Source organism: Camellia sinensis, chromosome 4, assembly GCF_055761805.1.
Source record: "Camellia sinensis isolate YWXY chromosome 4, ASM5576180v1, whole genome shotgun sequence".
In the NCBI taxonomy this organism is placed as follows: domain Eukaryota; kingdom Viridiplantae; phylum Streptophyta; class Magnoliopsida; order Ericales; family Theaceae; genus Camellia; species Camellia sinensis.
This window is the reverse complement of record NC_138964.1, coordinates 91046719-91190897: the sequence shown is the minus strand read 5'-3', so window position 1 is coordinate 91190897 and position 144179 is coordinate 91046719. Positions and strand designations below refer to the sequence as shown.

Below are 144179 nucleotides of genomic sequence, written 5' to 3'. Positions count from 1 at the left end.
AGGTGTGTACAATACAAATATGGGGTTTAGGGCTAAAGAAAGTGGCCCCGGGGTGGTCAACATTAGCTTTTTAGTGAGGAAAACGGGCGACGGAGAGCGATGAAGAAATAAAGCTGGCTTTTCAGAACAATTGCTGGCCTCCCATCCTCCTACAAGCTTCCTAACAATGAAAATGAGGTCTCCACCAAAAAAGAACCAAAACGGATGCAAAACGAAGGTTCGGGGACCGAAATGCGCGGCCCGGGGCCCCGAAAATGGGCTGTTAGGCACCGGAGGTGGCATTCGACCACGAAGTTGGTCTCTCGGGCCATAGTGTCTCCCAAAAGGGAGTAAATAAGATGTGTGCCAAAAATCAGAGCAAACGGAGGTGGTTAGGCAGTCCCGAACCGAGGCACACGGCCGTCGGCTCCGAAAAATCGGAAACTGGGCTCCAAATGAGAAAAATGGCCTACGACCACGAAACGTAGCCTACGGTCACTGAGAGATGATCCACGAGACCTCTCTTTCTCTTTGGGAAGAGAAAATAGAGACAACAGAGCCTGGTTCGCAAACTGAGGCAAGGCACGAAATAGTCCGAAAGTCCGGAGGCAAGGCTCGCAGCCGAGACTTTGAAACTTCAGAACGAGCACAATATGCAACATCACCAAGCGCTCAATCGGTGACGTCTGAGTCTTAAGGTCGGTTGAAAATGGGGTGTCTACAGTTGCCCTTCTTTGACAGAACTCGAAAGTCAAGAAGTGACGGGAGTGAATGTCAAAGCCCAGAGACGACCCATTTTTGACAAGGCCAAAGACTTAGACAAACAGGCAAGATAACAAAGATGTGCCCGCAGGCATGCCTGCAGGCAGGGGACAAGATGCAAAATGATATGCACAAAGCCGGACGTAACTCATGATTATGCAAAGCAGCAAGCATATACAAATCCAACTACATTTCATGCAGTAAGGATAATGTAAATAAAGCTGCAGCGAAGCAAATATTCACAATAAATGTGACAGTTTTAAGCAGGAAGGCAAATCAAACTACATTTCATGCAGTTATGATGCAATCTTAGCGAGCATGTGCGATAGATACACAAAAGTGAAGAGAGTGTGCTGGATACACTATATGAATAAAGTGTGATTGATACCCGAAGTGAAGCAAAGTGTGATAGATACACAAAGTGAATACAAAGTGTGATAGATGCACTATGTGAAGCAAAGCATGATGGATATACGCAGAGTGTGATAGATGCACTACGTGAACAGAGTGTGATTGATACACTGAAGGTGAACACAAAGTGTGATTGATACACTAAAAGTGAACACAAAGTGTGATAGATGCACTATGTGAACAGAGTATGATAGATACACTAAAAGCGAACACAAAGTGTGATAGATGCACTATGTGAACAGGTGTGATGGATACACTAAAAGCGAACACAAAGTGTGATAGATGCACTAAGTGAACAGAGTGTGGTTGATACACTAAAAGGCGAACACAAAGTGTGATAGATGCACTTAGTGAACAAGTGTAATGGATACACAAAAGGTGAACACAAAGTGTGATAGATGCACTTAGTGAACAAGTGTGATGGATACAGAAAAGGTGAACACGAAGTGTGATAGATGCACTTAGTGAACAAAGTGTGATGGATACACAAAAGGTTAACACGAAGTGTGATAGATGCACTTAGTGAACAAGTGTGATGGATACACAAAAGGTGAACACAAAGTGTGACAGATGCACTTAGTGAACAAGTGTGATGGATACACAAAAGGTGAAGACGAAGTGTGATAGATGCACTTAGTGAACAAGTGTGATGGATACACTAAAAGGTTAACACAAAGTGTGATAGATGCACTATGCGAACGAGTGTGATGGATACACTAAAGGTGAACACAAAGTGTGATAGATGCACTATGTGAACAGTGTATGATTGATATACTAAATGAATGAAGTGTGATTGATACACTAAATGAATGAAGTGTGATTGATACACTAAACGAGAATGTATGTGATAGATACGCTAAAGTGAATATGTGCATGGTAGACACACAAAATGAGAATGTGTGTGATAGATACACAAAAGTGAAAGTGAATGAAGTGTGATTGATACACTAAGTGAATGAAGTGAAGTGTGATTGATACACAAAACGAGAATGTATGTGATAGATACACAAAATGAAAGAAGTGTGATTGATACACTAAATGAATGAAGTGTGATTGATACACTAAATAAATGAAGAAAGTGTGATAGATACACTAAGGGTGAATGAGGTGTGATTGATACACTAAAGAAATGAAGTGTGATTGATACACTAACTGAATGAAGTGTGATTGAGACCCTAAATAAAGGATCTCAAACGGAACTTCTTTGAATGAACCGTACATACAATATCGTGCATGAATGAGAAAGAAACTTCATAGGTACAATGCAATACAATGCATGATGTTTAATGAAGCAATAAACAAGCGTAGCGGCGCTTTAGAAAGCACCTCATGAGGTGAGTGGCGGTGAACCGCTCTTCTCCGATGGGGATCTCCCCTTGTGCTCTTCGAACACTTACCTTCAATCTTACAATACAAAGGCTCTGAAATATTGACAAGGGTTCTTCACATAGAACACTTTGGATGTTGCCTTTCTTCCTGATCATATTCACAACTTTCCCTATTCTCCAACGGGGTGATAGACTAGGATGGTTCAGTATCCAGAATTGAGGTGCATACATGCTATCTCAACTTATGGGGCTTCCATACAGATTTCAAGCTGAGGACACGCCTCTGGGTATTTAAACCAGACTTTAGTCTCGGAAATCTCGAACCTTTACGTTCTAGACATCAGCCATTCGAACTTTAGTTTCCACCTTCGCAGTTGGTCTCTTAGGAACTCATTGCGAACACAGCCAAGATGCCTCTGGCAAGGAATGGTACTCAGGGAGAGCACTTTTGATCGCCATTCTGGCTTGAAGCAGACTTGATCTTGAGCTTGAGGTAGAGGCACCCTCGTACTTCAGAGCAATGGCAAGACCCGAAGAGGTACACACGGAATGTAGTCTCGGAACTTACTAAAGTTGAAACAAACTCAGATACCCGACATTTCCTCTTTTCTTTTGCTTTGTAGTCTGGAACCCATATAGCTTCAAATAGGTCCTGGTTTTACTATTCTGACATGACCTGGGTTGAACCCTGCGATTTTATGAAGGAACAAATACTATTTTGCACAAATGTGGAGAATGACACAACACTCTGAGCACAAAACGATTTAATTTTGAAATCGAAATTGAAAATGAATTCTCAACTGGGTATTGAGTCTACGACTGGACACAGCGCATCACGACTCAACAAAGGAAAACAAAGGTAAACAACCTAAACACATCGAGACACGCTCGGAACGACTCAAAGCAAGAATCGAGACGAACAAAACAAAAGACACGACACACAAACGTGTTACAAAGACGAGAGACCTCTCAGTGCACGAGGAGCCAGTTTCTCCGGGTATTATTTCCCACCCTTTCTAATTTGTGATTCTCACATCACTCGGCCCTCAGGCTCTGTTTTTCTGAAAAAACCATTTTCTCACTTTTTCTCTCAGCTCACATCTCTCTATTCTTCAATCTCTTGTTTTTTTGTCCCTCTCCCTGGGTGGTTGATGGATAAACAGAAAGTTGTGGGCTCTTGCCTATAGCATTCTGCTAGATTCTTCTTCTTGTTCATAACAGTGAGTTTCTTCCATAGAGGGGTTGTGCTATAATTGGGTGTGTAGCAAATCTGCAGCTGACATCGATTGACGATACTCCGCGGGAGAGTTTGGATGTAATCAGATGTGTCCAAACAAAGGAGTGGAATATCTCGATCCATTCCCGTTTGTGCTTTGCACTTGGCTTGATACCTCGTTACTTGGAGGATGTGAGAGCTTTCTGCCCTTTTTGCGGTTAGCTTCCGTTGTGCCCCTTTCTGGCAAAAAGACAGAACACCTAACTCAAACTGTGCCCCTAGTTCATCGTTTTGACCATATTTTTTGGTTTGGTTTTCTACTAAAACAATTTTAACCAAAATGAGAGTTAAATTAACACGCTTGTTCGATTTTCTAATTCAAAATCATGCAAGTTAGTTTATGAGCACTGAAAATTTTCCTTTTTTGGGTCCAAGAAAAAGGTCCAGGTTTGGAAAAATGGAATAGTTTTCGAGAGAAAATCAGTCAACCTTAGTAAAAATTCTCAAAAATTGTTTTTGCAAACGACCACTGCTTAACGAGCATAGAACCCACTCTCGAGATGCACAACCTCAGATTCGAAGGAAAATTGCCCCTTGCTTAAGGGGAGCTGCATGGCAACGGAAAGTTGCCCCTTGTTTGAACGGTATTGCAGCGCATTAAATGGCAACGGAAAGTTGCCCCTTGTTTGAACGGCACTGCAGCGCACTGGACGGCAACGGAAAGTTGCCCCTAGTCTGAATAGCGCCGCAGCATGTGGCAACCAGTCCTTACAATGACAATTACAACCAAATTCTCAGATACAGAGAAGACAAAGATGACCAGAACCATCACATGGACACAGTCGAATTTGACGTGTTTTACGGCTGGACTTCAGAATGAAGTTGCCTACGTATCCCAAAGATGGGAATCAAGCCTTACATAGTTCGGGGTTAAGGTACACTCGTGTATTTAACCTCTCCTTTTGCGCTCTAACTTTTGCCAAGGCCGCCCTTTCTGGGTTTTCAACCTTGCGAGCTTTGTTCTTCTTTTCTTGTCATTCCTTTTCATTTTCTTCTCTTCTTTTTTCTTTTTTATCTTTTCTTTTTATTTTCTTCATTTTTTGCATTTTTCTTTTTTTTTTCTTTTTCTTTTTGTTCTTTTTCTTCTCTTTCTTGCTCTAACCTTTGCCTGGGTCGCCCTTCCGAATTTTCGGACCAGTGAGCCTCTCAAGGGTAAAAGTGTAGCTTTTGTCCATATGGAATGGTTTGAGATCTCGAAGCCATCCGAATCCAAGAGAATGGATGTTGTTTACTGATGATGTAGGAGTCCATCCAATGTGGGGCTGAATTTGCCCCCAGTGTTGTGGATAGGAACTTGGTTGTCCTTCACCAATACTTTCTTCTTTTCTCCCTTCTGGGATTTTGCATTCTCGATGATCTTCATCTTTGACTCTTCGAGCACATTTGAAATTCTTTTGCCCCTAGTTCGAGGGGTGCTTCTGATCTAGCTTCGCAAGCTTCTTGATTTGACTTTGTTGCCGCTACTTCACGGGCTGCTTTTGATCCAGCCACACAGGCCTTACGTTATAGTTGACCATTGAACATTCTGAATCCAAGTTCAAGGTTCGGAAGCAAGGGGTCGAGTCTCAAGACTGAGAGCGATTCTAGGCTGCACAATCTCAAGAGAGATTGCACATAGGTCTTCGCAGGACCGCACAAAACATTTTTTTGAAATCTTTTAAGAAAGCGACTAGTCGCTCGCGCCGAAGACTGTGTAGAACCAATCTGGATCAAGCCAGGATCCTTCCCAGTACTCACACTAACAAGCATGATTTCACTCATTAAGGGCTTAGCACGCCTCTGTTTCTCTCAATTGATCAAATTTTTGCAAAACCCGAGGAATTCCTTCCTCTTCGTTTTCACCGCAGTGTTCAAAAAAAAGTTTTGAAAAAACTTAGGTCAATGCAATAATTTCAAGGCACAAATTGCCGTTTCATTCAAACTTTCTGGCACAACTGGCACAAGGCAGAAGCAAACACAAGAGTGTGAAAATCACTGCTGTTTTATTCAAATCTGTTGGCACAACTGGCTCCCCGGCAGAAACAGACTCAAAAGAAAACAAAAGGACAAACACAAAACAAAATAGTGATATCCGAAGAAACACCCCCGGAATCACCCGACTCTAACAAAACAGGACTGACTCGATACAACAAGACAGACCCTTAATCAAAAGACCGACTCAGAACAAAGAGACAGACTCAAAACAAAACTACAGAACTGACTCAACACCCAAGTCAGAAGCTACAAAAACCAGTATTCACAAATGCTCAAAACAGTGTGTGCCACACGCCACATCTGAATTAAACTGAGTGCCAGCCGCAGCTGGTTCATCCCCCGATCACATAATCACATTATCCCCCGCAAGTTCACTGATCAAGTGCCGATAGACTTTGCAGGACCTGGTGCGGCAATGACCCCGTTGTCAAACAGATCTTGTACATCATGGCGCAGACGAAAGCAACTGTCGGTGTCATGATCGGTTTGTTGATGGTAGGCACAGTATTTAGTCTGGTCATGCTTTGCAGGGATAGGATCGGGTAGGGGCCGTTGTTCCAACGGTTTCAAATGTCCTTTCCGGAGTAAGACCTCTAGAGCCTTTGACAAAGGCATATGAAGTGGGGTAAAAACCCTCTTGACTCGAGGTGGATATTTGGTTTCTTATGAGCTACTTCCGGTTGCACCGGTGAATGGGGTAGCTGTTTTTGATGCGGAGGTGGTAACCATGCCCACTTCAGAAGATCTTGCAGCTGCATCACCACTGGTGGTCGCATTTGAACTGCGGGAAAATGCCCTCCTGGGCTGCTCTTTCTCCTGGTCAAGAAGGCCCTGCTTCATAGCGTCCTCGATCTGTACTCCCATCTCATGTAAGTCTGAAAAGGTGGGGAAGGGGAGAACGATCATTTTCTGCATAAGCTTAGGCTGGAGATTGCGCACAATCATCTGAATTTGATCTTTGTCAGTGGGCCTAAGGGTCATCATTGAGTCCTTGGCCCTCCAGCGGGCTACAAAATCAGAAAAACTCTCCTTAGGCTCTTGCCTTGTTGTTTCAAGATCACGGGTTGTGACCTCGATTTGCGTGTTATAGGAGTACTGCGCAACGAAGGCCTCGGCCATCTCATCCCAGTTCTGTTTGACATTGTCTTCTAATTTTGCATACCAGATAGCGGCCACACCTGACAGGGTCCGGCCGAACAATGAAAGCTTCTGCGGTCTGGTGAGGCCCATCAGCCGTAGTATATCTGAGAACAACCGGAGATGCACCAGGGGATCCCCAGACCCGTCAAAGAGGTCGATATGTGGCATTTTAAAGCGGTCTGGCAGCGTCATGACCGCATCGGTATATCCATCCTCAATGTCCGGGATGGACTTGACGCCCTGAGATTTCTTGAACAGTTTTTCAAGCTTGCTCACCTTCAATGCTGTAGGGTCCACCTAGGACTCAAAGGGAAAATCCGGCAGGTTGGTGGGTGTTTTGGGTAATTAGGGTAGCATTGGGGGCGGACCCAGTCCTGTCGGAATGTCCGTATCTCCCTGGCCATTTGGTGCCTCCTCGGGTGCTGGAACTCCTGGTGGGGAAGGGGCTTGGTGCGAAGCAGATGCTCCGGTTTGCTGTTGTAGCTGGGTAATTAACTCTGCTTGTTGAGCCATGATCGCAGCCTGCTATTTGGCAAATTCCGTCTGGCGGGCAGCGTCTTGTTGCATGAGTTTCATACTTTCTTGGAGTTGACGCATCATTTCCTCCATCCCTGCCATGTTCTGTTGTTCCGGCTGACTGACTGGTATATCTATCTCTGTGATAGAAACTGAGGCCTCAGCTTGATTGTTCACTGGTGGGGTGGATAAGGGCCACTGATCTGGTAACTGCTGAACCGATGATTTGTGCCTAACTGGCCCCTTTAACCCTGCCTCTGGCGGAGGAACACTGATTTGCCCTTGAACTGAATCTCTGACTTGACAAAGTTTATCAGCACAAGTCCGATGAACCTCGAGGGATATCGGAGCCTTCTGAAGCTATGGTTCCAAGACTACCCTAGCAAAAGAGAAAACATGCAGCATCTCAGCCTGATTTCACCAAAACAGATATGAGCAGCCGAATAACTGTGCTCTCTACTGAATTCTGTCCAAAAATTCTGCCAGTGGACTGATACCCTCAGGTAAAACTGATTCCCAAATTAGAATCTATAGAATCTAGAGAGAGAAAGCTCCCCCCGGAGTGAGAATGGTGCACTGTCTATCTTTCTTCCTCACCCCTTGAGGGAGAATGTGTACTGTGAGAGTTACCAGTCCGGTGAAATCTCTTCGGCTGGTTTTGTTATCAATAGAGTGAGTTTGTGAGTTTGGGTATGGTGTTTTTCCTGTGCATCATTTGTTACGGCCATATGTTATTCATATTTTGGCTGGAGTGTTATTCTATCCATGCATGTTTTATCCAGCTTGGGTTCTTCAAGATGGGTAGTTCTGATCATGGTGTGAAACTGTTCGCAACCGGTCTTCTGTAAAGCTGGTGTGTGTTCTGTGTGTAGTCCACCCACGGCAGAGTTTCGGCACTGTGGTGGAGTGGGTGACGTCATACGTTTGTAGTTCCATTGGAGTTGCAACTGATGTGTGTGTGTGAGCCGACGCTGGTAGTTCACAGGTGGGTACGTCTGTTGGCCTCATTCTGGTGGACATTGGTATAGATGGTTATCCGGCGCTGTGAGGAACTCCAGCGTTTGGTTTGTTAGCTTCGCGAGCTTTGCTGGTAGGTGGTCTAGCCTTCCGACGTGTTTTTGGGTTGACAAGGGTGGTGGCGGTCTGCTGCGATCACAGTGCCGTCGTCTTTTTTGGACGGTGGTTGCTTTGCTTTGGTGTCGGTTTCACCTTCTCCAGGTGCTACCAGAACTTTAGGCGTTCGTAGTGGGGTTGGTGCTACGGCAAGGGCTACTCCGACGTTGGTTTGATATGGTTTCGTTGGGCGTGTATCTCACGATTTGGCATATGCGTGACCTCAAAAAGGTGGGCTTCCCGCCTAGTTTGCTGAGTTTGAACAAGCTGTGGGTAGTACTGTTTGCTGTTGACAGTTGTACATGGGGAAGTGTTGTTGCATGTGGGTTTGCTTGCCTCAGGGATTGTGGAGACCTGATGTCAATCATGGGGCAGGTTTGTGAGTTGTATCTATAATATATTATCTATACATTTTGGTTAGTGGACTTGGTTTTTTTTGAAGATTAGTCAGCCACTACATTGTGGGTCCCAGTTGGACCTATGGTTTTTTGGGCTGGAAATTGAGTATATGAGCTAATTTGTTATGTTTGGACTTCTTACGTGGACTCAAGTTATTGTGGGCTTATGTTTTGATCAAGCCACTTTTTTGTGATTAATGCAAGTGTGGGCTGTCCGTGGCTATTTTATTTTGGTTTATTTGGGCTCATTTTTTAATAGACTGCATATATTTATATATTGGTGAGCTCATTTATTTGGGTTGCAGCTTACGGAGTGGATTTCTATCTGGGCTGTTTGGGTTAATTTTGGCCCATTGTTCATTGGGCCCATTGTTATTATATATATATAATTATTTATATATATAAATAGTATCTAGTGGTGTATACTGGAATGCCATAGTACGTGGGTACTGTTTTGAGGAGGACTTCAAATTGTTTGCTGGGAAGTTACACTGTCAAGTGGGGTGCTTTCACGAGGAAAATTTTGGGCAGCTGGTTTTTTATTTTCTTTTTAGCCACTTTGCAGCGGATCATATATAGTTGATTTTATCATGATGATTGATCGTGTGATCCTCATGTGACTCGATATGAGGTTAGTTTTGAGCCATCTCCGCCAAGAGTGATTGAGGGGTCACTGCTATGGGGAATAGTGGTTCGATGACTAGCCGAGTTAGAGATTGGGAGATGAGCGGGAGGATAGCTACCGGTTCCGGTTGCTTCTTGTCTTCATGTGACCCATCCTAATTGGTCGTATTGCCACGCCTGACATGGAGTGAAGGGCACACTGCCATGGGGTTTGAGGCTTGTGATCTACCAAGGAAGGGACTGAGGGATGTGATGATTGATCTCAGGTTATTTTTTGGCCATGTATCGGTTTGTTGCTGTGGGGCTACCGTTGTCACTTCGACTCACAAGACTGTTGCTTATGGTTACTGATCGTGCTAGCTTCATGTGACTCTGTCGGGATTTCTCATGGGGTAGGATTTTTTCCTCTATCATGGCTTTTGTTGAGTGGCTAGGATGTCACGGCTGTGAGGAGTGGGATGCTTACTGGATTCCATGTGTTGATCTACGGTAGAGACTGGGGGCGAATGGGGTTGGTTATCATTTTTGATTTGTCTTGAGGGTTGTTGCTTTGTGAGTATGCTTGTTGTGGTTTTTAAGTTTTTTGGTGTTTGTTTGTATCTTTGCCCATATATCCATCCCAAGTTTCCGTCTATTATCTCTGATGGTAGGGGTTACTTGGGGACAAAAGGATACATGGGCAAAGTTGGGTTATTTTGTTCTTTCTATTGTTCTTGTGTTTCTCCCCCAATCTTAGGAGGTGCAGTGGTAGGTTATGTTGGTTATGTATACGTTTAATTGTTTGTTGTTGGGTGTGCCTGGGGTATGCCCCTTGTAAACTTGTAAATTTCATTGTTTTATTTTATGACTTACTTACCCAAAAAAAAAAAAACTGATTCCCAGATACTGATGCCTGCAGGCCTGTTACATTTATTCCTAGACTTGCAAACTGTTACATTTATTCCTGTAGGGACACACCCTAAAAGCACATAGCAAGCAAGTGAGAGCCAAAACACCCCTATGTTGGGGAAGGGTTTCCCTGTCCTATTTTGTCAAGTACACAGTGGTTTCAAACAACCTATAAACGGGTAAACAACCTGTCCTAGTTTGGAATGGTCACTATGGATTCCAAATATGCACTAGGTCGAATGGTCAAAAAGGGTACCCCGGTAAAACTGGGGTTTGTGTTCCCATACTGGCAGAGCCCGTAACCGGTAAGCCTTATGGCACGTAGCCTCTAGCAAACCGCTCAGGAATAGCAGATGGCAAACATGGTGTCCTAGGCGCATCAATGCACATGTAATGCAAAGAAACACATAAGTGTAGTCAAAACAAGATATCATGAGTTCGAGTCAAGTTCTCTAACTCCCCAGCAGAGTCGCCAGAAACAATAGACGTCCCCGAACGCCCCAGGAGGATGAGTCCCGTTCTGTTCATTTGGGCTCACTACAAGTTCGGACTCTCAAATTGTCACGGTTCTTAATCTGAACCAAAAAGAGTCCAAATCCGGCAAATCGTTTTGAGAAAAAAGATTTTTTGAAAGAAGTGCCAAACATGGACTGCTTTGCCAGATACAGAGTCGCCACCTAAATGTTTTATTTTGGGATAATTTAGGAAACCCTGACTCGTTTGCCTAAGGCCACGTGTCCGTCACCACCAAAGTTGCCTCGGCTCGGGAACTTGGGTACGATTGGGGAAGGTCACTTCGTGAGCACCCCCGCTCGCCTGATCAAAGATCGGCCTCTACTAACCATGATATATAGTTTTGAAAACTTTATGCGTTCTTATTCTGGTTATTAGCCTAGATTTACTATGTGATGCGCACAACATACAAGTATAGACTGGGTCGCCTGAATTGGAACAAAACATTTCATATTTGTTTATTTGAAAATGGTTTGATGGTGCTACTCGCAAATAGGCTAAGACGTGGATTTGTCACCCTCGGGTGGGCTTAGAAAACATGATTTTGCCACTATCTAGTGGGCTTTAAACACATATTTTAACGAATTACTCCAACTCAAATAACCCAACCTTCACCCACAGGCATTCAGGCAGTTATATCACATAAGCACTTAGCCTCATGGTAAGCATGTTATCATGGTAGTCACTCACACACATGCAAGGATGCTAAAGCATAAACACTTACCAAGTACTCCAAGCCAAAACAAAAGCTATGTTAGAAATCCATGCATAATCCTAACTATACAGAATTGCCTAATGCAACATATGCAAAATGCAACTAAGATAGGCTCGACTATTCTAAAGATGGCATGTGAAATGCTACAATTAACATGTATTCAACTTGGAATTGAGATACAAATGCAGTTAGTATGACGCGCCGAGCCCGGTGTATGCAAGACAGATGAATGAATGCAAACATGCTATCATACTGTATGCTAATTGAAACATGCCCTAATCTAACCATCATAAGCTGATAAATAAAAGGGAGAAAGACGTGGGGTTGGAAAACATACATCACACATACGCACACTTATTACAACATTGCGCTCGCGCAGAGGGTCCGAATAAATAATATAGTCCCAAATGAATAAATAATACAGTCCCGAATAAATACAGAATCCTAATTAATTAACAAATTAATCTAGAAAAGCAGTAAATTGGCACGCAAATCCATGGACCGCCTCAGCTCTGTTCCAAATGATGAATGATGCATGCTCGGGTTGCCTTGTGCGGAGAATCCCTTGCGATGCCCCGGTTTGCCTCTGTTTGCAATTATTCTTGGAATGCGTGCCAAGCTCCGGAAGGCTGCTGATTTCTGATTTGCTGCAACATAGAGCAACAAAGGGGCATGGCAAAGTATTTTCACATATGTATGCATGACTACTCTTCAGGGAGTGTAGTCCTCGATCCTCGTGCCACCAATCGCGCATCCGGGCTCCAAATGGGAAAAATGGCCTACGACCACGAAACGTAGCCTACGGCCACTGAGAGATGATCCACGAGACCTCTCTCTCCCTTCAGGAAGAGAAAATAGAGAAAACAGAGCCTGGTTCGCAAACCGAGGCAAGGCACGAAAGAGTCCGGAAGTCCGAAGGTAAGGCTCACAGCCGAGACTCTGAAACTTCAGAATGAGCACAATATGCAACATCACCAAGCGCTCAATCGGTGACGTCTAAGTCTTAATGTTGGTCGAAAATGGGGTGTCTACAGTTGCCCTTCTTTGACAGAACTCGAAAGTCAAGAAGTGACGGAAGTGAATGTCAAAGCCTAGAGACGACCCATTTTTGACAAGGCCGAAGACTTAGACAAACAAGCAAGATAACAAAGATGTGCCCGCAGGCATGCCCGCAGTCATACACTATACGAATAAAGTGTGATTGATACACTAAGTGAAGCAAAGTGTGATAGATACACAAAATGAATACAAAGTGTGATAGATGCACTATGTGAAGCAAAGCATGATGGATATACGCAGAGTGTGATAGATGCACTACGTGAACAGAGTGTGATTGATACACTGAAGGTGAACACAAAGTGTGATAGATGCACTATGTGAACAAAGTGTGATTGATACACTAACAGTGAATAAAAAGTGTGATAGATGCACTATGTGAACAGAGTATGATAGATACACTAAAAGCGAACACAAAGTGTGATATATGCACTATGTGAACAGGTGTGATGGATACACTAAAAGCGAACACAAAGTGTGATAGATGCACTAAGTGAACAGAGTGTAGTTGATACACTAAAAAGAGAACACAAAGTGTGATAGATGCACTTAGTGAACAAGTGTGATGGATACACAAAAGGTGAACACAAAGTGTGATAGATGCACTTAGTGAACAAGTGTGATGGATACACAAAAGGTGAACACGAAGTGTGATAGATGCACTTAGTGAACAAAGTGTGATGGATACACAAAAGGTTAACACGAAGTGTGATAGATGCACTTAGTGAACAAGTGTGATGGATACACAAAAGGTGAACACAAAGTGTGATAGATGCACTTAGTGAACATGTGTGATGGATACACAAAAGGTGAACACAAAGTGTGATAGATGCACTTAGTGAACAAGTGTGATGGATACGCAAAAGGTCAACACAAAGTGTGATAGATGCACTATGCGAACGAGTGTGATGGATACACTAAAGGTGAACACAAAGTGTGATAGATGCACTATGTGAACAGAGTATGATTGATATACTAAATGAATGAAGTGTGATTGATACACTAAATGTGAACACGAAGTGTGATAGATGCACTTAGTGAACAGAGTATGATAGATATACTGAAAATGAACACAAAGTGTGATAGATGCACTTAGTGAACAAAGTATGATTCATATACTGAAAATGAACACAAAGTGTGATCGATGCACTATGTGAACAGAGTATGATTGATATACTAAATTTGAACACGAAGTGTGATAGATGCACTTAGTGAACGAGTGTGATGGATACACTAAATGTACACAAAGTGAGATAGATGCACTTAGTGAACAGAGTATGATTGATATACTAAATGTGAACACAAAGTGTGATAGATGCACTATGTGAACAGAGTATGATTGATATACTAAATGTGAACACGAAGTGTGATAGATGCACTTAGTGAACAGAGTATGATTGATATACTAAATGTGAACACAAAGTGTGATAGATGCACTATGTGAACAGAGTATGATTGATATACTAAATGTGAACACGAAGTGTGATAGATGCACTTAGTGAACGAGTGTGATAGATACACTAAATGAACATAAAGTGTGATAGATGCACTTAGTGAACAAAGTATGATTGATATACTGAAAATGAACACAAAGTGTGATACATGCACTATGTGAACAGAGTATGATTGATACACTAAATGAATGAAGTGCGATTGATACAGTAAATGAATGAAGTGTGATTGATACACTAAATGAGAATGTATGTGATAGATACGCTAAAGTGAATATGTACGATCTGTACTCGATCTGTACTCCCATCTCATGTAAGTCTGAAAAGGTGGGGAAGGGAAGAACGATCATTTTCTGCATAAGCTTGGGCTGGAGATTGCGCACAATTATCCGAATTTGATCTTTGTTAGTGGGCCTAAGGGTCATCATTGAGGCCTTGGCCCTCTAGCGGGCTACGAAATCAGAAAAACTCTCCTTAGGCTCTTGCCTTGTTGTTTCAAGATCACGGGTTGTGACCTCGATTTGCGTGTTATAGGAGTACTGCGCAACAAAGGCCTCGGCCATCTCATCCCAGTTCCGTTTGACATTGTCTTCTAATTTTGCATACCAGATAGCGGCCACACCTGACAGGGTCCGGCCGAACAATGAAAGCTTCTGCAGTCTGGTGAGGCCCATCAGCCGTAGTATATCTGAGAACAACTGGAGATGCACCAGGGGATCCCCAGATCCATCAAAGCGGTCGATATTTGGCATTTTAAAGCGGTCTGGCAGTGTCACGACCGCATCGGTATATCCATCCTCAATGTCCGGGATGGACTTGACGCCCTGAGATTTCTTGAACAGTTTTTCAAGCTTGCTCACCTTCAATGCTGTAGGGTCCACCTAGGACTCAAAGGGAAAATCCGGCAGGTTGGTGGGTGTTTTGGGTAATTAGGGTAGCATTGGGGGCGGACCCAGTCCTGTCGGAATGTCCGTATCTCCCTGGCCATTTGGTGCCTCCTCGGGTGCTGGAACTCCTGGTGGGGAAGGGGCTTGGTGCGAAGCAGATGCTCCGGTTTGCTGCTGTAGCCCGGTAATTAACTCTGCTTGTTGAGCCATGATCGCAGCCTGTTGTTTGGCAAATTCCGTCTGGCGGGTAGCGTCTTGCTGCATGAGTTTCATACTTTCTTGGAGTTGACGCATCATTTCCTCCATCCCTGCCATGTTCTGCTGTTCCGGCTGACTGACTGGTATATCTATCTCTGTGATAGAAATTGAGGCCTCAGCTTGATTGTTCACTGGTGGGGTGGATAAGGGCCACTGATCTGGTAACTGCTGAACCGATGATTTGTGCCTAACTGGCCCCTTTTACCCTGCCTCTGGCGGAGGAACACTGATTTGCCCTTGAACTGAATCTCTGACTTGACAAAGTTTATCAGCACAAGTCCGATGAACCTCGGGGGGATATCGGAGCCTTCTGAAGCTATGGTTCCAAGACTACCCTACCAAAAGAGAAAACATGTAGCATCTCAGTCTGATTTCACCAAAACAGATATGAGCAGCCGAATAACTGTGCTCTCTACTGAATTCTATCCAAAATTCTTCCAGTGAACTGATACCCTCAGGTAAAACTGATTCCCAGATACTGATGCCTGTAGGCCTGATACCCAGACTTGCAAACTGTTACATGCATTCCCTGTAGGGACACACCCTAAAAGCACATAGCAAGCAAGTGAGAGCCAAAACACCCCTATGTTGGGGTAGGGTTTCCCTGTCCTATTTTGTCAGGAGCTAGGGTTTCACTACGCACACAGTGGTTTCAAACAACCTATAAACGGGTAAACAACCTGTCCTAGTTTGGAATGGTCACTATGGATTCCGAATATGCACTAGGTCGAATGGTCAAAAAGGGTACCCCGGTAAAACTGGGGTTTGTGTTCCCATACTGGCAGAGCCCGTAACCGGTAAGCCCTATGGCACGTAGCCTCTGGCAAACCGCTTAGGAATAGAAGATGGCAAACACGGTGTCTTAGGCGCACCAATGCACATGCAATGCAAAGAAACACATAAGTGTAGTCAAAACCAGATATCATGAGTTCGAGTCAAGTTCTCTAACTCCCCAGCAGAGTCGCCAGAAACTGTAGACGTCCCCGAACACCCCGGGAGGATGAGTCCCGTTCTGTTCATTTGGGCTCACTACAAGGTCGGGCTCTCAAATTGTCACGGTTCTTAATCTGAACCAAAGAGTCCAAATCAGGCAAATCGTTTTGAGAAAACAGATTTTTTGAAAAAAGTGTCAAACATGGACTGCTTTGCCAGATACAGAGTCGCCACCTAAATGTTTTATTTTGGGGAAATTTAGGAAACCCTGACTCGTTTGCCTAAGGCCACGTGTCTGTCATCACCAAAGTTGCCTCGGCTCGGGAACTTGGGTATGATTGGGGAAGGTCACTTCGTGAGCACCCCCGCTCGCCCGATCAAAGATCGGCCTCTACTAACCATGATATATAGTTTTGCAAACTTTATGCGTTCTTATTCCGGTTATTAGCCTAGATTTACTATGTGATGCGCACAACATACAAGTATAGACTGGGTCGCCTGAGTTGGAACAAAACATTTCATATTTGTTTATTTGAAAATGGTTTGATGGTGCTACTCGCAAGTAGGCTAAGACGTGGATTTGCCACCCTCGGGTGGGCTTAGAAAACATGATTTTGCCACTATCTAGTGGGCTTTAAACACACATTTTAACGAATTGCTCCAACTCAAATAACCCAACCTTCACCCACAGGCATTCAGGCAGTTATATCACATAAGCACTTAGCCCCATGGTAAGTATGCTATCATGGCAGTCACACACATGCAAGGATGCTAAAGCATAAACACTTACCGAGTACTCCAAGCCAAAACGAAAGCTATGTTAGAAATCCATGCGTAATCTTAACTATACAGAAATGCCTAATGCAACACATGCAAAATGCAACTAAGATAGGCTCGGCTATTCTAAAGATGGCATGTGAAATGCTACAACTAACATGTATTCAACTTGGAATTGAGATACAAATGCAGTTAGTATGATGCGCCGAGCCCGGTGCATGCAAGACAGATGAATGAATGCAAACATGCTATCATACTATATGCTAATTGAAACATGCCCTAATCTAACCATCATAAGCTGATAAATAAAAGGGAGAAAGACGTGGGGTTGGAAAACATACATCACACATACGCACACTTATTACAACATTGCCCTCGCGCAGAGGGTCCGAATAAATAATACAGTCCCAAATGAATAAATAATACAGTCCCGAATAAATACAGAATCCTAATTAATTAACAAATTAATCTAGGAAAGCAGTAAATTGGCACGCAAATCCATGGACCGCCTCAGCTCTGTTCCAAACGATAAATGATGCATGCTTGGGTTGCCTTGTGCGGAGAATCCCTTGCGATGCCCCGGTTTGCCTCTGCTTGCAATTATTCTTGGAATGCGTGCCAAGCTCCGGAAGGCTGCTGATTTTTGATTTGCTGCAACATAGAACAACAAAGGGGCATGGCAAAGTATTTTCACATATGTATGCATGACTACTCTTCAGGGAATGTAGACCTCGATCCTCTTGCCACCAATCACCCATCTCGATGCATGATGGCCGAAAAGACGAATTGCATGACTCAATACGAAATGAATGCACATATGGACACAACAAGGCCTAGACTCCATCATGGATAATCCGGAGTGTCGGCGACCGGGAATTGAGACACGTTCCGTCACTCGGAGTACGAAACGTCCCTCGTTTCCCGTGCTTGGGCTAACTCCTATCCCAAGCGCAATGCAATATGCATGATATGTGTGAATGCAACCCTAACATGCAACCTAGCATACACAATGCTATGAAATGGCATACACAATGCACGATGTAACGAGGCATACACAATGCTCTAACATACAACCTAGCATACACAATGCTATGAAATGAAATGGCATACGCAATGCATAATGGACTTACACTAACATGAGTGGACCTCATCCACACTCTCATCAGTAGACATTAGATGAAAATGAGACTCTCGAAACGCGTGCATGCATGCACGCAAATCGAGGACCGAACCTAAGGCATAGTATGCAACTCTAACAAGGCATGGCAATGCATGAAATATGGCATACAAGCATGTAATTCCAGCACTGAAATATGATGCTAAACAGCCCCGAAACATGGAAAGATGGCACCCGATGCATGAGTTGAAACCCAAAACTCGAAACTAAGCACATGGAATGACTTATAGCTATACAAAGCATGCATTATTTGATCATGAAGCATGAAGACAGAGCCAAGGAAGTCCCAAAACATGAACATTTCCAGTTCAAAGCATGGCCAAAAGATGCTAGCATGGTGGACAAAATAGCATGCAATCTTGACTAGCAAACATGGTTTACATGGAAAGTATATGAAACAAATGTAATCTCACCAAACCAGCAAAAATCAGTGAATAAATCATGTGAAAATAGGCCCAAATAACCACTGATATGCAACCATGGTATGCAAAAATAATGAGTTCCTTTAGAGGGCCATGCAGGGAGTTATTAAGCACATGCAAGGTAGACATTTAGCATGGCATAAACAACTATAAAAATCAAATATGGTAGTCCTAAAACTCACCAAATTGACCCTGGAAAGTGACCTCGAAGCATGCAAGATAGGGTCTCTTTGGAAGGCCAAAATGACCACCAAACAAGTCAAGGAGAGAGGGGGTCACCCCCCTCTGATTTGGAGGCTCAAAATAGTGTGCTAGCCACTGAAAATCCGCTGGATTTCAGTGGCTAGAAGGCCAAACAAAGCATGCAACAAGAGCTTAGGTGTAAGGCTCAAAACAAGGGACAATCGAGCATAAAAGGAAGCATATGACCTCAAACAGGAAAATTCCCTTTATCAAACATGAAGATGATGTCAAAATGAGAATTTTTCCAGTTTATAATAGATCTCAAAAGTGAACACAAATAGGGCTAATCTATCAAGCAAAAATGGCCCTAAAAGAGAGAATAGAGACAAGGGACAGCAGCTGGCCCCAAATGGAAAAGAACCCTTCAAAAAAGTTAAAGAAAGGCTCAAAACAAGGCACTTTACAATTTGTCTCGAAGCCCAAAAATGCTTACAAACAGGGCTAACATATCATGCAAGAAATAGCCATAAAAGAGGAATAAAGAGGCAAGTGGTAGCAGCTGACCTCAAACAGAGGAGAGCCCCCACAAAACAAGACATTTCACAGTTTATGACCAAGTCCAAAACAGCTCACAAATATGCCTAAAATATCATGCAAAAATAGGCCTAAAAGAGAGATTAAACACAAAGGGTAAGGAGAAGACCTCAAACAGCAAGAGGTCCTGGATCAAACATGAAAAAGAGCTCAAAATATGACTATTTACAGTTCAGGTCGAAGCCCAAAAATGTAAGCAACAAAGGCTAAGATATAGAACAAAATAAGGCAAGAAAGAGGGAGAAGAGGACTCACCCTTGTAGCACAAGTCTTCAGCAGCTTTTGGACCAAGAAAAGGTGCTTCTAACCTCTGAAAAATAGCCTCAAGTTGCTGGAATGGAGTGTGGAGGTTGTAGGCTTGGAGGTGGTGTGTAAATGGCCAAGGATAATGGACTTTAGAGCTTGGAAGGGAGAGCTATGGAGGAAGATGGTTGTGCCTTAGCAAAAATCTCTAACCCTTAGAAATGAAGCTCAAGTGCTGGTTTTATAGAGGGAGAGAGGCCAAGGGAAAAGGCGGGAAAATCAAATTCAAGTTTCCCTCCCAAAAGGCAACCCCTCAGATACAGGATCTGGGGGAAACAGCTGGCACAGCTGGAATACACTTGGAGAGAGGATCATGGCCAGGTTCAAAAGGTTCAGGTGGCCAGCCGGCCAGGGGTCAAAAGGGTCAATGCAAATTGCAGGCTGGCTACCCAAAAAAGGTGGCCTCCCTTGTGTGCACAACACAAATATGTGGTCAAAACCCAAAAAAAGTGAACCAGGAGAGAGAAAAGCCAACTTTTTAGAGGTGTTCAAAAGGGTCAAGGACAATTACTGGCCGGCCTATACATATTGGTGGCCTCCCAGGTGTGTACAACACAAATATGGGGTTTAGGGCTAAAGAAAGTGGCCCCGGGGTGGTCAACATTAGCTTTTTAGTGAGAAAAACGGGCGACGGAGAGCATTGAAGAAATAAAGCTGGCTTTTCAGAACAATTGCTGGCCTCCCACCCTCCTACAAGCTTCCTAACAATGAAAATGAGGTCTCCACCAAAAAAGAACCAAAACGGATGAAAAACGGAGGTTCGGGGACCGAAACGCGCGGCCTGGGGCCCTGAAAATGGGCTGTTAAGCACCCGGAGGTGGCATTCAACCACGAAGTTGGTCTCTCGGGCCATAGTGTCTCCCAAAAGGGAGTAAATAAGATGTGTGCCAAAAACCGGAGCAAGCGGAGGTGGTTAGGCAGTCCCAAACCGAGTCACACGGCCGTCGGCTCCGAAAAATCGGAAACCAGGCTCCAAATGGGAAAAATGGCCTACAACCACGAAACGTAGCCTACGGCCACTGAGAGATGATCCACGAGACCTCTCTCTCCCTTCGGGAAGAGAAAATAGAGAAAACAGAGCCTGGTTCGCAAACCGAGGCAAGGCACGAAATAGTCCGGAAGTCCGGAGGCAAGGCTCGCAGCCGAGACTCTGAAACTTCAGAACGAGCACAATATGCAACATCACCAAGCGCTCAATCGGTGACGTCTAAGTCTTAAGGTCGGTCGAAAATGGGGTGTCTACAGTTGCCCTTCTTTGACAGAACTCGAAAGTCAAGAAGTGATGGGAGTGAATGTCAAAGCCTAGAGACAACCCATTTTTGACAAGGCCGAAGACTTAGACAAACAGGCAAGATAACAAAGATGTGCCCGCAGGCATGCCTACAGGCAGGGGGCAAGATGCAAAATGATATGCACAAAGCCGGACGTAACCCACGATTATGCAAAGCAGCAAGCATATACAAATCCAACTACATTTCATGCAGTAAGGATAATGTAAATAAAGCTGCAGCGAAGCAAATATTCACAATAAATGTGACAGTTTTAAGCGGGAAGGCAAATCAAACTACATTTCATGCAGTTATGATGCAATCTTAGCGAGCATGTGTGATAGATACACAAAAGTGAAGAGAGTGTGCTGGATACACTATATGAATAAAGTGTGATTGATACACGAAGAGAAGCAAAGTATAATAGATACACAAAGTGAATACAAAGTGTGATAGATGCACTATGTGAAGCAAAGCATGATGGATATACGCAGAGTGTGATAGATGCACTACGTGAACAAAGTGTGATTGATACACTGAAGGTGAACACAAAGTGTGATAGATGCACTTTGTGAACAAAGTGCGATTGATACACTAAAAGTGAACACAAAGTGTGATAGATGCACTATGTGAACAGAGTATGATAGATACACTAAAAGCGAACACAAAGTGTGATAGATGCACTATGTGAACAGGTATGATGGATACACTAAAAGCGAACACAAAGTGTGATAGATGCACTAAGTGAACAGAGTGTGGTTGATACACTAAAAGGCGAACACAAAGTGTGATAGATGCACTTAGTGAACAAGTGTGATGGATACACAAAATGTGAACACAAAGTGTGATAGATGCACTTAGTGAACAAGTGTGATGGATACACAAAAGATGAACACGAAGTGTGATAGATGCACTTAGTGAACAAAGTGTGATGGATACACAAAAGGTTAACACCAAGTGTGATAGATGCACTTAGTGAACAAGTGTGATGGATACACAAAAGGTGAACACAAAGTGTGATAGATGCACTTAATGATATCAGTTTAACTAAAGCACCACACTTAAGGCCTTCTAAATCACAAAACTACTCAATTCTCAAGTCCGAATGGATGAATTTGTATTTCCTTCGATTTTCTTTCTCATTCTCTTTCTTTGCTCTAACTTTCCCTTCTAGCTCTCAAGAAGAACGTTTCTCTCTAATTTTATCCATCCTTCTCTATTTTGTTCTAGGAACTAAGTAGCTTAGGCATCCAATAGTTTTTTTTTGGGTGAATAAGAGATAAAATAAAACAAGAAAATTTACACAACTACAAGGGGCATACCCCAGGACCTAACACAGCTATACAGAAAACAGAACAAAAGCCAACAACCTGTTCACCATTCCTATAATCTAGCAATAGGAAGAGTGAACAAGAAATATAAACAATTATAGCAACCTAGGCGAAGAGAGAAACAAACTGAAGCATAGATCCAGGAGGCTATGGTCTTGAAAAGAGCCTCCTGCTACTGTAGCACCAAGCAAGAGAACCTGGACACTGTATCCACAAGGGCACGAGCCAAAACAAAACAACATTCCCTACACATCCCGTAGGGATAGGAATAAGAAACCAAAACAAAACTAACCTGTTAAGATGTGTGCAACCCGAAACATGGTTACTAGGAAAGCTATTAAGAACACAAAGAAGCACAAAGGTACTCCTACACAGCCCGTAGGAATAAGCTAAACACACTACAAAATTATGTAAAAAATACAATGAAAAACAACTGATTTTCTCCCTCATGTAGCACAGCAAGGCGCTAGCAGCAGCCATCACCATGGTACAGACACACCCTACAAACTGCCACCCGAATCTGTGCAGCATGTATTCATCACCCTTCCACGCCAAAAAACAAGGGTACCAGCAGCAATTCCCTGTAACTGCACTGTAAGCAACACCACACCTCCTCACCAACAAGTGAACCTGTCGTAAATCATAAAGGAGAAGACATAACAGACACACAATATAGGAGCTCTCCTCACTCGACCCACAACACAGTATGTCTCTCCACTCCATATATGATCTCACAACACTAGGCCCACAACTCACATGATACCTCGAAAGAATCAGAAGGACATTATACTTGAAAGATCCAAGAACCTGCACAAACCATATATAAGATATAATAAAAGTTAGCATAAAACATGTGTGCTGTCTCTCATCACTCAACCCACAATGTCTGGAAATATTTAGGTAGCTCACAACACTCAACCCTCCATACGGACACATCAATGTAGGAGAAGATTTAGGATTCATGATAACCTGCAAAAGAGCACCCAGTTAGTAAACCCCACAATAGTTGCTCACCATCACTCAACCCTCAATGTATGTAACGTCACATCACTCATTCTCCGGCCAGCTGCAATAGTATGGTGCTGCTGCAAGATTTTGAAAGGAAGACTCCATTCCTCCAAAAGCCAATTATCACCTGCAGAAATTTTAACATTTTCCATAGAAAGAAGCCTACCCCTAACCATTTGGATAATAGAGTTAGTAACAACCTCTTCAGGCTTTTGGGCCTTATTGAAGATCCTACTATTCCTCTCCATCCAAATGTGGTAGACAGTGCAAAGAAATGATAGCTTAAGAATCACCATTTTCAAGGAGGTACCACTGGTGGATCTAACAGCAAAATCAACAGTTTCCAACCAAGGCAAAGAAGGCCAGTTAGACTTGCACTTGGCAAGGATACCACCCCAAATCCTAGAAGAAAATATGCACCTAAAAAAGAGATGAGAATGATTCTCCTCAGGATCTTGACAGAAAGGGCAGTAAGGATTTGTAACAAGACCACAGGTTTTAAGTCTATCACCAGTATTAAGTCTCTCATTGATGGCTAACCAAACAATAAAACTAACCCTAAGGATTGAAGGGGGGCCCCAGATAAGTTTGGACCAAGTGACTTTAGGGCCCTTATCCCTCCAACAATCCCAAGCTGACTGGATAGAAAAGTTACCATCAGCAGCCAAATTCCAAAACGGAGTATCAAAAGAGCCAAAGGAAGGTAGAAAAGATAAAGGGGTAGAAGAGATCCACTCCTTTATCTCCCAAGAATTAGAGATAGGCCACTTCCAAGAACCATTAGAGACTATAGAGCTAACCTTGGTGCTGTCAGGAAGATTAGTGTCATAAAGAATTCTAGGACCAAACCTATGCCACAGCGAACCAAGCGGGTGCCAATTGTCATACCAAAGGAACACATTTTCCCCATTACCAATTTTGAACTTGATGTAAGGATAGATTAAATGCCTAAGAGACAGGATTTTCCTCCAGACCCATGAGGGGTCACTCGGAGTTCTAACAGCCCAAAAGCTCCTCCCTTTAAGCAAGTAAGCCTTGACCCATTGGCACCACATGGAACAATCACCCCCAGAAAACAAGTACCAAACATGTTTGGCTATAGCAGCCTTGTTCCAGGTAGCTAAGTCCTTGAAACCAAGGCCACCCTCATTTTTTTTCCTGCAGATATATCTCCAAGCAATCTTAGCACTATGTTTCTTCAACTCAACCCCAGACCAAAGAAAAGATCTAAGGATGCTCTCAATGTCACCAATGATTTTCTTAGGGAGGATAAAAAGAGAGGACCAATACACTTGCATTGAAAACAGAATAGACTGGATGAGTTGAGCTCTACCAGCATAAGAAAGCAGTTTATTGGTCCAACTTTTAATCCTCTTAGTAATTCTCTCAACCAGAGCATGACAATCAGACATTTTAAGCTTGGTAGTGATAAGAGGCACACCAAGGTATTTCACCGGGAGGGAGCCGTCAGTAAAATTGGCAATCTGAAGAATATCCTCTTTAAGCTCACTACTACACCCCGAGAAAAAAATATTACTCTTACTAGAATTAGGGGTAAGACCAGACAGATCCCTAAATTCATCCAATCCCTGCATGATAAGAGAAACAGTACCAGGGTCCCCTTTACTGAAAATCATCAAATCATCAGCAAAACAAAGGTTAACAATTTTAGTTTTCTCACACCTCCAGTGGAATTTGAACAAAGGGCTCCTAGATTTCTCAGCTAGAATTCTGGCAAGAATTTCCATGGCCAACACAAAGAGATACGGGGACATAGGGTCCCCTTGTCTTAATCCCCTCGCCCCTTTAAAATACCCCTGAAGGCTCCCATTAATACAAATCGAGAAAGAAGGACTCGTAATGCAAGCCTTTATCCAGGTAATCATACAAGGAGGGAAAGCCATAGCTTTGAGGATATCAATGATAAAGTCCCATCTCACAGTATCATAAGCTTTCATAATATCAACTTTCATGGCGCACTTAGGAGAGTGGGAACTCCTATGGTAGCCTCTCATAATCTCTTGGGACAAGAAAATGTTGTCCGAGATCCTTCTACCTTGAACAAACGCAGACTGCACAGGATCAATCAAATCAGGAAGGGCCAATTTAATTCTATTAGCTATGATCTTGGCAATGCATTTATAGATGGTATTACAACAAGAGATGGGTCTATAGTCACCAACATGAGTAGGATTAGGAACTTTAGGAATAAGAGCTATAATGGTACTGTTAACCTCAGAAAGAAGTTTACCAGAGTCAAAGAAAGACTTAATAGCTAGAATGACATCCTTACCAACAATATCCCAAGAGCTCTTAAAAAAACCAGCGGAATACCCATCCGGGCCAGGGGCTTTATTGGACTTTAAAGACCAAAAAACCTCCTTGATTTCATTTTCAAAAACAGGCTTGGACATTGAAACAGATTGAGAGAGAGAGACTTTTTTTTCCACCAAAGATTGAATCCTCTCAAGGCCCTTGTACTGATCCACAGAAGGGGTACCAAACAAATTGGTATAAAAATTGATAAAAGAGGTGTGGACATCAGTACTATGAGTGACCAAATTAAATTCAGCACCTTATTTAAGGTTTTCTAAATCATCTAAGTGTTCAATTCTCAAGTCCAAAAGGATGAATTTGAATTCCTTTTGAATTTCTTCCTATTTCTCTTTCTTTTCTACAACTTTCTCTCCTCTAACTCTCCAGCAAAATGTTTCTCTCTTTCTCCGTCGTTCTCCATCCCTCTCTATTTTGTTTTACGAGTTAATTAGCTTGCGCCACCAATTGTTTCATTAGCTTATGTGGCCAAAGTTTAACTCAAACTAACCTTGCTTAGCCTCTAAGAAAGAGAATTTTCTGAGTAATTTTCCCTTAACGATATTAGTTTAACTTATGCACCTCATTTAAGGTTTTGAAAAACGCCCAAATGTTCAATTCTCAAGTCCAAGAGCGTGAATTTGAATTCCCTTTGTTTTTCTTCATGTTTCTCCTTCGTTTTTCTAACTTCCTCTTCTAGCTCTCAAGAAGAACATTTCTCTCTAACTTAGTCCGCCCTTCTCTATCCCCCCATATTCTGTTCTAGGAACTAATTAGCTAAGGCCACCAATTGTTTCATTAGCTTAAGTGGCCAAATTTAACTTAAACTAACCTTGCTTAGCCTCTAATGAAGAGAATTTTCTCAGTAATTGATGCTTAACGATATTAGTTTAACTTAAGCACCTTATTTAAGGTTTTCTAAATCCCCCAAGTGTCCAATTCTCCAGTCCAAATGGATGAATTTGAATTCCCTTTGATTTTCTTTCTATTTCTCTTTCTTTTCTCTAACTTTCTCTTCTTACTCTGAAGAAGAATGTTTCTCTCTAATTTTCTGCGTCGATCTCCGTTCTTCGCTATTATGTTCTACTAACTAATTAGCTTATGCCACCCATTGTTTCATTAGTTTAATTGGCAAAGTATAACTCAAACTAACCTTGCTTAGCCCCTAAGAAAGAGAATTTTCTGAGTAAGCTTAGCTTAACGATATGAGTTTACGTAAGCACCTCATTTAAGGTTTTCTAAATCATCTAAGTGTTCGATTCTCAAGTCAAAAAGGCTGAATCTGAATTCTCTTTCATTTTCCTCATCTTTCTCTTTTTTTCTCTAACTTTCTCCGTCCTTCTCTATTTTGTTCTACGAACTAATTAGGTTAGGCCGCCAATTGTTTCATTAGCTTAACTGGCCAAGTTTAACTCACACTAACCTTGCTTAGCCTCCAAGAAAGAGAATTTTCTGTGTAATTGGCGCTTAACGACATTAGTTTAACTAAAGCACCATATTTAAGGTTTTCTAAATCACCTAAGTGTTCAATTCTAAAGCCCAAAAAGATGAATTTGAATTCCCTTTGATTTTCTTCCCATTACCCTTTCTCTTTCTCAAACTTTCTCTTCCTGCTCTCAAGAAGAATGTTTCTCTCTAACTTGCTACGTCATTCTCCATCCTCCTCTATTTTGTTTTACAAACAAATTAGCCCCGGCCACCAATTGTTTCATCAACTTAAGTGGGGAAGTTTAACCCAAACTAACCTTGCCTAGCCTCTAAGAAAGAGAACTTCCTGAGTAATTTTAGCTTAACGATATGGGTTTAACTTAAGCACCTCATTTATGGCCCTCTAAATCACATAAGTGTTCAATTCTCAATTCCGAAAGGATGAATTTGTATTTCCTTTGATTTTCATCCTATTTCTCTTTCTTTTCTCTAACTTTCTCTTCTAGCACTCAGGAAGAACGTTTCTCTCTAACTTCCTTCATCGTTCTCCATCCTTCTTAGCTTAAGCCACCAATTGTTTCGTTAGCATAATTGGCCAAGTATAACTCAAACTAACCTTGCTTGGCCCCTAAGAAAGAGAATTTTCTCAGTAACTTTAGGTTAACGATATGAGTTTAACCTAAGCACCCCATTTAAGATTTTCTAATCCACCTACGTGTTCAATTCACAAGTCCAAAAGGGTGAATTTGAATTTCCTTTGATTTTCTTCCTATTTCTCTTTCTTTTCTGCAACTTTCTCTTCTAGCTCTGGAGCAAAATCTTTCTCTCTAACTTTCTCCGCCGTTCTCCATCCTTCTCTACTTTGTTCTACGTACTAATTAGCTTAGGCCAGCAATTGTTTCATTAGCTTAAGTGGCAAAAGTTTAACTCAAACAAACCTTGCTTGGTCCTCTAAGAACGATAATTTTTTGAGTAATTTTAGCTTAACCATAATAAGAGTTTAACTTATGCACCTCATTTAAGGTTTTCAAAATCGCCTATGTGTTCAATTCTCAACTCCAAAAGGATGAATTTGAATTCCCTTTGTTTTTCTTCATCTTTCTCTTTCATTTCTCTAACTTTCTCTTCCATCTCTCAAGAAGAGCCTTTCTCTCTAACTTAACCATACTTGTTCTTAAGTGGCCAAGTTTAATTCAACACCTTATTTAAGGTGTTCTAAATCACCTAATCGTTCAATTCACAAGTCCAAAAGGATGAATTTGAATTCCTTTAGATTTTATTCCTATTTCTCTTTCTTTTCTACAACTTTCTCCTCTAGCTCTCTCAAGCAAAATGTTTCTCTCTTTCTCTGCCATTCTCCATCCTTCTCTGTTTTGTTCTACGATCTGGTTAGCTTAAGTGGCCAAGTTTAACTCAAACTAACCTTGCATAGCCACTAAGAAAGGGAATTGTCAGAGCAACTGTAGCTTAACGATATTAATTTGACTTAAGCATCTAAATCACCTAAGTGTTCAATTCTCAAGTCCAAAAGGATGAATTTGAATTTCTTTTGATTTTCTTCCTACTTCTCTTTCTTTTTGTTTTCTTTTTTTTGGGGTGGGCAAGTCATAAATTAAAGACAAAAAATTACACATTTACAAAGGGCATACCCCAGGTAAGACAACATGATCTCGTGCCCCAAAGAAGGGGTAACTAAAATAGAAAATAAAAACTCAAAATTGCTCATATATCATTTTTATCCCCAAACAACCCCTGTCATCAAAGATAATAGAAGGACACTTCGGGAAGATATATGGGCAAAATAGCAACAAAAAAAAAACTAATTAAAACACTGTTCGCGAATGAACAAAAACTACCACTAAAAACCTAGGCAAAAAAACAAATGGGCCCCTAAAAAACAACCCACTTTTTTAACCAGAAATAAACCCAAAACATTGTGGCCCATTAAAACCGTGGGCCCAACACCAAAGTAGACATACAGCCACAGTGCTAGAGATAGCAGACGCGGAGCCCACCCGGCATCAGCCCAAACCCGAAATCATACAGCAAATAGACATACTTCTCTTTCTTTTCTCTAACTTTCTCTTCTGGCTCTCGGAAAGAATGTTTCTCTCGAACTTTCTCCATCGTTCTCTATCATTTTCTATTTTGTTCTACTAACTAAGTAGCTTAGGCCACCGATTGTTTCATTAGCTTAAGTGGCCAAGTTTCCCTCAAAACCAACCTTTCTTAGCCGTGTTCGATTCTCAAGTCCCGAAGGCTGAATCTGAATTCTCTTTGATTTTCTTCATCTTTCTCTTTTTTGCTCTGACTTTCTCTGTCCTTCTCTATTTTGTTCTACCGACAAATTAGGTTAGGCCACCAATTGTTGCATTAGCTTAACTGGCCATGTTAAACTCACACTAACCTTGCTTAGCCTCCAAGAAAGAGAATTTTCTGAGTAATTGGAGCCTGACGATATTAGTTTCACTTAAGCACCTTATTTAAGGTTTTCTAAATCACCTAAGTGTTCAATTCTAAAGTCCAAAAAGATGAATTTGAATTCCCTTTGATTTTCTTCCTATATTACTCTTTCTCTTTCTCAAACTTTCTCTTCTTGCCCTCAAGAAGAATGTTTCTCTCTGACTTGCTACGTCATTCTCCACTCCATTCTCCTCTATTTTGTTCTACAAAAAATTAGCTCCGGCCACCAATTGTTTCATCAACTTAAGTGTGTAAGTTTTATTCACAAGTTGCGGCATTCCAAAAAGTAATGGGTTAGAGTGAGAAGCTCCCGCATCTCTCTAGAAACTTGCGTTTCTAGGGTTTCGTTTTTCTTTTGTGAGATCATTCTTGAAATGGAAACTGTATCTGATGCTTTGGTTACTACAAGAAACTTTAATGCGATTATTAATGAAGAGAGAGGGAACGAGAGATTCAGTGGGTCGTTTGGAGAATTTAGCCCTAAATGTTTAGATCTCTCTGAATATGAGTTGGATAACCTAGTTGTGCTTGCACAAAATAGTGAGAAGAAACGGAGTGGTGCTATGGCGTCATCCATCCAAGACCTTTCTGACCGTCTTGCGGCTATCAAGGCCAGATCGGCGATGGACGAAAACCGTCCTACTGTTGGATCTACGATGCCAGTGTTGTTAACCCCGATGTCCACTAACTGGTCCGATAGGGTTGAAGGAGAAAGGCGATCAAAGCTGTTGGACCTGCCTGATAGTGTGGAGATTACTAAAAATCGGGGTATCGCTCATGGAGTAACTGTGGATGAGGTGGATCACTCTTCGCCACCGATTGCAAAGGAAAAAGAGGATCTGGTCATGGAGGACCAAGATCTGGGTGTTGATGAATCTGATACACATGGCAGCCCTAGAGGTAGTCGTAATGACCGTGGCTCTGAGGATTCGGGGCTCAATCCTGTCGGATCTGAGGGTAACACTCGTGGTGGTTTTCAACACCATGGTCGAGGAGCAAATACCAACACTAGGGGTGGTCGTGGAGGCCGAGGGCAGAACAGACCCCCTGAGGGTAGATCGTGGGCTAACGTGGCCTCGTCTTCAGTCCGATCAGAGGTAAAACTCAACTATTACCCCCCCAAAATGGATCAAGATAAAATTGTGGTCGAGATGCCTCCCCCCTCCCCCACGGTGAAATGGGATGCTTGCCTGGTAGGGTACTTTATTGACAAAAATTTGCCTTACACCCTTATCAAAAATAATGCTAATAATATGTGGAAGCATAAGGGTTTGGTAGAAATTCTGAAGAATGATGACGGTTTTTTCTTCTTTATGTTTGAAAATCGTGATTGTTGTATAGATGTGCTGGAGGGGGGACCTTGGTATGTAAGTGGCTTTCTGCTGATATTGAAACAGTGGCATCGCATGATGAAACTGTCTAAGGAAGACAAGAAGACCATCCCTATCTGGGTAAAATTTTTAACATTCCTCTGGAATATTGGGATGGGGAAGGGTTAGGGAGAATAGCCAGTGCTGTGGGTGTCCCTTTGTTTATGGATCAACTTACCTCTTCTGGAAGTAGGATCTCTTTTGCTAGACTGTGTGTGGATATATCAGCTGAATCGGCATTCCCTGACAGCTTTCTTCTCGCTGATGGTGATGCTTCTATGAACATTCACGTGGAGTACCAAGGGGTTCCCTCGAGATGTACACACTGCCATGTTTTTGGACATGAGACTAAGACCTGTCTTTCTGCTCAAGTAACTCACCTCATTGAATTGCAGAAGAATTCAGAGGAACAGATTGAAGATGATGAGGGATGGACCACTGTCAAGGATAAGGGCAAGAAAAAAGTGGGGGATCCATCCTCCCCTGTTCACAGCGTCCCTCCTGAAGCCAACAGTTCATCTGCTACTAAAAGGGGTGAACCTGAGATCCAATCTGAGGGGGCTAACCTTCCAGTGGCTGACATTTCTGTTGAGGTTGATATGGAGCTTATTGATATTCCCCTTCCTGATGTTGTAGAAAATGTTAGCCCTGCAGCTGAGGATATTGTACGTAATGTGGGAAAAGAGGAAATGAAAGCAAATTCTCCAGAAACTCTGGGAGGTAAGGGGATGATGGTCTCAAAGTGGGCAGCTCAACAAAGAAAAAGTCTTCTGGCAAATCAGGCAGCCAGAAGAAGAAAAGGAGGTAAATATCTTTTTGTTGTTTTTGTGGTGATCTGGTTGCATTTATTAAGTTTATCATGTCTTTTAAAATATCATCATGGAATGTTAGCTCCGGCCACCAATTGTTTCATCAACTTAAGTGGGGAAGTTTAACCCAAACTAACCTTGCCTAGCCTCTAAGAAAGAGAACTTCCTGAGTAATTTTAGCTTAACGATATGGGTTTAACTTAAGCACCTCATTTATGGCCTTCTAAATCACATAAGTGTTCAATTCTCAAGTCCGAAAGGATGAATTTGTATTTCCTTTGATTTTCATCCTATGTTCACTAAGTGCATCTATCACACTTTGTGTTCATTTAGTGTATCCATCACACTCGTTCACTAAGTGCATCTATCACACTTCGTGTTCACATTTAGTATATCAATCATACTCTGTTCACATAGTGCATCTATCACACTTTGTGTTCACATTCAGTATATCAATCATACTCTGTTCACTAAGTGCATCTATCACACTTTGTGTACATTTAGTGTATCCATCACACTCGTTCCCTAAGTGCATCTATCACACTTCGTGTTTACATTTAGTATATCAATCATACACTTTTCACATAGTGCATCTATCACACTTTGTGTTCATTTTCAGTATATCAATCATACTTTGTTCACTAAGTGCATCTATCACACTTTGTATTCATTTTCAGTATATCTATCATACTCTGTTCACTAAGTGCATGTATCACACTTCGTGTTCACATTTAGTGTATCAATCACACTTCATTCATTTAGTATATCAATCATACTCTGTTCACATAGTATATCTATCACACTTTGTGTTCACCTTTAGTGTATCCATCACACTCGTTCGCATAGTGCATCTATCACACTTTGTGTTAACCTTTTGTGTCTCCATCACACTTGTTCACTAAGTGCATCTATCACACTTCGTGTTCACCTTTTGTGTATCCATCACACTTGTTCACTAAGTGCATCTATCACACTTTGTGTTCACCTTTTGTGTATCCATCACACTTGTTCACTAAGTGCATCTATCACACTTGGTGTTAACCTTTTGTGTATCCATGACACTTTGTTCACTAAGCGCATCTATCACACTTATCCATCACACTTTGTTCACTAAGTGCATCTATCACACTCTGCGTATATCCATCATGCTTTGCTTCACATAGTGCATCTATCACACTTTGTATTCACTTTGTGTATCTATCACACTTTGCTTCACTTAGTGTATCAATCACACTATATTCATATAGTGTATCCAGCACACTCTCTTCACTTTTGTGTATCTATCCCACAGGCTCGCTAAGATTGCATCATAACTGCATAAAATGTAGTTTGATTTGCCTTCCCGCTTAAAACTGTCGCATTTATTGTGAATATTTGCTTCGCTACAGCTTTATTTACATTATCCTTACTGCATGAAATGTAGTTAGATTTGTATATGCTTGCTGCTTTGCATAATCGTGAGTTACGTCCAGGTTTGTGCATATCATTTTGCATCTTGGCCCCAGCCTGCGGGCACATCTTTGTTATCTTGCCTGTTTGTCTAAGTCTTCGGCCTTGTCAAAAATGGGTCGTCTCTAGGCTTTGACATTCACTCCCGTCACTTCTTGACTTTCGAGTTCTATCAAAGAAGGGCAACTGTAGACACCCCATTTTCGACCGACTTAAGACTCAGACTTCACCGATTGAGCGCTTGGTGATGTTGCATATTGTGCTCGTTCTGAAGTTTCAGAGTCTCGGCTGCGAGCCTTGCCTCCGGACTTCCGGACTCTTTCGTGCCTTGCCTCGGTTTGCGAACCAGACTCTATTTTCTCTTCCCAAAGGGAGAGAGAGGTCTCGTGGATCATCTCTCAGTGGCCGTAGGCTACGTTTCGTGGTCGTAGGCCATTTTCGGAGCCGACGGCCGTGTGCCTCTGTTCGGGACAGCCTAACCACCTCCGTTTGCTCCGGTTTTTGGCACACATCTTATTTACTCCCTTTTGGGAGACACTGTGGCCCGAGAGACCAACTTCATGGTCGAATGCCACCTCTGGTGCTTAACAGCCCATTTTCGGGGCCCCGGGCCGCGCGTTTCGGTCCCCGAACCTCCGTTTTGCACCTGTTTTGGTTCTTTTTTGGTGGAGACCTCATTTTCATTGTTAGGAAGCTTGTAGGAGGGTGGGAGGCCAGCAATTGTTCTGAAAAGCTAGCTTTATTTCTTCATCGCTCTCCGTCGCTCGTTTCCTCAGTAAAAAGTTAATGTTGACCACCCCGGGGCCACTTTCTTTAGCCCTAAACCCCATATTTGTGTTGTACACACCTGGGAGGCCACCAATATGTATAGGCCGGCCAATAATTGTCCTTGACCCATTTGAACCCCTCTAAAAAGTTGGCTTTTCTCTCTCCTGGTTCACTTTTTTTGGGTTTTGACCACATATTTGTGTTGTGCACACATGGGAGGCCACCTTTTTTGGGTGGCCAGCCAGCAATTTGCATTGACCCTTTTGACCCCTGGTCGGCCGGCCATGGGGGGTGGCCGGCCGGCCACCTGAACCTTTTGAACCTGGCCGGCCATGATCCTCTCTCCAAGTGTATTCCAGCTGTGCCAGCTGTTCCCTCCCAGATCCTATATCCGAGGGGTTGCCTTTTGGGGGGGAAACTTGAATTTGATTTTCCCCCCTTTTCCCTTGGCCTCTCTCCCTCTATAAAACCAACACTTGAGCTTCATTTCTAAGGGTTAGAGATTTTTGCTAAGGCACACAACCATCTTCCTCCATAGCTCTCCCTTCCAAGCGCTAAAGTCCATTATCCTTGGCCATTTACACACCACCTCCAAGCCTACAACCTCCACACTCCATTCCAGAAACTTGAGGCTGTTTTTCAGAGGTTAGAAGCACCTTTCCTTGGTCCAAAAGTTGCTGAAGACTTGTGCTACAAGGGTGAGTCCTCTTCTCCCTCTTTCTTGCCTTATTTTGTTCTATATCTTAGCCTTTGTTGCTTACATTTTTGGGCTCCGACCTAAACTGTAAATAGTCATATTTTAAGCTCCTTTTCATGTTTGATCAAGGACCTCTTTCTTTTTGAGGTCTTCTCCTTACCCTTTGTGTTTAATCTCTCTTTTAGGCCTATTTTTGCATGATATTTTAGGCTTATTTGTGAGCTGTTTTGGACTTGGTCATAAACTGTGAAATGTCTTGTTTTGAGCCCCTCTTCAACTTTGTTGAAGGGCTCTCCTCTGTTTGAGGTCAGCTGCTACCACTTGCCTCTTTATTTCTCTTTTATGGCTATTTCTTGCATGATATGTTTGCCCTATTTGTAAGCATTTTTGGGCTTCGAGCCAAACTGTAAAGTGCCTTTTTTTTGAGCCCCTCTTCAACTTTGTTGAAGGGTTCTTTGCCATTTGGGGCCAGCTTCTGTCCCTTGTCTCTATTCTCTCTTTTAGGGCCATTTTTGCATGATAGATTAGCCCTATTTGTGTTCACTTTTGAGATCTGTTATAAACTGGAAAAAGTCTCATTTTGACATCATCTTCATGTTTGAGTAAGGGAATTTTCTTGTTTGAGGTCATATGCTTCCTTTTATGCTCGATTGTCCCTTGTTTTGAGCCTTATATCCACTGAAATTCAGTAGATTTTCAGTGGCTAGCACACTATTTTGAGCCTCCAAATCAGAGGGGGGTGACCCCCTCTCTCCTTGACTTGTTTGGTGGTCAATTTGGACTTTAAAAAAGACCCTATCTTGCATGCTTCGAGGTCACTTTCCAGGGTCAATTTGGTGAGTTTTAGGACTACCATATTTGACTTTTCTAGTTGTTTATGCCATGCTAAATGTCTACCTTGCATGTGCTTAATAACTCCCTGCATGGCCCTCTAAAGGAGCTCATTATTTTTGTATACCATGGTTGCATATCAGTGGTTATTTGGGCCTATTTTCACATGATTTATTCATTGATTTTTGCTGGTTTGGTGAGATTACATTTGCTTCATATATTTTCCATGTAAACCATGTTTGCTAGTCAAGATTGCATGCTATTTTGTCCACCATGCTAGCATCTTTTGGCCATGCTTTGAACTAGAAATGTTCATGTTTTGGGACTGCCTTGGCTCTGTCTTCATGCTTCATGATCAAATAATGCATGCTTTGTATACCTATAAGTCATTCCATGTGCCTAGTTTCGAGTTTCGGGTTTCATCTCATGCATCGGGTGCCATCTTTCCATGTTTCGGGGCTGTTTAGCATCATATTTCAGTGCTGGAATTACATGCTTGTATGCCATATTTCATGCCTTGCCATGCCTTGTTAGAGTTGCATACTATGCCTTAGGTTCGGTCCTCGGTTTGCGTGCATGCGTGCACGCGTTTCGAGAGTCTCATTTTCATCTAATGGCTACTGATGAGAGTGTGGCTGAGGTCCACTCATGTTAGTGTAAGTCCATTATGCATTGCGTATGCCATTTCATTTCATAGCATTGTGTATGCTAGGTTGTATGTTAGAGCATTGTGTATGCCTCGTTACATCGTGCATTGTGTATGCCATTTCATAGCATTGTGTATGCTAGGTTGCATGTTAGGGTTGCATTCACGCATATCATGCATATTGCACTGCGCTTGGGATAGGAGTTAGCCCAAGCACGGGAAACGAGGGACGTTTTGTACTCCGAGTGACGGAACGTGTCTCAATTCCCGGTCGCTGACACTCCGGATTATCCATGATGGAGTCTAGGCCTTGTTGTGTCCATATGTGCATTCATTTCATATTGAGTCATGCAATTCGACTTTTCGGCCATCATGCATCGAGATGCGTGATTGGTGGCACGAGGATCGAGGACTACACTTCCTGAAGAGTAGTCATGCATACATATATGAAAATACTTTGCCATGCCCCTTTGTTGCTCTATGTTGCAGCAAATCAGAAATCAGCAGCCTTCTGGAGCTTGGCACGCATTCCAAGAATAATTGCAAACAGAGGCAAACCGGGGCATCGCAAGGGATTCTCCGCACAAGGCAACCCGAGCATGCATCATTCATCATTTGGAACAGAGCTGAGGCGGTCCATGGATTTGCGTGCCAATTTACTTCTTTCCTAGATTAATTTGTTAATTAATTAGGATTCTATATTTATTCGGGACTATATTATTTATTCATTTGGGACTGTATTATTTATTCAGACCCTCTGCGCGAGGGCAATGTTGTAATAAGTGTGCGTATGTGTGATGTATGTTTTCCAACCCCACATCTTTCTCCCTTTTATTTATCAGCTTATGATGGTTAGATTAGGGCATGTTTCAATTAGCATACAGTATGATAGCATGTTTGCATTCATTCATCTGTCTTGCATGCATCGGGCTCAGCGCATTATACTAACTGCATTTGTATCTCAATTCCAAGTTGAATACATGTTAGTTGTAGCACTTCACATGCCATCTTTAGAATAGCCGAGCCTATCTTAGTTGCATTTTGCATGTGTTGCATTAGGCATTTCTGTATAGTTAGGATTATGCATGGATTTCTAACATAGCTTTTGTTTTGGCTTGGGTACTCGGTAAGTGTTTATGCTTTAGCAGCATCCTTGCATGTGTGTGAGTGACTGCCATGATAGCATGCTTACCATAAGGCTAAGTGCTTATGTGATATAACTTCCTGAATGTCTGTGGGTGAAGGTTGGGTTTTTTGAGTTGGAGCAATTCGTTAAAATGTGTGTTTAAAGCCCACTAGATAGTGGCAAAATCATATTTTCTAAGCCCAAGGGTGGCAAATCCACATCTTAGCCTACTTACGAGTAGCACCATCAAACCATTTTCAAATAAACAAACATGAAATGTTTTGTTCCAATTCAGGCGACCCAGTCTATACTTGTATGTTGTGCGCATCACATAGTAAATCTAGGCTAATAACCGGAATAAGAACGCATAAAGTTTTCAAAACTATATATCATGGTTAGTAGAGGCTGATCTTTGATCGGGCGAGCGGGGGTGCTCACGAAGTGACCTTCCCCAATCGTACCCAAGTTCCCGAGCCGAGGCAACTTTGGTGATGACGGACACGTGGCCTTAGGCAAACGAGTTAGGGTTTCCTAAATTTCCCCAAAATAAAACATGTAGGTGGCGACTCTGTATCTGGCAAAGCAGTCCATGTTTGGCACTTCTTTCAAAAAATCTGTTTCCTCAAAACGATTTGCCGGATTTGGACTCTTTGGTTCAGATTAAGAACCGTGACAATTTGAGAGTCCGAACTTGTAGTGAGCCCAAATGAACAGAACGGGACTCATCCTCCCGGGGTGTTCGGGGACGTCCACAGTTTCTGGCGACTCTGCTGGGGAGTTAGAGAACTTGACTCGAACTCATGATATCTGGTTTTGATTACACTTATGTGTTTCTTTGCATTGCATGTGCATTGGTGCGCCTAGGACACCGTGTTTGCCATCTGCTATTCCTGAGCAGTTTGCCAGAGGCTACGTGCCATAAGGCTTACCGGTTACGGGCTCTGCCAGTATGGGAACACAAACCCCAGTTTTACCGGGGTACCCTTTTTGACCATTCGACCTAGTGCATATTTGGAATCCATAGTGACCATTCCAAACTAGGACAGGTTGCTTACCCGTTTATAGGTTGTTTGAAACCACTGTGTGCGTAGTGAAATCCTAGCTCCTGACAAAATAGGACAGGAAAACCCTACCCCAACATAGGGGTGTTTTGGCTCTCACTTGCTTGCTATGTGCTTTTAGGGTGTGTCCCTACAGAGCTTCTCTCTCTAGATTCTAGAGAGAGAAAGCTCCCCCCGGTGGTGTATCATGGTGGTGAAGGGCTGGTGCTGTTTCGACCAGCTTGTTTAGCTCCTCTACCCAGATTCTGCGGGTGAGTGAGTTTGTTTTTGATCTATTTAGCCCCGGTTTGGGGTGTTGATGGTCTGTTGTTCATGATTTTTCTGATTGGAGTTCTCCACTTGTTTCTGGAGGTATTCTTGTTCCAGCTAACTTCAGTCCCCATGTTTTATATTAAGTTATGGTTGGCCTCATCTGTCAGCCCCCGTTGGGCAAACTGTCCGTGGGCCAGCGCCTGAGACGGAGTTTGGTCATTGTTGGTGGGTTCTTTGTGATGGCGGTTTTCTGTGCTTGTGTAATCTGGTAGCTGAAAGGTGGAACCTGGAAATGCCAATGGACTGCTGGAAGTCTCTCCATGTTATTGTTTGTTTTGATTCCCCAACTCCGACTGTAATCTAGGGACGGTCTGATGTTTCAGTCACTGTCGCCGGTGAGGAGGTTGTGAGCTGGGCGCGATGTACGTTTGTCCGATGGATTTCGAGTGTATGGGTTGCTGCTATGGTGCTGGTTTGTTCCGGTCTACCTTCGCTGTTGAGGTGAAGAGGATTGGTACGTTTTGGTTGCCATTCCGGTGTCGTAATAGCCATGTTGTGAATGATGAAGCTCACCGCTAAGTTTTACTGGCTTGTGTGCTGGTCTGACCAACTGGTTATAGCATATGTCATGGGCAAGCTTTTATGGCTTCCATGGTGTTTTTGAGAGGATGGCTTAGCGGTAGTTTGGAGAAATTAGTTTACAAGTTAGTTTGAAAAGTTGGTGGTTTGGAACTGTTGAAGAATTATGCGTTGTTGCTTCCGCCGGAAAGGTGATTCGCTAAAAATGGTGATTACCGCCGGCCCTGTGCTGCAGGCATCATTGTTTCTACAGGTGTGGTTACTGTTGCTTAGAGTGTGATGCACGTCCTCGGCGAGTGGTTTGTGTGGTTCTTGTTATCGGGAATGCGTGTGTTCACGCACCTGTATAGCTTGAGTAGCTCTGATGTCATCCGCATGGGCAGTGTAGGTCTGCAGGGGCTTTCTTTTCTGTTGTTACGTAAAAAGACGGGCCATTCCAGCTGGTCTGTCCGTGTATTGGATGGTATTGACCCACAGTTTTTATAAGTGGTTTTGGCGGCTATTATTGGCTGTGCAATTTCAAATGCTAAGGTGAAATATCTTGGGATCATGGGGCCCACGTTTTTTAAGGACTTGTTTGGGCAGCTGTAAAGCGTGAAATGGGTGTATGTGGGGGATCATGCTGTGTGGTTCTGATGTATGGCATGTTGATGCTGATGAGTTGTATTACAGGTGGTTGTGATGCTTTGCTATTAGTGCGTTTAATATATATATTATATATATATTCGGTGCTTTGTTTTAGTGGGAGGGCCTGATTGTTGTAACAATTTTTTGGGTCCGCGGGTTTCTTTTCCACGTGGGTACTTCTTTGGGCCCACGGTTTATTTGTCAGTGTGGACTATCCGTGGGTTGGTTTATTGGTGAAGACAGTGGGCTTATTCTTGGGCTCACTATTTTTATGCCATTTTTTTAGTGGGCTTTTGATTATGGGTCTTTGATGACCACGTGTGGGCTTAATATTTTTGTGGCTCAAGTTTTTATACTGTCAAGTGGGGTGCTTTCACGAGGAAAATTTTGGGCAGCTGGTTTTTTATTTTCTTTTTAGTCACTTTGCAGCGGTTTATATAGTCGATTTTATCTTGATGATTGATCGTGTGATCCTCATGTGACTCGATATGAGGTTAGTTTTGAGCCATCTCCGCCAAGAGTGATTGAGGGGTCACTGCTATGGGGAATAGTGGTTCGATGACTAGCCGAGTTAGAGACTGGGAGATGAGCGGGAGGATAGCTACCGGTTCCGGTTGCTTCTTGTCTTCATGTGGCCCATCCTAATTGGTCGTATTACCACGCCTGACATGGAGTGAAGGGCACACTGCCGTGGGGTTTGAGGCTTGTGATCTACTAAGGAAGGGACTGGGGGATGTGATGATTGATCTCGGGTTATTTTTTGGCTATGTATCGGTTTGTTGCTGTGGGGCTACTGTTGTCACTTCGACTCACAAGACTGTTGCTTATGGTTATTGATCGTGCTAGCTTCATGTGATTCTGTCGGGATTTCTCATGGGGTAGATTTTTTCCTCTGTCATGGCTTTTGTTGAGTGGCTAGGATGTCACGGCTGTGAGGAGTGGGATGCTTACTAGATTCCATGTGTTGATCTACGGTAGAGACTGGGGGCGAATGGGGTTTGTCTTGAGGGTTGTTGCTTTGTGAGTTTGTTTGTTTTTTTTTTTTTTTTTTTTTGTTTTGTTTTTTTTTTTTTTTTTTTTGATGTTTGTTTGTATCTTTGCCCATATATCCATCCCAAGTTTCCATCTATTATCTCTGATGGTAGAGGTTACTTGGGGACAAAAGGATATATGGGCAAAGTTGGGTTACTTTGTTTTTTCTGTTATTCTTGTGTTTCTCCCCCAATCTTTGGGGGTGCAGTGGTAGGTTATGTTGGTTATGTATTCGTTTATTTATTTGTTGTTGGGTATGCTTGGGGTATGCCCCTTGTAAACTTGTAAATTTCATTGTCTTTATTTTATGACTTACTTACCCAAAAAAAAAAAGGGTGTGTCCCTACAGGAATGCATGTAACAGTTTGCAAGTTTGGGTATCAGGCCTGCGGGCATCAGTATCTGGGAATCAGTTTTACCTGAGGGTATCAGTTCACTGGAAGAATTTTTGGACAGAATTCAGTAGAGAGCACAGTTATTCGGCTGCTCATATCTGTTTTGGTGAAATCAGGCTGAGATGCTACATGTTTTCTCTTTTGCTAGGGTAGTCTTGGAACCATAGCTTCAGAAGGCTCTGATATCCCCCGAGGTTCATCGGACTTGCGCTGATAAACTTTGTCAAGTCAGAGATTCAGTTCAAGGGCAAATCAGTGTTCCTCCGCCGAGGTGTACCCCACAACATTGAAGGTGAGCAAGCTTGAAAAACTATTCAAGAAATCTCAGGGCGTCAAGTCCATCCCGGACATTGAGGATGGATATACCGATGCGGTCGTGATGTTGCCAGACCGCTTTAAAATGCCCCATATCGATCGCTTTGACGGATCTGGGGATCCCCTGGTGCATCTCCGGTTGTTCTCAAATATACTACGGCTGATAGGCCTCACCAGACCGCAGAATCTTTCATTGTTCGGCCGGACCCTGTCTGGTGTGGCCACTATCTGGTATGCAAAATTAGAAGACAATGTCAAACGAAACTGGGATGAGATGACCGAGGCCTTCGTTGCGCAGTACTCCTATAACACACAAATCGAGGTCATAACCCGTGATCTTGAAACAACAAGGCAAGAGCCAAAGGAGAGTTTTTCTGATTTCGTAGCCCCTGGAGGGCGAAGGCCTCAATGATGACCCTTAGGCCCACTGACAAAGATCAAATTCGGATGATTGTGCGCAATCTCCAGCCCAAGCTTATGCAGAAAATGATCGTTCTCCCATTCCCCACCTTTTCAGACTTACATGAGATGGGAGTACAGATCGAGGACGCTATGAAGCAGGGCCTTCTTGACCAGGAGAAAGAGCAGCCCAGGAGGGCATTTTCTCGCAGTTCAAATGCGACCACCAGTGGTGATGCAGCTGCAAGATCTTCTGAAGTGGGCATGGTTACCACCTCCGCATAAAAAACAGCTACCCTATTCACCGGTGCATCCAGAAGTAACTCACAAGAAACCAAATATCCACCTCGAGTCAAGAGGGTTTTTACCCCACTTCAAATGCCTTTGTCAAAGGCTCTAGAGGTCTTACTCCGGAAAGGACATTTGAAACCGTTGGAACAACGGCCCCTACCCGATCCTATCCCTGCAAAGCATGACCAGACTAAATACTGTGCCTACCATCAACAAACCGGTCATGACACCGACAGTTGCTTTCGTTTGCGCCATGATGTACAAGATCTGTTTGACAACGGGGTCATTACCGCACCAGGTCCTGCAAAGTCTATCGGCACTTGATCAGTGAACTTGAGGGGCATAATGTGATTATGTGCTCGGGGGATGAACCAGCTGCGACTGGCACTCAGTTTACTTCAGATGTGGTGGCGTGTGGCACGCACTGTTTTGAGCATTTGTGAATACTGGTTTTTGGAACTTCTGACTTGGGTGTTGAGTCAGTTCTGTGGTTTTGTTTTGAGTCTGTCTCTTTGTTCTGAGTCGGTCTTTTGATTAAGGGTCTGTCTTGTTGTATCGAGTCAGTCCTGTTTTGTTAGAGTCGGGTGATTCCGGGGGTGTTTCTTCGGATATCACTATTTTGTTTTGTGTTTGTCCTTTTGTTTTCTTTTGAGTCTGTTTCTGCCGGGGAGCCAGTTGTGCCAACAGATTTGAATAAACCCGCAGGGCCGCAGTGATTTTCACACTCTTGTGTTTGCTTCTGCCTTGCACCAGTTGTGCCAGAAAGTTTGAATGAAACGGCAGTGCATTCCACCTGCTCTCTTGTGCCTTGAAATTATTGCATTGACCTAAGTTTTTCAAAACTTTTTTTTGAACACTGTGGTGAAAACAAAGAGAAAGAAATTCCTCGAGTTTTGCAAAAATTTGATCAATTGAGAGAAAGAGAGGCGTGCTAAGCCCTTAATGAGTGAAATCATGCTTGTTAGTGTGAGTACTAGGAAGGATCCTGGCTTGATCCAGATTGGTTCTACACTGTCTTCGGCGCGAGCGACTGGTCGCTTTCTTAAAAGATTTCAAAAAAATGTTTTGCGCGGTCCTGCGAAGACCTATGTGGAATCTCTCTTGAGATTGTGCAGCCTAGGATCGCTCTCAATCTCGAGACTCGACCCCTTGCTTTCGAACCTTGAACTTGGATTCAGAATGTTCAACGGTCAACTACAATGTAAGGCCTATGTGGCTGGATCAAAAGCAACCCATGAAGTAACAGCGACAAAGTCAAATCAAGATGCTTGCGAAGCTAGATCAGAAGCACCCCTTGAACTAGGGGCAAAAGAATTTCAAATGTGCTCGAAGAGTCAAAGATGAAGATCAGCGAGAATGCCAAATCCCAGAAGGGAGAAAAGAAGAAAGTATTGGTGAAGGACAACCAAGTTCCTATCCACAACACTAGGGGCAAATTCAGCCCCCCATTGGATGGACTCCTACATCATCAGCAAACAACATCCATTCTCTTGGATTCGGATGGCTTCGAGATCTCAAACCATTCCATATGGACAAAAGCTACACTTTTACCCTTGAGAGGCTCGCTGGTCCCAAAACCCGGAAGGGCGACCCAGGCAAAAGTTAGATCAAGAAAGAGAAGAAAAGGAACAAAAAGAAAAAGAAAAAAAAAAGAAAAGATAAAAAAGAAAAAAGAAGAGAAGAAAATGAAAAGGAATGAAAAGAAAAGAAGAACAAAGCTCGTAAGGTTGAAAACCCAGAAAGGGCGGCCTTGGCAAAAGTTAGAGCACAAAAGGAGAGGTTAAATACACGAGTGTATCTTAACCCCAAACTACGTAAGGCTTGATTCCCATCTTTGGGATACGTAGGCAACTTCATTCTAAAGTCCAGTCGTAAAACACTTCAAATTCGACTGTGTCCATGTGATGGTTCTGGTCATCTTTGTCTTCTCTGTATCCGAGAATTTGGTTGTAATTGTCATTGTAAGGACTGGTTGCCACATGCTGCGGCGCTATTCAGACTAGGGGCAACTTTCCGTTGCCGTCCAGTGCGCTGCAGTGCCGTTCAAACAAGGCGCAACTTTTCGTTGCCATTCAATGCGCTGCAATGCCGTTCAAACAAGGGGCAACTTTCCGTTGCCATGCAGCTCCCCTTAAGCAAGGGGCAATTTTCCTTCGAATCTGAGGTTGTGCATCTTAAGAGTGGGTTCTATGCTCGTTAAGCAGTGGCCGTTTGCAAAAACAATTTATGAGAATTTTTACTAAGGTTGACTGATTTTCTCTCGAAAACTATTCCATTTTTCCAAACCTAGACCTTCTTCTTGGACCCAAAAAAGGAAAATTTTCAGTGCTCATAAACTAACTTGCATGATTTTGAATCAGAAAATCGAACAAGCGTGTTAATCTAACTCTCATTTTGGTTAAAATTGTTTTAGTAGAAAACCAAACCAAAAAAAATGGTCAAAACGATGAACTAGGGGCACAGTTTGAGTCAGGTGTTCTGTCTTTTCCCCTTTATCAACGCATTTTCCAAAAAGGGCACCATACTTGCCAGAAAGGGGCACAACGGAAGCTAACCGTAAAAAGGGCAGAAAGCTCTCACATCCTCCAAGCAACGAGGTATCAAGCCAAGTGCGAAGCACAAACGGGAATGGATCGAGATATTCCACTCCTTTGTTTGGACACATCTGATTACATCCAAACCCCCCCGCGGAGTATCGTCAACCGATGTCAACTGCAGATTTGCTACACACCCAATTGTAGCACAGCCCCTCGGTGGAAGAAACTCACTGTTATGAACAAGAAGAAGAATCTAGCAAAATGCTATGGGCAAGAGCCCACAACTTTCTGTTTATCCATCAACCACCCAGGGGAGGGACAAAAAAATGAGAGATTGAAGAATAGAGAGATGTGAGCTGAGAGAAAAAGTGAGAAAATGGCTTTTTCAGAAAAACAGAGCCTGAGGGCCGAGTGATGTGAGAATCACAAATTAGAAAGGGTGGGAAATAATACCCAGAGAAACTAGCTCCTCGTGCACTGAGAGGTCTCTCGTCTTTGTAACACGTCTGTGTGTCGTGTCTTTTGTTTTGTTCGTCTCGATTCTTGCTTTGAGTCATTTCGAGCGTGTCACGATGTGTTTTGGTTTGTTTTCCTTTGTTGAGTCGTGATGCGCTGTGTCTAGTCGTAGACTCAATACCCAGTTGAGAATTCATTTTCAATTTCGATTTCAAAATAAAATCGTTTTGTGCTCAGAGTGCTGTGTCATTCTCCACATTTGTGCAAAATAGTATTTGTTCCCTCATAAAATCGCAGGGTTCAACCCAGGTCATGTCAGAATAGTAAAACCATGACCTACTTGAAGCTATATGGGTTCCAAACTACAAAGCAAAAGAAAAGAGGAAATGTCAAGTATCTGAGTTTGTTTCAACTTCAGTAAGTTCCGAGACTACATTCCGTGTGTACCTCTTCAGGTCTTGCCATTGCTCTGAAGTACGAGTGTGCCTCTACCTCAAGCTCAAGATCAAATTTGCTTCAAGCCAGAATGGTGATCGAAAGTACTCTCCCTGAGTACCATTCCCTGCCAGAGGCATCTTGGCTGTGTTCGCAATGAGTTCCTAAGAGACCAACTGCGAAAGTGGAAACTAAAGTTCGAATGGCTGATGCCTAGAACATAAAGGTTCGGGATTTCCGGGACTAAAGTCTGGTTTAAATACCCAGAGGCGTGTCCTCGGCTTGAAATCTGTATGGAAGCCCCATAGGTTGAGATAGCGTGTATGCACCTCAATTCTAGATACTGAACCAACCTAGTCTGTCATCCCGTTGGAGAATAGGGAAAGTTGTGAATATGATCAGGAAGAAAGGCAACATCCAAAGTGTTCTATGTGAAGAACCCTTGTCGATATTTCAGAGCCTTTGTACTGTAAGATTGAAGGTAAGTGTTCGAAGAGCACAAGGGGAGATCCCCGTCGGAGAAGAGCGGTTCACTGCCACTCACCTCATGAGGTGCTTTCTAAAGCGTCGCTACGCTTGTTTATTGCGTTCATTAAACATCATGCATTGTATTGCATTGTACCTATCAAGTTTCTTTCTCATTCATGCATGATATTGTATGTACGGTTCATTCAAAGAAGTTCCGTTTGAGATCTTTTATTTAGTGTATCAATCACACTTCATTCAGTTAGTGTATCAATCACACTTCATTTCTTTAGTGTATCAATCACACCTCATTCACCCTTAGTGTATCTATCACACTTTGTTCATTTATTTAGTGTATCAATCACACTTCATTCATTTAGTGTATCAATCACACTTCTTTCATTTTGTGTATCTATCACATACATTCTCGTTTTGTGTATCAATCACACTTCACTTCATTCACTTAGTATATCAATCACACTTCATTCACTTTCACTTTTGTGTATCTATCACACACATTTTCATTTTGTGTATCTACCATGCACATTTCACTTTAGCGTATCTATCACATACATTCTTGTTTAGTGTATCAATCACACTTCATTCATTTAGTATACCAATCATACTCTGTTCACATAGTGTATCTATCACACTTTGAGTTCATTTTCAGTATATCAATCATACTTTGTTCACTAAGTGCATCTATCACACTTTGTGTTCATTTAGTGTATCCATCACACTCGTTCACTAAGTGCATCTATCACACTTCTTGTTCACATTTAGTATATCAATCATACTCTGTTCACATAGTGCATCTATCACACTTTGTATTCACATTCAGTATATCAATCATACTCTGTTCACTAATTGCATCTATCACACTTTGTGTTCATTTAGTGTATCCATCACACTCGTTCACTAAGTGCATCTATCACACTTCGTGTTCACATTTAGTATATCAATCATACTCTGTTCACATAGTGCATCTATCACACTTTGTGTTCATTTTCAGTATATCAATCATACTTTGTTCACTAAGTGCATCTATCACACTTTGTGTTCATTTTCAGTATATCTATCATACTCTGTTCACTAAGTGCATCTATCACACTTCATGTTCACATTTAGTGTATCAATCACACTTCATTCATTTAGTATATCAATCATACTCTGTTCACATAGTGCATCTATCACACTTTGTGTTCACCTTTAGTGTATCCATCATACTCGTTCGCATAGTGCATCTATCACACTTTGTGTTAACCTTTTGTGTATCCATCATACTCGTTCGCATAGTGCATCTATCACACTTTGTGTTAACCTTTTGTGTATCCATCACACTTGTTCCCTAAGTGCATCTATCACACTTCGTGTTCACCTTTTTTGTATCCATCACACTTGTTCACTAAGTGCATCTATCACACTTTGTGTTCACCTTTTGTGTATCCATCACACTTGTTCACTAAGTGCATCTATCACACTTCGTGTTCACCTTTTGTGTATCCATCACACTTGTTCACTAAGTGCATCTATCACAATTTGTGTTCACCTTTTGTGTATCCATCACACTTGTTCACTAAGTGCATCTATCACACTTTGTGTTCGCTTTTTAGTGTATCAACCACACTCTGTTCACTTAGTGCATCTATCACACTTTGTGTTCGCTTTTAGTGTATCCATCGCACCGGTTCACATAGTGCATCTATCACACTTTGTGTTCGCTTTTAGTGTATCTATCATACTCTGTTCACATAGTGCATCTATCACACTTTGTGTTCACTTTTAGTGTATCAATCACACTTTGTTCACATAGTGCATCTATCACACTTTGTGTTCACCTTCAGTGTATCAATCACACTCTGTTCACGTAATGCATCTATCACACTCTGCGCATATCCATCATGCTTTGCTTCACATAGTGCATCTATCACACTTTGTATTCACTTTGTGTATCTATCACACTTTGCTTCACTTAGTGTAACAATCACACTTTATTCATATTGTGTATCCAGCACACTCTTTTCACTTTTGTGTATCCAGCATATTGTGTATTCATATTGTGTATTCATATTGTGTATCCAGCATAACTGGATGAAATGTAGTTTGATTTTTGCCTTCCCGCTTAAAACTGTCGCATTTATTGTGAATATTTACTTCGCTACAGCTTTATTTACATTATCCTTACTGCTGAAATGTAGTTAGATTTGTATATGCTTGCTACTTTGCATAATCATGAGTTACGTCCGGCTTTGTGCATATCATTTTGTATCTTGCCCCCAGCCTGCGGGCATGCATGTGGGCACATCTTTGTTATCTTGCCTGTTTGTCTAAGTCTTCGGCCTTGTCAAAAATGGGTCGTCTCTGGGCTTTGACATTCACTCCCATCACTTCTTGACTTTCAAGTTCTGTCAAAGAAGGGCAACTGTAGACACCCCATTTTCGACCGACCTTAAGACTCAGACGTCACCGATTGAGCGCTTGGTGATGTTGCATATTGTGCTCGTTCTGAAGTTTCAGAGTCTCAGCCGCGAGCCTTGTCTCCGGACATCCGGACTCTTTCGTGCCTTGCCTCGGTTTGCGAACCAGGCTCTGTTTTCTCTATCTTCTCTTCCCGAAGGGAGAGAGAGGTCTCATGGATCATCTCTCAGTGGTCGTAGGCTACGTTTCATGGTCGTAGGCCATTTTTCCCATTTGGACCCGGTTTTTGATTTTTCGGAGCCGACGGCCGTGTGCCTCGGTTCGGGACTGCCTAACCACCTCCGTTTGCTTTGATTTTTGGCACACATCTTATTTACTCCCTTTTGGGAGACATTGTGGCCCGAAAGACCAGATTTGTGGTCGAATGCCACCTCCGGTGCTTAACAGCCCATTTTCGGGGCCCCAAGCCGCGCGTTTTGGTCCCCGAACCTCCGTTTTGCATCCGTTTTGGTTCTTTTTTGGTTGAGACCTCATTTTCATTGTTAGGAAGCTTGTAGGAGGGTGGGAGGCCAGCAATTGTTCTGAAAAGCCAACTTTATTTCTTCATCGCTCTCCGTCGCTCGTTTTCCTCCTTAAAAAGCTAATGTTGACCACCCCGGGGCCACTTTCTTTAGCCCTAAACCCTATATTTGTGTTGTACACACCTGGGAGGCCACCAATATGTATAGGCCGGCCAGTAATTGTCCTTGACCCTTTTGAACCCCTCTAAAAAGTTGGCTTTTCTCTCTCCTGGTTCAATTTTTTTGGATTTTGACCACATATTTGTGTTGTACATGGGAGGCCACCTTTTTTGGGTGCCCGGCCAGCAATTTGCATTGACCCTTTTGACCCCTGGCCGACCGGTCATGGGGGGTGGTCGGCCGGCCACCTGAACCTTTTGAACCTGGCCGGCCATGATCCTCTCTCCAAGTGTATTCCAGTTGTGCCAGCTGTTACCCCCCAGATCCTGTATCCGAGGGGTTGCCTTTTGGGGGGGGAAACTTGAATTTGATTTTGCCCCCTTTTCCCTTGGCCTCTCTCCCCCTATAAAACCAACACTTGAGCTTCATTTCTAAGGGTTAGAGATTTTTGCTAAGGCACACAACCATCTTCCTCCATAGCTCTCCCTTCCAAGCTCTAAAGTCCATTATCCTTGGCCATTTACACACCACCTCCAAGACTACAACCTCCACACTCCATTCCAGCAACTTGAGGTTGTTTTTCAGAGATTAGAAGCACCTTTCCTTGGTCCAAAAGCTGCTGAAGACTTGTGCTACAAGGGTGAGTCCTCTTCTCCCTCTTTCTTGCCTTATTTTGTTCTATATCTTAGCCTTTGTTACTTACATTTTTGGGCTCCGACCTGAACTGTAAATAGTCATATTTTGAGCTCCTTTTCATGTTTGATCAAGGACCTCTTGCTGTTTGAGGTCTTCTCCTTACCCTTTGTGTTTAATCTCTCTTTTAGGCCTATTTTTGCATGATATTTTAGGCTTATTTGTGAGCTGTTTTGGACTTGGTCGTAAACTGAGAAATGTCTTGTTTTGAGCCCCTCTTCAACTTTGTTGAAGGGCTCTCCTCTATTTGAGGTCACCTTCTACCACTTGCCTCTTTATTCCTCTTTTATGGCTATTTCTTGCATGATATGTTAGCCCTGTTTGTAAGCATTTTTGGGATTCGAGCCAAACTTTAAAGTGCCTTATTTTTAGCCCCTCTTCAACTTTGTTGAAGGGTTCTTTGCCATTTGGGGCCAGCTACTGTCCCTTGTATCTATTCTCTCTTTTAGGGCCATTTTTGCATGATAGATTAGCCCTATTTGTGTTCACTTTTGAGATCTGTTATAAACTGGAAAAAGTCTCATTTTGACATCATCTTCATGTTTGATTAGGGAATTTTCTTGTTTGAGGTCATATGCTTCCTTTTATGCTCGATTGTCCCTTGTTTTGAGCCTTACACCTAAGCTCTTGTTGCATGCTTTGTTTGCACTTCTAGCCATTGAAATCTAGTGGATTTTCAGTGGCTAGCACACTATTTTGAGCCTCCAAATCAGAGGGGGGTGACCCCCTTTCTCCTTGACTTGTTTGGTGGTCATTTTGGCCTTCCAAAGAGACCCTATCTTGCATGCTTCGAGGTCACTTTCCAGGGTCAATTTGGTGAGTTTTAGGACTACCATATTTTATTATTTTTTTTATGCCATGCTAAATGTCTACCTTGCATGTGCATAATAACTCCCTGCATGGCCCTCTACAGGAGCTCATTATTTTTGCATACCATGGTTGCATATCAGTGGTTATTTGGGCCTATTTTCACATGATTTATTCACTGATTTTTGCTGGTTTGGTGAGATTACATTTTCTTCATATACTTGCCATGTAAACCATGTTTGCTAGTCAAGATTGCATGCTATTTTGTCCACCATGCTAGCATCTTTTGGCCATGCTTTGAACAGGAAATGTTCATGTTTTGGGACTGCCTTGGCTCTGTCTTCATGCTTCATGATCAAATAATGCATGCTTTGTATACCTATAAGTCATTCCATGTGCCTAGTTTCGAGTTTCGGGTTTCATCTCATGCATCGGGTGCCATCTTTCCATGTTTCGGGGCTGTTTAGCATCATATTTTTGTGTTGGAATTACATGCTTGTATGCTCGGTTCTCGATTTGCGTGCATGCGTGCACGCATTTCGAGAGTCTCATTTTCATCTAATGGCTACTGATGAGAGTGTGGCTAAGGTCCACTCATGTTAGTGTAAGTCCATTATGCATTTCGTATGCCATTTCATTTCATAGCATTGTGTATGCTAGGTTGTATCTTAGAGCATTGTGTATGCCTCGTTACATCGTGTATTGTGTATGCCATTTCATAGCATTGTGTATGCTAGGTTTCATGTTAGGGTTGCATTCACGCATATCATGCATATTGCATTGCGCTTGGGATAGGAGTTAGCCCAAGCACGGGAAACGAGGGACGTTTCATACTCTGAGTGACAGAACGTGTCTCAATTCCCGGTCGCCGACACTCCGGATTATCCATGATGGAGTCTAGGCCTTGTTGTGTCCATATGTGCATTCATTTCATATTGAGTCATGCAATTCGACTTTTCGGCCATCATGCATCGAGATGCGTGATTGGTGGCACGAGGATCGATGACTACACTCCCTGAGGAGTAGTCATGCATACATATGTGAAAATACTTTGCCATGCCCCTTTGTTGCTCTATGTTGCAGCAAATCAGAAATCAGCAGCCTTCCGGAGCTTGGCACGCATTCCAAGAATAATTGTAAACAGAGGCAAATCGGGACATCGCAAGGGATTCTCCGCACAAGGCAACCCGAGCATGCATCATTCATCATTTGGAACAGAGCTGAGGTGGTCCATGGATTTGCGTGCCAATTTACTACTTTCCTAGATTAATTTGTTAATTAATTAGGATTCTGTATTTATTCGGGACTGTATTATTTATTCATTTGAGACTGTATTATTTATTCGGACCCTCTGCGCGAGGGCAATGTTGTAATAAGTGTGCGTATGTGTGATGTATGTTTTCCAACCCCACGTCTTTCTCTCTTTTATTTATCAGCTTATGATGGTTAGATTAGGGCATGCTTCAATTAGCATACAGTATGATAGCATGTTTGCTTTCATTCATCTGTCTTGCATGCACCGGGCTCGGCGCATCATACTAACTGCATTTGTATCTCAATTCCAAGTTGAATACATGTTAGTTGTAGCATTTCACATGCCATCTTTAGAATAGCCGAGCCTGTCTTAGTTGCATTTTGCATGTGTTGCATTAGGCATTTCTGTATAGTTAGGATTATGCATGGATTTCTAACATAGCTTTTGTTTTGGCTTGGGTACTCGGTAAGTGTTTATGCTTTAGCATCCTTGCATGTGTGTGAGTGATTGCCATGATAGCATGCTTACCATGAGGCTAAGTGCTTATGTGATATAACTGCCTGAATGCCTGTGGGTGAAGGTTGGGTTATTTCAGTTGGAGCAATTCGTTAAAATGTGTGTTTAAAGCCCACTAGATAGTGGCAAAATCATGTTTTCTAAGCCCACCCGAGGGTGGCAAATCCACGTCTTAGCCTACTTGCGAGTAGCACCATCAAACCATTTTCAAATAAACAAACATGAAATATTTTGTTCCAATTCAGGCGACCCAATCTATACTTGTATGTTGTGCGCATCACATAGTAAATCTAGGCTAATAACCGGAATAAGAACGCATAAAGTTTTCAAAACTATATATCATGGTTAGTAGAGGCCGATCTTTGATCGGGCGAGCGGGGGTGCTCACGAAGTGACCTTCCCCAATCGTACCCAAGTTCCCGAGCCGAGGCAACTTTGGTGATGACGGACACGTGGCCTTAGGCAAACGAGTCAGGGTTTCCTAAATTTTCCCAGAATAAAACATTTAGGTGGCGACTCTGTATCTAGCAAAGCAGTCCATGTTTGGCACTTCTTTCAAAAAATCTGTTTTCTCAAAACGATTTGCTGGATTTGGACTCTTTGGTTCAGATTAAGAATCGTGACAATTTGAGAGTCCGAACTTGTAATGAGCCCAAATGAACAGAACGGGACTCATCCTCCCGGGGCGTTCGGGGACGTCTATAGTTTCTGGCGACTCTGCTGGGGAGTTAGAGAACTTGACTCGAACTCATGATATCTGGTTTTGACTACACTTATGTGTTTCTTTGCATTGCATGTGCATTGGTGCGCCTAGGACACCGTGTTTGCCAGAGACTACGTGCCATCAGGCTTACCGGTTACGGGCTCTGCCAGTATGGGAACACAAACCCCGGTTTTACCGGCGTACCCTTTTTGACTATTCGACCTAGTGCATATTCGGAATCTATAGTGGCCATTCCAAACTAGGACAGGTTGCTTACCCGTTTATAGGTTGTTTGAAACCACTATGTGCGTAGTGAAACCCTAGCTCCTGACAAAATAGGACGGGGAAACCCTACCCCAACATAGGGGTGTTTTGGCTCTCACTTGCTTGCAATGTGCTTTTAGGGTGTGGCCCTACAGGAATGCATGTAACAGTTTGCAAGTCTGGGTATCAGGCCTGCGGGTATCAGTATCTGGGAATCAGTTTTACCTAAGGGTATCAGTTCACTGGAAGAATTTTTGGACAGAATTCAGTAGAGAGCACAGTTATTCGGCTGCTCATATCTGTTTTGTTGAAATCAGGCTGAGATGCTGCATGTTTTCTCTTTTGCTAGGGTAGTCTTGGAACCATAGCTTCAGAAGGCTCCGATATCCCCCGAGGTTCATCGGACTTGTGCTGATAAACTTTGTCAAGTCAGAGATTCAGTTCAAGGGAAAATCAGTGTTCCTCCGCCAGAGGCAGGGTAAAAGGGGCCAGTTAGGCACAAATCATCGGTTCAGCAGTTGCCAGATCAGTGGCCCTTATCCACCCCACCAGTGAACAATCAAGCTGAGGCCTCAGTTTCTATCACAGAGATAGATATACCAGTCAGTCAGCCGGAACAGCAGAACATGGCAGGGATGGAGGAAATGATGCGTCAACTCCAAGAAAGTATGAAACTCATGCAGCAAGACGCTGCCCGCCAGACGGAATTTGCCAAACGGCAGGCTGCGATCATGGCTCAACAAGCAGAGTTAATTACCCGGCTACAGCAGCAAACCGGAGCATCTGCTTTGCACCAAGCCCCTTCCCCACCAGGAGTCCCAGCACCCGAGGAGGCACCAAATGGCCAGGGAGATACGGACATTCTGACAGGATTGGCTCCGCCCCCAATCCTACCCCAATTACCCAAAACACCCACCAACCTGCCGGATTCTCCCTTTGAGTCCGAGGTGGACCCCACAGCATTGAAGGTGAGCAAGCTTGAAAAACTGTTCAAGAAATCTCAGGGCGTCAAGTCCATCACAGACATTGAGGATGGATATACCGATGCGGTCGTGACGCTGCCAGACCGCTTTAAAATGCCACATATCGACCGCTTTGACGGATCTGGGGATCCCCTGGTACATCTCTGGTTGTTCTTAGATATACTACGACTGATAGGCCTCACCAGACCGCAGAAGCTTTCATTGTTCGGCCGGACCCTGTCTGGTGTGGCCGCTATCTGGTATGCAAAATTAGAAGACAATGTCAAACGGAACTGGGATGAGATGGCCGAGGCCTTCGTTGCGCAGTACTCCTATAACACGCAAATCGAGGTCACAACCCGTGATCTTGAAACAACAAGGCAAGAGCCTAAGGAGAGTTTTTCTGATTTCGTAGCCCGCTGGAGGGCCAAGGCCTCAATGATGACCCTTAGGCCCACTGACAAAGATCAAATTCGAATGATTGTGCGCAATCTCCAACCCAAGCTTATGCAGAAAATGATCGTTCTCCCCTTCCCCCCCTTTTTAGACTTACATGAGATGGGAGTACAGATCGATGACGCTATGAAGCAGGGCCTTCTTGGCGACCACCAGTGGTGATGCAGCTGCAAGATCTTCTGAAGTGGGCATGGTTACCACCTCCGCATCAAAAATAGCCGCCCCCATTCACCGGTGCATCCGGAAGTAGCTCACAAGAAAACAAAATATCCACCTCGAGTCAAGAGGGTTTTTACCCCACTTCATATGCCCTTGTCAAAGGCTCTAGAGGTCTTACTCTGGAAAGGACATTTGAAACCGCTGGAACAATGGCCCCTACCCGATCCTATCCCTGCAAAGCATGACCAGACTAAATACTGTGCCTACCATCAACAAACCGGTCATGACACCGACAGTTGCTTTCGTCTGCGCCATGATGTACAAGATCTGTTTGACAATGGGGTCATTGCCGCACCAGGTCCTGCAAAGTCTATCAGTACTTGATCAGTGAACTTGCGGGGGATAATGTTATTATGTGATCGGGGGATGAACCAGCTGCGGTTGGCGCTCAGCTTACTTTAGATGTGACGTGTGGCACGCACTGTTTTGAGCATTTGTGAATACTGGTTTTTGTAGCTTCTGACTTGGGTGTTTGAGTCAGTTCTGTGGTTTTGTTTTGAGTCTGTCTCTTTGTTCTGAGTCAGTCTTTTGATTAAGGGTCTGTCTTGTTGTATCGAGTCAGTCCTGTTTTGTTAGAGTCGGGTGATTCCGGGGGTGTTTCTTCGGATATCACTATTTTGTTTTGTGTTTGTCCTTTTGTTTTCTTTTGAATCTGTTTTTGCCGGGGAGCCAGTTGTACCAACAGATTTGAATAAACCCGCAGTGATTTTCACACTCTTGTGTTTGCTTCTGCCTTGCACCAGTTGTGCCAGAAAGTTTGAATGAAATGGTAGTGCATTCCACCTGCTCTCTTGTGTCTTGAAATTATTGCATTGACCTAAGTTTTTCAAAACTTTTTTTTGAACACTACGGTGAAAACGAAGAGGAAGGAATTCCTAGGGTTTTGCAAAAATTTGATCAATTAAGAGAAAGAGAGGCGTGTTAAGCCCTTAATGAGTGAAATCATGCTTGTTAGTGTGAGTATTGGGAAGGATCCTGGCTTGATCCAGATTGGTTCTACACTGTCTTCGGCGCGAGCGACTGGTCGCTTTCTTAAAAGATTTCAAAAAAATGTTTTGCGCGGTCCTGCGAAGACCTATGTGGAATCTCTCTTGAGATTGTGCAGCCTAGGATCGCTCTCAGTCTCGAGACTTGACCCCTCGCTTTCGAACCTTGAACTTGGATTCAGAATGTTCAACGGTCAACTACAATGTAAGGCCTGTGTGGCTGGATCAAAAGCAGCCCGTGAAGTAGCGGCGACAAAGTCAAATCAAAAAGCTTGCGAAGCTAGATCAGAAGCACCCCTCGAACTAGGGGCAAAAGAATTTCAAATGTGCTCGAAGAGTCAAAGATGAAAATCAGCGAGAATGCCAAATCCCAGAAGGGAGAAAAGAAGAAAGTATTGGTGAAGGACAACGAAGTTCCTATCCACAACACTAGGGGCAAATTCAGCCTCCCATTGGATGGACTCCTACATCATCAACAAACAACATCCATTCTCTTGGATTCGGATGGCTTCGAGATCTCAAACCATTCCATATGGACAAAAGCTACACTTTTACCCTTGAGAGGCTCGCTGGTCTGAAAACCAGGAAGGGCACCCCAGGCAAAAGTTAGAGCAAGAAAGAGAAGAAAAAGAACAAAAAGAAAAAGAAAACAAAAAGAAAAATGCAAAAAATGAAGAAAATAAAAAGAAAAGATAAAAGAAAAAAAGAAGAGAAGAAAATGAAAAGGAATGAAAAGAAAAGAAGAACAAAGCTCGCAAGGTTGAAAACCCAGAAAGGGCGGCCTTAGCAAAAGTTAAAGCGCAAAAGGAGAGGTTAAATACACGAGTGTACCTTAACCCCGAACTACGTAAGGCTTGATTCCCATCTTTGGGATACGTAGGCAACTTTATTCTGAAGTCCAGCCGTGAAACACTTCAAATTCGACTGTGTCCATGTGATGGTTCTGGTCATCTTTATCTTCTCTGTATCCGAGAATTTGGCTGTAATTGTCATTGTAAGGACTGGTTGCCACATGCTGCGGCGCTATTCAGACTAGGGGCAACTTTCCATTGCCGTCCAGTGTGATGCAGTGTCGTTCAAACAAGGGACAACTTTTCGTTGCCTTTCAATGCGCTACAATTCCGTTCAAACAAAGGGCAACTTTCCGTTGCCATGCAACTCCCCTTAAGCAAGGGGCAATTTTCCTTCGAATCTGAGGTTGTGCATCTCGAGAGTGGGTTCTATGCTCGTTAAGCAGTGGCTGTTTGTAAAAACAATTTTGAGAATTTTTACTAAGGTTGACTGATTTTCTCTCGAAAACTATTCCATTTTTCCAAACCTGGACCTTTTTCTTGGACCTAAAAAAAGGAAAATTTTCAGTGCTCATAAACTAACTTGCATGATTTTGAATCAGAAAATCGAACAAGCGTGTTAATCTAACTCTCATTTTGGTTAAAATTGTTTTAGTAGAAAACCAAACCAAAAAAAATGGTCAAAACGATGAACTAGGGGCACAGTTTGAGCCAGGTGTTCTGTCTTTTCCCCTTTATCAACGCATTTGCCAGAAAGGGCACCATACTTGCCAGAAAGGGGCACAACGGAAGCTAGCCGCAAAAAGGGCAGAAAGCTCTCACATCCTCCAAGCAACGAGGTATCAAGCCAAGTGCGAAGCACAAACGGGAATGGATCGAGATATTCCACTCCTTTGTTTGGACACATCTGATTACATCCAAACTCCCCCGTGGAGTATCGTCAACCGATGTCAGCTGCAGATTTGCTACACACCCAATTGTAGCACAGCCCCTCTGTGGAAGAAACTCACTATTATGCACAAGAAGAAGAATCTAGCAGAATGCTATGGGCAAAAGCCCATAACTTTCTGTTTATCCATCAACCACCCAGGGGAGGGACAAAAAAATGAGAGATTGAAGAATAGAGAGATGTGAGCTGAGAGAAAAAGTGAGAAAATGGCTTTTTCAGAAAAACAGAGCCTGAGGGCCGAGTGATGTGAGAATCACAAATTAGAAATGGTGGGAAATAAAACCCGGAGAAACTGGCTCCTCGTGCACTGAGAGGTCTCTCGTCTTTGTAACACGTCTGTGTGTCGTGTCTTTTGTTTTGTTCGTCTCGATTCTTGCTTTGAGTCATTCCGAGCGTGTCTCGATGTGTTTAGGTTGTTTACCTTTGTTTTCCTTTGTTGAGTCGTTGTGTCCAGTCGTAGACTCAATACCCAGTTAAGAATTCATTTTCAATTTCGATTTCAAAATAAAATCGTTTTGTACTCAGAGTGCTGTGTCATTCTCCACATTTGTGCAAAATAGTATTTGTTCCTTCATAAAATAGCAGGGTTCAACCCAGGTCATGTCAGAATAGTAAAACCAAGACCTATTTGAAGCTATATGGGTTCCAGACTACAAAGCAAAAGAAAAGAGGAAATGTCGGGCAACTGAGTTTGTTTCAACTTCAGTCAGTTTCGAGACTGCATTCCGTGTGTACCTCTTCGGGTCTTGCCATTGCTCTGAAGTACGAGTGTGCCTCTACCTCAAGCTCAAGATCAAGTCTGCTTCAAGCCAGAATGGCGATCAAAAGTGCTCTCCCTGAGTACCATTCCCTGCCAGAGGTATCTTGGCTGTGTTCGCAATGAGTTCCTAAGAGACCAACTGCGAAGGTGGAAACTAAAGTTCGAATGGCTGATGCCTAGAACGTAAAGGTTTGGGATTTCCGGGACTAAAGTCTGGTTTAAATACCCAGAGGCATGTCCTCGCCTTGAAATCTGTATGGAAGCCCCATTGGTTGAGATAGCGTGTATGCACCTCAATTCTGGATACTGAACCAACCTAGTCTGTCACCCCGTTGGAGAATAGGGAAAGTTGTGAATATGATCAGGAAGAAAGGCAACATCCAAAGTGTTCTATGTGAAGAACCCTTGTCAATATTTCAGAGCCTTTGTACTGTAAGATTGAAGGTAAGTGCTCGAAGAGCACAAGGGGAGATCCCCGTCGGAGAAGAGCGGTTCACTGCCACTCACCTCATGAGGTGCTTTCTAAAGCGCTGCTACGATTGTTTATTGCGTTCATTAAACATCATGCATTGTATTGCATTGTACCTATCAAGTTTCTTTCTCATTCATGCACGATATTGTATGTACGGTTCATTCAAAGAAGTTCCGCTTGAGATCCTTTGTTTAGTGTATCAATCACACTTCATTCAGTTAGTGTATCAATCACACTTCATTTCTTTAGTGTATCAATCACACCTCAATCACCCTTAGTGTATCTATCACACTTTTTTCATTTATTTAGTGTATCAATCACACTTCATTCATTTAGTGTATCAATCACACTTCTTTCATTTTATGTATCTATCACATACATTCTCGTTTTGTGTATCAATCACACTTCACTTCATTCACTTAGTGTATCAATCACACTTCATTCACTTTCACTTTTGTGTATCTATCACACACATTCTCATTTTGTGTATCTACCATGCACATATTCACTTTAGCATATCTATCACATACATTCTCGTTTAGTGTATCAATCACACTTCATTCATTTAGTATATCAATCATACTCTGTTCACATAGTGCATCTATCACACTTTGTGTTCATTTTCAGTATATCAATCATACTTTGTTCACTAAGTGCATCAATCACACTTTGTGTTCATTTAGTGTATCCATCAAACTCGTTCACTAAGTGCATCTATCACACTTCGTGTTCACATTTAGTATATCAATCATACTCTGTTCACATAGTGCATCTATCACACTTTGTGTTCACATTCAGTATATCAATCATACTCTGTTCACTAAGTGCATCTATCACACTTTATGTTCATTTAGTGTATCCATCACACTCGTTCACTAAGTGCATCTATCACACTTCGTGTTCACATTTAGTATATCAATCATACACTGTTCACATAGTGTATCTATCACACTTTGTGTTCACATTCAGTATATCAATCATACTGTGTTCACTAAGTGCATCTATCACACTTTGTGTACATTTAGTGTATCTATCACACTCGTTCACTAAGTGCATCTATCACACTTCGTGTTCACATTTAGTATATCAATCATACTCTGTTCACATAGTGCATCTATCACACTTTGTGTTCATTTCCAGTAAATCAATCATACTTTGTTCACTAAGTGCATCTATCACACTTTGTGTTCATTTTCAGTATATCTATCATACTCTGTTCACTAAGTGCACCTATCACACTTCGTGTTCACATTTAGTGTATCAATCACACTTCATTCATTTAGTATATCAATCATACTCTGTTCACATAGTGCATCTATCACAGTTTGTGTTCACCTTTGGTGTATCCATCACACTCGTTCGCATAGTGCATCTATCACACTTTGTATTAACCTTTTGTGTATCCATCACACTTGTTCACTAAGTGCATCTATCACACTTCGTGTTCACCTTTTGTGTATCCATCACACTTGTTCACTAAGTGCATCTATCACACTTTGTGTTCACCTTTTGTGTATCCATCACACTTGTTCACTAAGTGCATCTATCACACTTTGTGTTCGCTTTTTAGTGTATCAACCACACTCTGTTCACTTAGTGCATCTATCGCACTTTGTGTTCGCTTGTAGTGTATCCATCACACATGTGCACATAGTGCATCTATCACACTTTGTGTTCGCTTTTAGTGTATCTATCACACTCTGTTCACATAGTGCATCTATCACACTTTGTGTTCACTTTTAGTGTATCAATCACACTTTGTTCACATAGTGCATCTATCACACTTTGTGTTCACCTTCAGTGTATCAATCACACTCTGTTCACGTAGTATATCTATCACACCCTGCGTATATCCATCATGCTTTGCTTCACATAGTGCATCTATCACACTTTGTATTCACTTTGTGTATCTATCACACTTTGCTTCACTTAGTGTATCAATCACACTTTATTCATATAGTGTATCCAGCACACTCTCTTCACTTTTTTTTTTGGGTGGGTAAGTCATAAATTAAAGACAAAAAACTTACACGTTTACAAGGGGCATACCCCAGGTAATACAATGAAAACAGAAACCCACCAAAAGGGGAAAACTAATAAAAAATATAAAAAATAACTAATTAAAAAAAAAAACACACCCAAAACAGTCGGGTCACCATCATAACAATAATAAACAAAAATTGTCCATATATCATTTTTATCCCCAAGTACCCTCTACCATCCAAAAAATAATAGATGGGTACTTGGGAAAGATATATGGACAATTGTATAGGAGTGGTAGAAAACCCACCAAACAAATTATCAATAAGTGGGGCCAAAAAAATCCCACATAAAAAGATAACCCACGGACTAACAGAAGAACAATCCACAGCCGAACGTAATTTCCTTAGCCCATAAATTGGGTCTAATAACATCAGCAAACCATGCCCCAAAAAAACCCACAGAACCGTGGGCACTGCTTGAATTTCCCTTCACCCACATTGAACGGCTCAGTGGGCCACTACCAACTAAATATATAAATATACACACCAAACCGTGGCCCACTACCAACTGAATCCACCGAGAAACCCACTACATAACAAGTATATATAATATATATATATCTCACATCATTTGTCAGCCACAAAACCAACCCATGGTTTTTGAAAACAATGACCAGCAACCACAATTTCAAAAAAGCAACCCACGTGAGAAAGAAAAAATCCCACCTTCCACTCACGTGGTACAACCTGCTACGTAGCAACATTTACAACATCACTCATCATACGTCAAAACACATCATTCATAGGTGATGTATAGCCTATGAAAGCACCCAGCTACTTTTGTTAATGAATCCCACGCGCCCAAGACTCGTGAAATCCACTTCATCTTCTTCATAGCTCATGCATTAAAAATACACCAGCGTCGGAAGTCCATGGCCGGCGAAGCTTAATTACCTAGAACAGAACCTGCTGTCAGAAAAAATCCAGCACCGCTAGCCAACAAAAATCCCACCTCTCTTCACTTTTGTGTATCTATCACACATGCTCGCTAAGATTGCATCATAACTGCATGAAATGTAGTTTGATTTGCCTTCCCGCTTAAAACTGTCGCATTTATTGTGAATATTTGCTTTGCTACAGCTTTATTTACATTATCCGTACTGCATGAAATGTAGTTAGATTTGTATATGCTTGCTGCTTTGCATAATCGTGAGTTACGTCCAGCTTTGAGCATATCATTTTGCATCTTGCCCCCAGCCTGCGGGCATGCCTGCGGGCACATCTTTGTTATCTTGCCTGTTTGTTTAAGTCTTCGGCTTTATCAAAAATGGGTCGTCTCTGGGTTTTGACATTCACTCCCGTCACTTCTTGACTTTCGAGTTCTGTTAAAGAAGGGCAACTGTAGACACCTCATTTTCGACCGACCTTAAAACTCAGACGTCACCGATTGAGCGCTTGGTGATGTTGCATATTGTGCTCGTTCTGAAGTTTCCGACTCTCGGCTGCGAGCTTTGCCTCCGGACTTCCGGACTCTTTCGTGCCTTGCCTCGGTTTTTGGTACACATCTTATTTACTCCCTTTTGGGTGACACTGTGGCCCGAGAGACCAACTTCGTGGTCAAATGCCACCTCCGGTGCTTAACAGCCCATTTTCGGGGCCCTAGGCCACGCGTTTCGGTCCTTGAACCTCCGTTTTGCATCCGTTTTGGTTCTTTTTTGGTGGAGACCTCATTTTCATTGTTAGGAAGCTTGTAGAAGGGTGGGAGGCCAGCAATTGTTCTGAAAAGCCAGCGTTATTTCTTCATCGCTTTTCGTCGCTCGTTTTCCTCACTAAAAAGCTAATGTTGACCACTCCGGGGCCACTTTCTTTAGCCCTAAACCCCATATTTGTGTTGTACACACCTGGGAGGCCACCAATATGTATAGGCCGGCCAGTAATTGTCCTTGGCCCTTTTGAACCCCTCTAAAAAGTTGGCTTTTCTCTCTCCTGGTTCACTTTTTTTGGATTTTGACCACATATTTGTGTTGTGCACACATGGGAGGCCACCTTTTTTGGGTGCCCGGCCAGCAATTTGCATTGACCTTTTTGACCCCTGGCCGGCCGGCCACATGAACCTTTTGAACCTGGCCGGCCATGATCCTCCCTCCAAGTGTATTCCAGCTGTGCCAGCTGTTTCCCCCCCGATCCTGTATTCGAGGGGTTGCCTTTTGGGGGGGAAACTTGAATTTGATTTTCCCCCCTTTTCCCTTGGCCTCTCTCCCTCTATAAAACCAACACTTGAGCTTCATTTCTAAGGGTTAGAGATTTTTGCTAAGGCTATTTACACACCACCTCCAAGACTATAACCTCCACACTCCATTCCAGCAACTTGAGGCTATTTTTCAGAGGTTAGAAGCACCTTTCCTTGGTCCAAAAGCTGCTGAAGACTTGTGCTACAAGGGTGAGTCCTCTTCTCCCTCTTTCTTGCCTTATTTTGTTCTATATCTTAGCCTTTGTTGCTTACATTTTTGGGCTCCGACCTGAACTGTAAATAGTCATATTTTGAGCTCCTTTTCATGTTTGATCAAGGATCTCTTGCTGTTTGAGGTCTTCTCCTTACCCTTTGTGTTTAATCTCTCTTTTAGGCCTATTTTTGCATGATATTTTACGCTTATTTGTGAGCTGTTTTGGACTTGGTCATAAACTGTGAAATGTCTTGTTTTGAGCCCCTCTTCAACTTTGTTGAAGGGCTCTCCTCTGTTTGAGGTCAGCTGCTACCACTTGCCTCTTTATTCCTCTTTTATGGCTATTACTTGCTTGATATGTTAGCCCTGTTTGTAAGCATTTTTGGGCTTCGAGCCAAACTGTAAAGTGCCTTGTTTTGAGCCCCTCTTTAACTTTGTTGAAGGGCTCTTTGCCATATGGGGCCAGATGCTGTCCCTTGTCTCTATTCTCTCTTTTAGGGCCATTTTTGCATGATAGATTAGCCCTATTTGTGTTCACTTTTGAGATCTGTTATAAGCTGGAAAAAGTCTCATTTTAACATCATCTTCATGTTTGATTAGGGAATTTTCTTGTTTGAGGTCATATGCTTCCTTTTATGCTCGATTGTCCCTTGTTTTGAGCCTTACACCTAAGCTCTTGTTGCATGCTTTGTTTGGACTTCTAGCCACTGAAATCTAGTGGATTTCCAGTGGCTAGCACACTATTTTGGGCCTCCAAATCAGAGGGGGGTGACCCCCTCTCTCCTTGACTTGTTTGGTGGTCATTTTGGCCTTCCAAAGAGACCCTATCTTGCATGCTTCGAGGTCACTTTCCAGGGTTAATTTGGTGAGTTTTAGGACTACCATATTTGATTTTTATTTTTTTTATGCCATGCTAAATGTCTACCTTGCATGTGCTTAATAACTCCCTGTATGGCCCTCTAAAGGAGCTCATTATTTTTGCATACCATGGTTGCATATCAGTGGTTATTTGGGCCTATTTTCACATGATTTATTCACTGATTTTTGCTGGTTTGGTGAGATTACATTTGCTTCATATACTTGCCGTGTAAACCATGTTTGCTAGTCAAGATTGCATGCTATTTTGTCCACCATGCTAGCATCTTTTGGCCATGCTTTGAACTGGAAATGTTCATGTTTTGGGATTGCCTTGGCTCTGTCTTCATGCTTCATGATCAAATAATGCATGCTTTGTATACCTATAAGTCATTCCATGTGCCTATTTTCGAGTTTCGGGTTTCATCTCATGCATCGGGTGCCATCTTTCCATGTTTCGGGGCTGTTTAGCATCATATTTCAGTGCTGGAATTACATGCTTGTATGCCATATTTCATGCCTTGCCATGCCTTGTTAGAGTTGCATACTATGCCTTAGGTTCGATCCTCGGTTTACGTGCATGCGTGCACGTGTTTCGAGAGTCTCATTTTCATCTAATGGCTACTGATGAGAGTGTGGCTGAGGTCCACTCATGTGTAAGTCCATTATGCATTGCGTATGCCATTTCATTTCATAACATTGTGTATGCTAGGTTGTATGTTAGAGCATTGTGTATGCCTCGTTACATCGTGCATTGTGTATGCCATTTCATAGCATTGTGTATGCTAGGTTTCATGTTAGGGTTGCATTCACGCATATCATGCATATTGCATTGCGCTTGGGATAGGAGTTAGCCCAAGCACGGGAAACGAGGGACGTTTCGTACTCCGAGTAACGGAACGTGTCTCAATTCCCGGTCGCCGACACTCCGGATTATCCATGATGGAGTCTAGGCCTCGTTGTGTCCATATGTGCATTCATTTCATATTGAGTCATGCAATTCGACTTTTCGGCCATCATGCATCGAGATGCGTGATTGGTGGCACGAGGATCGAGGACTACACTCCCTGAAGAGTAGTCATGCATATATATGAGAAAATACTTTGCCATGCCCCTCTTGTCATGACCCGAACCCGCCCCTATGGGTTAAGGACACAACCGGCCAGTAATCCTAAGATTACCTACGGCCTCAGACCAAAAGAGACATAACCTGTCAGAGTAAAGGGGCCAAACGGAAGCAATAAATAAAAACTTTGTCCATTGAGCCGTGCTTATATGCACATCAAACAAACCATACTCAGATACGTTAATAACCCACATCAAAAGTACAGTTTCACAAAATTCATTACAGACAGGATCAACCAAAACGAGTCAACCTATGACAGACTATTTACAGATATACATAAAGTCCTTGCCGGCAAGACAAAACATAATTACATAGCAAAAAGGCAAGGGTAGGTCTCAAGAGTGAGACGCAAGGCTGACTTCCTCAAAACTCGGATTTTTCCTAGTGGACTTCACTGGGGCTGGGTTTGGACTTCCCTTGGCTCACCTACAAACACATGAATGAGCGTGAGCGATAGCCCAGTGAATAATATCAAATGCAGAAATTACATAACAATGTAGAACAACATGTTCCAAACGGCCTTGGGCCCAATTCATACTCCTATTCATGGCAAAACGGCCTTCGGCCCATTCACTTATGTCAAAACGGCCTTCGGCCCATCCATTTCTGTCAAAATGGCCTTCGGCCCATTCACTTATGTCAAAACGGCCTTCGGCCCGTCCATTTCTGTCAAAATGGCCTTCGGCCCATTCATTTATGTCAAAACGACCTTCGGCCTACTCGTTCATGTCAAAACGGCCTTTGGACTACTCATTCATGTCAAAATGGCCTTTGACCTACTCATTCATGTCAAAACGGCCTTCGGCCCACTCTCATGTGTCAAAACAACCTTTGGTCCATTCATTTACATCAGGACGACCTTTGGTCCATTCATTTACATCAGGACGACCTTCGGTCCCTTCATTTATATCAAAACGACCTTTGGTCCATTCATTTATATCAAGACGACCTTTGGTCCATTCATTTATATCAAAACGACCTTTGGTCCATCCATTCATTCCTGTCAGACTTTTGTCCACAATCCCAATTAACAACTCATAAAGTTTAAGGGAATAAACAATTGGACATTGACAAGCTTTCGAATAGTTATATTACTCACAGTGATCGGCTTGTGGATTTGCCCTGGAGCTTGACCCTACACATTTCATGAACACAAAAGGGTCATTAATAATTCAATCCGTTCTTTAATTCACATATTCCTCTTTAGGCCTTATTCCTATCTCATTAACTCATTTACAATGCTTAACATACGCCTAAGAGTGCTTACAAGTGAAAGAGAACGGAAAACGAAACACAGAACGCATGGACAAAATTCCAGAAAACAGGGTCCCCGCTCGAGCGTCAACTTAGCCGCTCGAGCAGACCCTTAAGGCCTGCAAAAGTACTGGTTGCATGAAAAATGCGCTTGAGCGTGGAATAGAGCGCTCGAGCTGAAGGCCCGTCTACAAAACTCCGCGCTCGAGCGTGAGGTATCCCGCTCGAGCGGACATCCAACTCTGCAAAAGTGCTGGGAGCACGATTTTTCCGCTCGAGCGGCCATTACCCCGCTCGAGCGGACATCAAAATTCTGGGTTTCCCAGAATGTGTTCTTGAGCTCCAAATCGGTTTTCCAGCTACATTACTTGCATGCAATGGCCCAAATTACACATTTACACATGCTAACATGCTACTAATACAAGATTACAACATTATGAAGCTCAATTTCTTGATTTATCCGTATGCATGTCCCAAAATATGTCAAACTCAACATCAATATAACCAATTCATACATTCAAGCTCATATCTTCTTAATTTGCACATGCATGTGATGAATTAGCCACATTCTCAACTTAGATAACACAAATGGTGATCAAAACATGAGTTTCAACCAAAACTCTACATGAATCATGTGTTTTTTTTTTTTTTTTTTTTTTTTTGTTTCAAGCTCAAACATGCAAATTCAAGGTAATTTCTTACATGCATGAGTTCTAAGACTTCAAACTCAACAAAAATCAACTTATTACAAGCTCTTGATCACAAACAACTCTTGAACTCACCAGATTACAAGTTCAATTCATAATTTCAAGAGTCAATGGCTTACCTAGAAGTCCAATTCTTCAATCTATGGTCCAATTTGAGTTGGACTTCAAGATTCCAAGCCCTCAAGATCAAACACAGATTTCTCTCTCTTCTCTCTCTCTAATGGCCGGCCCTCTCCTCTCCTTAGAGTGTATATCAGCCAAGTGAGAATTAGAGAGGGACTTTAATTGAGTAGTGCTCATATACAACAAGCCCCACTAAGTCACAATATAACAGTAGAGAGTAATTGGGCACCCATTTTACCAACTTAATCAACTTAATCTGGTCCAAATCAATTTTTCAATTTAATTTCACCGTAGGCTCTAAATATTATGCCAAACACAATGGCGTAATCAATTTCGGGTTCTGTGGCCGATAAGGCCCTCAATTTAATTTCCAAAGCTGATTATTCAAACAGATATTCCTACGGTGAACAGATAAAACTTTCAAGATCACCTATGTTCACATAATGGCACATAAAATCATGGTAAACACATAATCACACTCAATTTAAGGACCAATTAGCATATTTCGGAACAGGGGTATTACAGTCTTCCCCCCTTTAAGAAGTTTTGTCATGACCCGAACCCGCCCCTATGGGTTAAGGACATAACCGGCCAGTAATCCTGAGATTACCTACGGCCTCAGACCAAAACAGACATAATTTGTCAGAGTAAAGGGGCCAAACGGAAGATTCAAATAAAAACTTTGTCCATAGAGCCGTGCTTATATGCACATCAACAAACCATATTCAGTTACGTTAATAACCCACAGTTCAAAAGTACAGTTTTCACAAAATTCATTACAGACAGGATCATCCAAAACAAGTCAACCTATGACAACTATTTACATAGATACATAAAGACCCCGCCGGCAAGACAAAATGTAATTACATAGCAAAGGCGAGGATAGGTCTCCAGAGTGAGACGCAAGGCTGACTTCCTCAAAACTCGGATTTTTCCTAGCAGACTTCACTGGGGCTGGGTTTGGACTTCCCTTGGCTCACCTACAAATACATGAATGAGCGTGAGCGATAGCCCAGTGAATAATATCAAATATGACAGTTGCATAACAATATGTAGAACAACATGCTCCAAACGGCCTTGGGCCCAATTCATACTTCTATTTAACCAATGTATATAACTATACAAAATGCGAATCAAGTAACTGTAGTTCCAAACATTCTGGCTTCTTGTCCATTCGGGTTTCCATTCATGGCAAAACGGCCTTGGGCCCATTCATTCATGTCAAAACAACCTTGGGTCCATTTATGTTTATCAAAACGACCTTGGGTCCATTTATGTTGATTCATATCAGACTTACGTCCATAATCCCAATTAGCAATTCATAAAGCTTATAAGGGAATAGACAATTGGACATGCACAAGCATTCAAATATCGATATTACTCACGGTGATCGGTTTGTGGATTCGCCCTGGCGCTTGACCCTACATATTTCATGAACATAAAAGGGTCATTAACAGTTCAATCCGTTCTTTAATTCACATATTCCTCTTTAGGCTTTATTTATATCTCATTAACTCGTTTACAATGTTTAACATATGCCTAAGAGTGCTTACGAGTGAAAGAGAACGGAAAACGAAACACAGAACGCATGAACAAAATTCCAGGAAACAGGGTCCCCGCTCGAGCGTAAACTTCTCCGCTCGAGCGGACCCTTAAGGCCTGCAAAAGTACTGGTTGCACGAAAGATGCGCGCGAGCGTGGAATAGAGCGCTCGAGCTGAAGGCCTGTCTACAAAACTCCACGCTCGAGCGTGAGGTGTCCCGCTCGAGCGGACATCCAACTCTGCAAAAGTGCTGGGAGCACGATTTTCCCGCTCGAGCGTCCATTACCCCGCTCGAGCGGACCTCAAAAATCTGGGTTTCCCAGATCGTGTTCTTGAGCTCCCAATTGGTTTTCCATCTACATTTCTTGCATGCAATGGCTCAAATTACACATTTACACATGCTAACATGCTGCTAATACAAGATTACAACATTAGGAAGCTCAATTTCATAATTTATCTACATGCATGTCCCAAAATATCTCAAACCCATCATCAACATGCCCAAATTCAAACATTCAAGACTTATACTCCCATCATTTGTACATGCATGTGGGAGATGTTCATCATTCTCAACTTAGATGGTATAAATGGTGATTACAACATGAGCTTTAACCAAAACTCTACATGAATCAAGTGTTTCAAGCTCAAACATGCAAATTCAAAGTAATTTCTTACATGCATGAGTTCCAAGACTTCAAACTCAACAAAATCAACTTATTGCATGCTCTTGATCATAAACAACTCTTGAACTCACAAGATTACAAGCTCAATTCATAATTTCAAGAGTCAATGGCTTACCTAGAAGTCCAATTCTTCAATCTATGGTTCAATTTGAGTTGGGCTTCAAGATTCCAAGCCCTCAAGATCAAACACAGATTTTTCTCTCTTCTCTCTCACTAATGGTCGGCCCTCTCCTCTCCTTAGAGTGTATATCAACCAAGTGAGAATTAGAGAGGGAGTTTAATTGAGTAGTGCTCATCTACAACAAGCCCCACTAAGTCACAATATAATAAAAGAGAGTAATTGGGCACCCGTTTACCAACTTAATCAACTTAATCTGGTCCAAATCAATTTTTCAATTAAATTTCACCGTAGGCTCTAAAAGTTATGCCAATCACTATGGCGTAATCAATTTCAGGTTCTGTGGCCGATAAGGCCCTCAATTAAATTTCCAAAGCTAATTATTCGAACAGATATTCCTACGGTGAACAGATAAAACTTCAAATTCACATATTTTCACATAATGGCACACAAAATCATTCTAAACACATAACCATAAACAAATTAAGGACCGATTTATCATAATACAGAACAGGGGTATCACAAGTTTGGTCCTCCAAACTTGATTTACCTTCATCGGGAAACAAATGTAAATAGCGTAGACGCATTTCCTCCTCTTTTTCCCATGTAGCATCTGTCCCATAGTGTTCCTTCCATTCCACTTTCACCATTGGAATGGATCTGTTTCTCAATTCTTTCACTTGTCGGTCAACAATTCTTTCCGGCCATTCAGCATATTCCATATTTTCATCAATAGCAACCCGGTGATAATCAATCACATGCAACGGGTCTCGGAGGTAACCCCTCAACATCGACACATGAAATACGTTATGGATTTGCTCGAATCCCGGTGGCAAAGCAACTCTATAAGCAACTGGGCCAAGCCTCTTCAAAATCTGAAACGGCCCAATGTAACGGGGCGACAACTTGCCCTTTTTCCCAAACCTGACTTGGCCTTTCATTGGAGAAACTCGGATGAACACATGGTCGCCGACCTCATACTCAAGAGGTCTTCTCCGAACGTCTGCATAATTCTTCTGTCGGTCTTGAGCTGTTTTGAGCCTTTGCCGAATAGTTTTGATCTTTTCAGAGGTGTCTTGTACAATTTCAGGCCCAAGCAAAGCTCTGTCTCCGACCTCTGTCCAACAAATAGGTGATCTACACCTCCTACCATACAAAGCCTCGTATGGTGCCATACCGATGCTGGAGTGGAAGCTATTATTATAGGCAAATTCTGCAAGTGGCAAGTAATCTTCCCAACTCCCCTGAAAATCCAAAGCACACATGCGAAGCATATCTTCCAAAGTCTGTATTGTTCGTTCTGACTGCCCATCTGTCTGTGGGTGGAATGCAGTGCTGAACCTTAGTTCTGTTCCCATAGCTTCCTGCAAACTCTTCCACAATCTAGATACAAACTTCGGATCTCTATCCGACACAATGGATACTGGAACTCCGTGTAAGCGGACAATTTCATTAACATAAATAGTAGCCAACCTGTAAGCAGTAAATGTAGTTTTGACAGGCAGAAAATGTGCAGATTTAGTCAGTCTATCAACTACAACCCAAACAGAATCCATACCTCGGGAAGTCCGAGGTAGGCCAACAACGAAATCCATAGTCACATGTTCCCACTTCCACTCAGGAATGGGGAGAGGTTGAAGTAGACCGCCTGGTTTCTGATGTTCAGCCTTAACTTGCTGACACTGAAGGCACTTGGACACATATTCTGCAATCTCTTTCTTCATTTTAGGCCACCAATAGGTTTGTTTCAAATCCCGATACATTTTATTGTTACCCGGATGCATAGCAAATACGGATCTGTGGGCTTCATCTAAGACCCTCTTCTTTAGCTCCGGAATAACTGGAACACATATTCGGTTTCGAAATTTCAACATTCCATTCTCGACACTGAACTCTGCTTTTGGGCTGACTTCAAATTCATCAATTACCTTTCGGAGGAACTCATCTTCTTTCTGTTTCTGCTTGATTTCATCAACAATTGCCGGTTCGGCTGTAATGGCGGCTATCAATCCGCCCGGTTCACATACCACTACCTCAATTTCAGACTTCTCAAAGTCTTGCAAAATCTCCCTTTGTTCAGTAAGCAAACAAGCCATACTCCCTGTTGATTTTCTGCTCAAGGCATCAGCCACTGTATTAGCTTTTTCAGGGTGATACTGAATTTCTAGGTCGTAATCTTTGATCAATTCTAGCCATCTTCTCTGACGCATATTCAACTCTTTCTGTGTGAAGAAGTATTTTAGGCTTTTATGATCTGTGTAGACTTCACACTTTGCCCCATACAAATAATGCCGCCAGATTTTCAAGGCAAAAACAACTGCGGCCAATTCTAAGTCATGTGTTGGATAGTTCTTCTCATGTGGCCTCAACTGTCGGGAGGCGTAAGCAATAACCTTTCCGTTCTGCATTAACACACAACCCAAACCCTTATAAGATGCATCACTGAAAATCACAAAATTTTCCGTACCTGAAGGTAGTGTCAAAATTGGTGCAGTGGTCAATCTTGTCTTTAATTCATGAAAGGCTGATTCTCTTTCATTATTCCACTCAAATGGTTGTCCCTTACGTGTCAATTGGGTAAGAGGCACAGCTAATTTCAAAAAGTCATTTACAAACCTTCTGTAGTACCCAGCTAAGCCCATGAAACTGCGAACTTCTGTCACATTAGTTGGTGTAGGCCAATTCACAATTGCTTCTATTTTCTGCGGGTCCACTGAGATTCCTTCCTTGTTGATCACGTGCCCTAAGAAAATAACCTCATCCAACCAAAACTCACATTTCTTTAACTTAGCAAATAGTTTCCTTTCCCGAAGTATTTGTAAAACAGTCCGCAAATGATGTTCGTGTTCAAGTTTATCTTTAGAGTATATCAAAATATCATCGATGAAGACAACAACAAACTCATCAAGGTAGGTTTTAAAAATTCTATTCATTAAGTCCATAAATGCTGCCGGAGCATTAGTCACTCCAAATGGCATAACAAGAAACTCAAAATGACCATACCTCGTTCTGAATGCGGTTTTCTCAACATCTTCTGCCTTAACCTTCAGCTGATGATACCCGGATCTCAAATCAATCTTAGAAAACATCTGTGATCCCTGCAACTGGTCAAATAAGTCATCAATACGGGGTAAGGGATATTTATTCTTTATCGTTACCTTGTTCAATTCCCGGTAATCAATACACAGGCGCAAAGTACCATCCTTCTTCTTTACAAATAACACTGGTGCACCCCAAGGCGAAGTGCTAGGCCGGATAAACCCTTTATCAAGAAGGTCTTGCAACTGTTCCTTCAATTCTTTCATTTCGGCAGTAGCCATTCTGTAGGGAGTTTTAGAAATAGGCTGGGTGCCCGGCACGGTCTCAATAGTAAACTCTATCTCCCGGTCTACCAATTCCCCTGGTAATTCATTTGGAAACACATCTGGGAACTCTCTAACAATGGGAATATCATTCAATTCAACATTCACTGATTGTTCAGTCAATACATAACACAAATAACCCTGGCACCCCTTCCTGATCAATTTACATGCTTTCATTGCAGATATCAAATATGGTGGAGGCACTACCCCGTTTTCCACAAACACAATTTCTTTCTGTTCTGGTGGTTTAAACACAACCCTCTTTGTCACACAATCTATAGTGGCACAATATTTGGTCAACCAATCCATGCCCAAAATTACATCGAAGTGTCTAAAGTTTAAGGGCAACAAATCTACATATAGGGTAGCATCCTCAATATGCATGTCACAAAACCGATATATATAGTCACATAACACAGATTCCCCCGATGGAGCAGACACACACAACAAATATGGCAACAGTTCTAGGGGTCTTTTCAGTCTAGATGCAAATGCATATGTCACAAATGAGTGCGTTGATCCAGAATCAATTAACACAAAAGCATCCTGATTACATATTGAGATAGTACCTGAGACAACGGCATTGGCGCTCCGTGTATCGCCCGGAACGAGTGCAAAAACTCTCCCTTGTCGCACTGTATCCCCAGTAGTAGCAGATCTCAAAGTGTTTCCTGGCTTTGGGATCGATGCAGTGGAGCTAGCAGCTATCTTCCCACTATTCTGATTACAATCTCGGGCTATATGCCCTTGTTTTCCACACTTAAAACAGGCTCCCGATGCACGGTAACAGACTCCACGGTGCCTTTTGCTACAAATGTTGCACATGGGAGCTGTGTCTCGGGAAGAACTTGAAGTAGTGGGGGAGCCCGTGTTTTGCTTTTCAAAAATTTCTTCTTCGGAAAGAAGCCTTGTCTTTTGTTGCCTTTCCATTCTGTTGTTGGCTTAGCTTGTCTAGCTATGTTAGCCTCTGATATGATGGCCCGGTCAAGAACCCCGATGTAGGTCTCCAACTTTAGGACATTCACTCGCTCTAGGATGTCACTTCGGAGCCCACCTTCAAAATGCCTTGCCTTCTTATAATCAGTATCAATTACGTGTGGTGCAAACCTAGCCAACTCAGTAAATTTGGCCTCATACTCAGCTACAGTCATGCTGTCTTGCTTGAGTTCCATGAACTCTGCCACTTTCCTGTCCCGGACGCACTGCGGGAAATACTTGTCATAGAAGATTTCCAAAAATTTCGCCCAATCCACATCTCTGTGGTTTTCCCTCATCAACATCCACCATCTTCTCGCTTCATCTTCTAGCATAAAAGTGGCTAGAAGCACTTTCTGTGTATCCGAGCACGGAAACACCTCAAACAGTTTTTCGATCCCGAGAACCCAAACCTCAGCTTTCAAAGGGTCTAGTCCGCCATGGAACTGTGGTGGTTTCATTTTCTTGAATTCCTTGGTGAGAGCTATTATCCGGTCATCATTTTGATCATCTGGCACGGGTGGTGCCGGAGGTGGAGGTGGCGGGTGTGGTTGCTGCCACTGTTGTTGCCACTCCTGTTGCTGTCTCAAAGCTTCTGCCATCTCTTGGATCAGTCTTTCCATTCTGTCCAGTCTGGCAGTAGAAGATTCCTCTAACTCATCACCTCTGGTCCTCACCATCTGATTAAACTTACATTATATTTCATACAAAAGGTACACAAGTATGCATGCACTAAGAAGCGCATATTTCCAGATAATTTGCAATGCAAGTAGTTCACAACTTACACATATAATTATTCCTAACAAAACATTTAAGCATATAACCAACGCTTCCAAACTCGTATTCATCACATGAATGCATCCTAGATCTTATCTAGACGCTTATTGCTCTTTTTGGACAAGTGTGTGAGTTATTAACTCGTGCTCTGATACCACTGAGTCATGACCCGAACCCGCCCCTATGGGTTAAGGACACAACCGGCCAGTAATCCTGAGATTACCTACGGCCTCAGACCAAAAGAGACATAACCTGTCAGAGTAAAGGGGCCAAACGGAAGCAATAAATAAAAACTTTGTCCATTGAGCCGTGCTTATATGCACATCAAACAAACCATACTCAGATACGTTAATAACCCACATCAAAAGTACAGTTTCACAAAATTCATTACAGACAGGATCAACCAAAACGAGTCAACCTATGACAGACTATTTACAGATATACATAAAGTCCTTGCCGGCAAGACAAAACATAATTACATAGCAAAAAGGCAAGGGTAGGTCTCAAGAGTGAGACGCAAGGCTGACTTCCTCAAAACTCGGATTTTTCCTAGTGGACTTCACTGGGGCTGGGTTTGGACTTCCCTTGGCTCACCTACAAACACATGAATGAGCGTAAGCGATAGCCCAGTGAATAATATCAAATGCAGAAATTACTTAACTTTTTTTTGGGTGAATAAGAGATAAAATAAAACAAGAAAATTTACACAACTACAAGGGGCATACCCCAGGACCTAACACAGCTATACAGAAAACAGAACAAAAGCCAACAACCTGTTCACCATTCCTATAATCTAGCAATAGGAAGAGTGAACAAGAAATATAAACAAATATAACAACCTAGGCGAAGAGAACAAACTGAAGCATAGATCCAGGAGGCTATGGTTTTAAAGAGAACCACCTGCTACTGTAGCACCAAGCAAGAGAACCTGGACACTGTATCCACAAAAGGCACGAGCCAAAACAAAAACAAAATTCCCTACACATCCCGTAGGGATAGGAATGAGAAACCAAAACAAAACTAAACTGTTAAAATGTGTGCAGTCCGAAACATGGTTACTAGGACAGCTATTAGGAACACAAAGAAGCACAAAGATACTCCTACACAGCCCGTAGGAATAAGCTAAACACACTGCAAAATTATGCAAAAAATACAATGAAAAACAACTGATTTTCTCCCTCCTGTAGCACAGCAAGGCGCTAGCAGCAGCCATCACCATGGTACAGACACACCCTACATACTGCCACCCGAATCTGTGTAGCATGTAATCATCACCCTTCCACGCCAAAAAACAAGGATACCAGCAGCAATTCCCTGTAGCTGCACTGTACACAGCACCACGCCTCCTCACCAACAAGTGAACCTGTCGTAAATCATAAAGGAGAAGAAATAACAGACACACAATATAGGAGCTCTCCTCACTCGACCCACAACACAGTATGTCTCTCCACTCCATATATGATCTCACAACACTAGGCCCACAACTCACATGATACCTCGAAAGAATCAGGAGGACATTATACTTGAAAGCTCCAAGAACCTGCACAAACCATATATAAGATATAATAAAAGTTAGCATAAAATATGTGTACTGTCTCTCATCACTCAACCCACAATGTCTGGAAATATTTAGGTAGCTCACAGCACTCAACCCTCCATACGGACACATCAATGTAGTAGAAGATTTAGGATTCATGATAACCTGCAAAGGAGCACCCAGTTAGTAAACCCCACAGTAGATGCTCACCATCACTCAACCCTCAATGTATGTAACCTCACATCACTCATTCTCCGGCCAGCTGCAATAGGATGGTGCTGCTGCAAGAATTTGAGAGGAAGAAGCCTACCCCTAACCATTTGGATAATAGAGTTAGTAACAACCTCTTCAGGCTTTTGGGCCTTATTGAAGATCCTACTATTCCTCTCCATCCAAATGTGGTAGACAGTGCAAAGAAATGATAGCTTAAGAATCACCATTTTCAAGGAGGTACCACTGGTGGATCTAACAGCAAAGTCAACAGTTTCCAACCAAGGCAAAGAAGGCCAGTTAGACTTACTCTTGGCAAGGATACCACCCCAAATCCTAGAAGAAAATATGCATCTAAAAAAAAGATGAGAATGAGTCTCCTCAGGATCTTGACAAAAAGGGCAGCAAGGATTTGTAACAAGACCACAGGTTTTGAGTCTATCACCAGTATTAAGTCTCTCATTGATGGCTAACCAAACAATAAAACTAACCCTAGGGATTGAAGGGGGGCCCCAGATGAGTTTGGACCAAGTGACTTTAGGGCCCTTATCCCTCCAACAATCCCAAGCTGACTGGATAGAGAAGTCACCATCAGCAGCCAAATTCCAAAACGGAGTATCAGAAGAGCCACAGGAAGGTAGAAAAGATAAAGGGGTAGAAGAGATCCACTCCTTTATCTCCCAAGAATTAGAGATAGGCCACTTCCAAGAACCATTAGAGACTATAGAGCTAACCTTGGTGCTGTCAGGAAGATTAGTGTCATAAAGAATTCTAGGACCAAACCTATGCCACAGCGAACCAAGCGGATGCCAATTGTCATGCCACAGGAACACATTTTCCCCATTACCAATTTTGAACTTGATGTGAGGATAGATTAAATGCCTAAGAGACAGGATTTTCCTCCAGACCCATGAGGGATCACTAGGAGTTCTAACAGCCCAAAAGCTCCTCTCTTTAAGCAAGTAAGCCTTGACCCATTGGCACCACATGGAACAATCACCCCCAGAAAACAAGTACCAAACATGTTTGGCTATAGCAGCCTTGTTCCAGGTAGCTAAGTCCTTGAAACCAAGGCCACCCTCATTTTTTTTCCTGCAGATATATCTCCAAGCAATCTTAGCACTATGTTTCTTCAACTCAACCCCAGACCAAAGAAAAGATCTAAGGATGCTCTCAATGTCACCAATGATTTTCTTAGGGAGGATAAAAAGAGAGGACCAGTACACTTGCATAGAAAACAGAATAGACTGGATGAGTTGAGCTCTACCAGCATAAGAAAGCAGTTTATTGGTCCAACTTTTAATCCTCTTAGTAATTCTCTCAACCAGAGTATGACAATCAGACGCTTTAAGCTTAGTAGTGATAAGAGGCACACCAAGGTATTTCACCGGGAGGGAGCCCTCAGTAAAATTGGCAATCTGAAGAATATCCTCTTTAAGCTCACTACTGCACCCCGAGAAAAAAATATTATTCTTACTAGAATTAGGGGTAAGACCAGACAGATTCCTAAATTCATCCAATCCCTGCATGATAAGAGAAACAGTACCAGGGTCACCTTTACTGAAAATCATCAAATCATCAGCAAAACAAAGGTTAACAATTTTAGTTTTCTCACACCTCCAGTGGAACTTGAACAAAGGGCTCCTAGATTTCTCAGCTAGAATTCTGGCCAGAATTTCCATGGCCAACACAAAGAGATACAGGGACATAGGGTCCCCTTGTCTTAATCCCCTCGCCCCTTTAAAATACCCCTGAAGGCTCCCATTAATACAAATCGAGAAAGAAGGACTCGTAATGCAAGCTTTTATCCAGGTAATCATACAAGGAGGGAAAGCCATAGCTTTGAGGATATCAATGATAAAGTCCCATCTCACAGTATCATAAGCTTTCATAATATCAACTTTCATGGCGCACTTAGGAGAGTGGGAACTCCTATGGTAACCTCTCATAATCTCTTGGGACAAGAAAATGTTGTCCGAGATCCTTCTACCTTGAACAAACGCAGACTGCACAGGATCAATCAAATCAGGGAGGGCCAATTTAATTCTATTAGCTATGATCTTGGCAATGCATTTATAGATGGTATTACAACAAGAGATGGGTCTATAGTCACCAACATGAGTAGGATTAGGAACCTTAGGAATAAGAGCTATAATGGTACTGTTAACCTCAGAAAGAAGTTTACCAGAGTCAAAGAAAGACTTAATAGCTAGAATGACATCCTTACCAACAATATCCCAAGAGCTCTTAAAAAAACCAGCGGAATACCCATCCGGGCCAGGGGCTTTATTGGACTTTAAAGACCAAAAAACCTCCTTGATTTCATTTTCAGAAACAGGCTTGGACATAGAAACAGATTGAGAGAGAGAGACTTGCTTTTCCACCAAAGATTGAATCCTCTCAAGGCCCTGGTACTGATCCACAGAAGGGGTACCAAACAAATTGGTATAAAAATTGATAAAAGAGGTGTGAACATCAGTACTATGAGTAGACCTAGAACCATCACCCATGACAACACTCAAAATCTTCCCTCTATTGATATTACTTTTCACAGATCTAAAGAAGAATTTGCTATTTCTATCCCCAAGACCAAGCCACTGCACTCTGGATTTTTGAAGGGCAAGGCTCTCTTCTAATTTGCTAAGCTCAATATACTTATTCAGATCCTCTCTCTCTTGGGCTTGCAAAACACTATTCAAAGGGTCTTTGTCAAGTTTATATTGAATAAGATCCAGATTAGTTTTTGCAATTTGGACACGAGTAGATATGTCACTAAAGTCTTTCTTATTCAAGAGCTTGAGACTAGCTTTAAGCTTTCTGAGTTTTTGACAGACCCTGAACATAGGAACCCCTTGAATGTACTGCCCCCAGGTGTTAGAAACAGTACCCAGAAAATCTGGATGTTGAGACCAGAAATCAAAGTATTTGAAAGGTTTTTTGAAAGAGCACTTGGTGGCACTGATATTGACCACAGCAGGGGAGTGGTCAGAAATACCAGAGGGGAGAAACTGGGCAGTAGCCTCAGGAAATTTGTCCAGCCAAGCCTCATTAACCAGAACTCTATCAATTTTGGTAGCTATATAGGTCCCCCCACTCCTATTGTTAGCCCAGGTGAATTGGCAACCACCGTAAGACAAATCAGCCAACTCAGAAGCATTAATATAAGAATTAAATTCCTCATTATCATTTGTCCAATTAGAAGTCCCCCCAATTTTTTCCTGCTGGTATCTAATAGCATTAAAATCACCTAGAAAAACACACGGAACTTTGGATTTAACACGGGAGATATCAAGCATAGATTCAAAAAAAACCTTTCTCAATGTGTGCTTATTTTCAGCATAAACAAAAGTTGCATAAAAGATTTCATTGGAAGCCAATTCAATAATTTTACACAAAATATGCTGATTAGACATAGAAATCATTTGAACATCACAAAAAACATTGTTCCAGCACACCCAGACTCTACCAGTTTCAGTTGGTTGTGAATTAGAGAGCATAGACCATTGATCAAAACATTTATCACAGATACTACTCTCTTTAGACTGTTTTATTTTGGTTTCCAAAACCCCCATGACATGAATATTCTCTTTAAGCACAAACTTTTTAACTTCTTTATGTTTAGAGGGATCATTCAAACCTCTAACATTCCATGAAGCAATTTTTACATTCATAGGGACACAAAAGGAGGTAAAGACAAAACCCACAAAAAAAAAAGACAAACCCACAACCAACTGAAACTTTGATTACCTCTTTTTCTTCCTCTGGCTGCTGCTGCCTTTGCCAGAGGGTCTGTTCTTCACCTGCTGGGATGGGGTAGCAGAACTATGGATCGCCTTTTCAGCCTTAACTTCTTTAATCGCAGTGTCCAGCATTTCAGCAGCATTAGGAACCACCAGCTTTGCAATCTCGAACACCTTCTTTTGGAACCTATCCACATCACTGCTTTCAGAGCTTTGCTCCTCCCCGGATAAGCTCTTGGTCACAGAAGTCTCCTGAGTGTCAAAGGATTGGTCAGATGAGTCCACCTCAGTGGGAGCTGTTTCAGGAGCTGGAACTGGAACTGGGTCTGCTGTAGAAGCTGGAGCTGGGAGTTCCACCACTTCTGGGATAGTTTCCAACACAGGATCACCCACCTTCCTCTTCCCCTTAGCTGTGACAGTGGTCCAGCCTTCGTCTTGAGCACTTACATTTTCCTCAGATGTCTTCTGCATAGAAATCAACTTAGCCACCTGTTGAGACACACACTTTTGAGTGCTGTGTCCAAATATTTGGCAATGTTGACACCTTGACGGCAGCCCCTGATATTCAACTCGGATTAAAACAGCTTCATCATCATGTCTAATTTGGAAATAAGTGGGCAGTTTTGAGGTAGCCTCAATTTCCACACAGACTCTAGCAAAAGCCACCCTACTACCCCGAGCCGTAAGCTGGTCCATAAAGAGGGGATGTCCAATTGCACTTGCAATCCTACTTAAACCATCAGGATCCCAATATTCCAAGGGGATGTTAAAGAACTTCACCCATACTGGAATTTTTGTGGATTTATCTTTAGATAGCTTCATCATCCTTTTCCATTGTTTTAGAATAAGGAGATAACCTCCTATGTACCATGGACCTCCTTCAAGAACTTCTCTGCAACTATCAGGGGTATCAAATATAAAGAACATGAACCCATCCCCATTAGTAAGAACCTCCTTGAGGCCCTGAGTTTTCCACATCCCAAAAGCACTGTTACGCAAATAATTGTAGCCCACACCCTTATCAACAAAGTAACCCACAAGGCAGGAGTCCCATTTCTCTAGCGGATCAGTCCTTGGGGGCATATTTACAACAACACTATCCTCAAAGGAAGAAGGAGGGATATACCTGAGTTTGATGTTTGACCGGGTTGATGCAGCAGTGATGTTTGCCCAAGAGCGATGTTCTTGGCCCTCAGACTCGTTAGATCTCCTACCACCTGCATCCCCTCGACCTCCTCTTCCCCCACAATAACTTCCACCCCCCCTGACGCCTCCTCGTTGGAAGGATGGAGAATCCCTAATCGGTATCTGTATATCAGAATTAGAAGCCCTAACTGGAACTGAGGCTTCAACGATGTTCTTGTGTTCCCCTCTATTACGCACTAAAACTACACTATCTGGTAGATTTAGGAAGCTATTGTACTCTTCCTCCACCATATCAGACCAACTCGTACTCATAGCATTCTCAGTCGGCGTCGATGGCTCGTCAATCGTAGCTGGAAACATCGGACCTTTCAGTTTCTCCGAGATTGACTCAGGTCTCTTGCCCAGAACGTTGCTTGAATCTCTTGGAGGATCTGAACCAAAACCCTCTGCTACCGAAACAACCCCGATTCCCAAACACTCTGTCTCATAATCGGCGACCTGCGATTGAAACTCCACACCAGAAGGATCCACGATCTGATTATCCACACCTCGGTTACCCTCCATGATGGAAGGATTAGCCATTGAGAGACCCTCGCCATTAGGGTTAGTAACATCTGCTTCAAAAGCCATCGATCTTCCAGTCAAAATCGCAAAACAATTGTTAGTAAACCCTAAGTCACCACCTGATGACTTTACTTGCTCGACCGTAGCATTTACTCCCTCAATACGCTCAGTAATGGTAGCATTAACTCCAGACATCGGCTATCAATGAGATATTGAACCCTAGAAAACAAAGTTTTCTAGAGAGATGTCAGAGCTTCTCTCACTAACCCATTTGAACTTTTCCCATTTTCTCTGGTGATGAATGGAACGAATGTACATAACAATGTAGAACAACATGTTCCAAATGGCCTTGGGCCCAATTCATACTCCTATTCATGGCAAAACGGCCTTCGGCCCATTCACTTATGTCAAAACGGCCTTCGGCCCATCCATTTCTGTCAAAATGGCCTTCGGCCCATTCACTTATGTCAAAACGGCCTTCGGCCCGTCCATTTCTGTCAAAATGGCCTTCGGCCCATTCATTTATGTCAAAACGACCTTCGGCCTACTCGTTCATGTCAAAACGGCCTTTGGACTACTCATTCATGTCAAAATGGCCTTTGACCTACTCATTCATGTCAAAACGGCCTTCGGCCCACTCTCATGTGTCAAAACAACCTTTGGTCCATTCATTTACATCAGGACGACCTTTGGTCCATTCATTTACATCAGGACGACCTTCGGTCCCTTCATTTATATCAAAACGACCTTTGGTCCATTCATTTATATCAAGACGACCTTTGGTCCATTCATTTATATCAAAACGACCTTTGGTCCATCCATTCATTCCTGTCAGACTTTTGTCCACAATCCCAATTAACAACTCATAAAGTTTAAGGGAATAAACAATTGGACATTGACAAGCTTTCGAATAGTTATATTACTCACAGTGATCGGCTTGTGGATTTGCCCTGGAGCTTGACCCTACACATTTCATGAACACAAAAGGGTCATTAATAATTCAATCCGTTCTTTAATTCACATATTCCTCTTTAGGCCTTATTCCTATCTCATTAACTCATTTACAATGCTTAACATACGCCTAAGAGTGCTTACAAGTGAAAGAGAACGGAAAACGAAACACAGAACGCATGGACAAAATTCCAGAAAACAGGGTCCCCGCTCGAGCGTCAACTTAGCCGCTCGAGCAGACCCTTAAGGCCTGCAAAAGTACTGGTTGCATGAAAAATGCGCTCGAGCGTGGAATAGAGCGCTCGAGCTGAAGGCCCGTCTACAAAACTCCGCGCTCGAGCGTGAGGTATCCCGCTCGAGCGGACATCCAACTCTGCAAAAGTGCTGGGAGCACGATTTTTCCGCTCGAGCGGCCATTACCCCGCTCGAGCGGACATCAAAATTCTGGGTTTCCCAGAATGTGTTCTTGAACTCCAAATCGGTTTTCCAGCTACATTACTTGCATGCAATGGCCCAAATTACACATTTACACATGCTAACATGCTACTAATACAAGATTACAACATTATGAAGCTCAATTTCTTGATTTATCCGTATGCATGTCCCAAAATATGTCAAACTCAACATCAATATAACCAATTCATGCATTCAAGCTCATATCTTCTTAATTTGCACATGCATGTGATGAATTAGCCACATTCTCAACTTAGATAACACAAATGGTGATCAAAACATGAGTTTCAACCAAAACTCTACATGAATCATGTGTTTTTTTTTTTTTTTGTTTCAAGCTCAAACATGCAAATTCAAGGTAATTTCTTACATGCATGAGTTCTAAGACTTCAAACTCAACAAAAATCAACTTATTACAAGCTCTTGATCACAAACAACTCTTGAACTCACCAGATTACAAGTTCAATTCATAATTTCAAGAGTCAATGGCTTACCTAGAAGTCCAATTCTTCAATCTATGGTCCAATTTGAGTTGGACTTCAAGATTCCAAGCCCTCAAGATCAAACACAGATTTCTCTCTCTTCTCTCTCTCTAATGGTCGGCCCTCTCCTCTCCTTAGAGTGTATATCAGCCAAGTGAGAATTAGAGAGGGACTTTAATTGAGTAGTGCTCATATACAACAAGCCCCACTAAGTCACAATATAATAGTAGAGAGTAATTGGGCACCCATTTTACCAACTTAATCAACTTAATCTGGTCCAAATCAATTTTTCAATTTAATTTCACCGTAGGCTCTAAATATTATGCCAAACACAATGGCGTAATCAATTTCGGGTTCTGTGGCCGATAAGGCCCTCAATTTAATTTCCAAAGCTGATTATTCAAACAGATATTCCTACGGTGAACAGATAAAACTTTCAAGATCACCTATGTTCACATAATGGCACATAAAATCATGGTAAACACATAATCACACTCAATTTAAGGACCAATTAGCATATTTCGGAACAGGGGTATTACACCTCTGTTGCTCTATGTTGCAGCAAATCAGAAATCAGCAGCCTTCCGAAGCTTGGCACGCATTCCAAGAATAATTGCCAACAGAGGCAAACCGGGGCATCGCAAGGGATTCTCTGCACAAGGCAACTCGAGCATGCATCATTCATCATTTGGAACAGAGCTGAGGCGGTCCATGGATTTGCGTGCCAATTTACTACTTTCCTAGATTAATTTGTTAATTAATTAGGATTTTGTATTTATTCGGGACTATATTATTTATTCATTTGGGACTGTATTATTTATTCGGACCCTCTGCGCGAGGGCAATGTTGTAATAAGTGTGCGTATGTGTGATGTATGTTTTCCAACCCCACGTCTTTCTCTCTTTTATTTATCAGCTTATGATGGTTAGATTAGGGCATGCTTCAATTAGCATACAGTATGATAGCATGTTTTCATTCATTCATCTGTCTTGCATGCACCGGGCTCGGCGCATCATACTAACTGCATTTGTATCTCAATTCCAAGTTGAATACATGTTAGTTGTAGCATTTCACATGCCATCTTTAGAATAGTCGAGCCTATCTTAGTTGCATTTTGCATGTGTTGCATTAGGCATTTCTGTATAGTTAGGATTATGCATGGATTTCTAACATAGCTTTTGTTTTGGCTTGGGTACTCGGTAAGTGTTTATGCTTTAGCATCCTTGCATGTGTGTGAGTGACTGCCATGATAGCATGCTTACCATGAGGCTAAGTGCTTATGTGATATAACTGCCTGAATGGCTGTGGGTGAAGGTTGGGTTATTTCAGTTGGAGCAATTCGTTAAAATGTGTGTTTAAAGCCCACTAGATAGTGGCAAAATCATGTTTTCTAAGCCCACCCGAGGGTGGCAAATCCACGTTTTAGCCTACTTGCGAGTAGCACCATCAAACCATTTTCAAATAAACAAACATGAAATGTTTTGTTGCAATTCAGGCGACCCAGTCTATACTTGTATGTTGTGCGCATCACATAGTAAATCTAGGCTAATAACCGGAATAAGAACGCATAAAGTTTTCAAAACTATATATCATGGTTAGTAGAGGCCGATCTTTGATCGGGCGAGCGGGGGTGCTCACGAAGTGACCTTCCCCAATCGTACCCAAGTTCCCGAGCCGAGGCAACTTTGGTGATGACGGACACGTGGCCTTAGGCAAACGAGTCAGGGTTTCCTAAATTTTCCCAGAATAAAACATTTAGGTGGCGACTCTGTATCTGGCAAAGCAGTCCATGTTTGGCACTTCTTTCAAAAAATCTGTTTTCTCAAAACGATTTGCCGGATTTGGACTCTTTGGTTCAGATTAAGAACTGTGACAATTTGAGAGTCCGAACTTGTAATGAGCCCAAATGAACAGAACGGGACTCATCCTCCCGGGGCGTTCGGGGACGTTTATAGTTTCTGGCAACTCTGCTGGGGAGTTAGAGAACTTGACTCGAACTCATGATATCTGGTTTTGACTACACTTATGTGTTTCTTTGCATTGCATGTGCATTGGTGCGCCTAGGACACCGTGTTTGCCATCTGCTATTCCTGAGCGGTTTGCCAGAGGCTACGTGCCATAAGGCTTACCGGTTACGGGCTCTGCCAGTATGGGAACACAAACCCCAATTTTACCGGGGTACCCTTTTTGACCATTCGACGTAGTGCATATTCGGAATCCATAGTGACCATTCCAAACTAGGACAGGTTGCTTACCCGTTTATAGGTTGTTTGAAACCACTGTGTGCGTAGTGAAACCCTAGCTCTTGACAAAATAGGACAGGGAAACCCTATCCCAACATAGGGGTGTTTTGGCTCTCACTTGCTTGCTATGTGCTTTTAGGGTGTGTCCCTAAAAGAATGCATGTAACAGTTTGCAAGTCTGGGTATCAGGCCTGCGGCATCAATATCTGGGAATCAGTTTTACCTGAGGGTATCAGTTCACTGGCAGAATTTTTGGACAGAATTCAGTAGAGAGCACAGTTATTCGACTGCTCATATCTGTTTTGGTGAAATCAGGCTGAGATGCTGCATGTTTTCTCTTTTGCTAGGGTAGTCTTGGAACCATAGCTTCAGAAGGCTCCGATATCCCCCGAGGTTCATCGGACTTGTGCTGATAAACTTTGTCAAGTCAGAGAATCAGTTCAAGGGCAAATCAGTGTTCCTCCACCAGAGGCAGGGTAAAAGGGGCCAGTTAGGCACAAATAATCGGTTCAGCAGTTACCAGATCAGTGGCCCTTATCCACCCCACCAGTGAACAATCAAGCTGAGGCCTTAGTTTCTATCACAGAGATAGATATACCAGTCAGTCAGCTGGAATAGCAGAACATGGCAGGGATGGAGGAAATGATGCGTCAACACCAAGAAAGTATGAAACTCATGCAGCAAGACGCTGCCCGCCAGACGAAATTTGCCAAACAGCAGGCTGCGATCATGGCTCAACAAGCAGAGTTAATTACCCGGCTACAGCAGCAAACCGGAGCATCTGCTTCGCTCCAAGCCCCTTCCCCACCAGGAGTCCCAGCACCCGAGGAGGCACCAAATGGCCAGGGAGATATGGACATTCCGACAGGATTGGCTCCGCCCCCAATCCTATCCCAATTACCCAAAACACCCACCAACCTGCCGGATTCTCCCTTTGAGTCCGAGGTGGACCCCTGTCACGACCCCAAACCGCCCCTAGTAGTTTAGTGCCATGATGGCCAGTAATCTGAGATTACCGAAGGCTAACTTACAAAATTCGCACACAATCAGAGTATAAATATATATAGGGCTCTCAAGTACGGAAGCAAAGGGCAACAAAATAGGAAGTAATGGGTTAGAGTGAGAAGCTCCTACCTCTCTCTAGAAACTCTGTGTTTCTAGGGTTTCAATTCCTCATTGAATGCGATGGTAGAAGTAAATGCAATGGCTAGTTCTGGGGGCCCATCTCTGGTGGATATGAATCTTCCGCTTTTGGGGGGTGAAGTGTTAAAAAATCCAACTGACGCTTTAGGGTTTACGAAAAATCAGTTTGAAATATTGAGTGAGTGTGAGATGGATCCAACGACGACTTCTCATCTAGATCGCGATTCCGAAGTGGATCTCACTGTTGTTCCTGAACCAAGGGTTGAAACCCTACATCATCCGACTCGAGGGCTAGATCTCGTTTCGAAGGAGGATTTTCAAAGGGTTGCAGATCGTTTGAGGCGTTTGAAAGGGGAGGCTACACCAACCATCCAAGGTATAGATCCACCCCGTTGGTCAGATCGTATGGATAGCGTCCATTCTGTGTTTCAAAATCTTCCGGATAGCATTGTGGTGGCAAAAAATCGTAGTGATTCTCGCGCTCAGGGGGAAACGGAGACGTTACAGTCAGATCCGTCTCTTGCCACGATGGAAGACAACCGATCTCCGTCCATCGGTGTTCATCAGATTGAAGAGGTATATGATCGGAACCCCTCTGAGGAGCCCGTACAGGTTCGTGATGAGGTTGATCCTCCTCAGGGAGGTAGTTTTGCAGTCAGAGAAGGTAGAGGAGGGAGAGGACGCGGGGGGTGGTCACGGGCAACCAAACACTAAATCCTGGGCAGAAATAGCGACGCCTTCACTTCGGTCCAATGTTCCGCTGAGGTATGTTCCACCAATTCGTAATGAGGGTGCTGTTAGTGTGGATCTGCCCCCTAGACCTAATCCTTTAGAAAAATGGGACTCGTCTTTGGTGGGTTATTTTCTGGACAAGGGAGTTTCTTTTAACTATTTACGCAATAGTGCTTTCGGTTTGTGGAAAAGTAAGGGGTTGAAAGAAGTTCTGGTTAATACTGAGGGATTTAGTTTCTTTATCTTCGATAATCCAGACTGTTGTAGCTCTGTCCTTGAAGGGGGTCCATGGTACATAGGGGGCTTCAATCTATTTCTCAAGAAGTGGACCAGGATGATGAAATTGACTAAGGAAAAAGCAACTAAAGTCCCTATGTGGGCTAAATTTTTTAATGTCCCCTTTGAATACTGGGACAGTGATGGGCTTAGCCGTATTGCAAGTGCAGTGGGAATTCCGTTGTTTATGGATAATCTTACAGAGAAGGGAAGCCGGGTTTCATTTGCTAGAGTTTGTGTAGAAGCTGATGCTAGTTCCACACTGTCGTCTATGTTCAGAGCAAACTGCGGGGGTGAAGAGGTGGTTATCCATGTGGAATATCAAGGGCTTCCTCCCAAATGTGACCACTGCATAGCTTTTGGTCATGATACTACTAAGTGTGTGAAGACCCAAGTAGCCCATTTGATTTCCCTTCAAAAGGAGACTGAAGATCATCCTGATCCAGGATGGAGTACAGTGAAAGCCAAGGGTAAAAGGAAGGTGGGGGACCCTATCTTGGAGCAACTAGAAGTGCAAGAAGGGGCTACTCAAGAAACTCACGAAACTGGTCAGAGCCTTCCACCTACAGCAGTGGCAGTGGAGGACTTAAGTGATGGGCTTAAGGAAATTGATCAGGGGGCTAGTCCTGGGGAGCAGTCTGTTCCCAACCTCGAGGGGCTGGATGAGCTTCAGAAGGAGTTGATGGCGCTTACTAAGTTGGTCCTACCACATGATACAGAGCTCATCAAGAAAGTGGAAAATTTGAAGGGTACTACACCAAAAAAAGTTGTTCCAATAGAAGAGCAGGCAAAACAAACTCAATCTGCAAAAAGTAGCTCCTCTGGCAAGGGCAAAAAGAGCCAGAGGAAGAAACAAAGGTAAGTCCCAGTTTAGTTTGATAGTGGGTTAATAAAATTTTTTTGTTGTCTCCAATGACTTTTAAAATTGCATCATGGAATGTTAGAGGGTTTAATGACCCTTCTAGGCATAAAGAAGTTAAAAAAATTTTGAACCGTGAAGATATTAAGGTCTTGGGCATTTTGGAGACCAAAATAAAAGCTACAAATGAAAATCGTATTTTATCATCTTGTTTAAATAATTGGTCCTTTTTGACTAACTCACTTCCTACTCAAACTGGGAGAATTTGTGTATGCTGGGATGCTACTTTTTGTTCAGTTAAGTTAATTGAGTCATCTGATCAATTTTTGCTGCGTGAAATCACTGATTTTGCGAAAGATGCTGTTTTTAAAGCCTGTTTTGTTTATACCGATAATAGGCATATTGTTAGGAAGGAGTTTTTTGAATACATGGTCAGGACCTCTTGTCTGCTGTCCAAAGACCCTCTGATTATGTTAGGTGATTTTAATGCTATTCGGTATGGGTCTGAGAAGTTTGGTGGCTCATCTGTGTGGTCTAGTGAAAAAGAAGCTTTAAATTCTCACATTCTTCAGTCTGAATTGGTGGATTTATCTTATGGTGGTTGCTAATTCACTTGGGCTAATAAAAGAGACAGTGGGGCTTATATTGCAACTAAAATTGATAGAGTTTTGGTGAATGAATCGTGGCTTGATTCTTTCCCAGCTTCCTCTGCGTATTTTCATCCCTCTTCTGTCTCTGATCACTCCCCGGCAGTGGTTACTGTCTCTACTGATGGGGCCTCTTTTAAGAAACCATTTAAGCTTTTTGATTTTTAGGCTCACCATGAAAACTTTATTCCTACTGTGTCTGAGGTGTGGAACCAGTATATCCCTGGGGTTCCTATGTTTCGTATTTGTCAAAAACTCCGCGACTTGAAGCCTGGTCTTAAAGCTTTGAACAAAAAGGATTTTAGTGATATCTCCACTAGAGTACGAGTTCGGAGTTAAATTCTGTTCAGTGGAAGTTGGATAAGGACCCTGGCAATCCTGTTCTACAAACACTTGAAAAGAGTCTCTATAAACAGTATGTGGATCTTAGTGCTGCTGAAGAAAGCTTGGCCCGCCAAAAGTCTAGGATCCAGTGGCTTGGTTTGGGGGATAGTAATAGCAAGTTCTTCTTTAGGTCTATTAAAGGCAACATTAATCGGGGTAAAATTCTCTGTATTGAGAGACATGATGGGCTTAGAACTACTAAGCCGGAGGATATTCAAGATGCTTTCATTAGCTTCTTTACTGGCTTATTTGGCAAGCCTATTGATGATCACTACAATGGTTTTGCTAGGATTAATTCTCTGGTGAAAACTAAGCTGTCTCAAGACCAATCTTTGTTGCTTGCTAGTCCTGTGTCTGATAAGGAGATTAAAGAAGTCTTCTGGTCGTTAAAACCCAATAAGGCCCCTGGCCCTGATGGGTTTTCTGCTGGCTTCTTTAAGAGCTCCTGGGATGTTGTAGGTAGAGAGGTCACCCAAGCCATTAGAACATTCTTTGAATCTGGTCGGTTACTCTCTGAAGTCAATAGTACCATTATCGCTCTTATTCCTAAAGTTCCTAACCCTGTAAAAGTTGGGGACTATAGGCCTATATCTTGCTGTAATACCATTTACAAGTGCATTGCGAAAATTATTGCTAATAGGATTAAAACAGTTCTCCCTGATCTGATTGATCCTGTTCAGTCCGCATTTGTTTCTGGTAGGAAAATATCTGATAATATTTTCCTTTCCCAAGAGCTGCTGAGAGGGTACCATAGAGGTTCCCCCACCCCTAAGTGTGCCATGAAAGTGGACATTATGAAAGCTTATGATAGCGTTAGATGGGAGTTTATTATTGATATTCTTCGTGCTATGGGCTTTCCTCCTACTATGGTGTCTTGGATACAAGCGTGCATTACTAGCCCTTCCTTCTCTATCAGTATCAATGGTAGCCTGCATGGCTATTTTAGAGGTGCCAGGGGGCTTAGACAAGGTGATCCCATGTCCCCCTACCTTTTTGTCCTAGCCATGGAAATTCTTGCTAGGATTTTTGCTGAAAAGTCTCATCTCCCGGCTTTCAAGTTTCATTGGCGATGTGACAAAACTAAAATTGTTAACCTCTGTTTTGCTGATGATCTTATGATCTTTTGTAGAGGGGATGTCCCAACGGTTGAACTTATCATGGCTGGCCTTGATGAGTTTAGTAGTCTTTCTGGCCTCACTCCCAGCTCTAACAAGAGCAATATCTACTTCTCTGGTTGCAACCACGAGTTGAGAGAGTCGATCCTTAGAGTTGCTAAGTTTAGTGAAGGGACCCTCCCTGTTAAATATCTTGGGGTTCCTCTCATTACTACTAAGTTAAGAGCGGTTGACTGTAACCAACTCACTGATAGAATCACTAAAAGGGTTAAGAGCTGGACTAACAGGATTCTTTCATATGCTGGAAGAGGCCAGCTTATTCAGACCATTCTCTTTTCTATGCAAGTGTATTGGTCTTCTCTTTTCATCCTTCCTAAGAAGGTGGTTAAGGAGATTGAGGGTATCCTTCGGGCGTTTCTTTGGTCTGGTACTGAGCTCAAAAAGCATAGTGCTAAAGTAGCGTGGGACAAGGTGTGTGCTCCTAAAAATGAGGGCGGTCTGGGCTTTAAATCCATTGAGATTTGGAATAGGGCTGCTATTGCCAAACACATTTGGTTTCTTTTTTCCGGGGGGGAACAATCTATGTGGTGCCAATGGATAAAATCGTACTTACTCAAGGGTAGAAGTTTCTGGCATGTCAAAACTCCTAGTGACCCTTCTTGGGTTTGGAGGAAGCTTTTGTCTCTTAGGAATATTGTCTCCCCTCTTATTCTCCACAAGATAGGTAAGGGTGACTCCACATTCCTTTGGTATGATAATTGGCATCCTCTTGGGCCCCTTTGGGATAGATATGGGGATAGAATTCAGTATGATTCTGGCTTTAATAGTGAGACCAAAGTTAGTCAAATTGTTCGTGGTAACTCTTGGCATTGGCCTTTCCCTAATTCATGGGAAATTCAAGAGTGGATCTCGTCTACTCCTGAGAGTTGTAGACCTGATTCCTCTAAAAATGACCTTCTTAGTTGGACCCTCACTTCTGATGGGAAATTCACCATCAAGTCTACTTGGCACCACTGGAGAAGTAAGTTTGCCAAGGTAGCTTGGCATGATTTTGTCTGGGGTTCCCATAAAATACCTAAGGTTAGCTTTATTGTCTGGCTTGCTATTCAGGAGAGGCTTAATACTGGTGATAGAGTGTCTGCTTTTGGGGTGATCACAACCTGCTCCTTTTGCCAAGATCCCAATGAAAGTCATTCTCATCTCTTTTTTGATTGCATATTCTCGTCAAATGTTTGGCAAGCTATTCAAGGTAAATGCAATGTTAACTGGCCAGATCTTTATTGGCCTGGGATCATTACTCATGCTACAGGAGAAACTAAGGGTAAATCTCTCAGAGCTCATGTCCTTAAGTTGGCTTTGACGTGCACTGTTTACAATCTTTGGCTTGAGAGGAATAACAGGAAATTCAGTAATGTCTCTAAACCTGTACAGGTTGTGATCAAATCTATTATTCACATGGTTAGGGGGAGATTACTTTCTGTTAATACCTTTCCCAGATCTCCAGGGGATAAATGGTTTCTAACTCATTGGAATTTGCCTGAAAATGTTTTGAAGCCCCTTTCCTCTGTCAAGAATGGGAGGGCTGCTGAGTGATGTGAGTTCCTCTACATGAGGGTTGAGTGAAGGAGAGCAAAATTTGTTTACTAACTGTTTGCTCATATTTGCAGTTGCTGTGCTTACGGATTTCTCTTGAGAGTTGAGTGTTGTGAGAAACAAACACTTTCTGTAGCTTATTGTGGGTTGAGTGAATCCAGTTCCCAAATTGTTTTGTACTAATGTTTATATATATAGTAAATTTTTATATGCAGGCTAAGGATGCTGTTATTGAGTGGTGTGAGTTCCTATACTGTGGGTTGAGTGTTGTGAGGTCCTATATTGTGAGCTCTATTATTATGTTCCTGAAGCATGGTTTTCTTTCTTCATTTGGTTGTAATGTCTTCAAGTTACACAATCCAGGGTTTACTACAGAGTGTAAGCAAGGCATGGGTGGCATGGGAGGTCAGCTGCGTCTCTATGGGTATTGCTGGTCTGCTGGTACAAATGCCTCGGTTTTAAAAGTTTCCTGGTGTGTGGTTATGGCTGCTTGTAGCGCCTCTGGTGGGAAGATTGTCTTTCTTTTCGTTTATTTTGACTTCTTACGGTTGGACATTATAGATGGTTTGCTATGTTTAATTCTTTTTGGCCTATCCGTGCGGGATGTGCACGGTATTTCTGTTTTGCTGCTTTTTGGGTTTCGTACTGTGGATTATGGTACGCTTGTGAGCTGTCCTTGGTCTTCTTTCGACATGTTCCTCTTTTGCATAGGAGCAATATCTGTGAATAGCAGGACAGCCAAGAGATGGACTTCAGTTTTTTTGCTAACTATGGATGCTGGAAATGCCCAGGACGTGATGAACTTTTTGTTTATTGTTTATTTTATTATTTGGTTATCAAAGCCTGATGATTGCATGCTGTATTTTTTGGTATTATGCTTTAACTGCGGGATGTGCATGTTTAAGCTGGTCTGTATGGTCCCAAACCTGTCTGATTGTGTTCATATTTCCCATATGTTTATTATGGGACACATGAACATATTTGTATGTTTGGGTCTGTGTCGTTGTGTGTGGACTGTTCATTAGGCATGTTTATTTTTTGCTATTTTGGATTCTTAGCTTGTTGATCTAGGTTGGTTCTGTTCATTTGTTTCCTTTGTTTCTTTGGTTAGGGCCTGGGGCATGCCCCTTGTATATGTGTAATTTTCTGTGTTTTTAATTTATGACTTATTCACCCAAAAAAAAGTACGGAAGCAATAATCCAAAATACAAGTGGTCCATAAGAGCAGTGCATAAGTCAAATGGAATGGCATACATCTTTACATAGTTTTACAACTTGAATACAATTAGAAATGAAGTACAAAAATACATTTTTACTTCTTGATCAAAAGGCTTCTCCAGCCGACGTGTGTAAATTACAAGCATTATAAGCCGAGAAGCATAATTTTCAAGACTGCCGACATGAATACAAGTTAGGCCGACATAACAAAAACCCAAAACAAGCTTTGCGAGTCACACCTAGGCGTCACCGCCTTCCTACTCATCACCTACATATATATATATAGAGAGGGTGAGCTTGGATACTCAGTGAACGGTACAAGTAATAAAGGGTTTGCATGTATGACATCCGAGATCCTTAATAAACAATGCATAATCATAGCTTATGACAACCGTGGAATAAATCGAGTTCATCAATAAATCAAGTTCACCAAGACAAAACACTGTTTCTCCTCTTGGGGAAACATGCTGGGTACCAACCAGGCTATTGCCGAGGTCCCACACCTTCTTGCCGAGGTGTGGTCCCGGTGGCCACGCTCAAGGAAATGAAGTCGGGAAAATCTGGGTTTTCCCTTTCTTGAAGAACATGAAGAATACGGTTGCAAAGATCATAACTTATCATTACAAAATCTAAGATTTCATGCCATGAATTCAAAAACATGGACCTGGGTACCCATACTCGAAGATTTTATGAAAACAAACACAAAAACATGAATCTTGATGCAAGCTTTCGGATCAAACAAGACTTTTATTTCAAGAACACATGAATAACACTTTCTCTTTCTAAAACCAAACTTTAAATCGATGCATGGCTTATAAATTATGCTCGATCATGCAATGCAGCTAGATGATTAACAAGAACTACAAGAGTAGGTCAAGAATCTAACCTTAATACACGAATCTAAGGGTTAGATCCCTAAGAATCAAGCTCGAAGATCCACTCCTTCACTCTAAAACTCCTTCTAGAGCTTCTCTCTCTCAAGGCAAAGATATAATACAAAATGATAGGTTCTACTCACTGCCGGCTGATTTAACACTCAGCTCGGACACGTGGCAACGGCTGGTTGGTTCTCCCCGAAAAGGTGGCTGACAGGCCAGACAGAGTATGGCGAAAGGGTGTTTAACAAGTAAAGTGGCATGGCATTCTGACAAGGTACTGACATCGGGTGAAAACATCGGCTCCGGTAGGTGAGGTATCAATGATCCCGGCTAGGACGGATGACACTTGGCCTAGCTGTGCCACACCTCGGTCTAGGTCGCACCAATCCGGAACAAGATCACTTGGGTTCAAGGATAACATCTTGACCCAGATGGTACACCTCTCGACCTTGATGATACACCTCGGCCTAGAAGATGACATCTCGGCCAATATGCCAAGAAGAAGGTAGAGGTCAACCAAAGTGGTTTCAAGGTGGTTCTGGCTTTAAGGTGACCTCAACTAGACTCACCAGAAAAGAACAAGGCTCAACACGTAAATTTCACATAAGTACAAACCAAGACAAAATCTCATTCTAGTTAGGACAAGTCAAGAAAATTCACTACTGTAACTTAGCAAAACAAGATTATACAAATGCTCATGCCCGAGGCTAAGGTGAGTAATGAGGGTCACTACAACCCCACAGCATTGAAGGTGAGCAAGCTTGAAAAACTGTTCAAGAAATCTCAGGGCATCGAGTCCATCCCGGACATTGAGGATGGATATACCGATGCGGTCGTGACGCTGCCAGACCGCTTTAAAATGCCACATATCGACCGCTTTGACGGATCTAGGGATCCCCTGGTGCATCTCCGGTTGTTCTCAGATATACTACGGCCGATGGGCCTCACCAGACCGCAAAAGCTTTCATTGTTCGGCCGGACCCTGTCAGGTGTGGCCGCTATCTGGTATGCAAAATTAGAAGACAATGTCAAACGAAACTGGGATGAGATGGCCAAGGCCTTCGTTGCGCAATACTCCTATAACACGCAAATCGAGGTCACAACCCGTGATCTTGAAACAACAAGGCAAGAGCCTAAGGAGAGTTTTTCTGATTTCATAGCCCGCTGGAGGGCCAAGGCCCCAATGATGACCCTTAGGCCCACTGACAAAGATCAAATTCGGATGATTGTGCGCAATCTCCAGCCCAAGCTTATGCAGAAAATGATCGTTCTCCCTTTCCCCACCTTTTCAGACTTACATGAGATGGGAGTACAGATCGAGGACGCTATGAAGCAGGGCCTTCTTGACCAGGAGAAAGAGCAGCCCAGGAGGGCATTTTCCCGCAGTTCAAATGCGACCACCAGTGGTGATGCAGCTGCAAGATCTTTTGAAGTGGGCATGGTTACCACCTCCGCATCAAAAACAGCTACCCCATTCACGAGTGCATCCGGAAGTAGCTCACAAGAAACCAAATATCCACCTCAAGTCAAGAGGGTTTTTACCCCACTTCATATGCCTTTGTCAAAGGCTCTAGAGGTCCTACTCCGGAAAGGACATTTGAAATCGTTGGAACAACGGCCCCTACCCGATCCTATCCCTGCAAAGCATGACCAGACTAAATACTGTGCCTACCATTAACAAACCGGTCATGACACCGACAGTTGCTTTCGTCTGCGCCATGATGTACAAGATCTGTTTGACTTTTTTTTGGGTAGATAAGTCATAAAATAAAAGACAAAAAACTTACACCACGACAAGGGGCATACCCCAGGCCCTAACCAAAGCACTATACAGGAAACCAGAGAAAGAAAAAACAAAAACTAAGCCATTCCAGAATTACCCAGAAAAACTGACGAAATAAAACAGAACTATCTGGACAAAATAAATGAAATACGTCCTAACCTAAATAAACCATACATAATAAAAATAGCCAAAATGTGTTCATGTGCCGCATGAAAAATTAGGAACATGAACACACTCGATCACAGGCAGCAAAAAGTCAGATGAAATCCATATGTCATGTACCCCGTGTACATCCCACACGGGTAGGCAAAACACCAAACAGATTCTAATGTAAACAAACATAATAGAAAATCAGACTTCACACATGAGGCGCTTATAGCAGCCATCAACACAGGCAGGTCCAGCTTCAAGCCACGAGACACACCGAAATGAAAAGAACAAGATAGGCAGACACAGCCATCACCATAGGCAGATCCAGCCATCGACACAAGCAGACAGCCATCAACACATGCAAATCCAGCCAGCAACACAGGAAAAACAAGACAGCACATGTGACCCGGACAGATACTACACATTATAGTAGACCCTGTAATGCAGCAAGGACCAAACAGAATTAAGTAACCAACAGTAGAGGGCTTTGCAAAACTCAGAAATCTGAAGCAGTTAACATCACACATATAATTGCTCACTACACTCAACCCACAAATATCTATGCTCACATCACTCGGGAAACAGCTCCATATACCTGCAAAAGAAAAAGATACAGTGATATATATAAGCATGTTAGATCCTCTCAATGTGGCTAGTAAGTTGGAGGTTATGGAGTGTTTATTCCTCACACGAAACTCAACCCTCAGACTGGTTGGTGTACACTCATCCATCAGCTTTCCAGGAATCCAAGCACCTATATGAATAGCAAACATTAGGAAACCCCACAATTTATTTGCTAACCTTCACTCAACCCACATTTAGTGAACTCTCAGTCCTCACATCAGCAGCAGCATGCTTCAGCATAGTACGAGGCAGTTTCCATGAACTAAGATACCAGCTGTCATTATGGTTAGTCTTCAAATTGGTTATATGCATTACCCTGAACCTAACCATATCAACAATACACTTAATAACCACCTCTTCAGGGACCATATCTTTACTAAACACTCTATTATTCCTAGCAACCCATAGCTGGTACACAGTACAAGTAAAGGCAAGCCTGGTAATAATAGCCCCCAGGGATTTCCCTTTCACAGATTTAGCAATAATCTGGACCAAATCATCCCAGAGGAGGGATGGCCAATCAACATTTATTTTACCTTTAATACAAGACCACACTCTTTCCGAAAATGGACATTCAAAAAAAAGGTGATTGTGGTCTTCATGATGGTACTGACAAAATGCACACACAGCAGATTGCGTCACACCAAATAGATGCAATCTGTCCCCAGTGTTAAGACGGCCAAGGATCGCCATCCAAACCACAAAACTCACTTTAGGGATATTGTGAGGACCCCAAATTAAATGTGACCAATTCACATGGTCATAGTGAGTACGTAATGCATTCCAAGTGGATTGGATGGTGAAGTCCCCATCATGAGTAGGGCACCAACTAACACTATCATGGCCACCAGTAGGGAGGAGATTTGAAGGAGTTTTGTTAATGAGGTCCATAATCTCCCAAGAAGAAGGAAATGGCCATCTCCAAGATTTTCCCTCCACAATCTGACTTACCTTAGCATCTATGCTTAAGGCGGTGTCGTACACAATACGCCTCCCAACTTATCCCAAATAGAACCTATTGGATGCCAATTGTCAAACCATAAGAAAACTCCAGATCCATCTCCCACCTTATACTTGATTAAGGGGTAAATTATAGGTATAAGGGAGAGAATTTTCCGCCAGACCCAAGAGGGGTCATTTGGCACCCTAACCCTCCAAAAACTCCTACCTTTGAGGAGATAAGACTTAACCCAGCTACACCACATAGATTGCTCACCCCCAGAGAGGAGGAACCAAACATGTTTCGCAATAGCAGCTTTATTCCACACAAAAATGGACTTAAACCCCAGACCCCCTTCCTTCCGGGGAGAGCAAATTCTATCCCAAGAAACCTTCGCCCCATGAGGTTTCATCTCACAACCCGACCAAAAAAAGACTCTAAAAAGACGCTCGATAGACCGAGTGACCTTCTTTGGGAGAATGAATAGAGACGTCCAGTACACTTGCATCGAAAACAAAACAGATCGGATCAGTTGAGCACGGCCAGCATAAGTAAGACACTTATTTGTCCAGCTCTTAATCCTTTTAGTTATCCGATCCACAAGTTGATCACAATCAGAGGCTTTAAGTTTCGTGGAAACTAAAGGGACCCCAGGTATCTCACAGGCAACTTGCCTTCACTGAATTGACAAACCCAAAGAATCTCATCCCTCAACTCATTATCACAACCAGAAACAAGATCTGTTTGACAACGGGGTCATTGCCGCACCAGGTCCTGCAAAGTCTATCAGCACTTGATCAATGAACTTGCGGGGGATAATGTGATTATGTGATCGGGGGATGAACCAGCTGCGGCTGGCACTCAGTTTACTTCAGATGTGGTGGCGTGTGGCACGCACTGTTTTGAGCATTTGTGAATACTGGTTTTTGTAGCTTCTGACTTGGGTGTTGAGTCAATTCTGTGGTTTTGTTTTGAGTCTGTCTCTTTGTTCTGAGTCGGTCTTTTGATTAAGGGTCTATCTTGTTGTATCGAGTCAGTCCTGTTTTGTTAGAGTCGGGTGATTCCGGGGGTGTTTCTTCGGATATCACTATTTTGTTTTGTGTTTGTCCTTTTGTTTTCTTTTGAGTCTGTTTCTGCCGGGGAGCCAGTTGTGCCAACAGATTTGAATAAAACAGCAGTGATTTTCATACTCTTGTTTATGCTTCTGCCTTGCGCCAGTTGTGCCAGAAAGTTTGAATGAAATGGCAGTGCATTCCACCTGCTCTCTTGTGCCTTGAAATTATTGCATTGACCTAAGTTTTTCAAAACTTTTTTTTGAACACTACGGTGAAAACGAAGAGAAAGGAATTCATTGGGTTTTGCAAAAATTTGATCAATTGAGAGAAAGAGAGGCGTGCTAAGCCCTTAGTAAGTGAAATCATGCTTGTTAGTGTGAGTACTGGGAAGGATCCTGGCTTGATCCAGATTGGTTCTACACTGTCTTCGGCGCGAGCGACTGGTCGCTTTCTTAAAAGATTTCAAAAAAATGTTTTGCGCGGTCCTGCGAAGACCTATGTGGAATCTCTCTTGAGATTGTGCAGCCTAGGATCACTCTCAATCTCGAGACTCGACCCCTTGCTTTCGAACCTTGAACTTGGATTCAGAATGTTCAATGGTCAACTACAATGTAAGGCCTATGTGGCTGGATCAAAAGCAGCCCGTGAAGTAGCAGCGACAAAGTCAAATCAAGAAGCTTGCGAAGCTAGATCAGAAGCACCCCTCGAACTAGGGGCAAAAGAATTTCAAATGTGCTCGAAGAGTTCGATGAAGATCAGCGAGAATGCCAAATCCCAGAAGGGAGAAAAGAAGAAAGTATTGGTGAAGGACAACCAAGTTCCTATCCACAACACTAGGGGCAAATTCAGCCTCCCATTGGATGGACTCCTACATCATCAGCAAACAACATCCATTCTCTTAGATTCAGATGGCTTCGAGATCTCAAACCATTCTATATGGACAAAAGCTACACTTTTACCCTTGAGAGGCTCGCTGGTCCGAAAACCCGGAAGGGCGACCCAGGCAAAAGTTAGAGCAAGAAAAAGAACAAAAAGAAAAAGAAAAAAAAAAAGAAAAATGCAAAAAATGAAGAAAATAAAAAGAAAAGATAAAAAAGAAAAAAGAAGAGAAGAAAATGAAAAGGAATGAAAAGAAAAGAAGAACAAAGCTCGCAAGGTTGAAAACCCAGAAAGGGCAGCCTTGGCAAAAGTTAGAGCACAAAAGGAGAGGTTAAATACACGAGTGTTTCTTAACCCCAAACTACGTAAGGCTTGATTCCCATCTTTGGGATACGTAGGCAACTTCATTCTGAAGTCCAGCCGTAAAACACTTCAAATTCGACTGTATCCATGTGATGGTTCTGGTCATCTTTGTCTTCTCTGTATCCGAGAATTTGGTTGTAATTGTCATTGTAAGGACTGGTTGCCACATGCTGCGGCACTATTCAGACTAGGGGCAACTTTCCGTTGCCGTCCAGTGCGCTGCAGTGCCGTTCAAACAAGGGGCAACTTTCCGTTGCCATTCAATGCGCTGCAATGCCGTTCAAACAAGGGGCAACTTTCCGTTGCTATGCAGCTCCTCTTAAGCAAGGGGCAATTTTCCTTCGAATCTGAGGTTGTGCATCTCGAGAGTGGGTTCTATGCTCGTTAAGCAGTGGCTGTTTGCAAAAACAATTTATGAGAATTTTTACTAAGGTTGACTGATTTTCTCTCGAAAACTATTCCATTTTTCCAAACCTGGACCTTTTTCTTGGACCCAAAAAAGGAAAATTTTCAGTGCTCATAAACTAACTTGCATGATTTTGAATCAAAAAATCGAACAAGCGTGTTAATCTAACTCTCATTTTGGTTAAAATTGTTTTAGTAGAAAACCAAACCAAAAAAAATGGTCAAAACGATGAACTAGGGGCACAGTTTGAGTCAGGTGTTCTGTCTTTTCCCCTTTATCAACGCATTTGCCAGAAAGGGCACCATACTTGCCAGAAAGGGGCACAACGGAAGCTAACCGAAAAATGGCAGAAAGCTCTCACATCCTCCAAGCAACGAGGTATCAAGCCAAGTGCGAAGCACAAACGGGAATGGATCGAGATATTCCACTCCTTTGTTTGGACACATCTGATTACATCCAAACCCCCCCGCGGAGTATCGTCAACCGATGTTAGCTGCAGATTTGCTACACACCCAATTGTAGCACAGCCCCTCTGTGGAAGAAACTCACTGTTATGAACAAGAAGAAGAATCTAGCAGAATGCTATGGGCAAGAGCCCACAACTTTCTGTTTATCCATCAACCACCCAGGGGAGGGACAAAAAAATGAGAGATTGAAGAATAGAGAGATGTGAGCTGAGAGAAAAAGTGAGAAAATGGCTTTTTCAGAAAAACAGAGCCTGAGGGCCGAGTGATGTGAGAATCACAAATTAGAAATGGTGGGAAATAAAACCCGGAGAAACTGGCTCCTCGTGCACTGAGAGGTCTCTCGTTCTTTTGTTTTGTTCATCTCGATTCTTGCTTTGTGTCGTTCCGAGCGTGTCTCGATGTGTTTAGGTTGTTTACCTTTGTTTTCCTTTGTTGAGTCGTGATGCCCTGTGTCCAGTCGTAGACTCAATACCCAGTTGAGAATTCATTTTCAATTTCGATTTCAAAATAAAATCGTTTTGTGCTCAGAGTGTTGTGTCATTCTCCACATTTGTGCAAAATAGTATTTGTTCCTTCATAAAATCGCAGGGTTCAACCCAGGTCATGTCAGAATAGTAAAACCAGGACCTATTTGAAGCTATATGGGTTCCAAACTACAAAGCAAAAGAAAAGAGGAAATGTCAGGTATCTGAGTTTGTTTCAACTTCAGTAAGTTCCGAGACTACATTCCGTGTGTACCTCTTCGAGTCTTGCCATTGCTCTGAAGTACGAGTGTGCCTCTACCTCAAGCTCAAGATCAAGTTTGCTTCAAGCCAGAATGGCGATCAAAAGTGCTCTCCCTGAGTACCATTCCCTGCCAGAGGTATCTTGGCTGTGTTCGCAATGAGTTCCTAAGAGACCAACTGCGAAGGTGGAAACTAAAGTTCGAATGGTTGATGCCTAGAACGTAAAGGTTCGGGATTTCCGGGACTAAAGTCTGGTTTAAATACCCAGAGGCATGTTCTCGGCTTGAAATCTGTATGGAAGCCCCATAGGTTGAGATAGCGTGTATGCACCTCAATTCTGGATACTGAACCAACCTAGTCTGTCACCCCGTTGGAGAATAGGGAAAGTTGTGAATATGATCAGGAAGAAGGGCAACATCCAAAGTGTTCTATGTGAAGAACCCTTGTCAATATTTCAGAGCCTTTGTACTGTAAGATTGAAGGTAAGTGTTCGAAGAGCACAAGGGAAGATCCCCGTCGGAGAATAGCGGTTCACCGCCACTCACCTCATGAGGTGCTTTCTAAAGCGCCGCGACGCTTGTTTATTGCGTTCATTAAACATCATGCATTGTATTGCATTGTACCTATCAAGTTTCTTTCTCATTCATGCACGATATTGTATGTACGGTTCATTCAAAGAAGTTCCGTTTGAGATCTTTTATTTAGTGTATCAATCACACTTCATTCAGTTAGTGTATCAATCACACTTCATTTCTTTAGTGTATCAATCACACCTCAATCACCCTTAGTGTATCTATCACACTTTCTTCATTTATTTAGTGTATCAATCACACTTCTTTCATTTTGTGTATCTATCACATACATTCTCGTTTAGTGTATCAATCACACTTCATTCATTTAGTATATCAATCAAACTCTGTTCACATAGTGTATCTATCACACGTTGTGTTCATTTTTAGTATATCAATCATACTTTGTTCACTAAGTGCATCTATCACACTTTGTGTTCATTTAGTGTATCCATCACACTCGTTCACTAAGTGCATCTATCACACTTTGTGTACATTTAGTGTATCCATCACACTCATTCACTAAGTGCATCTATCACACTTCGTGTTCACATTTAGTATATCAATCATACTCTGTTCACATAGTGCATCTATCACACTTTGTGTTCACATTCAGTATATCAATCATACTGTGTTCACTAAGTGCATCTATCACACTTTGTGTACATTTAGTGTATCCATCACACTCGTTCACTAAGTGCATCTATCACACTTCGTGTTCACATTTAGTATATCAATCATACTCTGTTCACATAGTGCATCTATCACACTTTGTGTTCATTTTCAGTATATCAATCATACTTTGTTCACTAAGTGCATCTATCACACTTTGTGTTCATTTTCAGTATATCTATCATACTCTGTTCACTAAGTGCATCTATCACACTTCGTGTTCACATTTAGTGTATCAATCACACTTCATTCATTTAGTTTATCAATCATACTCTGTTCACATAGTGCATCTATCACACTTTGTGTTCACCTTTAGTGTATCCATCACACTCATTCGCATAGTGCATCTATCACACTTTGTGTTAACCTTTTGTGTATCCATCACACTTGTTCACTAAGTACATCTATCACACTTCGTGTTCACCTTTTGTGTATCCTTCACACTTGTTCACTAAGTGCATCTATCACACTTTGTGTTCACCTTTTGTGTATCCATCACACTTGTTCACTAAGTGCATCTATCACACATCGTGTTCACCTTTTGTGTATCCATCACACTTGTTCACTAAGTGCATTTTTTTTTTTGGGTGAATAAGAAATAATATAAAACAGAAAATTTACAAAAATACAAGGGGCATACCCCAGGCCCTAACAACAGAAAACAACACGAGCCTCAGCACACAAAACACCGAAGCCCGAAAATATAACAAAGATCTAGACCAAACCTAGGAACTACATCCGAAGATGGGGAGAGCCAAAAAGAAGCTTAGCCAATCAAATTGTACAAAGGCCATATCCTATGATGAATAGGGACCTTGTACAAAAGACAAACCCAGCAACCAACAATCACCATTACACAGATAGAAAACTCCCTACACAACCCGTAGGGAAGGGCATCATCACACCCACAAAATCTCCCTACACAGCCCGTAGGGATGGGCACCTGTAACAAAACAAAAATAATATACAGAATAGGAATCCAAACAAAACCGAAGAAAGGAACCAAGAGGGGCCCATCTACCGAGTTGCTCAGAAAACCTGTAACCCGAGACACCAAGGTACACATGAAGCCTCCTACACAACCCGTAGGAGTAGGCAGACTGCACACTCCACCTGTGAACAAATAAAATAAAAATAAAAATAAAAAGAACAACCACTGATTATCTCCCACTTGTAGCATAGCAAGGCGCTTGGAGCAGCCATCACCATGGTACATACACACACTGCCAACTGCCACCCAAATCTGAACAGCAGTCAGCCACCACTTCTCCACAGCAAGAGAGAAATAAGCTGTTAACAGCCTCAGGTAACTACGGAGTAAGGAGCTACCATACCACCGAACCACGCCATAAACCACAACCTGCCATGAATAGGAATTACCACCTCCGTAATGAAGATCATAAAGCAGCAGAAATAACAAACACACAGTATAAGACCTCCCCACACTCGGCCCACAGTAACCAACATTCTTACACTCCATATAGAACCTCACATCACTTGGCCCACATCTCACCAGATTTCTCAATAGAACAAGATAGGTAGTATACTTGAAAGCTCCATAAACCTGCAAAAAACATATATAATATATAATAAATGTTAGAGCAAAACAAGTATACTGTCTCTCTTCACTCAACCCACAGTGGCATAGAGTACTTTGCTTGCTCACATCACTCAACCCTCCAATCAGCCTCTTCAATGATATAGAGTGCATCATAACCTGATAAGAGAGAAGAGAACCTACAAAATAACATCCAATTAGTAAAACCCCACAGTATATGCTCACCATCACTCAACCCTAATTGTAGGTGAACTCACATCACTCATACTCCTACCAATTGCAGTAGCATTGGTCGGCTGCATAATCTTGTAGGGAAGGTTCCATTTCTCCAAAAACCAGTGATCACCTGCAGAAAATTTAATGTTATCCAAAGAAAGGAGCCTACCCCTAACCATTTGGATAATAGAGTTAGTAACAACCTCTTCAGGTTTGTGGACCTTACTAAAGATTCTACTATTCCTCTCCATCCAAATGTGGTAGACAGTGCATAGAAAAGACAACCTCAGAACCAGCATTTTCAAAGAATTACCCCTAGTAGATTTAGTAGCAAACTCAACAGTACCCAGCCAAGACAGAGAAGGCCAGTTAGTATTACATTTGGCCATCATGCCACCCCAAACCCTGGAGGAAAAAATACACCTGAAAAAGAGATGGGAATGATCCTCCTCAGGAGCTTGACAGAAAGGGCAGCAAGGATTAGAGACAAGGCCAAAAGATTGAAGCCTATCTCCAGTATTAAGTCTCTCATTAATGGCCAGCCAAACAATAAAACTAACCCTAGGAATAAGAGGGGGGCCCCAGATAAGTTTAGACCAAGGGACTTTAGGCCCTTTTTCCCTCCACCAATCCCAAACAGATTGGATAGAAAATGTACCATCAGCAGTCAAGCTCCAAACCGGAGTGTCAGAAGAGCCCGGAGAAGGTAAGAGAGATGAAGGAGTGGAGGAAATCCACTCTTTAATCTCCCAAGAATTAGAAACAGGCCACTTCCAAGAGCCATTAGAGACAATAGAACTAACCTTGGAGCTGTCAGGAAGGTTAGTATCATAAAGGATCCTAGGCCCAAACCTCTGCCAAAGAGAACCTAGAGGGTGCCAGTTGTCATACCAAAGAAACACAGTGTCACCATTACCAATCCTAAATTTTATGAGAGGATAAATTAAGTTCCTGAGAGACAAAATTTTCCTCCAAACCCAAGACGGATCACTGGGGGTCTTAACGGACCAGAAACTCCTACCTTTGAGCAAGTAGGACTTGACCCATTGGCACCACATAGAACAATCCCCGCCCGAAAACAGATACCAAACATGTTTGGCTATAGCAGCCTTGTTCCAGACTTCCAGATCCTTAAAGCCAAGGCCACCTTCACTCTTATTTCTGCAGATATACTTCCAAGCAATCTTAGCACTATGCTTTTTCATCTCAACCCCAGACCAAAAAAAGGATCTAAGAATACTCTCAATGTCGCTAATTATCTTCTTAGGAAGGATAAAAAGAGAGGACCAATAAACCTGCATAGAAAACAGGATAGACTTTATGAGTTGGGCTCTACCAGCATAAGAGAGCAATTTATTGGTCCAACTTTTGATCCTCATGGTAATTCTCTCCACCAGAATATGGCAGTCAGACACTTTAAGCTTAGTAGTGATTAAAGGCACACCAAGATATCTGACCGGAAGGGAACCCTCAGTAAATTTTGCAATCTGAAGGATTTCCTCTCTAAGCTGTATGCTACAACCCGAGAAGAAAATGTTACTCTTACTAGGATTAGGAGTGAGGCCCGACAGATCTCTAAATTCCTCCAAACCCTGCATGATAAGATTAACAGTACCAGGGTCCCCTTTGCTAAAGATCATCAGATCATCAGCAAAACATAAATTGACAATTTTGGTTTTTTCACATCTCCAGTGGAATTTGAACAGGGGATTCCTAGACTTTTCAGCCAAAATCCTAGCAAGGACCTCCATAGCCACCACAAATAGATACGGGGACATAGGGTCCCCTTGTCTTAACCCCCGAGCCCCTTTAAAATACCCCTGAAGGCTCCCATTAATACATATCGAAAAAGAAGGGCTCGTGATACAAGCCTTTATCCAAGTAATCATGCAAGGAGGGAAAGCCATAGCTGTAAGAGTATCAATAATAAAATCCCACCTCACAGTATCATATGCCTTCATAATGTCCACTTTCATGGCACACTTAGGCGTAAAGGACTTCCTATGGTAACCTCTCATAAGCTCTTGGGACAGGAAAATATTGTCCGAGATCCTTCTACCTTGGACAAAGGCAGATTGCACAGGATCAATCAGATCAGGAAGAGCCAATTTAAGTCTATTAGCAATGATCTTAGCAATACATTTGTAGACGGTGTTACAACAAGAAATGGGTCTATAGTCACCAACATGCATAGGGTTGGGAACTTTAGGAATGAGAGCAATGATGGTACTATTGACCTCAGAAAGAAGTTTACCAGTATCAAAAAATGACTTGATGGCTAATGTGACATCCTTACCAACAATATCCCAAGATTTTTTGAAAAACCCAGCGGAATACCCATCAGGACCGGGGGCTTTGTTGGCTTTTAAGGACCAAAAAACCTCCTTGATTTCAGTCTCAGAGACAGGTTTAGACATCAAATCATATTGAGAAGGAGAGACTTTTTTATTCACCAAAGATTGAATTCTTTCGAAGCCATTATACTGGTCCACACAGGGAGTGCCAAATAACTTGGTATAGAAATTGACAAAAGAGGTGTGGATATCAGAACTGTTAGTTGACCTAGTACCATCACCCATGTCAACACTCAAAATTTTCCCTCTGTTGATATTGCTCTTCACAGACCTAAAAAAGAATTTGCTATTTCTGTCCCCAAGCCCAAGCCATTGCACCCTGGATTTTTGAAGGGCAAGACTCTCTTCTAACTTGCTAAGCTCAATGTATTTTTTCAACTCCTCTCTCTCCTGAATTTGCAGCCCATTGTTCACAGGGTCTTTATCCAGCTTGTACTGGATCAGCTCCAAATTAGCCTTAGCATTCTGAACACGGGTAGATATTTCACTAAAATCCTTTTTGTTCAAAAGCTTAAGGCTGGTTTTTAGATGCCTAAGTTTTTGACAGACTCTAAACATAGGAACGCCCCGGATATACTGCCCCCAAGTGTTAGAAACCGTACTCAGAAAATCTGGGTGTTGAGACCAGAAATCAAAGTATTTGAAAGGTTTCTTGAAGGAGCTCATAGAAGCATTAATATTGACCACAGCAGGGGAATGGTCAGATATGCCAGACGGAAGAAAGTTGGCAGTAGCCTCAGGAAACTTATCCAGCCAAGCCTCATTAACCAGGACTATCAATTTTAGTAGCAATATAAGCCCCTTCACTTCTTTTGTTAGCCCATGTGAATTGGCAACCACCATAAGATAGGTCAGCCAACTCAGATGCAATCACATAAGAATTAAATTCCTCATTTTCGTTTGTCCAGTTAGAAGTCCCCCCAATTTTTTCCTGCTGGTATCTAATAGCATTAAAGTCACCCAGAAAAACACAAGGATCTTTGGATTTAACACGGGAGATATCATACATAGATTCAAAAAAAACCTTTCTCAGAGTGTGCTTATTTTCAGCATAGACAAAAGTTGCATAAAATATTTCATTTGAAGCCAATTCAACAACTTTACACAAAATATGCTGATCAGACATGGAAATCATTTGAACATCACAAAAAACATTGTTCCAGCACACCCAGACTCTACCAGTTTTAGTTGGTTGTGAATTAGAAATCATGGACCATTGACCAAAACATTTAACACAAATACTGCTCTCATTTAACTGTTTTATTTTTGTTTCCAAAACCCCCATGACATGAATATTTTCTTTAAGCACAAAGTTTTTAACTTCTTTATGTTTAGAAGGATCATTCAATCCTCTAACATTCCAGGAAGCAATTTTGACCACTAAGTGCATCTATCACACTTTGTGTTCAGCTTTTGTGTATCCATCACACTTGTTCACTAAGTGCATCTATCACACTTTGTGTTCGCTTTTTAGTGTATCAACCACACTCTGTTCACTTAGTGCATCTATCAGACTTTGTGTCCGCTTTTAGTGTATCCATCACACCTGTTCACATAGTGCATCTATCACACTTTGTATTCGCTTTTAGTGTATCTATCATACTCTGTTCACATAGTGCATCTATCACACTTTGTGTTCACTTTTAGTGTATCAATCACACTTTGTTCACATAGTGCATCTATCACACTTTGTGTTCACCTTCAGTGTATCAATCACACTCTGTTCACGTAGTGCATCTATCACACTCTGCGCATATCCATCATGCTTTGCTTCACATAGTGCATCTATCACACTTTGTATTCACTTTGTGTATCTATCACACTTTGCTTCACTTAGTGTATCAATCACACTTTATTCATATAGTGTATCCAGCACACTCTTTTCACTTTTTTGTATCCATCACACATGCTCGCTAAGATTGCATCATAACTGCATGAAATGTAGTTTGATTTGCCTTCCCGCTTAAAACTGTCGCATTTATTGTGAATATTTACTTCGCTACAGCTTTATTTACATTATCCTTACTGCATGAAATGTAGTTAGATTTGTATATGCTTGCTGCTTTGCATAATCGTGAGTTACGTCCGGCTTTGTGCATATCATTTTGCATCTTGCCCCCAGCCTGCGGGCATGCATGCGAGCACATCTTTGTTATCTTGCCTGTTTGTCTAAGTCTTCGGCCTTGTCAAAAATGGGTCGTCTCTGGGCTTTGACATTCACTCCCGTCACTTCTTGACTTTCGAGTTCTGTCAAAGAAGGGCAACTGTAGACACCCTATTTTCGACCGACCTTAAGACTCAGACGTCACCGATTGAGCGCTTGGTGATGTTGCATATTGTGCTCGTTCTGATGTTTCAGAGTCTCGGCCGCTAGCCTTGCCTCCGGACTTCCGGACTCTTTTGTGCCTTGCCTCGGTTTGCGAACCAGGCTCTGTTTTCTCTATTTTCTCTTCCCGAAGGGAGAGAGAGGTCTCATGGATCATCTCTCAGTGGCCGTAGGCTACGTTTCGTGGTCGTAGGCCATTTTTCCCATTTGGACCCGGTTTTTGATTTTTCGGAGCCGACGGCCGTGTGCCTCGGTTCGGGACTGCCTAACCACCTCCGTTTGCTCCGATTTTTGGCACACATCTTATTTACTCCCTTTTGGGAGACATTGTGGCCCGAGAGACCAGCTTCATGGTCGAATGCCACCTCCGGTGCTTAACAGCCCATTTTCGGGGCCCCGGGCCGCGCGTTTCGGTCCACGAACCTCCGTTTTGCATCCGTTTTGGTTCTTTTTTGGTGGAGACCTCATTTTCATTGTTAGGAAGCTTGTAGGAGGGTGGGAGGCCAGCAATTGTTCTGAAAAGCCAGCTTTATTTCTTCATCGCTCTCCGCGCCCGTTTTCCTCACTAAAAAGCTAATGTTGACCACCCCGGGGCCACTTTCTTTAGCCCTAAACCCCATATTTGTGTTGTACACACCTGGGAGGCCACCAATATGTATAGGCCGGCCAGTAATTGTCCTTGACCCTTTTGAACCCCTCTAAAAAGTTGGCTTTTCTCTCTCCTGGTTCACTTTTTTTGAATTTTGACCACATATTTGTGTTGTGCACACATGGGAGGCCACCTTTTTTGGGTGGCCGGCCAGCAATTTACATTGACCCTTTTGACCACTGGCCAGCAGGCCATGGGGGGTGGCCGGCCGGCAACCTGAACCTTTTGAACCTGGCCGGCCATGATCCTCTCTCCAAGTGTATTCCAACTGTGCCAGCTGTTACCCCCCAGATCCTGTATCCGAGGGGTTGCCTTTTGGGGAGGAAACTTGAATTTGATTTTCCCCCCTTTTCCTTTGGCCTCTCTCCCTCTATAAAACCAACACTTGAGCTTCATTTCTAAGGGTTAGAGATTTTTGCTAAGGCACACAACCATCTTCCTCCATAGCTCTCCCTTCCAAGCTCTAAAGTCCATTATCCTTGGCCATTTACACACCACCTCCAAGACTACAACCTCCACACTCCATTCCAGCAACTTGAGGCTGTTTTTCAGAGGTTAGAAGCACCTTTCCTTGGTCCAAAAGCTGCTGAAGACTTGTGCTACAAGGGTGAGTCCTCTTCTCCCTCTTTCTTGCCTTATTTTGTTCTATATCTTAGCCTTTGTTGCTTACATTTTTGGGCTCCGACCTGAACTGTAAATAGTCATATTTTGAGCTCCTTTTCATGTTTGATCAAGGACCTCTTGCTGTTTGAGGTCTTCTCCTCACCCTTTGTGTTTAATCTCTATTTTAGGCCTATTTTTGCATGATATTTTAGGCTTATTTGTGAGCTGTTTTGGACTTGGTTATAAACTGTGAAATGTCCCGAGCCGAGGCAACTTTGGTGATGACGGACACGTGGCCTTAGGCAAACGAGTCAGGGTTTCCTAAATTTTCCCAGAATAAAACATTTAGGTGGCGACTCTGTATCTAGCAAAGCAGTCCATGTTTGGCACTTCTTTCAAAAAATCTGTTTTCTTAATTTGAGAGTCCGAACTTGTAATGAGCCCAAATGAACAGAACGGGACTCATCCTCCCGGGGCGTTCGGGGACGTCTATAGTTTATGGCGACTCTGCTGGGGAGTTAGAGAACTTGACTCGAACTCATGATATCTGGTTTTGACTACACTTATGTGTTTCTTTGCATTGCATGTGCATTGGTGCGCCTAGGACACCGTGTTTGCCATCTGCTATTCCTGAGCGGTTTGCCAGAGGCTACGTACCATAAGGCTTACCGGTTACGGGCTCTGCCAGTATGGGAACACAAACCCCAGTTTTACCGGGGTACCCTTTTTGACCATTCGACCTAGTGCATATTCGGAATCCATAGTGACCATTCCAAACTAGGACAGGTTGCTTACCCGTTTATAGGTTGTTTCAAACCACTGTGTGCGTAGTGAAACCCTAGCTCCTGACAAAATAGGACAGGGAAACCCTACCCCAACATAGCGGTGTTTTGGCTCTCACTTGCTTGCTATGTGCTTTTAGGGTGTGTCCCTACAGGAATGCATGTAACAGTTTGCAAGTCTGGGTATCAGGCCTGGGGGCATCAATATCTGGGAATCAGTTTTACCTGAGGGTATCAGTTCACTGGCAGAATTTTTGGACAGAATTCAGTAGAGAGCACAGTTATTCGGCTGCTCATATCTGTTTTGGTGAAATTAGGCTGAGATGCTGCTTGTTTTCTCTTTTGCTAGGGTAGTCTTGGAACCATAGCTTCAGAAGGCTCCGATATCCCCCGAGGTTCATCGGACTTGTGCTGATAAACTTTGTCAAGTCAGAGATTCAGTTCAAGGGCAAATCAGTGTTCCTCCGCCAGTTAGGCACAAATCATCGGTTCAGCAATTACCAGATTAGTGGCCCTTATCCACCCCACCAGTGAACAATCAAGCTGAGGCCTCAGTTTCTATCACAGAGATAGATATACCAGTCAGTCAGCCGGAACAGCAGAACATGGCAGGGATGGAGGAAATGATGCGTCAACTCCAAGAAAGTATGAAACTCATGCAGCAAGACGCTGCCCGCCAGACGGAATTTGCCAAACAGCAGGCTGCGATCATGGCTCAACAAGCAGAGTTAATTACCCGGCTACAGCAGCAAACCGGAGCATCTGCTTCGCAACAAGCCCCATCCCCACCAGGAGTCCCAGCACCCAAGGAGGCACCAAATGGCCAGGGAGATACGGACATTTCGACAGGACTGGCTCCGCCCCCAATCATACCCCAATTACCAAAAACACCGACCAACCTGCCGGATTCTCCCTTTGAGTCCGAGGTGGACCCCACAGCATTGAAGGTGAGCAAGCTTGAAAAACTGTTCAAGAAATCTCAGGGCGTCAAGTCCATCATGGACATTGAGGATGGATATACCGACGCAGTCATGACGCTGCCAGACCGCTTTGAAATGCCACATATTGACCGCTTTGACGGATCTGGGGATCCCCTGGTGCATCTCCGGTTGTTCTCAGATATCCTACGGCCGATAGGCCTCACTAGACCGCAGAAGCTTTCATTGTTCGGCCGGACCCTGTCAGGTGTGGCTGCTATCTGGTATGCAAAATTAGAACACAATGTCAAACGGAACTGGGATGAGATGGCCGAGGCCTTCGTTGCGCAGTACTCCTATAACACGCAAATCGAGGTCACAACCCGTGATCTTGAAACAACAAGGCAAGAGCCTAAGGAGAGTTTTTCGAATTTCGTAGCCCGCTGGAGGGCCAAGGCCTCAATGATGACCCTTAGGCCCACTGACAAAGATCAAATTCGGATGATTGTGCGCAATCTCCAGCCCAAGCTTATGCAGAAAATGATCGTTCTCCCCTTCCCCACCTTTTTAGACTTACATGAGATGGGAGCACAGATCGATGACGCTATGAAGCAGGGCCTTCTTGGCGACCACCAGTGGTGATGCAGCTACAAGATCTTCTGAAGTGGGCATGGTTACCACCTCCGCCTCAAAAATAGCTACCCCATTCGCCGGTGCATCTGGAAATAGCTCACAAGAAACCAAATATCCACCTCGAGTCAAGAGGGTTTTTACCCCACTTCATATGCCTTTGTCAAAGGCTCTAGAGGTCTTACTCCGGAAAGGACATTTGAAACCGCTGGAACAACGGCCCCTACCCGATCCTATCCCTGTAAAGCATGACCAAACTAAATATTGTGCCTACCATCAACAAACCGGTCATGACACCGACAGTTGCTTTCGTCTGCGCCATGATGTACAAGATCTATTTGACAACGGGGTCATTGCCGCACCAGGTCCTGCAAAGTCTATCGGTACTTGATCAGTGAACTTGCGGGGGATAATGTGATTATGTGATCGGGGGATGAACCAGCTGCGGCTGGCGCTCAGTTTACTTCAGATGTGACGTGTAGCACGCACTGTTTTGAGCATTTGTGAATACTGGTTTTTGTAGCTTCTGACTTGGGTGTTTGAGTCAGTTCTGTGGTTTTGTTTTGAGTCTGTCTCTTTGTTCTGAGTCGGTCTTTTGATTAAGGGTCTGTCTTGTTGTATCGAGTCAGTCCTATTTTGTTAGAGTCGGGTGATTCCGGGGGTTTTTCTTCGGATATCACTATTTTGTTTTGTGTTTGTCCTTTTGTTTTCTTTTGAGTCTGTTTCTGCCGGGGAGCCAGTTGTGCCAACAGATTTGAATAAAACAGCAGTGATTTTCACACTCTTGTGTTTGCTTCTGCCTTGCGCCAGTTGTGCCAGAAAGTTTGAATGAAATGACAGTGCATTCCACCTGCTCTCTTGTGCCTTGAAATTATTGCATTGACCTAAGTTTTTCAAAACTTTTTTTTGAACACTGCGGTGAAGACGAAGAGGAAGGAATTCCTCGGGTTTTGCAAAAATTTGATCAATTGAGAGAAAGAGAGGCGTGTTAAGCCCTTAATGAGTGAAATCATGCTTGTTAGTGTGAGTATTGGGAAGGATCCTGGCTTGATCCAGATTGGTTCTACACTGTCTTCGGCACGAGCAATTGGTCGCTTTCTTAAAAGATTTCAAAAAAATGTTTTACGCGGTCCTGCGAAGACCTATGTGGAATCTCTCTTGAGATTGTGCAGCCTAGGATCGCTCTCAGTCTCGAGACTCGACCCCTTGCATTCGAACCTTGAACTTGGATTCAGAATGTTCAACGGTCAACTACAATGTAAGGCCTGTGTGGCTGGATCAAAAGCAGCCCGTGAAGTAGCAGCGACAAAGTCAAATCAAGAAGCTTGCGAAGCTAGATCAGAAGCACCCCTCGAACTAGGGGCAAAAGAATTTCAAATGTGGTCGAAGAGTCAAAGATGAAGATCAGCGAGAATGCCAAATCCCAGAAGGGAAAAAAGAAGAAAGTATTGGTAAAGGACAACCAAGTTCCTATCCACAACACTAGGGGCAAATTCAGCCCCCCATTGGATGGACTCCTACATCATCAACAAACAACATCCATTCTCTTGGATTCGGATGGCTTCGAGATCTCAAACCATTCCATATGGACAAAAGCTACACTTTTACCCTTGAGAGGCTCGCTGGTAAAAGGATATATGGGCAAAGTTGGGTTGTTTGTTACTTTGTTGTTCTTGTATATCCCCCTCTTTCTTAGAGGGGTGTAGTGGTAATTTCTGTTGGGTTTGTAATTGTTTTTTTATTTTATTATTTGTTGTTGGGCGTACCTGGGGTATGCCTCTTGTAAACTTGTAAATTTTATTGTCTTTATTTTATGACTTACTTACCCAAAAAAAAAAAAAAAAAAAAAAAGAGAGGCTCGCTGGTCTGAAAACCCGTAAGGGCGACCCAGGCAAAAGTTAGAGCAAGAAAGAGAAAAAAAAACAAAAAAAAAAAGAAAAAAAAAAGAAAAATGCAAAAAATGAAGAAAATAAAAAGAAAATATAAAAAGGAAAAAAGAAGAGAAGAAAATGAAAATGAATGAAAAGAAAAGAAGAACAAAGCTCGCAAGGTTGAAAACCCAGAAAGGGCGGCCTTAGCAAAAGTTAGAGCGCAAAAGGAGAGGTTAAATACACGAGTGTACCTTAACCCCAAACTACGTAAGGCTTGATTCCCATCTTTGGGATACGTAGGCAACTTTATTCTGAAGTCCAGCCGTAAAACACTTCAAATTCGACTGTGTCCATGTGATGGTTCTGGTCATCTTTGTCTTCTCTGTATCCGAGAAATTGGTTGTAATTGTCATTGTAAGGACTGGTTGCCACATGCTGCGGCGCTATTCAGACTAGGGGCAACTTTCCGTTGCCGTCCAGTGCGATGCAGTGCCGTTCAAACAAGGGGCAACTTTCCGTTGCCTTTCAATGCGCTGCAATTCTGTTCAAACAAGGGGCAACTTTCCGTTGCCATGCAGCTCCCCTTAAGCAAGGGGCAATTTTCCTTCGAATCTGAGGTTGTACATCTCGAGAGTGGGTTCTATGGTTGTTAAGCAGTGGCCGTTTGTAAAAACAATTTTGAGAATTTTTACTAAGGTTGACTGATTTTCTCTCGAAAACTATTCCATTTTTCCAAACCTGGACCTTTTTCTTGGACCCAAAAATGGAAAATTTTCAGTGCTCATAAACTAACTTGCATGATTTTGACTCAGAAAATCGAACAAGCGTGTTAATCTAACTTTCATTTTGGTTAAAATTGTTTTAGTAGAAAACCAAACCAAAAAAAATGGTCAAAACAATGAACTAGGGGCACAGTTTGAGCCAGGTGTTCTGTCTTTTCCCCTTTATCAACACATTTGCCAGAAAGGGCACCATACTTGCCAGAAAGGGGCACAACGGAAGCTAACCGTAAAAAGGGCAGAAAGCTCTCACATCCTCCAAGCAACGAGGTATCAAGCCAAGTGCGAAGCACAAACGGGAATGGATCGAGATATTCCACTCCTTTGTTTGGACACATCTGATTACATCCAAACTCCCCCGCGGAGTATCGTCAACCGATGTCAGCTGCAGATTTGCTACACACCCAATTGTAGCACAACCCCTCTGTGGAAGAAACTCACTGTTATGCATAAGAAGAAGAATCTAGCAGAATGCTATGGGCAAGAGCCCACAACTTTCTGTTTATCCATCAACCACCCAGGGGAGGGACAAAAAAATGAGAGATTGAAGAATAGAGAGATGTGAGCTGAGAGAAAAAGTGAGAAAATGGCTTTTTCAGAAAAACAGAGCCTAAAGGCCGAGTGATGTGAGAATCACAAATTAGAAAGGGTGGGAAATAAAACCCGGAGAAACTGGCTCCTCGTGCACTGAGAGGTCTCTCGTCGTTGTAACACGTCTGTGTGTCGTGTCTTTTGTTTTGTTCGTCTCGATTCTTGCTTTGAGTCATTCCGAGCGTGTCTCGATGTGTTTAGGTTGTTTACCTTTGTTTTCCTTTGTTGAGTCATGATGCGCTGTGTCCAGTCGTAGACTCAATACCTAGTTAAGAATTCATTTTCAATTTTGATTTCAAAATAAAATCGTTTTGTGCTCAGAGTGCTGTGTCATTCTCCACATTTGTGCAAAATAGTATTTGTTCCTTCATAAAATCGCAGGGTTCAACCCAGGTCATGTCAGAATAGTAAAACCAAGACCTATTTGAAGCTATATGGGTTCCAGACTACAAAGCAAAAGAAAAGAGGAAATGTCGGGTAACTGAGTTTGTTTCAACTTTAGTAAGTTCCTAGACTGCATTCCGTGTGTACCTCTTCGGGTCTTGCCATTGCTCTGAAGTACGAGTGTGCCTCTACCTCAAGCTCAAGATCAAGTCTGCTTCAAGCCAGAATCTTTCTCTCTAACTTTCTCCGCCGTTCTCCATCCTTCTCTATTTTGTTCTACGAACTAAATTAGCTTAGGCCAGCAATTGTTTCATTAGCTTAAGTGGCCAAAGTTTAACTCAAACAAACCTTGCTTGGTCCTCTAAGATCGATAATTTTTTGAGTAATTTTAGATTAACCATAATAAGAGTTTAACTTATGCACCTCATTTAAGGTTTTCAAAATCGCCTAAGTGTTCAATTCTCAACTCCAAAAGGATGAATTTGAATTCCCTTTGTTTTTCTTCATCTTTCTCTTTCATTTCTCTAACTTTCTCTTCCACCTCTCAAGAAGAGCCTTTCTCTCTAACTTAACCATACTTGTTCTTAAGTGGCCAAGTTTAATTCAACACCTTATTTAAGGTGTTCTAAATCACCTAATCGTTCAATTCACAAGTCCAAAAGGATGAATTTGAATTCATTTAGATTTTATTCCTATTTTCTCTTTCTTTTCTACAACTTTCTCCTCTAGCTCTCAAGCAAAATGTTTCTCTCTTTCTCTGCCGTTCTCCATCCTTCTCTGTTTTGTTCTACGATCTGGTTAGCTTAAGTGGCCAAGTTTAACTCAAACTAACCTTGCTTAGCCACTAAGAAAGGGAATTGTCAGAGCAACTGTAGCTTTAACGATATTAATTTGACTTAAGCATCTCACTTAAGGTTTTCTTTTTTGGGTGAATAAGTCATAAATTAAAAACATAGAAAATTACACATATACAAGGGGCATGCCCCAGGCCCTAACCAAAGAAACTAAGAAAACAAAGGAACAAAACCAACCTAGATCAACAAGCTAAGAAACTGAAAGCGATCCAAAATACCAAAAAAACAAACAAGCCTAATGAACAGTCCACACACAACGACACAGACCCGAACATACAAAAATGTTCATGTGTCCCATAATAAACATATGGGAAAGATGAACACAATCAGACAGGTTCGGGACCATACAGACCAGCTTAAACATGCACATCCCGCAGTTAAAGCAAAGACCAAAATACAACATGCAATCATCAGGCTTTGACAACCAAATAATAAAATAAATAAAAACAATAGGTTCATCACGTCCTGGGCATTTCCAGCAGCCATAGTTAACAAAAAAACTGAAGTCCATCCCTTGGCTGTCCCATTAAGCAGAGAACCTAGTATGCTATTCACAGATATTGCTCCTATGCAAAAAAGGAACATGTCGAAAGAAGACCAAGCACAGCTCACAAGCGTACCATAATCCACAGTACGAAACCCAAAAAACAACAAAATAGAAATGCCGTGCACATCCCGCACGGATAGGCCAAAAAGAATTAAACACAGCAAACCATCTATAATGTCCAACCGTAAGAAGTTAAAATAAACGAAAAGAAAGACAATCTTCCCACCAGAGGCGCTACAAGCAGCCATAACCACACACCAGGAAACTCTTAAAACCGAGGCATTTGTACCAGCAAACCAGCAGTGCCCATGGAGACGCAGCTGACCTCCCATGCCACCCATGCCTTGCTTACACTCTGTAGTAAACCCTGCATTGTGTAACTTGAAAACATTACAACCAAATGAAGGAAGAAAACCATGCTTCAGGAACATAATAATAGAGCTCACAATATAGGACCTCACAACACTCAACCCACAGTATAAGAACTCACACCACTCAATAACAGCATCCTTAGCCTGCATATAAAAATTTACTATATATATAAACATTAGTACAAAACAATTTGAGGACTGAATTCACTCAACCCACAATAAGCTACAGAAAGTGTTTGTTTCTCACAGCACTCAACTCTCAAGAGAAATCCATAAGAACAGCAACTGCAAATATGAGCAAACAATTAGTAAACAAATTTTACTCTCCTCTACTCAACCCTCATGTAGAGAAACTCACATCACTCAGCAGCCCTTCCATTCCTGACAGAGGAAAGGGGCTTCAAAACATTTTCAGGCAAATTCCAATGGGTTAGAAACCATTGATCCCCTGGAGATCTGGGAAAGGTATTAACAGAAAGTAATCTCCCCCTAACCATGTGAATAATAGATTTGATAACAACCTGTACAGGTTTAGAGACATTACTGAATTTCCTGTTATTCCTCTCAAGCCAAAGATTGTAAACAGTGCACATCAAAGCCAACTTAAGGACATGAGCTCTGAGAGATTTACCCTTAGTTTCTCCTGTAGCATGAGTAATGATCCCAGGCCAATGAAGATCTGGCCAGTTAACATTACATTTACCTTGAATAGCTTGCCAAACATTAGAAGAGAATATGCAATCAAAAAAGAGATGAGAGTGACTTTCATTGGGATCCTGGCAAAAGGAGCAGGTTGTGATCACACCAAAAGCAGACACCCTATCACCAGTATTAAGCCTCTCCTGAATAGCAAGCCAGACAATAAAGCTAACCTTAGGTATTTTATGGGAACCCCAGACAAAATCATGCCAAGCTACCTTGGCAAACTTACTTCTCCAGTGGTGCCAAGTAGACTTGATGGTGAATTCCCCATCAGAAGTGAGGGTCCAACTAATAAGGTCATTTTTAGAGGAATCAGGTCTACAACTCTCAGGAGTAGACGAGATCCACTCTTGAATTTCCCATGAATTAGCGAAAGGCCAATGCCAAGAGTTACCACGAACAATTTGACTAACTTTGGTCTTACTATTAAAGCCAGAATCATACTGAATTCTATCCCCATATCTATCCCAGAGGGGCCCAAGAGGATGCCAATTATCATACCAAAAGATCATAAGATCATCAGCAAAACAGAGGTTAACAATTTTAGTTTTGTCACATCGCCAATGAAACTTGAAAGCCGGGAGATGAGACTTTTCAGCAAAAATCCTAGCAAGAATTTCCATGGCTAGGACAAAAAGGTAGGGGGACATGGGATCACCTTGTCTAAGACCCCTGGCACCTCTGAAATAGCCATGTAGGCTACCATTGATACTGATAGAGAAAGAAGGGCTAGTAATGCACGCTTGTATCCAAGACACCATAGTTGGAGGAAAGCCCATAGCACGAAGAATATCAATGATAAACTCCCATCTAACGCTATCATAAGCTTTCATAATGTCCACTTTCATGGCACACTTAGGGGTAGGGGAACCTCTATGGTCTGAAAAGAGAAGACCAATACACTTGCATAGAAAAGAGAATGGTCTGAATGAGCTGGCCTCTTCCAGCATATGAAAGAATTCTGTTAGTCCAGCTCTTAACCCTTTTAGTGATTCTATCAGTGAGTTGGTTACAGTCAACCGCTCTTAACTTAGTAGTAATGAGAGGAACCCCAAGATATTTAACAGGGAGGGTCCCTTCACTAAACTTCGCAACTCTAAGGATTGACTCTCTCAACTCATAGTTGCAACCAGAGAAGTAGATATTGCTCTTATTAGAGCTAGGAGTGAGGCCAGAAAGGCTACTAAACTCATCAAGGCCAGCCATGATTAGTTCAATCGTGGGGACATCCCCTCTACAAAAGATCATAAGATCATCAGCAAAACAGAGGTTAACAATTTTAGTTTTGTCACATCGCCAATGAAACTTGAAAGCCGGGAGATGAGACTTTTCAGCAAAAATCCTAGCAAGAATTTCCATGGCTAGGACAAAAAGGTAGGGGGACATGGGATCACCTTGTCTAAGACCCCTGGCACCTCTGAAATAGCCATGTAGGCTACCATTGATACTGATAGAGAAAGAAGGGCTAGTAATGCACGCTTGTATCCAAGACACCATAGTTGGAGGAAAGCCCATAGCACGAAGAATATCAATGATAAACTCCCATCTAACGCTATCATAAGCTTTCATAATGTCCACTTTCATGGCACACTTAGGGGTAGGGGAACCTCTATGGTCTGAAAAGAGAAGACCAATACACTTGCATAGAAAAGAGAATGGTCTGAATGAGCTGGCCTCTTCCAGCATATGAAAGAATTCTGTTAGTCCAGCTCTTAACCCTTTTAGTGATTCTATCAGTGAGTTGGTTACAGTCAACCGCTCTTAACTTAGTAGTAATGAGAGGAACCCCAAGATATTTAACAGGGAGGGTCCCTTCACTAAACTTCGCAACTCTAAGGATTGACTCTCTCAACTCATAGTTGCAACCAGAGAAGTAGATATTGCTCTTATTAGAGCTAGGAGTGAGGCCAGAAAGGCTACTAAACTCATCAAGGCCAGCCATGATTAGTTCAATCGTGGGGACATCCCCTCTACAAAAGATCATAAGATCATCAGCAAAACAGAGGTTAACAATTTTAGTTTTGTCACATCGCCAATGAAACTTGAAAGCCGGGAGATGAGACTTTTCAGCAAAAATCCTAGCAAGAATTTCCATGGCTAGGACAAAAAGGTAGGGGGACATGGGATCACCTTGTCTAAGACCCCTGGCACCTCTGAAATAGCCATGTAGGCTACCATTGATACTGATAGAGAAAGAAGGGCTAGTAATGCACGCTTGTATCCAAGACACCATAGTTGGAGGAAAGCCCATAGCACGAAGAATATCAATGATAAACTCCCATCTAACGCTATCATAAGCTTTCATAATGTCCACTTTCATGGCACACTTAGGGGTAGGGGAACCTCTATGGTCTGAAAAGAGAAGACCAATACACTTGCATAGAAAAGAGAATGGTCTGAATGAGCTGGCCTCTTCCAGCATATGAAAGAATTCTGTTAGTCCAGCTCTTAACCCTTTTAGTGATTCTATCAGTGAGTTGGTTACAGTCAACCGCTCTTAACTTAGTAGTAATGAGAGGAACCCCAAGATATTTAACAGGGAGGGTCCCTTCACTAAACTTCGCAACTCTAAGGATTGACTCTCTCAACTCATAGTTGCAACCAGAGAAGTAGATATTGCTCTTATTAGAGCTAGGAGTGAGGCCAGAAAGGCTACTAAACTCATCAAGGCCAGCCATGATTAGTTCAATCGTGGGGACATCCCCTCTACAAAAGATCATAAGATCATCAGCAAAACAGAGGTTAACAATTTTAGTTTTGTCACATCGCCAATGAAACTTGAAAGCCGGGAGATGAGACTTTTCAGCAAAAATCCTAGCAAGAATTTCCATGGCTAGGACAAAAAGGTAGGGGGACATGGGATCACCTTGTCTAAGACCCCTGGCACCTCTGAAATAGCCATGTAGGCTACCATTGATACTGATAGAGAAAGAAGGGCTAGTAATGCACGCTTGTATCCAAGACACCATAGTTGGAGGAAAGCCCATAGCACGAAGAATATCAATGATAAACTCCCATCTAACGCTATCATAAGCTTTCATAATGTCCACTTTCATGGCACACTTAGGGGTAGGGGAACCTCTATGGTCTGAAAAGAGAAGACCAATACACTTGCATAGAAAAGAGAATGGTCTGAATGAGCTGGCCTCTTCCAGCATATGAAAGAATTCTGTTAGTCCAGCTCTTAACCCTTTTAGTGATTCTATCAGTGAGTTGGTTACAGTCAACCGCTCTTAACTTAGTAGTAATGAGAGGAACCCCAAGATATTTAACAGGGAGGGTCCCTTCACTAAACTTCGCAACTCTAAGGATTGACTCTCTCAACTCATAGTTGCAACCAGAGAAGTAGATATTGCTCTTATTAGAGCTAGGAGTGAGGCCAGAAAGGCTACTAAACTCATCAAGGCCAGCCATGATTAGTTCAATCGTGGGGACATCCCCTCTACAAAAGATCATAAGATCATCAGCAAAACAGAGGTTAACAATTTTAGTTTTGTCACATCGCCAATGAAACTTGAAAGCCGGGAGATGAGACTTTTCAGCAAAAATCCTAGCAAGAATTTCCATGGCTAGGACAAAAAGGTAGGGGGACATGGGATCACCTTGTCTAAGACCCCTGGCACCTCTGAAATAGCCATGTAGGCTACCATTGATACTGATAGAGAAAGAAGGGCTAGTAATGCACGCTTGTATCCAAGACACCATAGTTGGAGGAAAGCCCATAGCACGAAGAATATCAATGATAAACTCCCATCTAACGCTATCATAAGCTTTCATAATGTCCACTTTCATGGCACACTTAGGGGTAGGGGAACCTCTATGGTCTGAAAAGAGAAGACCAATACACTTGCATAGAAAAGAGAATGGTCTGAATGAGCTGGCCTCTTCCAGCATATGAAAGAATTCTGTTAGTCCAGCTCTTAACCCTTTTAGTGATTCTATCAGTGAGTTGGTTACAGTCAACCGCTCTTAACTTAGTAGTAATGAGAGGAACCCCAAGATATTTAACAGGGAGGGTCCCTTCACTAAACTTCGCAACTCTAAGGATTGACTCTCTCAACTCATAGTTGCAACCAGAGAAGTAGATATTGCTCTTATTAGAGCTAGGAGTGAGGCCAGAAAGGCTACTAAACTCATCAAGGCCAGCCATGATTAGTTCAATCGTGGGGACATCCCCTCTACAAAAGATCATAAGATCATCAGCAAAACAGAGGTTAACAATTTTAGTTTTGTCACATCGCCAATGAAACTTGAAAGCCGGGAGATGAGACTTTTCAGCAAAAATCCTAGCAAGAATTTCCATGGCTAGGACAAAAAGGTAGGGGGACATGGGATCACCTTGTCTAAGACCCCTGGCACCTCTGAAATAGCCATGTAGGCTACCATTGATACTGATAGAGAAAGAAGGGCTAGTAATGCACGCTTGTATCCAAGACACCATAGTTGGAGGAAAGCCCATAGCACGAAGAATATCAATGATAAACTCCCATCTAACGCTATCATAAGCTTTCATAATGTCCACTTTCATGGCACACTTAGGGGTAGGGGAACCTCTATGGTCTGAAAAGAGAAGACCAATACACTTGCATAGAAAAGAGAATGGTCTGAATGAGCTGGCCTCTTCCAGCATATGAAAGAATTCTGTTAGTCCAGCTCTTAACCCTTTTAGTGATTCTATCAGTGAGTTGGTTACAGTCAACCGCTCTTAACTTAGTAGTAATGAGAGGAACCCCAAGATATTTAACAGGGAGGGTCCCTTCACTAAACTTCGCAACTCTAAGGATTGACTCTCTCAACTCATAGTTGCAACCAGAGAAGTAGATATTGCTCTTATTAGAGCTAGGAGTGAGGCCAGAAAGGCTACTAAACTCATCAAGGCCAGCCATGATTAGTTCAATCGTGGGGACATCCCCTCTACAAAAGATCATAAGATCATCAGCAAAACAGAGGTTAACAATTTTAGTTTTGTCACATCGCCAATGAAACTTGAAAGCCGGGAGATGAGACTTTTCAGCAAAAATCCTAGCAAGAATTTCCATGGCTAGGACAAAAAGGTAGGGGGACATGGGATCACCTTGTCTAAGACCCCTGGCACCTCTGAAATAGCCATGTAGGCTACCATTGATACTGATAGAGAAAGAAGGGCTAGTAATGCACGCTTGTATCCAAGACACCATAGTTGGAGGAAAGCCCATAGCACGAAGAATATCAATGATAAACTCCCATCTAACGCTATCATAAGCTTTCATAATGTCCACTTTCATGGCACACTTAGGGGTAGGGGAACCTCTATGGTCTGAAAAGAGAAGACCAATACACTTGCATAGAAAAGAGAATGGTCTGAATGAGCTGGCCTCTTCCAGCATATGAAAGAATTCTGTTAGTCCAGCTCTTAACCCTTTTAGTGATTCTATCAGTGAGTTGGTTACAGTCAACCGCTCTTAACTTAGTAGTAATGAGAGGAACCCCAAGATATTTAACAGGGAGGGTCCCTTCACTAAACTTCGCAACTCTAAGGATTGACTCTCTCAACTCATAGTTGCAACCAGAGAAGTAGATATTGCTCTTATTAGAGCTAGGAGTGAGGCCAGAAAGGCTACTAAACTCATCAAGGCCAGCCATGATTAGTTCAATCGTGGGGACATCCCCTCTACAAAAGATCATAAGATCATCAGCAAAACAGAGGTTAACAATTTTAGTTTTGTCACATCGCCAATGAAACTTGAAAGCCGGGAGATGAGACTTTTCAGCAAAAATCCTAGCAAGAATTTCCATGGCTAGGACAAAAAGGTAGGGGGACATGGGATCACCTTGTCTAAGACCCCTGGCACCTCTGAAATAGCCATGTAGGCTACCATTGATACTGATAGAGAAAGAAGGGCTAGTAATGCACGCTTGTATCCAAGACACCATAGTTGGAGGAAAGCCCATAGCACGAAGAATATCAATGATAAACTCCCATCTAACGCTATCATAAGCTTTCATAATGTCCACTTTCATGGCACACTTAGGGGTAGGGGAACCTCTATGGTACCCTCTCAGAAGCTCTTGGGAAAGGAAAATATTATCAGATATTTTCGTACCAGAAACAAATGCGGACTGAACAGGATCAATCAGATCAGGGAGAACTGTTTTAATCCTATTAGCAATAATTTTCGCAATGCACTTGTAAATGGTATTACAGCAGGATATAGGCCTATAGTCCCCAACTTTTACAGGGTTAGGAACTTTAGGAATAAGAGCAATAATGGTACTATTGACTTCAGAGAGTAACCTACCAGATTCAAAGAAGGTTCTAATGGCTTGGGTGACCTCTCTACCAACAACATCCCAGGAGCTCTTAAAGATGCCAGCAGAAAACCCATCAGGGCCAGGGGCCTTATTGGGTTTTAATGACCAGAAGACTTCTTTAATCTCCTTATCAGACACAGGACTAGCAAGCAGCAAAGATTGGTCTTGAGACAGCTTAGTTTTCACCAGAGACTTAATCCTAGCAAAACCATTGTAGTGATCATCAATAGGCTTGCCAAATAAGCCAGTAAAGAAGCTAATGAAAGCATCTTGAATATCCTCCGGCTTAGTAGTTCTAAGCCCATCATGTCTCTCAATACAGAGAATTTTACCCCGATTAATGTTGCCTTTAATAGACCTAAAGAAGAACTTGCTATTACTATCCCCCAAACCAAGCCACTAGATCCTAGACTTTTGGCGAGCCAAGCTTTCTTCAGCAGCACTAAGATCCACATACTGTTTATAGAGACTCTTTTCAAGTGTTTGTAGAACAGGATTGCCAGGGTCCTTATCCAACTTCCACTGAACAGAATTTAACTCCGAACTCGTAGCCAGGACTCTAGTGGAGATATCACTAAAATCCTTTTTGTTCAAAGCTTTAAGACCAGGCTTCAAGTCGCGGAGTTTTTGACAAATACGAAACATAGGAACCCCGGGGATATACTGGTTCCACACCTCAGACACAGTAGGAATAAAGTTTTCATGGTGAGCCCAAAAATCAAAAAACTTAAATGGTTTCTTAAAAGAGGCCCCATCAGTAGAGACAGTAACCACTGCCGGGGAGTGATCAGAGACAGATGAGGGATGAAAATAAGCAGAGGAAGCTGAGAAAGAATCAAGCCACGATTCATTCACCAGAACTCTATCAATTTTAGTTGCAATATAGGCCCCACTATCTCTTTTATTAGCCCAAGTGAATTGGCAACCACCATAAGATAAGTCCACCAATTCAGACTGAAGAATATGAGAATTTAAAGCTTCTTTTTCACTAGACCACACAGATGAGCCACCAAACTTCTCAGACCCATACCGAATAGCATTAAAATCACCTAACATAACCAGAGGGGCTTTGGACAACAGACAAGAGGTCCTGACCATGTATTCAAAAAACTCCTTCCTTACAATATGCCTATTATCAGTATAAACAAAGCAGGCTTTAAAAACAGCATCTTTCGCAAAATCAGTGATTTCACACAGCAAAAATTGATCAGCTGAGTCAATTAACTTAACTGAACAAAAAGTAGCATCCCAGCATACACAAATTCTCCCAGTTTGAGTAGGAACTTAAGGTTTTCTAAATCACCTAAGTGTTCAATTCTCAAGTCCAAAAGGATGAATTTGAATTTCCTTTGATTTTCTTCCTACTTCTCTTTCTTTTTGTTTTCCTTTTTTTTGGGGTGGGCAAGTCATAAATTAAAGACAAAATATTACACATTTACAAGGGGCATACCCCAGGTAGGACAACGTGATCTCGTGCCCCAAAGAAGGGGTAACTAAAGCAGAAAATAAAAACTCAAAATTGCCCATATATCATTTTTATCCCCAAACAACCCCTATCATCAAAGATAATAGAAGGAAACTTGGGGAAGATATATGGGTAAAATAGCAACAAAAAAAAAAACTAATTAAAACACTGTCCGCGAATGAACAGAAACTGCCACTAAAAACCTAGGCCAAAAAACAAAATGGGCCCCTAAAAAACAACCCACTTTTTTAACCAGAAATAAACCCAAAACATTGTGGCCCATTAAAACCATGGGCCCAACACCAAAGTAGACATACAGCCACAGTGCTAGAGATAGCAGACGCGGAGCCCACCCGGCATCAGCCCAAACCCGAAATCATACAGCAAATAGACATACTTCTCTTTCTTTTCTCTAACTTTCTCTTCCGGCTCTCGGAAAGAATGTTTCTCTCGAACTTTCTCCGTCGTTTTCTATCATTTTCTATTTTGTTCTACTAACTAAATTAGCTTAGGCCAGCAATTGTTTCATTAGCTTAAGTGGCCAAAGTTTAACTCAAACAAACCTTGCTTGGTCCTCTAAGAACGATAATTTTTTGAGTAATTTTAGCTCAACCATAATAAGAGTTTAATTTATGCACCTCATTTAAGGTTTTCAAAATCGCCTAAGTGTTCAATGCTCAACTCCAAAAGGATGAATTTGAATTCCCTTTGTTTTTCTTCATCTTTCTCTTTCATTTCTCTAACTTTCTCTTCCACATCTCAAGAAGAGCCTTTCTCTCTAACATAACCATACTTGTTCTTAAGTGGCCAAGTTTAATTCAACACCTTATTTAAGGTGTTCTAAATCACCTAATCGTTCAATTCACAAGTCCAAAAGGATGAATTTGAATTCCTTTAGATTTTATTCCTATTTTCTCTTTCTTTTCTACAACTTTCTCCTCTAGCTCTCAAGCAAAATGTTTCTCTCTTTCTCTGCCGTTCTCCATCCTTCTCTGTTTTGTTGTACGATCTGGTTAGCTTAAGTGGCCAAGTTTAACTCAAACTAACCTTGCTTAGCCACTAAGAAAGGGAATTGTCAGAGCAACTGTAGCTTAACGATATTAATTTGACTTAAGCATCTCATTTAAGGTTTTCTAAATCACCTAAGTGTTCAATTCTCAAATCCAAAAGGATGAATTTGAATTTCCTTTGATTTTCTTCCTACTTCTCTTTCTTTTTGTTTTCTTTTTTTGGGGGTGGGCAAGTCATAAATCAAAGACAAAAAATTACACAAATACAAGGGGCATACCCTGGTAAGACAACATGATCTCGTGCCCCAAAGAAGGGGTAACTAAAGTAGAAAATAAAAACTCAAAATTGCCCATATATCATTTTTATCCCCAAACAACCCCCATCATCAAAGATAATAGAAGGAAACTTGGGGAAGATATATGGGCAAAATAGCAACAACGCCAAGAGTGATTGGGGAGTCACTGCTATGGGGAATAGTGGTTCAATAACCAGCCGAGTTAGAGACTGGGAGATGAGCGGGAGGATAGCTACCGGTTTTCTGGTCGCTTCTTGTCTTCATGTGACCCGTCCTAATTGATCGTATTGCCACGCCTGACATGGAGTGCTGGTCACACTGCCGTGGGGTTTGAGGCTTGTGATCTACCAAGGTAGGAACTGGGGGATGCGATGATTGATTTCATGATTTTGTTGGCTGTGGATTGGTTCGTTGCTAAGGGGTTATTGTCTTTTACTTCAACTCTCTAGTCCGTGGCATATGGTTTTTGATCGTGCTAGCTTCATGTGACTTTGCTGGGATTTCTCTTGGGGGGTATATCTTTTCCTCCATCTTGGCTTTGGTTAAGTGGCTTGGATGTCACGGCTGAGAGGAGTGGGACGCTTATTGGATCCCATTCTTTTATCTGCAGTAGAGACTGGGGGCTGGTGGGGTTGATCATCATCTTTGTTTCGGCTTGAGGGTTGTTGCTTTGTCAGTGTGTGTGTTTTGTTTCTTAAACTTTGTGATGTTTTGTATTTTTTTGCCCATATATTCACCTCAAGTTCCCTTCTATTATCTCTGATGGTAGGGGTTACTTGAGGACAAAAAGAATATATGGGCAAAGTTGGGTTATTGTGTTTTTAGTTTTAGTTTCTTGTTTACCCCCTTTCTTAGGGGTGTCGTGGTAGTTTTGTTGGTTATATATGTTTTTATTTGTTGTTTGGGCGTGCCTGGGGTATGCCCCTTGTAAACTTGTAAATTTCATTGTTTTTATTTTATTACTTACTTACCCAAAAAAAAAAAAAAAAAAAAAAAAAAAAAAAAAAAACTAATTAAAGCACTGTCCGCGAATGAACAAAAACTGCCACTAAAAACCTAGGCCAAAAAACAAATGGGCCCCTCAAAAACAACCCACTTTTTTAACCAGAAATAAACCCAAAACATTGTGGCCCATTAAAACCGTGGGCCCAACACCAAAGTAGACATACAGCCACAGTGCTAGAGATAGCAGACGCGGAGCCCACCCGGCATCAGCCCAAACCCGAAATCATACAGCAAATAGACATACTTCTCTTTCTTTTCTCTAACTTTCTCTTCCAGCTCTCGGAAAGAATGTTTCTCTCGAACTTTCTCCGTCGTTCTCTATCATTTTCTATTTTGTTCTACTAACTAAGTAGCATAGGCCACCGATTGTTTCATTAGCTTAAGTGGCCAAGTTTCCCTCAAAACCAACCTTGCTTAGCCTCTAAGAAAGAGAATTTTTCGAGCAATTGTACCTTAACGATATTAGTATAACTTAAGCATCTCATTTAAGGTTTTCTAAATCACCTATGTGTTCAACTCGCAAGTCCGAAAGGGTGAAGTTGCATTCCCTTTGATTCTCTTCCTAATTCTCTTTCTTTTCTCTAACTTAGTCTTCTAGCTCTCAAAAAGAATGTTTCTCTCTAACTTTCTCCGTCGTTCTCCATCATTTTCTATTTTGTTCTACTAACTAATTAGCATAGGCCCCCAATTGTTTCATTAGCTTAATTGGCCAAGTTTAACTCAAACTAACCTTGCTTCGCCTCGAACAAAGAGAATTTTCTGAGTAATTCTAGCATAATGATATCAGTTTAACTAAAGCACCACACTTAAGGCATTCTAAATCACAAAACTACTCAATTCTCAAGTCCGAATGGATGAATTTGTATTTCCTTCGATTTTCTTTCTCATTCTCTTTCTTTGCTCTAACTTTCTCTTCTAGCTCTCAAGAAGAACGTTTCTCTCTAATTTTGTCCATCCTTCTCAGTTCTTCTGTTGAAGCAGTAGGATTAATTTGTTTTAAAATCCCACCAAATCCGTGTTTATAAGCATCAGTCTCAACAATCTTTTTCCACTGAGGGTTAGGAAGTTTAAAGACAAGGTAATTTGTTTGAGCTTCGCTTTAATTGTCTGTATTGCTGCTGTATGATCCTCAAACCAAGGTGGAGGATTTTTCGGGAGACGAGTATAAAGGATAGAGGCATCCTGGCTTAACTGGTGATAGTAATCTTTTAGATAATTAAGACTACCAAAAAGTGTTGCAATTGAGTTATATCCTTGATTTCATCAGGAAATTTAGATGCAAACTTAATACTTCTGTTGATTGGTATAATACTTCCATTATGAAAATTGTGTCCTAAGGAACGATGGGTTAGTGAGAGAAGCTCTGACATCTCTCTAGAAAACCTGGTTTTCTAGGGTTCAATACCTCATTGATTACCGATGTCTGCAGTTAATGCTAACCTGGGTGAGATTAACAAGGGTGTTACTGGTGAGGGCGTGGGAGGTAATATCCCTAAAGTTGTCGATCCAAATCTAGCCGAGAATAGATTTGCGATTTTGAGCGAAATAGCGATGGAAGTTCCATCAAGCCCTAGTGATGGTGCAGATGTGGGGATTCCGACGGCTAATTCGTCCGATGTGGAGATCCAAACGCAGGTTGTTGTTTCTGCAGTAGATCGGCCTGGTTTGGGGGTTGATTTGGTAGCAGCGGATGTGTGTATTCCTGAGACCGTGGAGAAATTGAAAGAGCCGTTGCCTCTTGCAACAAGCTGTGAGCCTTCGACGCCGATTGGAAATGCTATCAGCACAAATTGGTCTGATATTGTGGAGGAAGAGTATAATAGCTTCCTAAATCTTCCAGATAGTGTGATTGTAGCGCGTAATCGTGGGGAAAACAAGATCTGTGTTGAATCAGTAGATCCAGATATGGCTTTCGCTGCTGATGTGCAAGTTCCGATTAGGGACTCCTCTTCTTCCCAAGGAGGAGCTGTTAGGGGGGGAGGTAGTTATCGTGGGGGGCGAGGAGGTCGTGGTGGTGCCGCTGGGAACAGGACCGAGCATGGGGGCCCAGAACAACGCTCCTGGGCAAATATCACGGCTGCATCAACCCGGTCAAATATTAAGCTCAGGTATATCCCTCCTACTACTGTTGAGGATAGTGTTGTTGTGAATATGCCTTCGCGTACAGATCCGCTAGAGAAATGGGACTCCTACCTTGTGGGTTATTTTGTTGACAAGGGGGTGGGCTACAACTATCTGCGTAATAGTGCATTTGGACTGTGGAAAACTAAGGGCCTTAAGGAGGTTTTAACTAATGGGGATGGCTTTATGTTTTTTATTTTTGACACTCCTGATTGTTGCAGAGAAGTTCTTGAAGGAGGCCCGTGGTATATAGGTGGTTATCTCCTTATTCTGAAACAGTGGAAAAGGATGATGAAACTTACAAAAGATAAATCAACCAAAATCCCAGTCTGGGTGAAATTTTTTAATATTCCTCTGGAATATTGGGATCCTGATGGCTTGAGTAGGATTGCTAGTGCTATTGGTAACCCCCTTTTCATGGACCAGCTTACGGCAAGGGGTAGTAGGGTGGCATTTGCTAGAGTTTGCGTGGAAATTGAGGCCACCTCAAAATTGCCAACCTACTTCCAAATTAGGCATGCTGATGAGGCTGTTCTAATCCGAGCTGAATATCAGGGACTGCCTTCCAGGTGTCAACACTGTCAAATATTTGGACATAGCACTGAAAAGTGCGTGTCTAAACAAGTGGCTCATTTGATATCCCTCCAGAAGACATCTGAGGAAAACATCAATGTTCAGGAAGAAGGCTGGGCCACTGTTCAAGCTAAGGGGAAGAGAAAGGTGGGTGAACCTGACTTGGAAACTATTCCAGAAGTGGAGGCAATCCCAGACCCAGTTTCTGTACCTTTGTCTGCAGTGGTGGAAAATCAAGAAATTCCAATTACTGCACCTGTAACTATAAGGGTGGACTCATCTGATCAATCCCTTGATACTCAGGAGACTTCGGGTGATAAGGGTTTGTCCGGGGAAGAGAACAGTTCCGAAAGCAGTGATGTGGATATGTTTCAAAAGAGGATTTTTGAGATTGCAAAAATAGTGGCTCCAATTCCTGCTGAAGTGGTAGACACAGTGATAAAGGAAACTAAGGCTGGAAAGGTGCATGCTAGCTCTGCTACCCCATCCCAGCAGGTGAATAAATCCTCTGGCAAAGGTAGTAGCAGCCAGAGGAGGAAGAAGAGGTAATTCAGTTTTAGTTGGTTGTGGGTTATGTCACTCTCTTTTTTGTGTCCCTATGCATGTCAAAATTGCTTCCTGGAATGTTAGAGGATTGAATGATCCTTCTAAACATAAAGAAGTTAAAAACTTTGTGCTTAAAGAAAATATTCATGTCATGGGGGTTTTGGAAACAAAAATAAAACAGTTAAATGAGAGCAGTATTTGTGTTAAATGTTTTGGTCAATGGTCCATGATTTCTAATTCACAACCAACTAAAACTGGTAGAGTCTGGGTGTGCTGGAACAATGTTTTTTGTGATGTTCAAATGATTTCCATGTCTGATCAGCATATTTTGTGTAAAGTTGTTGAATTGGCTTCAAATGAAATATTTTATGCAACTTTTGTCTATGCTGAAAATAAGCACACTCTGAGAAAGGTTTTTTTTGAATCTATGTATGATATCTCCCATGTTAAATCCAAAGATCCTTGTGTTTTTCTGGGTGACTTTAATGCTATTAGATACCAGCAGGAAAAAATTGGGGGGACTTCTAACTGGACAAACGAAAATGAGGAATTTAATTCTTATGTGATTGCATCTGAGTTGGCTGACCTATCTTATGGTGGTTGCCAATTCACATGGGCTAACAAAAGAAGTGAAGGGGCTTATATTGCTACTAAAATTGATAGAGTCCTGGTTAATGAGGCTTGGCTGGATAAGTTTCCTGAGGCTACTGCCAACTTTCTTCCGTCTGGCATATCTGACCATTCCCCTGCTGTGGTCAATATTAATGCTTCTATGAGCTCCTTCAAGAAACCTTTCAAATACTTTGATTTCTGGTCTCAACACCCAGATTTTCTGAGTACGGTTTCTAACACTTGGGGGCAGTATATCCGGGGCGTTCCTATGTTTAGAGTCTGTCAAAAACTTAGGCATCTAAAAACCAGCCTTAAGCTTTTGAACAAAAAGGATTTTAGTGATATATCTACCCGTGTTCAGAATGCTAAGGCTAATTTGGAGCTGATCCAGTACAAGCTGGATAAAGATCCTGTGAACAATGGGCTGCAAATTCAGGAGAGAGAGGAGTTGAAAAAATACATTGAGCTTAGCAAGTTAGAAGAGAGTCTTGCCCTTCAAAAATCCAGGGTGCAATGGCTTGGGCTTGGGGACAGAAATAGCAAATTCTTTTTTAGGTCTGTGAAGAGCAATATCAACAGAGGGAAAATTTTGAGTGTTGACATGGGTGATGGTACTAGGTCCACTAACAGTTCTGATATCCACACCTCTTTTGTCAATTTCTATACCAAGTTATTTGGCACTCCCTGTGTGAACCAGTATAATGGCTTCGCAAGAATTCAATCTTTGGTGAATAAAAAAGTCTCTCCTTCTCAATATGATTTGATGTCTAAACCTGTCTCTGAGACTGAAATCAAGGAGGTTTTTTGGTCCTTAAAAGCCAACAAAGCCCCCGGTCCTGATGGGTATTCCGCTGGGTTCTTCAAAAATTCTTGGGATATTGTTGGTAAGGATGTCACATTAGCCATCAAGTCATTTTTTGATACTGGTAAACTTCTTTCTGAGGTCAATAGTACCATCATTGCTCTCATTCCTAAAGTTCCCAACCCTATGCATGTTGGTGACTATAGACCCATTTCTTGTTGTAACACCGTCTACAAATGTATTGCTAAGATCATTGCTAATAGACTTAAATTGGCTCTTCCTGATCTGATTGATCCTGTGCAATCTGCCTTTGTCCAAGGTAGAAGGATCTCGGACAATATTTTCCTGTCCCAAGAGCTTATGAGAGGTTACCATAGGAAGTCCTTTACGCCTAAGTGTGCCATGAAAGTGGACATTATGAAGGCATATGATACTGTGAGGTGGGATTTTATTATTGATACTCTTACAGCTATGGCTTTCCCTCCTTGCATGATTACTTGGATAAAGGCTTGTATCACGAGCCCTTCTTTTTCGATATGTATTAATGGGAGCCTTCAGGGGTATTTTAAAGGGGCTCGGGGGTTAAGACAAGGGGATCCTATGTCCCCGTATCTATTTGTGGTGGCAATGGAGGTCCTTGCTAGGATTTTGGCTGAAAAGTCTAGGAATCCCCTGTTCAAATTCCACTGGACATGTGAAAAAACCAAAATTGTCAATTTATGTTTTGCTGATGATCTGATGATCTTTAGCAAAGGGGACCCTGGTACTGTTAATCTTATCATGCAGGGTTTGGAGGAATTTAGAGATTTGTCGGGCCTCACTCCTAATCCTAGTAAGAGTAACATTTTCTTCTCGGGTTGTAGCATACAGCTTAGAGAGGAAATCCTTCAGATTGCAAAATTTACTGAGGGTTCCCTTCCGGTCAGATATCTTGGTGTGCCTTTAATCACTACTAAGCTTAAAGTGTCTGACTGCCATATTCTGGTGGAGAGAATTACCATGAGGATCAAAAGTTGGACCAATAAATTGCTCTCTTATGCTGGTAGAGCCCAACTCATAAAGTCTATCCTGTTTTCTATGCAGGTTTATTGGTCCTCTCTTTTTATCCTTCCTAAGAAGATAATTAGCGACATTGAGAGTATTCTTAGATCCTTTTTTTGGTCTGGGGTTGAGATGAAAAAGCATAGTGCTAAGATTGCTTGGAAGTATATCTGCAGAAATAAGAGTGAAGGTGGCCTTGGCTTTAAGGATCTGGAAGTCTGGAACAAGGCTGCTATAGCCAAACATGTTTGGTATCTGTTTTCGGGCGGGGATTGTTCTATGTGGTGCCAATGGGTCAAGTCCTACTTGCTCAAAGGTAGGAGTTTCTGGTCCGTTAAGACCCCTAGTGATCCGTCTTGGGTTTGGAGGAAAATTTTGTCTCTCAGGAACTTAATTTATCCTCTCATAAAATTTAGGATTGGTAATGGTGACACTGTGTTTCTTTGGTATGACAACTGGCACCCTCTAGGTTCTCTTTGGCAGAGGTTTGGGCCTAGGATCCTTTATGATACTAACCTTCCTGACAGCTCCAAGGTTAGTTCTATTGTCTCTAATTGCTCTTGGAAGTGGCCTGTTTCTAATTCTTGGGAGATTAAAGAGTGGATTTCCTCCACTCCTTCATCTCTCTTACCTTCTCCGGGCTCTTCTGACACTCCGGTTTGGAGCTTGACTGCTGATGGTACATTTTCTATCCAATCTGTTTGGGATTGGTGGAGGGAAAAAGGGCCTAAAGTCCCTTGGTCTAAACTTATCTGGGGCCCCCCTCTTATTCCTAGGGTTAGTTTTATTGTTTGGCTGGCCATTAATGAGAGACTTAATACTGGTGATAGGCTTCAATCTTTTGGCCTTGTCTCTAATCCTTGCTGCCCTTTCTGTCAAGCTCCTGAGGAGGATCATTCCCATCTCTTTTTCAGGTGTATTTTTTCCTCCAGGGTTTGGGGTGGCATGATGGCCAAATGTAATACTAACTGGCCTTCTCTGTCTTGGCTGGGTACTGTTGAGTTTGCTACTAAATCTACTAGGGGTAATTCTTTGAAAATGCTGGTTCTGAGGTTGTCTTTTCTATGCACTGTCTACCACATTTGGATGGAGAGGAATAGTAGAATCTTTAGTAAGGTCCACAAACCTGAAGAGGTTGTTACTAACTCTATTATCCAAATGGTTAGGGGTATAGGCTCCTTTCTTTGGATAACATTAAATTTTCTGCAGGTGATCACTGGTTTTTGGAGAAATGGAACCTTCCCTACAAGATTATGCAGCCGACCAATGCTACTGCAGTTGGTAGGAGTATGAGTGATGTGAGTTCACCTACAATTAGGGTTGAGTGATGGTGAGCATATACTGTGGGGTTTTACTAATTGGATGTTATTTTGTAGGTTCTCTTCTTTCTTATCAGGTTATGATGCACTCTATATCATTGAAGAGGCTGATTGGAGGGTTGAGTGATGTGAGCAAGCAAAGTACTCTATGCCACTGTGGGTTGAGTGAAGAGAGACAGTATACATGTTTTGCTCTAACATTTATTATATATTATATATTTTTTTTGCAGGTTTATGGAGCTTTCAAGTATACTACCTATCTTGCTCTATTGAGAAATCTGGTGAGATGTGGGCCAAGTGATGTGAGGTTCTATATGGAGTGTAAGAATGTTGGTTACTGTGGGCCGAGTGTGGGGAGGTCTTATACTGTGTGTTTGTTATTTCTGCTGCTTTATGATCTTCATTACGGAGGTGGTAATTCCTATTCATGGCAGGTTGTGGTTTATGGCGTGGTTCGGTGGTATGGTAGCTCCTTACTCCGTAGTTACCTGAGGCTGTTAACAGCTTATTTCTCTCTTGCTGTGGAGAAGTGGTGGCTGACTGCTGTTCAGATTTGGGTGGCAGTTGGCAGTGTGTGTATGTACCATGGTGATGGCTGCTCCAAGCGCCTTGCTATGCTACAAGTGGGAGTTAATCAGTGGTTGTTCTTTTTATTTTTGATTTTATTTTATTTGTTCACAGGTGGAGTGTGCAGTCTACCTACTCCTACGGGTTGTGTAGGAGGCTTCATGTGTACCTTGGTGTCTCGGGTTACAGGTTTTCTGAGCAATTCGGTAGATGGGCCCCTCTTGGTTCCTTTCTTCGGTTTTGTTTGGATTCCTTTTCTGTATATTATTTTTGTTTTGTTACAGGTGCCTATCCCTACGGGCTGTGTAGGGAGATTTTGTGGGTGTGATGATGCCCTTCCCTACGGGTTGTGTAGGGAGTTTTCTATCTGTGTAATGGTGATTGTTGGTTGCTGGGTTTGTCTTTTGTACAAGGTCCCTATTCATCATAGGATATGGCCTTTGTACAATTTGATTGGCTAAGCTTCTTTTTGGCTCTCCCCATTTTCGGATGTAGTTCCTAGGCTTGGTCTAGATCTTTGTTATATTTTCGGGCTTCGGTGTTTTGTGTGCTGAGGCTCGTGTTGTTTTCTGTTGTTAGGGCCTGGGGTATGCCCCTTGTATTTTTGTAAATTTTCTGTTTTTATTATTTCTTATTCACCCAAAAAAAAAAAATTGTGTCCTAGTAAACCGTTGACAAACGTGCATAGCCTTAACCCTATTTGAAGCATGACGGCAAATATACAATTATGGTGTTTACTTACCATTTCTCATGCATTAGGGTTCGGACACTCGAACGCTTATTCGGACCGTCGGACACTTATTCGGACCGTCTTCCATGATGCCAAATAAGTAATTATGGTGTTTACTTACCATTTCTCATGCTCGGACACTTATTCAGACTCTCTTGCATGATGGCAAATACATAATTATGGTGTTTACGTACCATTTCTCATGCATTACGGTTCGAACACTCGAACACTTATTTGGACCCTATAGCATGAAGGCAAATACGTAATTATGGTGTTTAATTACCACTTCTCGTGCATTAGGGTTCGAACACTCGGACACTTATTCGGACCCTCTTGCATGATGGAAAATATGTAATTATGGTGTTTACTTATGAATTCTCATGGATTAGGGTTCGAACACTCAAACACTTATTCGGACCCTCTTGCAAGATGGCAAATATGTAATTATGGGGTTTTTTCTTTCCCTTTCTCATGCGGCTTCGAACACTCGGACACCTATTCAGACCCTCTTCCATGATGGCAAATATGTAATAATGGTGTTTTCTTACCATTTCTAATGCATTATGGTTTGAAAACTCGAACACTTTTTTGGTCCATCTTGCATGATGGCAAATATGTAATTACGGTGTTTGCTTACCATTTCTCATGCATTAGGGTTCAAACACTCAGACACTTATTCAGACCTTCTTCCATGATGCCAAATATGTAATTATTGTGTTTACTTACCATTTCTCATGCTCAGACACTTATTCGGACCATCTACCATGATGGCAAATACGTAATAACGGTGTTTACTTACCATTTCTCAAGCATTAGGGTTCGAACACGAAGACACTTATTTGGACCCTCTTGCACGATGGCAAATACGTAATTATGGTGTTTACATACCATTTCTCATCCATTAGGGTTCGAACAGTCGGATACTTATTTGGACCCTCTTACATGATGGCAAATATGTAATTATGGTGTTTACTTACCATTTCTCATGTACTAGGGTTCGAACACTCGAAAACTTATTTGGACCCTATTGCATGAAGGCAAATACGTAATTATGGTGCTTACTTACCATTTCTCATGCATTAGGGTTCGAACACTCGGACACTTATTCGGACCCTCTTGCATGATGGAAAATATGTAATTATGGTGTTTACTTATGAATTCTCATGGATTAGGGTTCGAACACTCAAACACTTATTCGGACCCTCTTGCAAGATGGCAAATATGTAATTATGGGGTTTTTTCTTTCCCTTTCTCATGCGTTAGGCTTCGAACACTCGGACACCTATTCAGACCCTCTTCCATGATGGCAAATATGTAATAATGGTGTTTTCTTACCATTTCTCATGCATTAGGGTTTCAAAACTCGAACACTTTTTCGGTCCCTCTTGCATGATGGCAAATCTGTAATTACGGTGTTTTCTTACCATTTCTCATGCATTAGTGTTCAGACACTCGGACACTTATTCGGACCCTCTTCCATGATGCCAAATATGTAATTATGGTGTTTACTTACCATTTCTCATGCTCAGACACTTATTTGGACCATCTACCATGATGGCAAATACGTAATAACGGTGTTTACTTACCATTTCTCAGGCATTAGGGTTTGAACACGAAGACAGTTATTCGGACCCTCTTGCACGATGGCAAATACATAATTATGGTGTTTACTTACCATTTCTCATCCATTAGGGTTCGAACAATCGGATACTTATTCGAACCCTCTTGCATATGTAATTATGGTGTTTACCCATTTCTTATGCATTAGGGTTCAAACACTCGGACACTTATTTAGACCCTCTTGCAAGATGGAAAATATGTAATTATGGTGTTTTTTATTTCCATTTCTCATGTGTTAGGGTTCGAACACTTGGACACTTATTCAGACCCTCTTGCATGATTGGAAATATGTAATTATGGTGTTTGCTTACCATTTCTCATGCATTAGGGTTTGAAAACTCGAACACTTTTTCGGACCCTCTTGCATGATGGCAAATATGTAATTACGGTATTTGCTTACCATTTCTCATGCATTAGGGTTTGAAAACTCGGACATTTTTTTGGTCGTTCTTGCATGATGGCAAATATGTAATTACGGTGTTTACTTACTATTCCTCATGCATTAGCGTTCGAACACTCGTACAATTATTCGGACCCTCTTGCACGATGGCAAATATGTAATTATGATTTTTACTTACCATTTCTCCTACATTAGCGTTTAACACTCAGACACTTATTCAGACCTCTTGCATGATGGCAAATATGTAATTATGGTGTTTACTTACCATTTCTCTTGCATTAGGGTTCGAACACTCAGACACTTATTCGGACCCTCTTGCATGGTAGCAAATACATAATAATGGTGTTTAATTACCATTTCTTGTGCATTAGGGTTCTAACACGAAGACACTTATTCGGACCCTCTTCTATGATGGCAAATACGTAATTATGGTGTTTACTTACCATTTCTCATGCATTATGGTTCGAACACAAACCTAACTGCAATCTCTGCAAAGATGGTCTATAAACCTAAACGTGACATCGGTGACGTCTCACTCAACCTTACTCTATTCTACCCTTTTATTTAGCACAAACCCAAGAATATAAATTAATATAATACAAATATATAATAAACAAATTATAACATATATGGTCTCATAATTTAATGTTGAGCTGGAGGCCTAACGGCGGCCGCCCACACACAAATACGTTCTTGTATTTGCTGTTGGATTTTTTGAATCTGTTGATCATAGAATTCTAACTATTGGATAGCCCAAGGCTGAAGATACAGATCGTGAATAATAGTTAAATAATGATTACGACTTGTAATATAATAATCTAAAACATGTAGAAGATCAACAAGAAGATTAACATAGGGCATACATTAAGAAATACTTACAAACATTAATATCTTCAAAACAGCATAAGCCTTCAACACTTAATTTATATATTGGAGAAATGTTTTTACATGAGAGAGCTTACAAAAGAGGAGAGGGGAAACACTCTTAGGAATATAGTAAAAGATATTTTGCCTTAACAAGGGTGAGGTCCTTCCCTTTTATAGACAAAGAAAATAAAAAGAAAAGATAAGGTGAGGACAGGTGGCATGTCCTTAATTGGGTGGAGTCGATCATCCTTATCATTTAGCTAGGTGAGAATCTGCTTTTGACCTAGGATCCTTATCTTTTTTGGATGGGTTTGAGATTTTTATATCTTTTTTCTAGATGGCAGACAAGGAAACTGCCTTTGCCGAAAGGAGCTTTGTCGTTTTGTGCTGACTCTCTAGTTGATTGATTCTGGTGGGAGACAAACTACAACAAAAAAGGGTCTATGGTGACGAAAATGCATGATGAAAAAATATTTTGTCTCCAATTGTACTATTTTTAGAGACGAAAACCAAATTTCGTCACCAAATGCTTAAAATTAAATAAAACAATAGGTATTCGTCTCTAAATATTATTTTTCGTCACAAAATAATTTCTCGCCCTTGAAAAATTTGGCAGAAGATTTGGCACCATTTTTGGAGACAAAATTTTTCGTCACCATTATAAAAATTTTAGAGAAGAAATAATTTCATCTCTAAATATATTATTTTTAGAGGGGAAAACTAAATTCTGCCACCAAATGCTTCAAATCAATTAAAAAAAAAATAAAACTGAACCAAGAGATAGCTATTTAGATGCATCTATTTTACTTTCTATATCTCCATCACTCCCACAACAGGAAAAATGGCCTACTGCAACGTTTTTTTTATGGCGTTTAGAGAAACACCATTATAGATTAATTAAACACAAAGTTTTCAAAACATTGTCTTTGATCACGGTTAAACGGCGTCGTATTGGGTGTGTATATTGACACTGTCCATACTCCGTCTCTCACTTTCTCTATCTCTCACTATCTCTGTGTCTCTTCCACAGCTCAGTCTCTCTCTCTCTCTCTCTCTCTCTCTCTCTCTCTTTCTCTTTCTTCCAAGAAAAACCCCAAATCCATCACAGATCTCTGCTGGAGCATTACACTCACTCACACTCAAATTAACATGTGGGGGAGCTAAACTAGCTGGCTGGAGCTGCACCAAATCATGAAAATCGCTGGGGAGAGCTTTCTCGGCTCTACTTTCTTTCCCTTATTGTTTATGAGTTTGGGGAAACTTGAGCGGGAGGATAGCTACCAGTTTATGGTTGCTTCTTGTCTTCATGTGACCCTTTCTAATTGATTATATTGCCACGCCTGACATGGAGTGAAGGGCACACTGCCGTGGGGTTTGAGGCTCGTGATCTACCAAGATAGGGACTGGGGGATGTGATGTTTGATCTTATGCGATTTTTGACTATGTATTGGGCTATTGCTGTGGGGCTATTGTTTTTTGCTACAACTCCATAGTTCGTTGATGATGGTTACTGCTCGTGCTAGCTTCATGTGACTCTGTCGGGATGTGTCATAGGATAGATTTTTTCCTCTGTCATGGCTTTGGTTAAGTGGCTAGGATGTCACGGCTGTGAGGAGTGGAAGGCTTACTGGATTCCATGTGCTCGTCTTCGGTAGAGACTGGCGGCTTGTGGGGGTGGCTATCCTTTTGGATCGGGCTTGTGGGTTGCAGCTTTGTGTGTTGTTTGTTTTGTTTAAATAGCCTTGTGGTGTTTGTTTGTACCTTTGCCCATATATCCACCCCAAGTTTCCATCTATTATCTCTGATGGTAGGGGTTACTTGGGGACAAAAGGATATATGGGCAAAGTTGGGTTATGTTCTTTCTCTGTTGTTCTTGTGTTTCTCCCCCTATCTTTGGGGGTGCTTTAGTAGTTTATGTTGGTTATGTAATTGTTTATTTATTTGTTGTTTGGGTGTACCTGGGGTATGCCCCTTGTAAACTTGTATATTTCATTGTCTTTATTTTATGACTTACTTACCAAAAAAAAAAAAAAAAAGAAACTTGAGTTTGAATTTGAAGTTCTATAACTTGGAAATTGTTTGTACACCATGTTTGTTAATTTTTGACCTTTAATTTGACTGACTTTGGGTTTGATTTTGAGGAATTTGGAACTTCAAAAACAGAGCAAAAATTCAGTTCTGGAACGCCCAGAGCCGCACGTGCAGCTGGGTAGCCCACACGCGTGGGAAGCTCTGGCGCATGTGCGGTGGGTAGGGTTGCACGTGCAGAAAACTGGGGAGGTGCTGGAAGCATTCTGAAATAAAAACACCTGGTAGTAAAAACTACGGGTGAAAGCATCAATATAGTCCCAATAACTATATCGTGAAACCAACATAAAGTGTTCGAAATAGGGTTAAGGCTAAGCACGTCTGTCAGCGGTTTACTGGGACAGAGACCTAACTGCAATCTTTGCAAAGATGGTCTCTAAACCTAAACGCGACTTGGGTAACGTCGCACTCAACCTTACTCTATTCTACCTTTATTTAGCACAAACCCAAGAATATAAATTAACATAATACAAATATATAATAAACAAATTATAACATATATGGACTCATAATTTAATGTTGAGGTGAAGGCCTAACGGCGGCCGCCCACACACAAATATGTTCTTGTATTTGCTGTTGGATTTTGTGAATCTGTTGATCATAGAATTCTAACTGTTGGATAACCCAAGGCTGAAGATACGGATCGTGAATAACAGTTAAATAATGATTGCAACTCGTAATATAATAATCTTAAAACATGTAGATTTTCAACAAGAACATTAACAGAGGTCATACATTAAAAAATACTTACAAACATTATTCACCCAAAAAATCTTCAAAACATCATAAGCCTTCAACACTTAATTTATATATTGGAGAAATGTTTTTACATGAGAGAGCTTACAAAAGAGGAGAGGGGAAACACTCTTAGGAATATAGTAAAAGATATTCTGCCTTAACAAGGGTGAGGTCCTTGCCTTTTATAGACAAAGAAAATAAAAAGAAAAGATAAGGTGAGGACAGGTGGCATGTCCTTGAT

The 144179-nt window shown here is 42.2% G+C and overlaps 7 protein-coding genes across 7 annotated transcripts; 2 read left to right on the top strand and 5 right to left on the bottom strand.

Moving 5' to 3' along the window:
- Positions 1-22285: 22285 nt before the first annotated feature.
- On the bottom strand, positions 22286-25699 carry LOC145823890 (uncharacterized). Its single transcript, XM_082923440.1, has 5 exons — positions 23303-25699; positions 23187-23246; positions 23034-23084; positions 22761-22907; positions 22286-22336 (listed from the first exon to the last, which is right to left on the bottom strand). Exons 1-5 carry the CDS (start codon positions 25697-25699, stop codon positions 22286-22288), a joined length of 2706 nt encoding a protein of 901 aa, XP_082779566.1.
- Positions 25700-76031: 50332 nt separating this feature from the next.
- LOC145823889 (uncharacterized) lies at positions 76032-82301 on the bottom strand. The gene is made up of 6 exons (XM_082923439.1): positions 80404-82301; positions 76689-80295; positions 76552-76611; positions 76399-76449; positions 76126-76272; positions 76032-76040 (listed from the first exon to the last, which is right to left on the bottom strand). Exons 1-6 carry the CDS (start codon positions 82299-82301, stop codon positions 76032-76034), a joined length of 5772 nt encoding a protein of 1923 aa, XP_082779565.1.
- Positions 82302-87420: 5119 nt separating this feature from the next.
- On the top strand, positions 87421-92984 carry LOC145823888 (uncharacterized). The gene is made up of 5 exons (XM_082923438.1): positions 87421-88021; positions 88104-89244; positions 89643-89826; positions 90061-90213; positions 90309-92984. The coding sequence occupies exons 1-5, from the start codon at positions 87421-87423 to the stop codon at positions 92982-92984; spliced, it is 4755 nt and encodes a 1584-aa protein (XP_082779564.1).
- A 4836-nt stretch (positions 92985-97820) lies between these two features.
- On the bottom strand, positions 97821-98528 carry LOC145823887 (uncharacterized). Its single transcript, XM_082923437.1, has one exon. The coding sequence runs from the start codon at positions 98526-98528 to the stop codon at positions 97821-97823; it is 708 nt and encodes a 235-aa protein (XP_082779563.1).
- A 6103-nt stretch (positions 98529-104631) lies between these two features.
- Positions 104632-108507, bottom strand: LOC145823886 (uncharacterized). Its single transcript, XM_082923436.1, has 5 exons — positions 105546-108507; positions 105380-105450; positions 104868-105277; positions 104752-104826; positions 104632-104656 (listed from the first exon to the last, which is right to left on the bottom strand). The coding sequence occupies exons 1-5, from the start codon at positions 108505-108507 to the stop codon at positions 104632-104634; spliced, it is 3543 nt and encodes a 1180-aa protein (XP_082779562.1).
- Positions 108508-108604: 97 nt separating this feature from the next.
- On the bottom strand, positions 108605-121431 carry LOC145823885 (uncharacterized). The gene is made up of 6 exons (XM_082923435.1): positions 120861-121431; positions 119584-120727; positions 119373-119430; positions 119221-119289; positions 119064-119141; positions 108605-108955 (listed from the first exon to the last, which is right to left on the bottom strand). Exons 1-6 carry the CDS (start codon positions 121429-121431, stop codon positions 108605-108607), a joined length of 2271 nt encoding a protein of 756 aa, XP_082779561.1.
- A 9902-nt stretch (positions 121432-131333) lies between these two features.
- On the top strand, positions 131334-137804 carry LOC145823884 (uncharacterized). The gene is made up of 7 exons (XM_082923434.1): positions 131334-133153; positions 133239-136777; positions 136819-136907; positions 137006-137056; positions 137159-137508; positions 137610-137684; positions 137780-137804. Exons 1-7 carry the CDS (start codon positions 131334-131336, stop codon positions 137802-137804), a joined length of 5949 nt encoding a protein of 1982 aa, XP_082779560.1.
- The last annotated feature ends 6375 nt before the right edge of the window (positions 137805-144179 follow it).

What these genes read in the sequence shown, in the direction of transcription:
- LOC145823887 (XM_082923437.1), bottom strand. Translation starts at nt 98,528, where the DNA reads ATGGACCTCATTAACAAAACTCCTTCAAATCTCCTCCCTACTGGTGGC.
- LOC145823889 (XM_082923439.1), bottom strand. Translation starts at nt 82,301, where the DNA reads ATGTCTGGAGTTAATGCTACCATTACTGAGCGTATTGAGGGAGTAAAT. An exon ending in CTGGCCGGAGAATGAGTGAT is followed by an intron (nt 76,612 to 76,688) that starts GTGAGGTTACAT and finishes GCTCCTTTGCAG; the next exon opens with GTTATCATGAATCCTAAATC. An exon ending in TGATTCTTTCGAGGTATCAT is followed by an intron (nt 76,273 to 76,398) that starts GTGAGTTGTGGG and finishes GATTTACGACAG; the next exon opens with GTTCACTTGTTGGTGAGGAG.
- LOC145823886 (XM_082923436.1), bottom strand. Translation starts at nt 108,507, where the DNA reads ATGAGCTCCTTCAAGAAACCTTTCAAATACTTTGATTTCTGGTCTCAA. An exon ending in TGATTGGAGGGTTGAGTGAT is followed by an intron (nt 105,278 to 105,379) that starts GTGAGCAAGCAA and finishes TGTTTTTTGCAG; the next exon opens with GTTTATGGAGCTTTCAAGTA. An exon ending in CTTGGTGTCTCGGGTTACAG is followed by an intron (nt 104,657 to 104,751) that starts GTTTTCTGAGCA and finishes GTTTTGTTACAG; the next exon opens with GTGCCCATCCCTACGGGCTG.
- LOC145823888 (XM_082923438.1), top strand. Translation starts at nt 87,421, where the DNA reads ATGGTAGAAGTAAATGCAATGGCTAGTTCTGGGGGCCCATCTCTGGTG. An exon ending in GGTTGATCCTCCTCAGGGAG is followed by an intron (nt 88,022 to 88,103) that starts GTAGTTTTGCAG and finishes AATCCTGGGCAG; the next exon opens with AAATAGCGACGCCTTCACTT. An exon ending in TTAGTGATATCTCCACTAGA is followed by an intron (nt 90,214 to 90,308) that starts GTACGAGTTCGG and finishes CTCTATAAACAG; the next exon opens with TATGTGGATCTTAGTGCTGC.
- LOC145823884 (XM_082923434.1), top strand. Translation starts at nt 131,334, where the DNA reads ATGTCTGCAGTTAATGCTAACCTGGGTGAGATTAACAAGGGTGTTACT. An exon ending in TATTATCCAAATGGTTAGGG is followed by an intron (nt 136,778 to 136,818) that starts GTATAGGCTCCT and finishes AATTTTCTGCAG; the next exon opens with GTGATCACTGGTTTTTGGAG. An exon ending in CTTGGTGTCTCGGGTTACAG is followed by an intron (nt 137,685 to 137,779) that starts GTTTTCTGAGCA and finishes GTTTTGTTACAG; the next exon opens with GTGCCTATCCCTACGGGCTG.
- LOC145823890 (XM_082923440.1), bottom strand. Translation starts at nt 25,699, where the DNA reads ATGTCCAAGCCTGTTTTTGAAAATGAAATCAAGGAGGTTTTTTGGTCT. An exon ending in CGTATGGAGGGTTGAGTGTT is followed by an intron (nt 23,085 to 23,186) that starts GTGAGCTACCTA and finishes TGGTTTGTGCAG; the next exon opens with GTTCTTGGATCTTTCAAGTA. An exon ending in TGATTCTTTCGAGGTATCAT is followed by an intron (nt 22,908 to 23,033) that starts GTGAGTTGTGGG and finishes GATTTACGACAG; the next exon opens with GTTCACTTGTTGGTGAGGAG.
- LOC145823885 (XM_082923435.1), bottom strand. Translation starts at nt 121,431, where the DNA reads ATGAAAGTGGACATTATGAAAGCTTATGATAGCGTTAGATGGGAGTTT. An exon ending in AGATCTCCAGGGGATCAATG is followed by an intron (nt 119,431 to 119,583) that starts GTTTCTAACCCA and finishes TCATATTTGCAG; the next exon opens with TTGCTGTTCTTATGGATTTC. An exon ending in GTGAGAAACAAACACTTTCT is followed by an intron (nt 119,290 to 119,372) that starts GTAGCTTATTGT and finishes TTTTATATGCAG; the next exon opens with GCTAAGGATGCTGTTATTGA.